The sequence below is a fragment of the Hyperolius riggenbachi genome, chromosome 11 (genome assembly GCF_040937935.1).
Source record: "Hyperolius riggenbachi isolate aHypRig1 chromosome 11, aHypRig1.pri, whole genome shotgun sequence".
Classification (NCBI taxonomy): domain Eukaryota; kingdom Metazoa; phylum Chordata; class Amphibia; order Anura; family Hyperoliidae; genus Hyperolius; species Hyperolius riggenbachi.
In genome coordinates, this window is record NC_090656.1 from 109,849,175 (window position 1) to 109,993,353 (window position 144,179).

Consider the following 144,179-nt stretch of genomic DNA (forward strand, 5'->3'; position numbering starts at 1 on the left):
TCTGCAGCCTATCTCCTGCTTTTTAATACTCCTCACTACAGAGTTAAATGTGACATCATCTGAGCCATACCTTCACACCTACAATTGGCTCAGACCCCTTGTGGTGTCATAACACATACCCACTTAATTAATATTCCGCTCGCTCTAACTTATATACGAAGAATGCCATGTTTGGTAAATATTGGCTATGTTTACCTTTCTGCCGCCTCACGGTCTGGGGCAGTTTAGGCCAGTTTAGGCCTGTGGCCTGTTACCAGGGACATGTTCCTGGTAACTGCCAGCCTTGGAAATGTTCAGTACCAGTCAGGGGCGTTGCAATCGCCATAGCAACCATAGCGTTATTATGGGGCCTGCCCGAGCCCTACGTCACAGGGGGCCCGCAGCAGGATGCCCCGCTAGGTGCTGGAGGGGTCACAGCATGAGGGGAAAGCTTCGTGGCACGTCGGTGGGGAGGGGAAATGGTCCCCCCTCCCTCACCTCGGGCTCTCCCCTCTGTACTCTCCCCTCCAGCATTAAATAGTCTATATGCAGTCGGCGGGGCAGCGGCGGCAGATACATACCTTCCATGCGCTCCACGGATGCATCTCTCTCTAGCCTCTGACACGACTTCCTGTATAAACATTTGTATTTGGGGGCGTAGCTAGGTACTGAAGCGCCCGGGGACAAAGAAAGTTTTTGCGCCCCCAATAGACTCTTATGACGCGCAATAGAGCCAAATGTACATGAAGTTGCAATGCAGCAGAGAGGAAGATTCTGAAATGCAAACAAATGTTGCTGAACTATGAGGTCATAACATTGAACTGTGCTCACAATCTAATCCTACCATAGTCATAGTCTAACCTCCTACTATATTACTATTATCTATTTATATAGCACTGACATCTTCTGCAGCACTTTACAGAGTACATAGTCATGTCACTGACTGTCCTCAGAGCAGCTCACACTCTAATCCTACCATAGTCCTACTCTAATGTCCTACCATATTATTATTATGCATTTATATAGCACCAGGGCTGTGGAGTCGGTACAAAAATCCACCGACTCCGACTCCTCAGTTTAGGATTCAACCAACTCCGACTCCTCTAATTTGCATATTACAATCTTGTTGAATGAAAGTATGAAACATGTAATTCGTCTCTTAACTGCCAACGCTTAGGAATTTTAAAAGATAACTGAAGTGAGAAGGATATGTAGACATACATATGCCATATTTATTCCCTTTAGTCATAGACTAAAACTAGTCCTTAGTAAGAGTACTTGTAAAAGGTACAGGCCAGAACAAAGAACATCTATTAGGCCCTAGGCAATGTAACTGTGGGTACATGTAAGAGTGATGTGCAGGCACTCTGCAGGGGAATGAGGAGATTCTTCCTCTATTACATTCTTCATGAACAATCTGAACCAGGTTTATGGGTGATAGACAACACCTCTGTGTTCAATGTGCTCAACATTCTCAGTGGATTCCCTGCAGCTCTGTGGAGAGTGCATATGTAGAGTATAGTACTACTGTGTAACAAAGTAAACCTGAAACAGATGAAATTAAAGTTTTATACATACCTGGGGCTTCCTCCAGCCCCCTTCAGGCTAATCAGTCCCTCGCTGTCCTCCTCCGCCACCCGGATCTTCTGCTATGAGTCCAGGTACTTGAGCCAGTCTGGCGTAGTGCGCATGCACACACTCCGCCGCCGGGAGCGTACTACACCTGCGCAGCACTGTTGCGCAGGTGCAGAACGCTCCTGGCTGTGGAAGCGGCATGCGGCTGGACTGTGCTGACTGGCTGAATTACCAGGACTCATAGCAGAAGATCCAGGTGGTGGAGGTGGACAGCGAGGGACTGATTAGCCTGAAGGGGGCTGGAAGAAGCCCCAGGTATGTATAAAACTTTTCTTTTCATCCTTCTCAGGTACCATTTAATTCGTAGTCACCAAACCAAATGTAAACAACATATCAAATTATTTGATTTCATGAGCAAAAATTATACATTTGCATAAATCAGAATCAACGCAGAATTATTTCCATCTCATTGACCATCTCTATTAGTGACACGGCTACACATCAGGCTTTATACTTACAGCATAGATGTTATTTAGTATCTATAAGAGATTCCTGTGTACACATCATATATACAGTCACAATCATACGGGGACTGCTTTATTGAAGCAGCACAAGTAACTAATTTTGATTGGTTTATTTCATTTTTGTGCACTAAGCACAACTATTACTGTATGTATAAATTATTTATGATGACTATTATCTGAGAAATAGAACATTTTATCATATTTTCTATTTTAATTACAGTTTAAATTCATTAGGAGTCGGAGTTTGCATTTTTCCCCGACTCCGGCTCCAGGCACCCAAAATTGCCCCGACTCCGACTCCACAGCCCTGTATAGCACTGGCATCTTCTGCAGCACTCTACAGAGTACATAGATATGTCACTGACTGTCCTCAGAGGAGCTCACAATCTAATCCTACAATAGTCATAGTCTAAAGTCCTACCATATTATTGTCATGTATTTATATAGCACTGACATCTTCTGAAGCACTTTACAGAGTACATAGTGATGTCAATGACTGATCTCAGAGGAGCTCACAATCTAATCCTACCATAGTCATAGTCTAATGTCCTACCATATTATTGTCATGTATTTATATAGCACTGACATCTTTTGCAGCACTTTACAGAGTACATAGTCATGTCAATGACTGATCTCAGAGGAGCTCACAATCTAATCCCTACCATAATCCTATTCTAATTTCCTACCATAGTCTATGCCATTTCTATATATTTATTTTGGTGGGATCAGAATATTTTTTGAATGTGTGAATAAACCAGATTGCCTTGAGGAAACCCACACAGATAAATAGATATTGCATGCAGCCTGCGATTCAAGCCAGGGACTGCAACTTTTCAAGGGTACAGGTACACATGGTGGCACTTGGGCTCCAGAGGAAGCCAATAGTATCATCCCACCTAACATTGTAGTAGATCAGCCGACCTTACCGTCTGCTAACTCTATGCTTGGATTCAACGTCGCAAAATGGCCACTGCTAACTGGAACTGGAGACCTCATAGCCGCTGCTAACTCCAGCACCCAACCACTGCTAGACAGATTTCAGTGCTCATATTACCTTGTCAGCATTACCATAATCATTCTACAGTATGTCATGAACTAGTGCAGCACCCAAATGATAAGGCATGCTGTGCACCCTTTTCTAACTGTTTAGGCACACTGACAACATGCCACCTTCAAGCATTAAGTGTACATATATTGATGCCAAGATTATCAGCAATAATTTTGGCCACATGTTGTTGCCAAAAGATATGTGCACTGAAAGTACTGTGCTTTAACCAGCAAATAACAACCTGCTCCATGAGATAGATGGGAGGTGGCAGGAATGTGGGAAAGAGATGGACAAAGCTGTGAAGGTGAAAAGACAAAGGAGGGAGAGAAAGAGAGAATTTAAAACACAATGAAAAAGGAGAGGAAAGATAAAAATCAATGGGGGAGGGAGAGATAGATGACACACAAGAAGCACAGCTGATATGGAGGAGGAGGGGGGAGAGAGTGAAAGGAGTTACATGTGCAGAGATCTGACCCACATAGTTAAAAAAATGTCTATGTCCCTCTGCTAGTGGGGGAGAAGGGGGCGATCGTTGACCAGCAATAATCACAGACCTGTGCTGGCCGGAGTACAGTAGTGATGGGAATTCCGGCTCTTCTCGGAGAATCGGCTCTTCTGAATCGGCTCCCATTAAAGAGCCGGCTCTTACGGCTCTCAATCGGCTCTTCATTAAATATCACTGGACACCACTCAGAATCGGAGTAAAAGCCCCGCCCCCGTCTCCATGACAACTCCAGACTGCTTCGCTGACTGCCCCAATCCCTCCTGCTACTGCTCTGCTCTGCCCCATACACTCCTACAAGCTGCAACTACAGGACTACATCTCCCAGCATGCCTCAGCGCCCTTTATTACACAGCAAATCAGAGCTGTGTGGGGCGGCTGAGGCATCGGCTCTTTAAAAACTGAGAACCGGCTCTTGTCGTTCACAGCAAAGAGCCGGCTCTTAGAGCCGGCTCGTTCGCGAACGACCCATCACTAGAGTACAGGCTGATAATCGCAGAGACACTAAACAGATCATGAGAGCTGACGATGAGCAGACACTGCTGCCCGCCCTTAAGACTGCTCCGGAACATCATTCTTTACCTGGGGGTGCCGGGCAGACTCAGAGGAGCTTTAACTGGTTAATTTCTTCTTGTCTCTGCATTTGTAGCAGAGACAAGTTGGATTTGGCTGCTGCTGGCTCGTTGGCTCAGCTCACTCTAAACTCCCGCTTCACAGACGAACTTGTCTCTGCCTTCCTGCCTCATCAGCTCGGCTCCTCCTCACACCCTGCAGTGAATCATGGGGCTGGTTCTGCGCAGCGTTCCACTGGGTACTGACGTCACTGAGCTCATAGGATGACCCCGGCCAGCGAGCAAGCCTAGCAAAGTACTTAGAGAAATGACAAAAAAAAAAAAAAAAAGACGCACAGCAGGGCGCCCTTAGGGACCCAGCGCCCGGGGGCACATGTCCTACCCCGCCCACCCCTAGCTCCGCCCCTGGGGCCCCTGTCACTCCCTACCTAACCTGGGGGGCCCCTGTCACTCACAACCTAACCTGGGGGGCGCTTGTCACTCACTACCTAAACTGGGGGTCCCTGTCTACTCACTACCTAAACTGGGGGCTCCTGTCACTACATACACTGGGGGGTCCCTGTCACTACCTGAACTGGGGGGCTCCTGTCACTACTTACACTGGGGGGCTCCTGTCACTGCCTGAACTGGGGGGCTCCTGTCACTGCCTGAACTGGGGGGCTCCTGTTACTGCCTGAACTGGGGAACTCCTGGTGCTACCTTAACTAGGGGGCACCTGTCACTACCTAAACTATCCAGGCCAGCCAGCCCAGCATCACCACCAGCCAAGCAGCCCAGAATTACTGTCAAAAAGGCCACCACATCACCACCAGTCAGGCCAGCATTTACTTCAACCAGCCAAGCACAGCCCAGCATCACCGCCAGCCAGCCCGGCCACAGCATCACCGCCAGCCAACCCAGCCACAGCATCACCACCAACCCAGCCACAGCATCGGCCACAGCATCACCGCCAGCCAACCCGGCCACAGCATCACCGCCAGCCAGGCCACAGCATCACCACCAGCCAGGCCACAGCATCACTGCCAGGCCTTTCAGCCCACACATCATCCCCAATCCAGCCAAACACAGTATTGCCAGGCACGGCAGCCAGTACAGGAGTGCTGTAATATGTACGAACAGAGGCGCCAAGCAGAGTAAAACAATGTTCTAAAAATGATAAAAAGAGGGAAGTCGAGGTGGACTTACCTCCCTCTGGTAGTAGACATACACTCAAATGCAGAGTAAAAAATATACAATTTATTCACAGCTCCATAAAATCACAACGCGTTTCGCGGTCAACAGTCCCGCTTCATCAGGCAGTACAGGAGCATATGAAACTGGTTCAGGTCCATAAAGCGTGTGAGCGCCTCTGTGACTGTACTTAGAGGGGTGTGGGAATGTTGGGGTGGAGGGTCCTGGAGGAATGTTTGGGTGGGAGGTTTGAGGTCCGTGGGGTTGGAAGCTCGTGTGTGGGGGGGGGGCCATAACATTTTTTTGCTATGGGGCCCAGTCATTTCTAGCTACGCCCCTGGTACCAGTTCTGCTGAAAATCAGAACTGTCTCTTTTCTCTCTAAGAGAAAATCCCCTTAAAGGGCAATTCTAGACACCAAGCCTTTTTCACTAACTCAGTTCAAGTAACTGAGGCCTACTTAAATTATAACAATCCCCCCTAAAAAGGCTTGATCTGCAGATCTCTGCTTCTGAACCCAACAGTACCTGGTTTCTTTCTTCATGTTTCACTCTTCAATGCTCGTGCTCACACACCTTCTCTGCTCTAGGTGGTTATCCATGGGAGAGAAGGCAAGACCTCTTGGTCTTCCTGTAACCAAGCGCTCTTTGGGTATGCCCTACTTCTAAGTCCCTCTATACCACATTCTCAGCATTTGCGTCACTTGCGTATCACTTACAAACTTGCATGATCACAGAAAAGTTAAACTTTTTTGTCGGTTAAGCCAAGGAGCAGTGCCAGGTGTCTTCTAAAAAACACCTTTAAACAATCGGCTCCATCATAGGTACTGCTGAAACTTATACCCCTAACCCCTTATGTGGCTTAACCACTTGAGGACTGCCCCCAGCCGATGGGCGGCGGCAAGGGCTGGGCCCAAACAACCGCAATACGCCCATCGGCGGCGGCGGGCGTGGTTATGCGGCGATCGCATCATTCATGACGCGATCAGCCGCCGGCGACAGGCTGCGCCCCCCCTCTCGCTGTAACCCGCCGGCCGTTCGGAAGCGCCGACGGGTTACTAGCTGCCCGATCGCCGCTACAAAGTGTATAATACACTTTGTAATGTATACAAAGTGTATTATACAGGCTGCCTCCTGCCCTGGTGGTCCCAATGTCCGAGGGACCACCAGGGCAGGCTGCAGCCCTCCCTGTCTGCACCCAAGCACACTGATCTCCCCCCCGCCCCCTGATCGCCCACATCACCCCTCAGACCCCCCCCCTGCCCAACCCCCAGACCACTGTTTGCACCCAATCACCCCCCTAATCACCCATCAATCACTCCCTGTCACTATCTGTCAATGCTATTTTTTTAAAGCCCTAAACTGCCCACTGGGTGCTCCTGATCACCCCCCACCCCTCAGATTCTCCCCAGATCCCCCCCCCCCTGTGTACTGTATGCACCTATCCCCCCTGTAATAACCCACTGACCTGTCAATCACCTATCAATCACCCCCTGTCACTGCCACCCATTAATCAGCCCCTAACCTGCCCCTTGCGGGCAATCTGATCACCCACCCACACCATCAGATCGCCTGTAGACCCGCCATCAGATCACCTCCCAAGTGCATTGTTTACATCTGTTCTCTCCTCTAAACACCCACTAATTACCCATCAATCACCCCCTATCACCACCTGTCACTGTTACCAATCAGATCAGACCCTAATCTGCCCCTTGCGGGCACCCAATCACCCGCCCACACGCTCAGATTGCCCTCAGACCCCCCCTTATCAATTCGCCAGTGCATTATTTACATCTGTTCTTCCCTGTAATAACCCACTGATCACCTGTCAATCACCTATCAATCACCCATCAATCACCCCCTGTCACTGCCACCCATCAATCAGCCCCTAACCTGCCCCTTGCGGGCAATCTGATCACCCACCCACACCATCAGATCGCCTGTAGACCCGCCATCAGATCACCTCCCAAGTGCATTGTTTGCATCTGTTCTCTCCTCTAAACACCCACTAATTACCCATCAATCACCCCCTATCACCACCTGTCACTGTTACCCATCAGATCAGACCCTAATCTGCCCCTTGCGGCACCCAATCACCCGCCCACACGCTCAGATTGCCCTCAGACCCCCCCTTATCAATTCGCCAGTGCATTATTTACATCTGTTCTTCCCTGTAATAACCCACTGATCACCTGTCAATCACCTATCAATCACCCATCAATCACCCCCTGTCACTGCCACCCATCAATCAGCCCCTAACCTTCCCCTTGCGGGCAATCTGATCACCCACCCACACCATCAGATCGCCTGCAGACCCGCCGTCAGATCACCTCCCAAGTGCGATGTTTACATCTGTTCTCTCCTCTAAACACCCACTAATTACCCATCAATCACCCATCAATCACCCCCTGTCACCACCTGTCACTGCTACCCATCAGATTAGACCCCTATCTGCCCCTAGGGCACCCAATCACCCACCCACACCCTCAGAACGCCTCAGACCCGAGCCCTGATCACCTCGCCAGTGCATTGCTTGCATCTATTCCCCCCTCTAATCACACCTTGAGACACCCATCAATCACCTCCTGTCACCCCCTAGCACACCTACCCATCAGATCAGGCCCTAATTTGCCCCGTGTGGGCTCTTGATCACTCGGCCAAACCCTCAGATCCCCCTCAGACCCCCTTCTGATCACCTCCCCAGTGCATTGATTGCATCTATTTTCCCCTCTAACCACCCCCTGAGACACCCATCAATCACCTCCTGTCACCCCCCTAGCACTCCTATCCATCAGATCAGGCCCAATACAACCTGTCATCCTAAAGGCCACCCTGCTTATGACCGGTTCCACAAAATTCGCCCCCTCATAGACCACCTGTCATCAAAATTTGCAGATGCTTCTACCCCTGAACAGTCATTTTGAGCCATTTGGTTTCCAGACTACTCACGGTTTTGGGTCCGTAAAATGCCAGGGCAGTATAGGAACCCCACAAGTGACCCCATTTTAGAAAAAAGACACCCCGGGGTATTCTGTTAGGTGTATGACGAGTTCATAGAAGATTTTATTTTTTGTTACAAGTTAGCGGAAATTGATTTTTATTGTTTTTTTTTTCACAAAGTGTCAATTTCCGCTAACTTGTGACAAAAAACTAAAATCTTCTATGAACTCACCATACACCTAACGGAATACCTTGGGGTGTCTTCTTTCTAAAATGGGATCACTTGTGGGGTTCCTATACTGCCCTGGCATTTTAGGGGCCCTAAACCATGAGGAGTAGTCTACAAAACAAATGCCTCAAAATGACCTGTGAATAGGACGTTGGGCCCCTTAGCGCACCTAGGCTGCAAAAAAGTGTCACACATGTGGTTGGTATCGCCGTACTCAGGAGAAGTAGTATAATGTGTTTTGGGGTGTATTTTTACACATACCCATGCTGGGTGGGAGAAATTTCTCTGTAAATGGACAATTATGTGTAAAAAAAAAAATCAAAAAATTGTCATTTACAGAGATATTTCTCCCACCCAGCATGGGTATGTGTAAAAATACACCCCAAAACACATTATACTTCTCCTGAGTACGGCAATACCACATGTGTGGCACTTTTTTGCAGCCTAACTGCGCTAAGGGGCCCAAAGTCCAATGAGCACCTTTAGGCTTTACAGGGGTGCTTACAATTAGGCACCCCCAAAATGCCAGGACAGTAAACACACCCCACAAATGACCCCATTTTGGAAAGTAGACACTTCAAGGTATTCAGAGAGGAGCATAGTGAGTCCGTGGCAGATTTCATTTTTTTTGTCTCAAGTTAGAAGAAATGGAAACTTTTTTTTTTTTTTTGTCACAAAGTGTCATTTTACGCTAACTTGTGACAAAAAATAAAATCTTCTATGAACTCACCATGCCTCTCAGTGAATACTTTGGGATGTCTTCTTTCCAAAATGGGGTCATTTGGGGGTTATTTATACTATCCTGGAATTTTAGCAAATTATGAAACATGACAGGTGGTCAGAAAAGTCAGAGATGCTTCAAAATGGGAAAATTCACTTTTGGCACCATAGTATGTAAACGCTATAACTTTTACCCAAACCAATACATATACACTGAATGGATTTTTTGTAATCAAAGACATGTAGCAGAATAAATTTGGACAAAAATGTATACAGAAATATTACTTTATTTGAAAAATGTCAGCATAGAAAGTAAAAAAAAATAATTTTTTTGACAAAATTCATGTCTTTTTTGATGAATATAATAAAAAGTAAAACTCGCAGCAGCAATCAAATAGCACCAAAAGAAAGCTGTATTAGTGGCAAGAAAAGGAGGTAAAATTCATTTAGGTGGTAGGTTGTATGACCGAGCAATAAACCATGAAAGCTGCAGTGGTCTGAATGGAAAAAAAGGCTCTGGTCCTTAAGGGGCGAAAAGACTGTGTGGTCCTCAAGTGGTTAATTTGGAAATATTGGTTCATGATATTGTTTGAGGCACCAATCTCTGAACCATGTTAATTTGTTTGCGTAATTTCACACACAAACTCACCTGTATAATGATTCCCAAGATTGCCACCCCCATCACTACGACCAGTGGATGTAGGAAGACATTTTGAATTGTAGAGGCCCAGTCCGAGTGTCCCTGGAATATCGCCAGAAACCTTTTCCACCAGGTCAGACTGGAACTCACCTGCTTGTATTTGTGTTCAACCTCTTTTAGATCCCCTTGATCATGGTGAAATATTACCTCTAATTTAGTGTTCTGTTTGTTTAACCGTTTTAACAGTGTGATCTTGTGTCAAAACCTGTACCCATTTGTCCCATGGCGTGTTGTCTCTCAGGATGGGAACTTCCTGTGGAGCTTTGAACTTTAGAGTTCTCTTAACAATTTGAGGAATGACGTAGGGGTCTGTTCTGGGTCCAGTGCTCTTCAATTTATTTATTAATGACCTAGTAGATGCAGTAGTGAGCAATGTTGCTATTTTTGCAGATGATACAAAATTGTGCAGAATCATCAACTCTCAGGAAGATAGTGTCATATTGCAACAGGATCTGGATAGGATGGCTATATGGGCACATACATGGCAGATGAAATTCAATGTTGACAAATGTAAGGTCATGCATTTTGGACGTACTAATGGTCTAGCACCATACAAAATAAATGGGATACAGTTGGGGACATCAAACTTGGAGAAGGACTTAGGAGTACTCATTGACAACAAGTTAAATAATCGTACTCAATGCCAAGCAGCTGCAGCTAAAGCGAACAAAATTTTGGGATGCATTAAAAGGGAAATAAAAACTCGAGATGCTAGCATAATATTGCCCCTGTTTAACTCTCTAGTAAGGCCACATCTGGAATATGGAATTTAGTTCTGGGCACCACATTACAAAAAATATATTGCAGTTTTAGAGCAGGTGCAGAGACGAGCAACAAAATTGATGCGTGGGATGGAAGGTCTCACTTATCGAGAAAGGTTAGATAAACTGGGTTTATTTAGTCTAGAGAAAAGACGCCTTAGAGGGGATCTAATTAACATGTATAAATACATCAGAGGGCAATATAATACCTTGGCGGATGAGCTTTTTGTCCCTAGGCCTTATCAAAGAACTAGAGGACATGATCTGCGCATGGAGGAAAAACGTTTTAGCCATTTATTTAGGAAAGGGTTCTTTACAGTTAGAGTGATTAAGATGTGGAATGCATTGCCACAGGAAGTCGTTATGGCAAACTCTATACCTGCATTTAAAGGGGGCTTGGATGCTTTCCTTGCGTTGAAAGACATCCATGGCTACAATTACTAGGTAATGCCTAATGATGTTGATCCAGGGATTTTATCTGATTGCCATCTGGAGTCGGGAAGGAATTTTTCCCTTTAGGGGCTAATTGGACCATGCCTTGTAAGGGTTTTTTCGCCTTCCTCTGGATCAACAGGGATATGTGAGGGAGCAGGCTGGTGTTGTACTTTATACTGGTTGAACTCGATGGACTTATGTCTTTTTTCAACCAAAATAACTATGTAACTATGTAACTATGTAACTATGTAATCAAACTTTGATGATTTGATCCATATGGGACCTCCGCTCACACAATACGTTCCCCTTGAAAGATCAACCTTGTCGGAACAATTATGAAAATGTACCCTGAATGTGTCATTAGACATCATGTTTAAAAAACAAACTTTTCCTTCAGCCACCGGAGATATTGGTTTGGCTTTAGGAGGGATCTTTTGAATGGCAGCTGCGCATTCTGTGTTATTGAGGCAGCAGGCTTCCTCACTAAATCGGACTAGCCCCGGCAAACACAGGTACCTCTCTGAGAATTGCCAGCATGATGACAAATCTACTTGTTTCACCTCCCCGTCTAGCACCAAAAAATGTTGACCTCTCAGGTCATGGTGTAAGACATGTGTTGAGGAAACAGGCGTACCCAGGGATACTACTGGAAAAACTTCCTGGGTTTCTCCATTGGTAGGAACTAAGGAAGTCGCGGTGCATAAAGAATTGTCGCACCCTTTCCATTTGTTTATCCAAACATCTCGGTGCCTCTGTGCAAAAGATCCTTCCCCCGGAAAATCGATAAATCGCTCTTTGTCAAGTCTCAGCTATAAAGGAGTTTTACCCAGGGGCGCCTCTAGCCTTCTTGTCACTCCAGGCAAGAAATCCTGTGCCTCCCCCCCCCCCCCCCCCCCCATAAAAAATAAAACAAAAATCATATACATTATAGAACACTTCACACATGATATAAGCCATCAGGGAGGGATAACTATGAAACGGGGCCCTAGGCAAGATAACACTTTGCCCTCCACTGATGGTCACCTGACTTATTTAGTTAGATTTGGTGGGGGCCAGCAACCACCAGGCCCCTAAACTCTCTCTAGACCCTAGGCAGCTGCCTAAGTTTGCCTTGTGGATGATCAGCATTGTATGCCATACAGCACGTGCTGCCAGTATGCACCTCAAATAAATACAGCATCCACACTACAAGTTCCAATGGCAGTCACATTGCAAGATTGGATTATCAAGCAAGACATTCTTACTTTCAAAATAATTTTTCACAAACATTACGAGATATGCAGATATGTTACCACCTGTTAGGATAGGACTAGAGTGGGTATATCATGACATTGAAGGGCTGATATGGTAAGGTGGTTTAAGGCCCAGTGCACACCGAGCGGTTTTAGCAGCGATCCGCCAACCGCATCTGTCTGTGAAAACGCTTGGCTAATGTATTTCAATGGGATGGTGCACACCAGCGGTTTGAGGTTTTTAGCAAACTGCAAACGTGCCTCCTGCTGCACATTTGCGGTTTGCAGAAGAGATTCTGCCTCAATATAAAGTATAGGAAAAATGCAAACCGCTCTAAGGGCCCTTTTCCACCTGCAATCGCTAGCGTTCACGCTGAACGCTAGCGATTGCTGAATCGCAAAACCGGCGATTCCCCCGACGTTTGCGGCCGCGATTTTGCTATGCTATGCACTGCATAGCAAAATCGCGGCAATTATCGCTCCGCCGCGCGTTCGCGTTCCCGACAAAGGCGAATCGCGGTAGTGGAAATGACCTACCGCGATTCCTATGTTAAAAAGCAAACCGTAGCGATTGTAAAATCGCTAGCGGTTTGCGGTTTTGCGATTCAGCCAGCGCAAACGCGCTGGTGGAAAAGGGCCCTGAAAAACGCTAGATCAGAGCGGTTTTCCAGGCATTTTTGTTACAGAAGCTGTTCAGTAACAGCTTTTACTGTAACAGTATTTGTAATCTGCTTCACAAAAACGCTCGGCATGTTTAGAAAATGTCTCTAAACTTGCCTAGAATCGCTCTGAAATCTGCTTCGAAAACCGCTAGCGTTTTGAGGATCTGCTAGCGGTTTTGGTGTGCACTGGGCCTAATGGTTTGATTCATAATCCATTCTGGAGATAAGCACATTGTGTTTGTACTGTAAGTGATACAAGAGAAGAGAAGTAGAATGGAGGGAGGAAGGGTAATAGAGGGTCAGAATTGATGACATGGATGAGCAGATCTCTATGAGTAGAATAGAGGCTCAACTAGCACTACTGCGTTTTAGTGCTGAGTCCTAGGCTTGAACATTGGCCAGGGCAAAATCTGCATGGAGTTTCTGTCTTCAGACATTTCCTGCATCCTAAAAAACCTACTAATAAGTCAACTGGTTTACCCCAAAACAATCCTATATTGAAAATATTAGACTATAACTGTGGTAGGGATTAGATTGTGAGCTCCTCTGAGGACAGTCAGTGACATGACTATGTACTCTGTAATGTGCTGCAGAAGATGTCAGTGCTATATAAATACATAATAACAATATGGTAGGACATTAGACTAGGACTATGGTAGGATTAGAGTGTGAGCTCCTCTGAGGACAGTCAGTGACATGACTATGTACTCTGTAAAGTGCTTCAGGAGATGTCAGTGCTATATAAATACATGATAATAATATGGTAGGACATTAGACTATGCCTGTGGTTGGATTAGATTGTGAGCTCCTCTGGGGACAGTCAGTGACATGACTATGTACTCTGTAAAGTACTGCAGAAGATGTCAGTGCTATATAAATACATGATGATAATAATATGGTAGGACATTAGACTATGACTATGGTAGGATTAGATTGTGAGCTCCTCTGAGGACAGTCAGTGACATGACTATGTACTCTGTACAGTGCTGCAGAAGATGTCAGTGCTATATAAATACATGATAATAATATGGTCGGACATTACAGTTTGACTATGGTAGGGATGAAATTGTAAGCTCCAGTGAGCAGTCAGTGACATGACTATGTACTCTGTAATGTGCTGAAGATGTCAGTGCTACATAAATACACAATGTTCCCCAAGTAGCAGTTGTCTGGTCAGAGAGACAGTGGGAGAGGGAGCATGAGCAGAGGGTGAGGGCAAGCAAAGTTAAGCTCCACACTCACCACAGTGACTGCAACAACACAGGAAGATGGATCCAGCGAGGTGTCCCCTCATGACAAGCGTCCAGCGATTCATCTTCCTGCCAGCGGGTTTGCGAGATGTCACGTGACATCACAGGACGGGCGCCAACGAGAAGTCAGGCGACCGCAGTACTTTACGGGGTGTCGTCAAGGATCTTAAAGATCCGAGCCTCAGTGACGGTCACTTTTCACCACACAACGCTAAGCGATGTCACGACATCGTGTAAATGACTACTTGTCGCTCAAAAAAAAAATAGATGGACATTGGGAAAATCGTTGGAAAAATCGCGAGGTGGTACATAGCATTAGAGAGAGGGCCAACAGACAGCATTAATGGAAATACATTATTATGCCATCTTCAATTATAAGTAGTGATGGATGTAATTACACACATTGCTTACATGTCCATTATCATTGTTTGAGCTTTAGATGCTGCCCTCCTATTCACTCACTCACAATGAAAGACAAAACCTGCAACCCCCACTGTGTCCATTACACACTTCAAACACTGTCCTTGTGAATTCAGGGAGAAGTGCAGGCTGTGTGTCCCAATGGGGAGAGGATCAGATGATCCTACCACTCCATAGCTAGTCATGGCGAGCGTCCTGACATCTAGACATGCCAGACATTCTAGCAGAGAAAAACAAAAGTTATAGCAGAGCACAGGGCTGTCTGCAGAGTTTACTGTTTGTTTGTTTGTCTCGCTCGCTCTGCAGACTCAGTAACATTTGGGGGTAGGGCGCTGTCGCCTCTGTACACTGAATAGTGAGGGACTGTCTCAAATCTTTCTATGAATCCTTATTAGATGCATTCCTAAAAACACTTATGAGAGTAGAACAGAGTAACCAAGCAGCTCAGGGTGACCCAAGCTACTAGTAATGTATAGGGGGATAAAAGGAACCAAAATGCCCTCCTACTAAAAAAGCAAAGCTTGGTGTAATTTGCCTTCTTAAAACAGAAGGAAATCTATTTCTCTCCAGTCCCTTACAGCGGTCTTTCAGGACAGGAATTTTTATTTCCCCTTGGACTGACAGTAATTTATTGCGCCTTCCCCATCAAAGCCGCTCCAAGCCGCTGCCTGGGTGGTCAGTAGGTTAAGGCGCCCCTGGTTTTAACTTCTGAAAAGGCTTGCGCCATTATCTTAAAATCTGCTGTTAACTCGGTCTGCATTGACAGGCATGCTGTCTCCCATGCAGTACCCTTAGCATGTGCAATCATCTTTTGAAGAATTATTTGAATGTGCCTTTGAGTGTACCCCTGAACTCTATATGTGTTGTGCGTTAACTGTTCCAAAACGAAGTTCAGATGATGTTGGGTACCCACATTCTGTTGTCCCAATGTGCCTAATTGTTGAATGACTTCTGTCATACCGTCTATGTCTACACTGTTTGCTACGCCCATTCCAGTGCCCTTGCCTCCCAAGATGGTATCTGCTACATCCCGAGACCTCCTTCTGGCTACACTATTCCCTGTGGAATGTGCCCATGGCATAAAAGCATGTACCAGGGTGGCAGCGACAGTGCTGCAGTTAGGGTAGATATTAGATATTACCCACTCTTTTAAGTTAATACAAGTGATCAATTGAAGCTGGGCCTCCATGATAACTGGAGTCGCCCTCAGTTGATTTAACTGAAAAGGGCCACTTTTTACAACCTGATGTGTATCACATGACGGTAGGCGGGGTTCCTGGGTAGTCACTGGCAGAGTGACTACCTGAGCTTTAGGAGTCGTGGGGACCTCCACTTTTACTGTCACTGTTCCCCTTCTCATCATGCAAGATCTATTTGGACCTTTAAACTCTAGGGACGGTGGGATGCAAAAAACGTATGTCCATGGTACTTCATCCTCCCGGACTAAGGGCGCTATTTTTAAACTCCCCCGTTTTAGTCCCATCACCCTTCCATCATAGAGAGTCCCCGGGGTGCTACCTGATGTATCCCAGGATTCTACCTCTCTACTCCAAAAAGTCCCCTGGTCCATTAAACTCACGTCCCATGCTAACCCTTGTGGTCCTCCCTAGAAGAATACGGTATGTACTCTTTTTTCTGGGAAATTGATTAGCATATGGATGACAAAAGATGTTCTTAACTGTCCTGATTGGACCTTTGCCCCCTTATGTCCTGAGGCAAAATGCGTACCTTAGGTCGGGAAGAATGTACTCTCTGAAATCTTTCAATTAAGAGTACCTCTTCACTTACCCATCTAGCATGAGGATAAGTGCTTGAATATGGACTGTGTGGTATTGTCTCATATTGTGACCCGTGTAGTGAGAATGTTACCTACGTTGACACTCCCTTCCTCGGGATTGCTCTCCCCACCCTCTTGGTCACCTGAAACTGTGGCTGGATATCGATTTTTACTTCTCATTTTGAGAACCAAAACCCCTCGGCTTTCCAGCCTTTACGCGCGTTTAGTTGTCTCAGAGACACTCTCTGTTGGTAGCTCCAGAGTGTGATATTGTTCCCTGCGTCTCTCCTGTAGGAGAAATGACGCTTCCAGCTTGTTCCTCTCCAATTTAGAACCATCTCACTCTGGATAACCAAGACAAGGTAATCTTGAACAACACACTCCACCTTTTGCGTGTACCCATTGTACTGCAATGTACCTTTTAACCAACCTTTGGATCGGTGCATTGGTTCCGGGAGTGTGACATTCCAGAGAATATTTACGCTGCTGTTCACATCACCCATCCAGCACACCTGACCCTTCATACCTTTCACCAACATTGTGCCATGAAATTTGTGTCCACCTGGCACTAGTGATCTATTCCTCCTTCCCTGCTTGGTCCCTACGTGCCAATCAGAGGGAAGTGGAAGAGGATCTGACTCTTTTTTTCTCCAAACATTAACATGCTTGGGCCTGATGTTCTCATTAACCCCTTGTTGTTCATGAGAATGTCCTCTCTTCGGTCTCCTAGGATGGAATGGCAGCTTAGGATCACTATCAGCATGGTACTCTTCATTATAAAAGCACCTCCTTGGGAAAGAAAAACATTAGCAATTTGCATTATGCTTTGCTCAGTCAGTTTTTTAAGTCTCTTACCGATCTCAGAAATCTCGCTGTTCTCCAAACTCGGATTGGCCTCTGGAAACTTTCTCTTATCCGACTGACATGTCTGTCTCGGCTGCAAGCATCTCCGCTTTCTAGACTCCATATCGCCAAACTCCTGAAATCGAAATACAAACAAATCAATTCTTATTAATGATTTGGGTTTTACCCTGCGGCTTGCACTCTGTACACTTTAGATTGATCAATATATACCGTAATTGTTGGATAAACAAATGGATTGATCTCGTTCCTTTAAAGGGCAATTCTACACACCAAGCCTTTTTCACTAACTCAGTTCAAGTAACTGAGGCCTACTTAAATTATAACAGCCAGTAAGGGAAGCCATGTACAGGTGGGGACAGTATAGATAGCCAGGTTTAGGTGTTCCCCTGTATAGGATATTATATGTTCCCCCCCACCTCCTGTTTCCCCCCCCCCCCTGATTCCCCTTGCCCCGATCCCCAGTGCTTACTCTCCAGGCTCGATCCCAGCATAGCTTCTGTCTTCTCCTGCAGATGATCTGGACCCGGCAGAAGACATCATGATGTTGGTCCGCCAAGTCCGGATTCTCTGCAGTAGAAGACTGGAGCTCTGCCGCAGGGTTCTGGAGAGTGAGCGCTGGGGATTGGTTCTGGAGAGTAAGCGCTGGGGATCGGAGGGAGGGGATTGGGGGGGGATCAGGAGGTGGGCGGCACATATAATACCAGGGCTGTGGAGTCCGAGTCAGAGTTGAGGAGTCGGGAGAGAAATTTTGGGTACCTGAAGTCGGAGTGGAAGTTGGAGTCGGTGGTTTCATAAACTGAGGAGTCGGAGTCGGGTGATTTTTGTACCATATACACAAGCTGGTAAGAATTAGATTAAGGAGTTGGAGTTGAAGAGTCAGAGCCATTTGGGTACCTGGAGTCAGAGTTGGAGTAAGAGTCAGTGGTTTCCTAAACTGAGGAGTCTGAGTTGGAGTTGGATTCGCATGATTTTTGTACCGACTCCACAGCCCTGTATAATACCCTATACTGGGGATGCCTATTTTTTGGGGAAACCTCATTAGCAGCATGCTAGTAATGGTGACAGGCATACCACTTTCATTTTCTTTTTCCTGACCGTCACCATTACGGGCTTAATGCAAGGTAGGTTAATGGCAGAGGCCTCAAACCTGGTACAATCGGTCATTGGGTGACTAGTGTTCAAATTCACAAAAGGGGACGGAGCCACAAACAGCCAATCAGATTCGTTTCATTTCAATTGGAAAATTTAAGTTATTAATGCCAAGGACCATAAAGCTCACAAACCTGGTTACTAAGTGACTGTGTCAAGGTTAGAAAAAATGGGCCAACAAAAAGCCAAATGCATATCCAGGCAATGCCGGGCTGTAGCTGACGTCAGTAGCATTCACTCATAGCTATCATGCCCTCTGGTGGCGCCTCTCATCACACGCGCCACCGCAGGGCTAATAGTGATGAGTGAATGCGACTGACGTCAGCTAAAGAAGAATCCTCGCAGCACGGACCCCGGTAAATTAGAACCGCACATCGCGCTGCATATGGAGGGACACTCGGGGGGTACAAAGATCTGTTCGTTATGCTCTGCTCTGGTGGCAGGTAAGGGGGAAGAGAGCGCGCTGCACATTCCGAGACATTCAAGGGACAAAGGGCTTTATGCTCAACTCTGGTGGCAGGATGGGGGGGGAGACACGGTGGCACTGTGCCATCTAAATCAGCAAGTAAAGTACAAAGTGGAGTCAAACTGCTCAGTGCACATGAGTGAGGTTATGGTACTCAGAGGGACACAGAGGTCTGCCATAGATATTGCCCAGCTCTGGGTGGGTAGCCATCAAAAACCTGCTACCAAAATCTGGCTCAGAGGTTGACCACATCCATCAAAATCTGCTATGTACTCTGCTTTTGGGGTGGCACAAAGGTCTGTATTTCCTACCCTCGGCTTATACACAAATCAATCATATTTTTCCGTTTTTATAGGTAAAAGTTGGGGGGTCGGCTTATACTCGAGTATATACGGTATTCCCTATTACAGTCCACCTGAAGTTACACATGACATGATAAGAAAAACACAGTACACATACATATAGTATAAAGCCTACTAGGAGTTTGCCTGTGTTTGCTTTTATTTTCATCACTTTTTTCTGTCTCCGCAAACAATCCTGATAACGAGAGTGCTCAAAGGTTATTTCTTTTTGTTAGGAGCTGATTGAACCTGGTTTTATGTCACACTGACATGTTTGCTGTGCAAACATTTACAGGTAAAATGTAACTCCTTCGATTGGAAATAACCGTAAGATTCTGGGTCAATTATATACACCATTCCACACTGCTGCCACAGATGGATATAATCCTTATTCCGAAAGCAGCATGAAGTGATAGATGCGGTGCTGTGCAGGCTCACAAACAGAAAGGAATCCTCCCAATCATCAATATGATTGGATCATATTGATGATTAAAAAGGCTGCTCTCTGCTTGTGAACCTGCAAAGCGCTGCAGCCACCACCTCACATACTTGACTCTCACCCTGACCCTTCTTGTCCAGCAGCAAAAACAAACCCATTGGCAATAAAAAGGTTATACTATTGGTCACAAGACAAATAACATTTACATTACGCTTTTTTTCCTGGCGGACTCAAAGCCCCAGAGCATGCTCAGTAGGCCGTAGCAGTGTAATTGAGTCTTGCCCGGGGTCTCCTACTGAATGGATGCTGGCTTACTGAACAGTAGAAGCAATAAGGCCCATACATAATTGCATTCCAGCGGATCTGGAAGTCTGTTTAGCTATCAGGGACAACAAAGCTCTAAGGTGTCCCACAATGCATCACTGCTGAATATGCATCCAAATTCAAAACTTCTTGCTTTTACTGATGACTAACCGTGGGCAAAGATCTACTGACGAGACTGTAACTCATATTGAACATGGTCAGGGGGTGCCCTCTAGTGCTCAGTATGAGTAGTTCATAGTATACAAGTTAACCTCATCTAACAGAATTCATAAAGGTAACTCAGGGACACAGTGACACATATTGATGTACAAATTGTAGCATGAGTGTCCTCTCTCCTCCTGCCTGACCCTTATTGATGTTTCTTTTTTTCATCTCATTCAGAATCCAGACTTCTTGCACTGCAAGTACTGTTTAGCTGTAACTTGAATACCTGATGCTGGTGCCAAAATGATACACACCAGTAAATGCTGGGAAACTGCCCAACAAATGCCAGACAAATGCATGTGTAGAGCTTATACACTGCATGGTGGACAAGTGACCAGACAATGTTTAATAAATGCAGACCAGCTTTGCTGGGTCACACAGCCTCACCATGCCCGTTTTTAGGGCTGTGCGGCCCGTGCTGCCACCCTGGGCGCTGTTGGAAGAGGGGCGCTGTAATGGAGGGAGCCGCGGGGAGGGCAGCCCGACCTCTCCCTCCCTCTCCCTGGGCCGCCCTCCGTGCTCCCCCCTCAGATCAGATGCAGAGTAATTAATTAGCGCAGCAGGAAGCGTACATAACTACTCACCTCCCTGCGTTCCACTGGCCGCTCACTCGCCGCTGATCGTCCCCTCTCTACATAGAGGCTGATACACACGCTGCTTCCGGCTAAACAGGAAGCAGCGGGTGTATCAGCGTCTATGCCGAGAGGAGATCAGCGGCGAGTGAGCGGCCAGTGGAACGCAGGGAGGTGAGCAGTGCAAGAAGTTGGGATCTACCATGAAGTCCTTCGAGATCTACCGGTAGATTGCGATCTATAATGGGCAGCCCTGGCCTAGGCTAAGCATCACTTAGAGGGCGGGGCTACATACCAATATACAGCATTGAACAGAGATAGGAAGTGTTTCTGATGTGGAAACCAGGAAAATGACCATAAAAGTGGGTATCCTAAATAAATTACTGCATTCTGCCATACGGCCCCACAGTCCCTCTTTAATAATTATTCTAAATCTGAATAGTGGTTGGATATGTACCCCAATGCAATCATATTATTTCAGTACTAGTCCCAAAGCCCGTTTAATAACGGACACTAGGGAATGCACCGTACACAGCCGTGACATGCATGTGCCAGCATGGCCGTGCCCCCCCCCCATGCGCGCATGGTGCCCGTCATGTCCTCTGCATGCGCTGCAGGCACCCCTGACACAGGGACACAGCAACAAAGGGATGTTATTATATAGGACACGTCACTGTTAGTTGCAAAGCTCCCGAACATGTTATCATCACCAAATTTGCTGTATCAAATAGTGGGAAAAAGTAAAAAAAAAAAGAATTTGCAAAAACCACATAATTTTTGATAAAATAAATTTCTGTAGGCAAGTAAACACACATTTAAACAAGAGCAGTTTACAACTGAAAAATGTTTTGGCTCATTGTGCAGCCCCCAAACATGCACCATCACCAAATTTGACACGTATTTCAAAGTAACTGGTAGCAACATGTCAGCGGAGTCACAAAGGAGTGGCGCCCCTGTGAGGATGAAGACGGGAGTGCATTGAGTAATGGATGAGTGTGCTGGCCAGGACAGGTGAGCCGCTATGCTGCCAAAAACTCCACAGGGCCCTAGTGACCACAATGTAGTTGGAGGGGAGACCTGGGGTGGGCTGGCAGCCGACTCAGGGCCATGAGGGAGGGATTTGCCAGAAACAAATAGGCCCCTAGCCTAATGTCTTAGGTGCTGGCCATGCATGGGTCAGTTCTGGCCTGATATAAGCGCAGCTGATCAATCTCTAGTTGTTTGGAATACAATCAGATAGTAATCGATTCCTACTATACTTGGCAAGCTCAATTTGTATTTCAGCAGAAATCAAGCATCCATCAAACTACAAGCATTGTAGTGCTCGATGCAGTGCACCGTGATATGCCATAGAATCCCCACAACTCCTGCCTCGCCCCCATGGCACTGACATTTCCCAGCATGCTCAATTAGACTTTCCATTGATACGCTGCACAAATTGATTAAAAGTCAGTTGATAATGTTGAAGCAACGGGTTACTGGCAGATTTGATCAAAATGGTTTTGTATGGTCAACAATGTCCTCAGAGAGATTTACCCTATAGTCTAGTTGCTGCAGAAAAAAACTGTGATAGAGTCCTGATTCTTAAAGGGAACCTGAAATGAGAGCAATATGGAGGCTGACATTAAATTCCATTTATAAAATACCAGGCTTCTCCTGATGATTCTATGCCTCTAATACATTTAGGCTGATCATGCTGAAATCTATTGGAAATGTGTCTGCAGTGTGTGGGCAGGAAACAGATCCCTCTCAGATGCAACATTCTGTGCAATCTGGAGGCAGAGCTAGAGGTGTATGGGTACCGTAGGATTGGAATGTTACATGTTTATTTCATAATGAAACATCACATGCATCCTAGTGTTTCCTGTTTTGCTGTAATTTTTCATATGAACATGTACCAGTATTGGTGATGTCTCAAGCCACACATCAACTATACATGTATTGGTACTTGTATTGCTGGATGTCCTGATTGTACAGAATTGTGAACGTCTCATGTATCTATGCTCACCACTATTTGGTGTGTGTAACAATAGACCCTGCAAGGGGGCCCAGAAGCCACAGGGGGCCCTGTCCTGAGAGACTGACAACTAAGTGGAAGGAGAGAAAAAAAACGTTCTGCTCTCTGCACAATTGTTCTAATGACTGCATCTGCTCAGCCACTGATTAGGAATTATACAACGTTTTGCAGACAAAGATTTGTAGACAGTACCAGGGGCGTCGCTAGCCCTATTTTGAGGGGGCACGTGCCCCCAATCTGTCCTGGGGTGCCACGGATCTCCGCCCGGCCCCCTCTGGCAGCGGCTCTCTCCAGCGGCCGCCGTGTCACTCAGTCTCAGACCTCAGGATCAGGCGGCGAGCCAGCGACCAATCGTGCGGGCGCTAGGACCTAGCGCCCACACTGATATGCGGAAGTGACATCACTTCCGCATATCGAGCGGGTGCGTCCGGCGCCCGCTCTTACTGGTCGGGTCGCCGCTGATCCTGAGGTCTGCTACGAGGTAAGGGGGGGGGGGAAGCGGCGGCTGGAGGGGGGCTCCCTGGCACTCACTCACTCCTTAAAGGGGCTCCCTGGCACTCACTCACTCCCTAAAGGGGCTCCCTGTCACTCATTCACTCCCTAAAGGGGCTCCCTGGCACTCACTCACTCCCTAAAGGGGCTTCCTGGCACTCACTCACTCCCTAAAGGGGCTCCCTGGCACTCACTCACTCCCTAAAGGGGCTCCCTGTCACTCACTCACTCCCTAAAGGGGCTCCCTGGCACTCACTCACTCCCTAAAGGGGCTCCCTGTCACTCACTCACTCCCTAAAGGGGCTCCCTGGCACTCACTCACTCCCTAAAGGGGCTCCCTGGCACTCACTCACTCCCTAAAGGGGCTCCCTGTCACTCACTCACTCCCTAAAGGGGCTCCCTGTCACTCACTCACTCACTCAAGGGGCTCCCTGGCACTCACTCACTCCCTAAAGGGGCTCCCTGTCACTCACTCACTCCCTAAAGGGGCTCCCTGGCACTCACTCACTCCCTAAAGGGGCTCCCTGGCACTCACTCACTCCCTAAAGGGGCTCCCTGTCACTCACTCACCCCCTAAAGGGGCTCCCTGTCACTCACTCCCTCCCTAAAGAGGCTCCCTGGCACTCACTCACTCCCTAAAGGGGCTCCCTGTCACTCACTCACTCCCTGAAGGGGCTCCCTGTCACTCACTCACTCCCTAAAGGGGCTCCCTGTCACTCACTCACTCCCTGAAGGGGCTCCCTGGCACTCACTCACTGCCTGAAGGGGCTCCCTGGCACTCACTCACTGCCTGAAGGGGCTCCCTGGCACTCACTCACTGCCTGAAGGGGCTCCCTGGCACTCACTCACTGCCTGAAGGGGCTCCCTGGCACTCACTCACTGCCTGAAGGGGCTCCCTGTCACTCACTCACTGCCTGAAGGGGCTCCCTGGCACTCACTCACTGCCTGAAGGGGCTCCCGGTCACTCACTCACTGCCTGAAGGGGCTCCCTGGCACTCACTCACTGCCTGAAGGGGCTCCCTGGCACTCACTCACTGCCTGAAGGGGCTCCCTGGCACTCACTCACTGCCTAAAGGGGCTCCCTGGCACTCACTCACTGCCTGAAGGGGCTCCCTGGCACTCACTCACTGCCTGAAGGGGCTCCCTGGCACTCACTCACTGCCTAAAGGGGCTCCCTGGAACTCACTCACTGCCTGAAGGGGCTCCCTGGCACTCACTCACTGCCTAAAGGGGCTCCCTGGCACTCACGCACTGCCTGAAGGGGCTCCCTGGCACTCACGCACTGCCTGAAGGGGCTCCCTGGCACTCACTCACTGCCTGAAGGGGCTCCCTGGCACTCACGCACTGCCTGAAGGGGCTCCCTGGCACTCACTCACTGCCTGAAGGGGCTCCCTGGCACTCACTCACTGCTTGAAGGGGCTCCCTGGCACTCACTATTGGGGTCCCTGGCACTCACTACCTAACTGGAGGCGCCTGTCACTCACTAGCTAACCTGGGGGTCCCTGTCACTCACTACATAACGTGGGGGCTACCATATTAAGGGGGGATTCTGCCTATTTATGTCAAATGCTGTCTATTTATGTGCCTCATGACTGCTGAATTTGTCTTGTTGGGAGCCTTATGATTTTTTGGGGGCCTCAAGATTGCTGAATTTGTCTTGTTGGGGGCCTCATGATTTGTTGGGGGCCTCATGATTGCTGAATTTGTCTTGTTGGGGGCCTCATGATTGCTGAATTTGTCTTGTTGGGGGTCACATGATTGCTAACTACGAGACTATGGGAAAAGCTGAATCCTTATCATATGAGACAATAGCATTAAACCTACTTTTTTAGCTTTTTAAAACAGAAAATAAAACTGGGAGGTTCTAAAAAATTGAATACATTTTTCAGGAGTAGGATGGATGAAATTGTTTATCTTCACAGTTTATTTTCAACTTGGATTTTCCATAATGTTCATGTATGAGTTAAAACGTTTGTACAGTATTTCGTTTAAATTGCGGTTGGCACTTTGCGATAGATAAGTGACTTTTGGGTTGCAGTTTGGGCACTCGGCCTCCAAAAGGTTCGCCACCACTGTCATAATCTAATGTCCCACCATTGCTAGGTTCATGTAAATTTGTTTCCAACCGGCCGTTACCACACCTATATTCTGGTCCATGGCCCACCAATTTTTCGGTGCGGCACGATAAGCACGCCGCACAACGTGATCCTCATATTTTTGGCATGCTAGCTGCAGTGTGCTGAATTCTGCTGCCTACAGTATGTACAGTATACGCTGTTCTCTAGTGCCTGCACTGTGTGCTGATTTACCTCCAGTGTGTACAGTGTAAGGTGTTACTCTGTGCCTTTACTGATTGTAAACCAGCTATATTGTATACTGATCCCTGCTACTTTCAGTATGTACAGTATTAGCTGTAAAGCCTGGTACACACATACAATTTTGATTAGCCAATTTTAGCTCTGTTCATAAAATTCATTGTCTGTTGGCCCACTTACTGCACGGGGGTGGTAAAATTGGGGGTCAGTGATTGACCAATCAAAATTGTATGTGCGTATACATCTTTGATCTATGCCTATACTGATTGTAAATTATCCAAATAAAGGACAGGGGGCTCCATCCAATATTTCGATGGGCAGGCCCGTTATCTGTAGCTTACACCGCTGCTAAGTTCATGTACATTTGGCCCCACCCATGGCCACGCCCACTCACCACATGGCCACGCCCATTGTTTGCTGCGGCGCGCTGCGTGCGCCGCATATACCTCCCCGTCTGGTGCCCACAGGTGCCCCCGATCTCCAAGGACCCTAGAAACGCCCCTGGACAGTACCTATTCAGAGTGCATCAGGCTCTTGTGTACAGCCCCCAGGCTCCTTAGTGGGAGGGGGCCCCATCCAAAGTTTTGCATGAGGGCCCAGTGATTTCTAGTCATGCCCCGGGTTTGTAGTGTGTGCAGTGCTACGAAAGGTGTTGGCACTATGTAAATAAATAAATGATAATGTCTCTTCAGGTGCCCACTTCATTCTGGAAATAATCATTTCAATAGATTAGTACTGCATCTTCCTCGTGTGAGGTATTGTTCCAAGGATGTACAGTATAATAGAATCTACAGTGTATCTATAAAATTGGATGTGTGTGTGTATGTATGTATGTATGTATGTATGTATGTATGTATGTATGTGCCGCCATCACTCAAAAACGCCTTGACCGATTTAAACAAAACTTGGTATACAGATCCCTTACTACCTGGGATGTTATGTTCTGGGGGTTTCGCGTCTCCTCTGCACACCTTGGCGATCAAATTTGTCAGCCAATCAAATTTCAACAATTCATTTACAATGGAAAAATGTAAACTACGACCATTCTTAGACTGTTAATCGCAGAGTTTTCAAACTTGGCACACTTGGTCACTGGATGACTGGAATTATTATTCAGGAAAGTGGGTGAAGCCTACAACAGCCATTGAAAATTCACCTATTGACTTTCAAGAGGGATATTTAAACTGCTGTCATTCTTAGACTGTAAATGGCAGAGGCTTCAAACTTGCTACAGTCGATCATTGGGTGACTGGAATTCTAATTCACTAAAGGGGCGGAGCCACATACAGCCAATCAGATTTATTTGGTTGGTAAACTGCTTCCATTCACACATTTTTGATACCAGGAACCCAAAAGCTCACAAACTTGGTAATTCGGTGACTGTGTGTAAGGGTCACAAAAAGTGGGCGGAGCCAAAATAAATTACGCTGGGAAAATGTAAACTGCAGCCATTCTTACAGTGTTAATGGCAAGGTTCTCAAATTTTGCACAGTTGGTCCCTGGGTGACTGGGGTTAATATTCAGAAAAGTGGGCGGAGCCCACAAACGCCAATCACAATTCACCTATTGATTTTCAAGGGGAAAATTTAAGTTGCTGCCATTCTTGCACTGTTAATGGTACAGATATCAAACCTGCTACAGTTGGTCATTGGGTGAATGGGATTCACATTCACAGTCGTTCAGTCGTCCGCACGCCAAATCCAGTCCGTCGTTCGGGTGATGAGACTGATTTTGACCAGTCTTATCACCCGAACGACGGACTGTACACAGGCCCGATTTGGCGTGCGGACGACTGAACGACGGGACGTTCAAACGACCCGTGGTTGGAAAAATCCGACGTGTGTATGGGCCTTAACACTGTTAATGGTGGGATTCTCAAACTTGACACAGTTAGCAACTGGGTGAGTGGGATTAATATTCAGAAAAGTGGGTGGAGCCAATCAAAATTCCCCTCTTGATTTTCAAGGGGAATTTTTAAATTGCTGCCTTTCTTACACGGTCAACCTCCTCGGCATTCAGTTTTTTTCTGGATTTTTGTGCAAAAAATGTTAGTTAATTTTCATAACCTTTTTTTCCTGTAAATAACCAAACGTGTCAAGCAAAGGTCTAGCATAAAAAATGAGTATAATAAAAGCTTGCAGCATGAAATCAGATCAAATCTAAATTTCAAAATTACTTCCCAAAATAAATCTCTGATCATTTACACTCCCGAGCTGCAGCTGCTCAACCTGCACTAATACAAATATAAAGGTTGCCATACATCTAGCGATGATGGGCAGATTCGTCCAAGAAATGTCCAGGTACAGGTGTGGCCAGTATAGGAAGGCAGGTATAGGTATCCAGGTACAGGTGTGGCCAATAAGGGAAGCCAGGTACAGGTGTGGCCAGTATAGATATCCAGGTACAGGTGTGGCCACTGGCCAGAATAGGAAGGCAGGTACCGGTGTGGCCAGTATAGGTATCCAGGTACAGGTGTGGCCAGTATAGGAAGCCAGGTACAGGTGTGGCCAAAATAGGTAGCCAGGTATAGGTGTGGCCAGTAAGTGAAGCCAGGTACAGGTGTGGCCAATATAGGTAGCCAGGTATAGGTGTGGCCAGTAAGGGAAGCCAGGTACAGGTGTGGCCAAAATAGGTAGCCAGGTATAGGTGTGGCCAGTAAGTGAAGCCAGGTACAGGTGTGGGCAATATAGATAGCCAGGTATAGTTGTGGCCAGTAAGGGAAGCCAGGTACAGGTGGGGACAGTATAGATAGCCAGGTTTAGGTGTTCCCCAGTATAGGGTATTATATGTTCCCCCCCGATTCCCCTCCCCCCGATCGCCAGTGCTTACTCTCCAGAAGCGATCCCAGCATAGCTTCTGTCTTCTCCTGCAGATGATCTGGACCTGGCAGAAGACATCATGATGTTGGTCCGCCAAGTCCGGATTCTCTGCAGTAGAAGACTGGAGCTCTGCCGCGGGGTTCTGGAGAGTGAGCGCTGGGGATTGGTTCTGGAGAGTAAGCGCTGGGGATCGGAGGGAGGGGATTGGGGGGATCAGGAGGTGGGCGGCACATATAATACCAGGGCTGTGGAGTCCGAGTCGGAGTTGAGGAGTCGGAAGAGAAATTTTGGGTACCTGAAGTCGGAGTTGGTGGTTTCATAAACTGAGGAGTCAGTCAGGTGATTTTTGTACCATATACACAAGCTGGTAAGAATTAGACTAAGGAGTTGGAGTTGAGGAGTCAGAGTCAGAGCCATTTTGGTACCTGGAGTCGGAGTTGGAGTAAGAGTCAGTGGTTTCCTAAACTGAGGAGTCTGAGTTGGATTTGCATGATTTTTGTACCGACTCCACAGCCCTGTATAATACCCTATACTGGGGATGCCTATTTTTTGGGAAACCTCATTAGCAGCATGCTAGTAATGGTGACAGGCATACCACTTTATTTTTCCTGACCGTCACCATTACAGGCTTAATGCCAGGTAGGTTAATGGCAGAGGCCTCAAACCTGGTACAATCGGTCATTGGGTGACTAGTGTTCAAATTCACAAAAGGGGATGGAGCCACAAACAGCCAATCAGATTCGTTTCATTTCAATGGGAAAAATTTTAGTTATTAATGCCAAGGACCATAAAGCTCACAAACTTGTTTATTAAGTGACTGTGTGTCAAGGTTAGAAAAAATGGGCCAACAAAAAGCCAAATGCATACCCAGGCAATGCCGGGCCATCAGCTAGTTACTTACTAAAGCCGTGCAGTCAGGACCGGATTACCGACCAGACAACAAAAGCAGTCGCTTGGGGCCCCCATTCAGAGTCAAAGGGGCCCCATCAGCACATAAACTAGCCCTCGCCATCCTGTCAGCGGTGGCTGGATGGTATAATGGTTAAAGGGACTCTGAGCAGTGCACTACCTATAGAAAGATGCATATCATTTTAAAGCTCTCTTTCTCCTCTTTCCAATGATATATAAACACCCTATGCCTTTTAGTTTTCGCTATTTTCGCGATCCAAATCGCAGCCACAGGACGACTTTTCTCCAAAGTCAGCAGCTCGATTCAGCACAATGCAATGAAATATAAGGAACCCAGGGGGATATAATTACAAACTTCATGCTGATAGGTGTGAGGATTTAATTAATTAGTTGTGGGTATGCTTAAAGGCATACCCACAGGCACTGCTCGGAGTCCCTTTAAGGGCTCTGCCTCTGACACAGGAAACCAGGGTTCGAATCTCGGCTCTGCCTGTTCAGTAAGCCAGCACCTATTCAGTAGGAGACCTTAGGCAAGTCTCTCTAACACTGCTACTGCCTATAGGGCGCGTCCTAGTGGCTGCAGCTCTGGCGCTTTGAGTCCGCCAGGAGAAAAGCGCGATATAAATGTTATTTGTCTTGTCTTGTCAAATGATGCCGTGCGCTGCTGATTGTCTTCAGAGCCAGGCTCTCCTCCTAGGTCCCCCTCCTGCTACTGTGCGCTCTGCCGCTGCCCACTCTGCCCTCCCTTCCCACAGAGAACCACAGCTGCAGCTAGAATGATAGCAGCAGATGGCAAACGCTCACTCACCTATCCATGATCCAAGCGATAGAGATCCCGTCATCTGAAACCCATCTGTCTCTTCTACAGTGCAGCCGCTCTGAACTTCCTGATTCTCAGATCAGACAGGAAGTAGGAAGTAGTAATAGTAGTAGTAACAGAGCGGCAGCACTCTAGAGGAGACAGATGGGCTCCGGATGACGGGACCTCTATTGCTTGGATCGCAATAGGTGAATGTGAGTCATCTGGTGCTGTCATTCTCCCCCGCTGTGGCTGCCTTCTCTGCTGGACTATCGTATTCACTGGGATGGAGGCTGCATGGTGGCTGTCTAGTTTGGGAGGAAATCGGTTGTTCGGTGGTGGGGGTGGTTATGTAATTCTGTCTGGGGAATGGCTTCCGGTTTGGCGGTGTCCAGAGCTTTCTGCTATTGCCAGGCTGGAGATGCAGGGGGAAAGTGCTGCTGCTGTGATATCTGGTGCCCTCTTCACAGGCGTGCCCCAGCCCCTGAGTGTAAATGTCCCAGCCATTCATCCCTCACTCTGCATTTTGCCACTGCTATTCCCTGCATTGTGCACCCACAGAGGAAAGCGGGCTGTTGCCCATAGCAACCAGTAGCTCGGCTGCCCCAGTGTGTGCGGCATGTTGCTGTGCAGCTGCATCTTCTGATTCTAATACGACATGATGGGGGGCCCAAATCAGTTACTTTGCTTAGGGCCCCATTTAGCCTTAATGCGGCTCTGCGTGCAGTGATAACAATAGGAACTATGTTGACACTGAATGTGTGAGGTGATCACTTCACTGGCTTTTACATAATGTGTCTAATGTGTCTAATAAAAATCCTGAAAAACTGAAAAGTGTGTATCAGGGTGATCTCTTCCAGCCATGGGCGTAGCAATCACTCCTGTGACTCCTGCCATCGCAGGGGGGCCCAGAGGCTTCCAGATGCTGCTTAACAGCAGAACACTCTCTGCTGCCATTTGCCGGCTCCTTACTTACATGAAATACTTGTTGACAAAAAAAAAAAATTGTTCAGTGTGTGGGAATTTGAAAAAAAAATAAATAGCACAAGTTTTAAAGGATTTTCTTGCATGTTTTAAAAAACATAAACTGACACTTACCTGGGTCTTCTATCGGCCCCCTGCAGCTGTCATGTCCCGCGCCATCCTCCTACGATCTTCCGTTCCCCGCCGCCGGCACCAGTCTAATTATTCATCTAACTAGACGAATAGAACTGCGACTGGGCACCCGTGGCCACGTGCATCATTGGGAGCTTACTGCTATGGCGCAGTATGAAGTTTTGCTCCTGATGATGCACGGGAGCGAGCACGTGTACGGCCGCGCAGCTGCAGTTCCATTCGTCTAGTTAGATGAATAATTAGACCGGTGCCGGCGGCGGTGAAAGGAAGATTGTAGGAGGATGGCGTGGGACATGACCGCTGCAGGGGGCCAATAGAAGCCCCAGGTAAGTGCCAGTTTATATTTTTTTTAAACATGCAAGGGAACCACTTTAAATTAAGCACTGCCATATGCCACAATTATTTGCATGGCAGCATTGACTGGGCAATTTGGGGCCTGGAGTTTGGCTATAGTATATAGCGGCAGTGGGTCTTTGGCTATCAGCCAAGGTATCGGTGTCATTTTGGTTAGGCGTTCAGGGTTTGGCTTTTTTTAGGCTGGCAGTACTGTAGAATCGGGGACCAGTGTGTGGCTGTCATATAGCCGGATTCCAGATTGGATGCGGTGCAGCACCTTACTCCATTAGTGTTAAGCAAAGGTGGGGGGAGGTTAGTGTGAGAATAAGGCCACGCGTGGGCTGTGTAGCTCCATTCCATGCAACTTTGCCACCAGTGCACATGGAAAACCGCACAAATAAATGGAATGTGTTCTCGAGGCCCCATTCACATTAGAGTGTTTTGCCGCGATTTCTTTTTAAAAGCGCTAGCGTAATGAAATCCTATGGGTCCTTTCTTGGGCAATTTGCGCTAATCGCCACAAATTGCCCAAAACCGGGCAAAAACGCGAAATACAAATACGTAGCCTGCACCATTTTCAGGCGATTTCCCAGCGATCGCATTTCAGTGCTATAGAAGCGCTAAACACGATTGCGCCAAAATCGCCACAGTGGTCAGTGAGTTTTCCGCGTGAAATCATGGAAAAATCTCTCCTGCAATTTGCCGGCATTTTGAAAACGCAAGTGTGAATGGGGCCTTAGGTAGTATGAATATATTTACTATCTGTATTAATGATATGAGATCACTCTAACTGTAGAAGTCATATTTCCTAATCACATTGGGGATGCAGACTAGACAAGAGGCCAAGTATTCTTTATTCTTCACACTAGATTCTTTTTAGAACCCAGGGGCATAACTAGAAATCACTGGGGCCCCCTGCGTAAATTTGGTTCCCTATGCAGAGTCCCGAGCAGAGCATAAATGATAGGTCAGGGCTCGTTTCCACTATAGCCAATCCGCATGCAGGCACTGCATGCGGATTCGCATAGGCAATACAAGTGGATGGGATTGTTTCCACTTGTGCGTCGTGCGGGTGCGTTTTGGTGTGCGGGGAAAATCTGCACGGCAATGTATTTAATAGGGAAATCGCATGCGGCTTTGTCATGCGGTTTTCCACGCGATTTCGCATGTAATGGTATGGCAATTTACACAGGCAGTGACATGGTTAAAATCGCCTGCTTCTTACGCATGCGAAATCTCGGGGAACACCGCATGCAGAAACGCATCCGCATGCAATTTCGTCCGCGGTGGAATCCAGGCGATTCCGCACCGCAACAGTGGAAACGAGCCCTTACTCATCCTGCTCTCGGCATTCCACTGATGAGATCTCCCTTCACTCAGGGGCTCCTCTAGCTACCTAATACTTGGGGGTACCTCTTGCTTCTTAACCACTTTGGTACCAGCAGCCTCTGCCCCCTTAAGGACCAGAGGCTGCTGGTACGCTAAAACGCCGCATTCCGACGAGTCACCACAATAATCCGTCGCTCCAGCCGGTCACGCCACTCTGTCCTCGCCGCAGGCTGCTCTCTCTGCTGTCTCTATGACGGCAGAGCGCTGTGCGCCGGTCAGGAGCTGCTTTCATTGGCTCCTGACCCTGTCACTCAATGTAAGCCAATGGGATTGGCTAACAGTAATGACAGCGCCAGGAGCCAATGAAAACGGCTCCTGCCCGGCTCACAGTGCTCTGCCGTCATAGAGGCGGCAGGGCAGCACATTGCGGCGGGTAGAAAGCGGCGAGAGCTGCGGGAAAGCGCGGCGAATGGGACGTAGAGTTTACGTCCGGTCAGAACCGCAGCGCCACCCGCCCGACGTAGATTTAAACTGCGTCGGTCCACATTTGGTTAATATTGAGGGTACTTCTGGCTATGTAATACTAAGGGGCATCTGTGGCTACCTATGATGGGCAAGGGAAGTAACTAATTATTACCACTACTATGTGAGCTATTGCTTTCCACATGATAATGTGTCTATAAAGGGCTAAACAACATGATACAAACTACATGAGAAAGGGGCCCTTACTAGTACAGACATATTCATAACAAATCATGAGCACATCCAATTATGATGCAAAAAACTGATAATTTTTATTAAGGACTTATCCAGAAACCACAATTAAAACCATTTAAAACCACCTTCTTAAACCGATTGTTATGGGAAATCTCTCCAGAGGCTGAGAGTGCTGTGCCAAATGCGTGTAAACAAGTGACAACCCAGCTAATTTATCTAATGCACAAAATCTCTCAAATATTGCACACATTCCCTGCACAAATAAACCAAAAAACTAACACATAACTAGTGCAAAAGATGCATATCCAAAAACAATTCAAACAATACAGGGATATGTAAAGTGCTGCATGTTATGTACATATCAATTTAATCCATCTAAGAAAAGTGCTGATCATGCTTTCCAATGTATTGGTCTCAGCTACTGGAGGGAGAAGGAGGAATCGCGCCTTGTGCGTTCGCAGCGTTCCGGCAGCTTCTATGGAAGGGCCCCTTTCTCATGTAGTTTGGGGCAAGGGAAGTAAGGGAGAAGAGACAGCTGGGTCAGCCAGCACACTTGCGGTGCGGTTCTGCTGATGTTTGTAGGTTCATGGAGGGTGAAGTCTAAGGAGCCAGGATATCTGTGCCTATAGGCTCCTGTGAGGTAAATTTGGGCCTGGATGCACCCCCCTTCCCCCCTCCTGCCCCTTAAACTTTTACATTCAAGACGTGACTGTGTAGCTCTATTTGATGCATCTTTGGCGCCTGCGCACATGGAAAACTGCACCAAAAAATGGAATGGATGTGTCCTCAGGATGTATGCATATATTTACTGTCTGTATTAATGATATGAGATTACTCTGGAACTGTAGAAGGCATTTTCTTAATCACATTGGGCAGGGGCATAACTAGGCCCCACCCGGCCCCCCTTCAGAAATTCTGAGCGGGGCCCCCCCCCCGCGGCAGTTTTGGGGAGCTGGAGGGGTCGCTGCATGAGGGGAAAGCCATGCCCACAGTCGGCAGGGAGGGTGGAAGGTCCCCACCCCTCCCTCACCTCGGGGCTCTCCCCTCTGCGCTCCCCTCCAGCTTAATAAGTGTTCCCCCCTCCCCGCCGACTGTGAGCAAGGCTTTCCCCTCGTGCTGCAACCCCTCCAGCCCCCAAAATGGCCCCGAGCCAGGGGCAGGGGTTGCATCCCCTATTGTTATGCCAGTGACACTGGGGATGCAGACTAGACAAGAGGCCAAGTATTCTTCGCGCTAGATTCTATCCAGAACCCAATGGTATAAATAGAAATCATTGGGCCCCACTACATAAATTTGAATGTCCTCCCCCCCCCCTCCCCAAAGAAAAAATGGAAAGGCAGGCCAGGGCTGAGGGAGGATATTTAAGACAAAAATTCAGTACAGGTAGCCAGGTATGGGTGCCCCCAGCAGAGCTGGATTAAGGCTAAATGGGGCCCTAAGCAAAGTAACTGATTTGGGCCCCTCATCATGTCGTATTAGAATCAGAAGATGCAGCTGCACAGCAACATGCCGCACACACTGGGGCAGCCGAGCTACTGGTTGCTATGGGCAACAGCCTGCTTTCTTCTGTGGGTGCACAAATGCAGGGAATAGCAGCGGCAAAATGCAGAGTGAGGGATGAATGGCTGGGACATTTGCACTCAGGGGCTTGGGCACCCCTGTGAAGAGGGCGCCAGATATCACAGCAGCAGCACTTTCCCCCTGCATCTCCAGCCTGGCAATAGCAGAAAGCTCTGGACACCGCCAAACCGGAAGCCATTCCCCAGACAGAATTACATAACCACCCCCACCACCGAACAACCGATTTCCTCCCAAACTAGACAGCCACCATGCAGCCTCCATCCCAGTGAATACGATAGTCCAGCAGAGAAGGCAGCCACAGCGGGGGAGAATGACAGCACCAGATGACTCACATTCACCTATTGCGATCCAAGCAATAGAGGTCCCGTCATCCGGAGCCCATCTGTCTCCTCTAGAGTGCTGCCGCTCTGTTACTACTACTATTACTACTTCCTACTTCCTGTCTGAGAGACAGATGGGTTTCAGATGACGGGATCTCTATCGCTTGGATCATGGATAGGTGAGTGAGCGTTTGCCATCTGCTGCTATCATTCTAGCTGCAGCTGTGGTTCTCTGTGGGAAGGGAGGGCGGAGTGGGCAGCGGCAGAGCGCACAGTAGCAGGAGGGGGACCTAGGAGGAGAGCCTGGCTCTAAAGACAATCAGCAGTGCACAGCATCATTTGACAAGACAAGACAAATAACATTTATATCGCGCTTTTCTCCTGGCGGACTCAAAGTGCCAGAGTTGCAGCCACTAGGACGCGCCCTATAGGCAGTAGCAGTGTTAGAGAGACTTGCCTAAGGTCTCCTACTGAATAGGTGCTGGCTTACTGAACAGGCAGAGCCGAGATTCAAACCCTGGTCTCCTGTGTCAGAGGCAGAGCCCTTAAAGGGACTCCGAGCAGTGCCTGTGGGTATGCCTTTAAGCATACCCACAACTAATTAATTAAATCCTCACACCTACCAGCATGATGTTTGTAATTATATCCCCCTGGGTTCCTTATATTTCATTGCATTGTGCAGAATCGAGCTGCCGACTTTGAAGAAAAGTCATCCTGTGGCTGCGATTTCAATCGCGAAAATAGCGAAAACTAAAAGGTATAGGGCGGCCGTTTATATATCATTGGAAAGAGGAGAAAGAGAGCTTTAAAATGATATGCATTTTTCCATAGTTAGTGCACTGCTCAGAGTCCCTTTAACCATTATACCATCCAGCCACCGCTGACAGGATGGCGAGGGCTGGTTTATGTGCTGATGGGGCCCCTTTGACTCTGAATGGGGGGCCCCAAGTGACTGCTTTTGTTGTCTGGTCGGTAATCCGGCCCTGGCCCCCAGTATAGGTTACTCCGGCATAGGTGACTCCAGCATAGGTAGTCAGCTATAGGTGCCCCAGTAAAGTTTAGCCAGCTATAGGTGCCGTTAGTCAGGTATAGGTGCCCCCAGTATAGATTATTCAGGTAGAAGTGCCTCCAGTATAGGTTAATCAGGTATAGGTGATCCAGTAAAGGTTAGTCAGCTATATACAGTATAGGTAGCAATATATAGAATCCCCCAGTATAGGTTAATCAGATATAGGTGCCTCCAGCATAATCATGTATAGGTGCACCCAGTATAGCAAGGCATAGGTGCCCCCCCAGCATAGGTAGTCGGCTATAGGTGCCCCAGTATTGGTTAGCCAGCTATAGGTATTCCCAGTATAGGCAGTCTGGAGGAAGGCCTAGCAGGCACACATCGGCAGGGAGGGACCCGACTCCCCCCTCCTTCACCCAGAGCCCCCATTCAGTGCTCCCCCCTCCAGGAATGAGCGCAGTGCCAGCAGGCAGGGAACTCACCTCTTTCTGGTTCAAGGTGACAAAGCTCTGCATGACGCTGATGAAGACAGGGAGCAGTGCGGAGGGATAGGCGAGTTACTATTCTGACAAATCAGTGCAGGGGCCCCGGGGGCACAAGCCAAAGGGAGACCCGGGGGCCCTGCAGTGCTCAGGGGCAATCGTCCTCTTTGCCTCTATGGTAGCGCTGGACATGGGTATTGGAGACATAGAAGACCGGCATCATGCAGGGACCCCCTGTGGCTGCATCCATTGCAGGGCCGATTGTTATGCCCCTGCCAGAACTGAATATGGACTGAGTGTTTATTACAGAAGTTGCCTTCTTAAAACAGAAGGCATTTACGGTTATTCAGGGTGGAGTGAGCTGACACATTTATTATTTATTTATTATATTTATAAAGCGCCAACATATTACTCAGCGCTGGACATTAGTTAGGGTTACAGACAATATTTAGGGGTGACATACAGCAATAAGACAATATAGGAATACATGCAAACCAGATCATGCAGCACAATATGAGTACAAGGTAATGCTTAGTCAGTCACTGGATGGAAGCATGGAGATTAGGCAAGTCGAATTCACTCAATTGTTCACTCTAATCCATAGCATGGATGTACGGTAATGGAGGTGCCTAAACAGGTACGACACACAATGAGGTGGACCCTGCCGAAGGCTTGAAATCCAGAGGGGGAAGTAGGAACATGAAAGGTAGGGTTTAGAGCACCAGTGTGTGTGTGTGTGTGTGTGTGTGTGTGTGTGTGTGTGGGGGGGGGGGGGGGGGGGGGGTGTTTAGGCCAGAGTGAAAAGGTGCATTTTGAGGGCCTTTTTAAGGATGTTGGATGGCGCAGCCCTATTAGGGAGAGGTAGGGAGTTCCATAGTGTTGGAGCACTCTTGAGAAGTCCTGGAGTCGTGCATGGGATTGGGTGATGCAGGGGGTGGTCAGGCGAAGTTCATAGGAGGAGCAGAGTGAGCCGCTAGGTGTGTACCTCTTGGTAAGATTGGAAATGTAGGTTGGGCAGGTTTTGTGGACAGATTTTTAGGCCAGGCATGGTATCTTGAATCTGATTCTGGACTGGGTAGGAAGCCAGTTGAGGGATTCCCAGAGGTGAGCCGTTGTGGTAAAGCGATGCGACCAGACAGAAGGGCAGTGCTGTAGTCAAGGCGGGAACTTATGAGGGCATGGATCGGGGCTGTGGAGTCAGTACAAAAATCATCCGACAACTCAGTTTATAAAACCACCAACTCCTACTCCAGGTACCCAAAATGGCTCAGACTCTTTGACTCCGACTTCTTAGTCTAATACTTGCCAGGGCTTTGGATTTGGTGCTAAAATCATCCAACTCCGTCTCCCGACTCCTCAGTTTATGAATCCTCCGACTGCATCTCTGACTCCAGGTACCCAAAATTGCTCTGACTCCTCGACTCCGATCCCACAGCCCTGGCATGGATGAGGAATTTGGTGGTGACCAGAGCCGGCCTTTGGGGGGGGGGCAACTGGGGCAATCGCTCCAGGCCCCGCGCTTGAAGAGGCCCCGCGCACCGGCACTCAGAGCCGACCTAATTTAATATTTACTGCTGCTGCGGCGGCCGTCGCCACCGCTGCGCCGCCGATCACTCACTGGCCGGCCTGATGCGCTTCCTGTATGTGTGGAGGCAGAGCGCATTGGCATTCCCTCAGGCTGCTGGGTGCGCTCTGCGAGTGACGTCACGATTGACGTCACATGCATGTGCAGAGAGAGCGCACCCCGCGGCAGCCCGACCTACCCCGACCAGGACTGAGAGTCTCACTGAGGGAGCCACAGCCACTGTCTGCAGCAGCCGCCGGGCCAGACGTATTGCATAGGCCAGGGCACTGAGGACAGCCGCAGGCAGAGCAGATACCGGTCCGGACCGACGGGACCGTACTAGGTAGGATTATTTGAGGGGCCACTAATTAGGAAATTTGGGCGGGGCACTGGGGCTGCCTGAGGGAGCATCATTATTGTATACTATCGTAGCTCTAGCTATGTACTGGGGCACTAGGCACTATACTAGCTGTATACTGGGCACTGTACTAGCTATACACTGGGCACTGTACTAGCTATATACTGGGCACTGTACTAGCTATATACTGGGCACTGTACTAGCTATACACTGGGCACTGTACTAGCTATACACTGGGCACTGTACTAGCTATATACTGGGCACTGTACTAGCTATATACTGGGCACTGTACTAGCTATACACTGGGCACTGTACTAGCTATACACTGGGCACTGTACTAGCTATATACTGGGCACTGTACTAGCTATACACTGGGCACTGTACTAGCTATATACTGGGCACTGTACTAGCTATATACTGGGCACTGTACTAGCTATATACTGGGCACTGTACTAGCTATACACTGGGCACTGTACTAGCTATACTCTGGGCACTGTACTAGCTATATACTGGGCACTGTACTAGCTATATACTGGGCACTATACTAGCTATACACTGGGCACTGTACTAGCTATACACTGGGCACTGTACTAGCTATATACTGGGCACTGTACTAGCTATATACTGGGCACTGTACTAGCTATACACTAGGCACTGTACTAGCTATATACTGGGCACTGTACTCAGGGACGGATCTAGACCAGGTTGCCCCAAGTTGCGCCTGGGGCAAGGTCAGGTTTTGGCGCCTAAACTGCCACTTTCCATCCAAATTTTGCCGCCTTTTTAAGAATTCAACAAACTGCGCCTGGGGCAAGAGACCTGCTTGCCCCCCCCTAGATCCGTCCCTGACTGTACTAGCTATACACTGGGCACTGTACTAGCTATATACTGGGCACTGTACTAGCTATACACTGGGCACTGTACTAGCTATATACTGGGGCACTATACTAGCTATATACTGGGCACTATACTAGCTATATACTGGGCACTGTACTAGCTATACACTGGGCACTGTACTAGCTATATATTGGGGCACTATACTAGCTATATATTGGGGCACCATACTAGCTATATTCTGGGCACTGTACTAGCTATACACTGGGCACTGTACTAGCTATATACTGGGCACTATACTAGCTATATACTGGGTACTGTACTAGCTATACACTGGACACTGTACTAGCTATATACTGGGCACTGTACTAGCTATACACTGGGCACTGTACTAGCTATATAATAGGGCACTATACTAGCTATATATTGGGGCACTATACTAGCTATATACTGGGCACTGTACTAGCTATATACTGGGCACTGTACTAGCTATATACTGGGCACTATACTAGCTATACACTGGGCACTGTACTAGCTATACACTGGGCACTGTACTAGCTGTATACTGGGGCACTGTACTAGCTATACACTGGGCACTGTACTAGCTATACACTGGGCACTGGACTAGCTATACACTGGCCACTGTACTAGCTATACTGGGGCACTATACTAGCTATATACTGGGCACTGTACTAGCTATATACTGGGCACTATACTAGCTATATACTGGGCACTGTACTAGCTATATACTGGGCACTGTACTAGCTATACTGGGGCACTATACTAGCTATATACTGGGCACTGTACTAGCTATACACTGGGCACTGTACTAGCTATATACTGGGCAATGTACTAACTATATACTGGGCACTGTACTAGCTATATACTGGGCACTGTACTAGCTTTATTCTGGGCAATGTACTAGCTATATACTGGGCACTATACTAGCTATATACTTGGCACTGTACTAGCTATATACTGGGCACTGTACTAGCTATATACTGGGCACTGTACTATCTATACACTGGGCACTGTACTAGCTATACACTGGGCACTGTATTAGCTATACACTGGGCACTGTACTAGCTATACACTGGGCATTGTACTAGCTATATACTGGACAATGTACTAGCTATACTGGGGCTCTGTACTAGCTATATACTGGGCACTTTACTAGCTATATACTGGGCATTGTACTAGCGATACTGGGGCACTATACTAGCTATACTGGGGCATTGTACTAGCTATATACTGGGTACTGTACTAGCTATATACTGGGGCACTGTACTAGCTATACTGGGGCACTATACTAGCTATATACCGGGCACTGTACTAGCTATATACTGGGCACTGTACTAGCTATACACTGGGCACTGTACTAGCTATATACTGGGCACTGGGCACTGTACTAACTATACTGGGCACTGTATTAGCTATATACTGGGCACTGGGCACTGTACTAACTATACTGGGCACTGTATTAGCTATATACTGGGGTACTGTACTAGCTATACTGGGCACTGTACTAACTATACACTGGGCACTGTGCTAGCTATACACTTGGAACTGGGCCAATCCAACGCACTTCCCAACAATTTTAATTGTCCCAATTCCAGGCTGCACCGCCAGTGGGGCTGGACTTTTGATGCATGACTCTCCACCATTGCAGTATATACTCAAGTATAAGCAGAGTTTTTGAGCACAAAAAAGTGGCCCAAAAGTGGGAGTCTCGGCTTAAACTCGAGCCACATGCAGTTGTCTCCCCCACCGTGTGCTCCCAGACGCAGATTCAGATGTATGAAGTGTCCCTCCCCGCATATCTTTTTCCCCCAGTGTCCCCGCTTTGTGCTATGCTTCCAGATCTAGATGGCACAGTGCTGCCGTGTCTCCCCCCAGTCCTGCCACCAGAGTGGAGCATAAAGCCCTTTGTCCCTTGAATGTCTCAGCATGTGCAGCGCGCTGTCTTTTCCCCCTTACCTGCCACCAGAGCAGAGCATAACGAATAGATCTTTGTACCCCCTCGAGTGTCCCGCCATATGCAGCGCGATGTGCAGTTCTAATTTACCGGGGTCCGTGCTTCGAGGACTCTTCTGTAGCTGACATCAGTAGCATTCACTCATCGCTATCATGCCCTCTAGTGGCGCCTCTCATCACATGCGCAGGGCTGATAGCGATGAGTGAATGCTACTGACGTCAGCTAAACCGTAGAGGCAAATGAGGCAATTGCCCCGGGGCCCCAGAGCTTGTAGGGGCCCCCAGTGGCTACAAGAGGAAATAAAATTTGTCTAAATTTTTTTTTTTTCAAAAAGACCTTATAGTTTTTGAGAAAATTGATTTTAAAGTTTCAAAAGAAAAAAAAAACACATTTAAAAAAAACCGCCGACTTTAACGGTTAATAGCAAATCCACTTTAAATGCTAGAAACCCTAAATTTGCAGGGTATTAAGGAGATCATTGGGAATAAGAGAAAAAAACAATTTTTGTAAAAGACATTATAGTTTTTGAGTAAATCGATTTTAAAGTTTTGAAGGAAAAAAGTATACTTTTAAATGCGGTAGATGTCACTTTTACAGTAGTAGCAAACCTAACGGTAGTGTAATCCCTGGCATTTTTTCCTATTTTCCCAATTTTTTTTTATTTTTTTTTTATGCTTAGAGTGTGTTTTTTTTTTGTAAATTACGTGGGGTTCCCCCTCCTCCTTTTAATATATCTATATATATATATATATCTTTATATATATATATCTATATATATATATATCTATATATATATATATATCTATATATATATATATATATATATCTATATATATATATATATATATATATACATATATATTGTATGATTGACTAGGGGCGTGTCAGGGGTGTGGTTGGGGGTGTGTGTGAGGGGTGTGGCCTAAGTGTCCTGCTTTCTCATTTGCAAATGCTGGGAGGTATGCCTGATGATGTCACAATGACACCTCAGGCATTGTGATGTCACGACACCTCAGAGGATAAATAGCCAGAGGGAACCAGTCTGAGCTCATATCACTTCTTACTTGTGAAGAGGTGACACTTGTGAGAGACTCACTACTAGATTACGTTTTTATACTGCTTTTCCCGGCTGGGCAGCCTAATCTACAGTCGGGATGGGAAAAGTTGAGAAGCTTTTCTGCACACTATGCCTGAGCATAGCATGCAGCTGCGCCGCCAGTCGTGCAGCAAGGTAAGTGAATTTAGGCATTTGAAGAATATTCTGCCATGTATTCCATTCTTCATCTAACGGTTTGCTTTTCATTTTTAGACTTGGCCAGAAGAAGAAAGATAAGGCGACGAAAAAGATCAAAACGAGTGCAGGGAGGCTGAAATCTGCACTCGGAATAAAGAAAAAACAGGAAAAAGAAAAGAAGACAGGAAAGAGACAACGATTCATGCGATTCATCGGGCAGGTGGCAAGTCGTTACAAGAGAAGGGGACTCATCCGGCAGAAGAAAGAACTGCCCCAGAGAAATGAGAGAATGAAGCCCGTCCGGCAGGTGGAGAATCTGCCAAAGGAGGAGAGTCTGCCAAAGAAGAGACTCCCGGGGCTTCCGAAAAGCATCCTGCACCACGCCCTTATCCATACTCCTAAGGAAGACAAGGTGACAAAAAAGATGGATGTTCCCGTCCCCAAGCAAAAGCATCACCGTCCTATGCATAAGAATCCTTATGAACAACAAAAGGTTGCCATCCGCCCCAAAATTCAGCACCATGTACATATTAATATTGATGAGGAGGAAAAGGTTCCACTCCTACCCGAAATCCAGGAAGACGTACATATTGATGAGGAGGAAAAGGTTCCACTCCTTCCCAAAATTGATGACCATGTAGTCATTGATATGGATGAGGAAGAAGAGGTTACAGCAGAGAGAGAAGGATGGCTGCAGTGGGTATGCTCCCCATTCTACAGATGCTGCAGTTTCCTGCTGCAGAAATACCAGCAAATATGCTGCAACTGCTGCTGAACCTACACCTGCATGAACTTGATGTACAAATGTCTCTTTCCACCCAACTACCTATGTTATGTTTAAGTTGTTATGTTGAAAATAAATAGATAAAAATATGTAATTTAGTCAGTGTTTGATTTACATCGTGAAATTTATCACAGATGTCGACATCTTTAGTCCTGTCAGGTGCAGCTTTGAGGAATGTTTGTTTCTGAGAATTCCCAAAGCCCGTGAGAATAATGCCTGGTCTTCCAGAATGTTCTGAGAGGAAAACTTCACATAGCGAACAGCCTAGGCCAGAGGTGCCTACACCTTTTCAGCTTGTGAGCTACTTTAAAAAATTAGCAAGTCAGATTTACCCATGTACAATTTTAGGAGCACATTTGTATATACAGAATGGACACTGTTGGTGGGTTGGGATCAACCATGAAGTCCTTCGAGATCTACCGGTAGATTGCGATCTACCCAATGGGCAGCCCTGGCCTAGGCTAAGCATCACTTAGAGGGCGGGGCTACATACCAATATACAGTATTGAACGAACAGAGATAGGAAGTGTTTCTGATGTGGAAACCAGGAAAATGACCATAAAAGTGGGTATCCTAAATAATTTACTGCATTCTGCCATACGTCCCTACAGTCCCTCTTTAATATCTATTCTAAATCTGAATAGTGGTTGGATATGTACCCCAATGCAATCATATTATTTCAGTACTAGTCCCAAAGCCCGTTTAATAACGGACACTAGGGAATGCACCGTACAGAGCCGTGACATGCATGTGCCAGCATGGCCGTGCCCCCCCCCCCCCCCCATGCGCAAATGGTGCCTGTCATGACCTCTGCATGCGCTGCAGGCACCCCTGACACAGGGACACAGCAACAAAGGGATGTTATTATATAGGACACGTCACTGTTAGTTGCAAAGCTCCCGAACATGTTATCATCACCAAATTTGCTGTATCAAATAGTGGGAAAAAGTAAAAAAAAAGAATTTGCAAAAACCACATAATTTTTGATAAAATAAATTTTTGTAGGCAAGTAAACACACATTTAAACAAGAGCAGTTTACAACTGAAAAATGTTTTGGCTCATTGTGCAGCCCCCAAACATGCACCATCACCAAATTTGACACGTATTTTAAAGTAGCTGGTGGCAACATGTCAGCGGAGTCACAAAGGAGTGGCGCCCCTGTGAGGATGAAGACGGGAGTGCATTGAGTAATGGATGAGTATGCTGGCCGGGACAGGTGAGCTGCTATGCTGCCAAAAACTCCACAGGGCCCTGGTGACCACAATGTAGTTGGAGGGGAGACCTGGGGTGGGCTGGCAGCCGACTCAGGGCCATGAGGGAGGGATTTGCCAGAAACAAATAGGCCCCTAGCCTAATGTCTTAGGTGCTGGCCATGCATGGGTCAGTTCTGGCCTGATATGCGCAGCTGCTCAATCTCTAGTTGTTTGGAATACAATCAGATAGTAATTGATTCTATTTCCTACCATACTTGGCAAGCTCAATTTGCGGTAGTATTTCAGCAGAAATCAAGCATCCATCAAACTACAAGCATTGTAGTGCTCGATGCAGTGCACCGTTATATGCCATAGAATCCCCACAACTCCTGCCTCGCCCCCATGGCACTGACATTTCCCAGCATGCTCAATTAGACTTTCCATTGATACGCTGCACAAATTGATTAAAAGTCAGTTGATCATGTTGAAACAACGGGTTACTGGCAGATTTGATCAAAATGGTTGGGAAGCAGTAGATTTGGGCGCATGAGACAAGTGGACAAAAAGGGCGCCCCATTCACTTTCATTATAAATATCGTTTAATGGGCGCTGAACGGGGAAAATAAGGCGCCGGAGATTTTTAAGGATTTATAACGGCGCCCGGAGATTTTTAAGGATTTATAACTATGTTTGTGATGATTTAAGTTTACAAAATGAGCCCGTGACGAATAACGTTTATGAAGATAATAAATCACTATTTCTAAAACATTTCTAACACATTATTATCCACCCAAAAAAATAATTTACATTTTTTTTCTTTACATTCTTTATTTATTCATGTCTGTAAAACATTATTATCCATAGGGGGTTTTAGGTTTAGGCACCAACAGGGGGGTCTTAGGTTTAGGCACCTACAGGGGGGTCTTAGGTTTAGGCACTAACAGGGGGGTCTTAGGTTTAGGCACCAACAGGGGGGTCTTAGGGTTAGGCACCTACAGGGGGGTCTTAGGGTTAGGCACCTACAGGGGGGTCTTAGGTTTAGGCACTAACAGGGGGGTCTTAGGTTTAGGCACTAACAGGGGGGTCTTAGGGTTAGGCACCAACAGGGGGGTCTTAGGGTTAGGCACCAACAGGGGGGTCTTAGGTTTAGGCACCAACAGGGGGTCTAGGGGTTAGGGATAGGTACAGGGAGGGTTTTTAATAAACGAAAATATAAGTTTCACTTTACAAACAGGGAAGATTAACGTTTTAAGAATTGCCGATCTCATACACATTATTTAGTGATTTATACATTTTTAAATCACTATTTATAAACGAAATTCTACACAATAATTTCTATAAACGATATTTCCATTTATCGTTTATACCACGCGCCCTTTTTTCCCGACGCCCTTTTCGTACGTACGCGATTTGATCAAAATGGTTGTGTATGGTCAACAATGTCCTCAGAGAGATTTACCCTATAGTCTAGTTGCTGTGATAGAGCCCTGATTCTTAAAGGGAACCTGAAATAAGAGCAATATGGAGGCTGACATTAAATTCCATTTATAAAATACCAGGCTTCTCCTGATGATTCTATGCCTCTAATACATTTAGGCTGATCATGCTGAAATCTATTGGAAATTTGTCTGCAGTGTGTGGGCAGGAAACAGATCCCTCTCAGATTCAACATTCTGTGCAATCTGGAGGCAGAGCTAGAGGTGTATGGGTACCGTAGGATTGGAATGTTACATGTTTATTTCATAATGAAACATCACATGCATCCTAGTGTTTCCTGTTTTGCTGTAATTTTTCATATGAACATGTACCAGTATTGGTGATGTCTCAAGCCACACATCAACTATACATGTATTGGTACTTGTATTGCTGGATGTCCTGATTGTACAGAATTGTGAACGTCTCATGTATCTATGCTCACCACTATTCGGGGTGTAGCAGGGGCGTAACAATAGACCCTGCAAGGGGGCCCAGAAGCCACAGGGGGCCCTGTCCTGAGAGACTGACAACTAAGTGGAAAGAGAGAAAAAAACTTTCTGCTCTCTGCACAATTGTTCTAATGACTGCATCTGCTCAGCCACTGATTATGAATTGTACAAACATTTGCAGACAAAGATTTGTAGACAATACCTATTCAGTGTGCATCAGGCTCTTGTGTACAGCCCCCAGGCTCCTTGGTGGGAGGGGGCCCCATCCAAAGTTTTGCATGAGGGCCCAGTGATTTCTAGTCATGCCCCGGGTTTGTAGTGTGTGCAATGCTACGAAAGGTGTTGGCACTATGTAAATAAATAATGATAATGTCTCTTCAGGTGCCCACTTCATTCTGGAAATGATCATTTCAATAGATTAGTACTGCATCTTCCTCGTGTGAGGTATTGTTCCAAGGATGTACAGTATAATAGAATCTACAGTGTATCTATAAAATTGGATGTGTATGTATGTATGTATGTATGTATGTATGTATGTATGTATGTATGTGCCGCCATCACTCAAAAACGCCTTGACCGATTTAAACAAAACTTGGTATACAGATCCCTTACTACCTGGGATGTTATGTTCTGGGGGTTTCACGTCTCCTCTGCACATCTGGGCGATCAAATTTGTCAGCCAATCAAATTTTAGCAATTCATTTACAATGGAGAAATGTAAACCACAACTATTCTTAGACTGTTAATTGCAGAGTTTTCAAACTTGGCACACTTGGTCACTGTATGACTGGGATTATTATTCAGGAAAGTGGGTGAAGCCTACAACAGCCATTAAAAATTCACCTATTGACTTTCAAGAGGGATATTTAAACTGCTGTCATTCTTAGACTGTAAATGGCAGATGCTTCAAACTTGCTACAGTCGGTCATTGGGTGACTGGAATTCAAATTCACTAAAGGGGTGGAGCCACATACAGCCAATCAGATTTCTTTGGTTGGTAAACTGCTTCCATTCACACATTTTTGATACAAGGAGCCTCCAAACTTGGTAATTCGGTGACTGTGTAAGGGTTACAAAAAGTGGGAGGAGCCAAAATAAATTACACTGGGAAAATGTAAACTGCAGCCATTCTTACAGTGTTAATGGGAAGGATCTCAAATTTTGCACAGTTGGTCCCTGCGTAACTGGGGTTAATATTCAGAAAAGTGGGTGGAGCCCACAAACGCCAATCACAATTTACCTATTGATTTTCAAGGGGAAAATTTAAGTTGCTGCCATTCTTGCACTGTTAATGGCACAGATATCAAACCTGCTACAGTTGGTCATTGGGGTGAATGGGATTCACATTCAGAAAAGGGGATGTAGCCACCCACAGCCAAGCTGATTTGTTTCATTTCATTTGGAATTAGTATTGATGCCAAGGACCCCAAAGCTTATAAAGTTCATCATTAAGTGACTGTGTGTCAAGGTAGGCGGAGGTAACAACTACATTTTTTAGGTGGGAAAATATATACTGCAGCCTTTCTTACACTGTTAAAGGGAAGGTTCACGCAGGAGCTAAAAAAAATAAAAAATACAAATCCACTTACCTGGGGCTTCCTCCAGCCCGTGGCAGGCAGGACGTGCCCTCGCCACGGCTCCACAGGCTCCCGGTCTTCTCCGGTGGCGCACCCGACCTGGCCAGGCCGGCTGCCAGGTCGGGCTTCTTCTGCGCTCCAACGTGCGTGTCACTGGTGCGCGCTGACGTCATCGGACGTCCTACGGGCTGTACTGCGCAGGCGCAGTAGTTTTGCGCCTGCGCAGTACAGCCCGGAGGACGTCCGATGACGCGGCGAGGGCACAACCTGCCTGCCACGGGCTGGAGGAAGCCCCAGATAAGTGGATTTGTATTTTTATTTATTTTTTTAGCTCCTGCGTGAACCTTCCCTTTAATGGCAGGATTCTCAAACTTGACACAGTTAGCAACTGCGTGAGTGGGATTAATATTCAGAAAAGTGGGTGGAGCCAATCAAAATTACCCTTTTGATTTTCAAGGGGAATTTTTAAATTGCTGCCTTTCTTACACGGTCAACCTCCTCGGCATTGAGTTTTTCCTGGATTTCTGTGCAAAAAATGTTTTTTTCCTGTAAATAACCAAAACTTGTCAAGCAAAGGTCTAGCATAAAAAGTGAGTATAATAAAAGCTTGCTGCATGAAATCAGATCAAAACTAAATTTCAAAATTACTCCCCAAAATAAATCTCTGATCATTTACACTCCCAAGCTGCAGTTGCCCAAATTGCACTAATACAAATATAAAAGTGGCCAAACATCTAGCGATGATGGGCAGATTCGTCCAAGAGATGTCCAGGTACAGGTGTCGCCAGTATAGGAAGGCAGGTATAGGTATCCAGGTACAGGTGTCGCCAGTATAGGAAGGCAGGTACCGGTGTGGCCAGGATAGGTATCCAGGTACAGGTGTGGCCAGTATAGATATCCAGGTACAGGTGTGGCCAGTAAGGGAAGCAGGTACAGGTGTGGCCAGTATAGGTATCCAGGTACAGGTGTGGCCAGTATAGGTATCCAGGTACAGGTGTGACCAGTATAGGTACCCAGGTATAGGTGTGGCCAGTAAGGGAAGCCAGGTACAGGTGTGGCCAATATAGGTAGCCAGGTATAGGTGTGGCCAGTGTAAGAAACTATATGTTGGTTGCTATTGGCAACAACACAACACACCTTTATTCACCAGCAACTCATTTGTAAGAGCTGCAAACATGACTCTCATCACAGCAACAGCATTGGAGATAGAACTCCTCAGGCCAACTTCAGAGTTTAGGAGTTTATTCAGTCAACAGATATACAGATACAGTTCGTTACATCTTTAGCCAAGCAGATTATTCTGTGGTAAGTCTTTTGCGGTGCAGCTTCTTGGTCCCATTCCTGGTGATTGGTAACCAGTCTTTATCTTCTGTCTATAGTACGTTACATCTATACTACATATATACAGCATACAAAATGTCAAAACATAAATAAAGATAAAGTACAGGTTGAGGCAGGAGGCAGAAAGTAAGTGCCCTCTGCAGCCTATCTCCTGCTTTTTAATACTCCTCACTACAGAGTTAAATGTGACATCATCTGAGCCATACCTTCACACCTACAATTGGCTCAGACCCCTTGTGGTGTCATAACACATACCCACTTAATTAATATTCCGCTCGCTCTAACTTATATACGAAGAATGCCATGTTTGGTAAATATTGGCTATGTTTACCTTTCTGCCGCCTCACGGTCTGGGGCAGTTTAGGCCAGTTTAGGCCTGTGGCCTGTTACCAGGGACATGTTCCTGGTAACTGCCAGCCTTGGAAATGTTCAGTACCAGTCAGGGGCGTTGCAATCGCCATAGCAACTATAGCGTTATTATGGGGCCTGCCCGAGCCCTACGTCACAGAGGGCCCGCAGCAGGATGCCCCGCTAGGTGCTGGAGGGGTCACAGCATGAGGGGAAAGCTTGGTGGCACGTCGGTGGGGAGGGGGAATGGCCCCCCCCCCTCCCTCACCTCGGGCTCTCCCCTCTGTACTCTCCCCTCCAGCATTAAATAGTCTATATGTAGTCGGCGGGGCAGCGGCGGCAGATACATACCTTCCGTGCGCTCCACGGATGAATCTCTCTCTAGCCTCTGACACGACTTCCTGTATAAACATTTGTATTTGGGGGGCCCCTGTCACTCCCTACCTAACCTGGGGGGCCCCTGTCACTCACAACCTAACCTGGGGGGCGCCTGTCACTCACTACCTAAACTGGGGGTCCCTGTCACTCACTACCTAAACTGGGGGCTCCTGTCACTACATACCCTGGGGGGTCCCTGTCACTACCTGAACTGGGGGGCTCCTGTCACTACTTACACTGGAGGGCTCCTGTCACTGCCTGAACTGGGGGGCTCCTGTCACTGCCTGAACTGGGGGGCTCCTGTCACTGCCTGAACTGGGGGACTCCTGGTGCTACCTTAACTAGGGGGCACCTGTCACTACCTAAACTATCCAGGCCGGCCAGCCCAGCATCACCACCAGCCAAGCAGCCCAGAATCACTGTCAAAAAGGCCACCACATCACCACCAGTCAGGCCAGCATTTACTTCAACCAGCCAAGCACAGCCCAGCATCACCGCCAGCCAGCCCGGCCACAGCATCACCGCCAGCCAACCCAACCACAGCATCACCACCAACCCAGCCACAGCATCGGCCACAGCATCACCGCCAGCCAACCCGGCCACAGCATCACTGCCAGCCAGGCCACAGCATCACCGCCAGCCAGGCCACAGCATCACCACCAGCCAGGCCACAGCATCACTGCCAGGCCTTTCAGCCCACACATCATCCCCAATCCAGCCAAACACAGTATTGCCAGGCACGGCAGCCAGTACAGGAGTGCTGTAATATGTACGAACAGAGGCGCCAAGCAGAGTAAAACAATGTTCTAAAAATGATAAAAAGAGGGAAGTCGAGGTGGACTTACCTCCCTCTGGTAGTGGACATACACTCAAATGCAGAGTAAAAAATATACAATTTATTCACAGCTCCATAAAATCACAACGCGTTTCGCGGTCAACAGTCCCGCTTCATCAGGCAGTACAGGAGCATATGAAACTGGTTCAGGTCCATAAAGCGTGTGAGCGCCTCTGTGACTGTACTTAGAGGGGTGTGGGAATGTTGGGGTGGAGGGTCCTGGAGGAATGTTTGGGTGGGAGGTTTGAGGTCCGTGGGGTTGGAAGCTCGTGTGTGGGGGGGCCATAAAATTTTTTTGCTATGGGGCCCAGTCATTTCTAGCTACGCCCCTGGTACCAGTTCTGCTGAAAATCAGAACTGTCTCTTTTCTCTCTAAGAGAAAATCCCCTTAAAGGGCAATTCTAGACACCAAGCCTTTTTCACTAACTCAGTTCAAGTAACTGAGGCCTACTTAAATTATAACAATCCCCCCTAAAAAGGCTTGATCTGCAGATCTCTGCTTCTGAACCCAACAGTACCTGGTTTCTTTCTTCATGTTTCACTCTTCAATGCTCGTGCTCACACACCTTCTCTGCTCTAGGTGGTTATCCATGGGAGAGAAGGCAAGACCTCTTGGTCTTCCTGTAACCAAGCGCTCTTTGGGTATGCCCTACTTCTAAGTCCCTCTATACCACATTCTCAGCATTTGCGTCACTTGCGTATCACTTACAAACTTGCATGATCACAGAAAAGTTAAAAATTTTTGTCGGTTAAGCCAAGGAGCAGTGCCAGGTGTCTTCTAAAAAACACCTTTAAACAATCGGCTCCATCATAGGTACTGCTGAAACTTATACCCCTAACCCCTTATGTGGCTTAACCACTTGAGGACTGCCCCCAGCCGATGGGCGGCGGCAAGGGCTGGGCCCAAACAACCGCAATACGCCCATCGGCGGCGGCGGGCGTGGTTATGCGGCGATCGCATCATTCATGACGCAATCAGCCGCCGGCGACAGGCTGCGCCCCCCCTCTCGCTGTAACCCGCCGGCCGTTCGGAAGCGCCGACGGGTTACTAGCTGCCCGATCGCCGCTACAAAGTGTATAATACACTTTGTAATGTATACAAAGTGTATTATACAGGCTGCCTCCTGCCCTGGTGGTCCCAATGTCCGAGGGACCACCAGGGCAGGCTGCAGCCCTCCCTGTCTGCACCCAAGCACACTGATCTCCCCCCCGCCCCCTGATCGCCCACATCACCCCTCAGACCCCCCCTGCCCACCCCCCAGACCACTGTTTGCACCCAATCACCCCCCTAATCACCCATCAATCACTCCCTGTCACTATCTGTCAATGCTATTTTTTTAAAGCCCTAAACTGCCCCCTGGGTGCTCCTGATCACCCCCCACCCCTCAGATTCTCCCCAGATCCCCCCCCCCCTGTGTACTGTATGCACCTATCCCCCCTGTAATAACCCACTGACCTGTCAATCACCTGTCAGTCACCTATCAATCACCCCTTGTCACTGCCACCCATCAATCAGCCCCTAACCTGCCCCTTGCGGGCAATCTGATCACCCACCCACACCATCAGATCGCCTGTAGACCCGCCATCAGATCACCTCCCAAGTGCATTGTTTACATCTGTTCTCTCCTCTAAACACTCACTAATTACCCATCAATCACCCCCTATCACCACCTGTCACTGTTACCCATCAGATCAGACCCTAATCTGCCCCTTGCGGGCACCCAATCACCCGCCCACACGCTCAGATTGCCCTCAGACCCCCCCTTATCAATTCGCCAGTGCATTATTTACATCTGTTCTTCCCTGTAATAACCCACTGATCACCTCTCAATCACCTATCAATCACCCATCAATCACCCCCTGTCACTGCCACCCATCAATCAGCCCCTAACCTGCCCCTTGCGGGCAATCTGATCACCCACCCACACCATCAGATCGCCTGTAGACCCGCCATCAGATCACCTCCCAAGTGCATTGTTTACATCTGTTCTCTCCTCTAAACACCCACTAATTACCCATCAATCACCCCCTATCACCACCTGTCACTGTTACCCATCAGATCAGACCCTAATCTGCCCCTTGTGGGCACCCAATCACCCGCCCACACGCTCAGATTGCCCTCAGACCCCCCCCTTATCAATTCGCCAGTGCATTATTTACATCTGTTCTTCCCTGTAATAACCCACTGATCAGCAGAAGGAAATGGCAGCGCTTCCAAACAGACGCTGCACCTGAATTGACTACCTGCACAGGTATGCAGAGCTCATATAACGGGCAGGTTACACACCTTGCATTCAAAACAGGTACAGTAAAGGGGGGCGTTAGCTTCAGCATAAGTTGTGCACAAATTATCCCTAATAGACTCTCCAACGGCGGTGACGTGCCCCATAGGAGAGAAACTAATCACTAATCTAGCAGTGAAACATATAAAAAAGTGAAGCATGTTCAAACAATGAAAATTGTCCAAAAAAAAGGTTAAAACCTCAAACTAATGTAACAGTGAAACATATTCAACAGTGAAACATATCCAACAGTGAACCCTAGCTAGTCTAAAATTAAAATCATAATCCTTACCTGGTGCAGCTAGCCATAAATGGTATACACATTTGTTCAGAAGACAGCAAGCAATGGGCAGCGCTCACAGGCTGCAAGTGAAGTGAAAACTCCAGAGATATGCCCAGCCCCTTGGGGCTAAATACACACCTTGAATACAAATCAGATGCAAATTATGTGCTAACACTAATCTAAATTCTAAAATTTGAATGCAAGCTGACACCCCTGGAGGCAGCTAGCCTGAAGTATACTTAAGTTTTGTACAGCAGAAGGAAATGGCAGCGCTTCCAAACAGACGCTGCACCTGAATTGACTACCTGCACAGGTATGCAGAGCTCATATAACGGGCAGGTTACACACCTTGCATTCAAAACAGGTACAGTAAAGGGGGGCGTTAGCTTCAGCATAAGTTGTGCACAAATTATCCCTAATAGACTCTCCAACGGCGGTGACGTGCCCCATAGGAGAGAAACTAACCACTAATCTAGCAGTGAAACATATAAAAAAGTGAAGCATGTTCAAACAATGAAAATTGTCCAAAAAAAAGGTTAAAACCTCAAACTAATGTAACAGTGAAACATATTCAACAGTGAAACATATCCAACAGTGAACCCTAGCTAGTCTAAAATTAAAATCATAATCCTTACCTGGTGCAGCTAGCCATAAATGGTATACACATTTGTTCAGAAGACAGCAAGCAATGGGCAGCGCTCACAGGCTGCAAGTGAAGTGAAAACTCCAGAGATATGCCCAGCCCCTTGGGGCTAAATACACACCTTGAATACAAATCAGATGCAAATTATGTGCTAACACTAATCTAAATTCTAAAATTTGAATGCAAGCTGACACCCCTGGAGGCAGCTAGCCTGAAGTATACTTAAGTTTTGTACAGCAGAAGGAAATGGCAGCGCTTCCAAACAGACGCTGCACCTGAATTGACTACCTGCACAGGTATGCAGAGCTCATATAACGGGCAGGTTACACACCTTGCATTCAAAACAGGTACAGTAAAGGGGGGCGTTAGCTTCAGCATAAGTTGTGCACAAATTATCCCTAATAGACTCTCCAACGGCGGTGACGTGCCCCATAGGAGAGAAACTAACCACTAATCTAGCAGTGAAACATATAAAAAAGTGAAGCATGTTCAAACAATGAAAATTGTCCAAAAAAAGGTTAAAACCTCAAACTAATGTAACAGTGAAACATATTCAACAGTGAAACATATCCAACAGTGAACCCTAGCTAGTCTAAAATTAAAATCATAATCCTTACCTGGTGCAGCTAGCCATAAATGGTATACACATTTGTTCAGAAGACAGCAAGCAATGGGCAGCGCTCACAGGCTGCAAGTGAAGTGAAAACTCCAGAGATATGCCCAGCCCCTTGGGGCTAAATACACACCTTGAATACAAATCAGATGCAAATTATGTGCTAACACTAATCTAAATTCTAAAATTTGAATGCAAGCTGACACCCCTGGAGGCAGCTAGCCTGAAGTATACTTAAGTTTTGTACAGCAGAAGGAAATGGCAGCGCTTCCAAACAGACGCTGCACCTGAATTGACTACCTGCACAGGTATGCAGAGCTCATATAACGGGCAGGTTACACACCTTGCATTCAAAACAGGTACAGTAAAGGGGGGCGTTAGCTTCAGCATAAGTTGTGCACAAATTATCCCTAATAGACTCTCCAACGGCGGTGACGTGCCCCATAGGAGAGAACCTAACCACTAATCTAGCAGTGAAACATATAAAAAAGTGAAGCATGTTCAAACAATGAAAATTGTCCAAAAAAAAGGTTAAAACCTCAAACTAATGTAACAGTGAAACATATTCAACAGTGAAACATATCCAACAGTGAACCCTAGCTAGTCTAAAATTAAAATCATAATCCTTACCTGGTGCAGCTAGCCATAAATGGTATACACATTTGTTCAGAAGACAGCAAGCAATGGGCAGCGCTCACAGGCTGCAAGTGAAGTGAAAACTCCAGAGATATGCCCAGCCCCTTGGGGCTAAATACACACCTTGAATACAAATCAGATGCAAATTATGTGGTAACACTAATCTAAATTCTAAAATTTGAATGCAAGCTGACACCCCTGGAGGCAGCTAGCCTGAAGTATACTTAAGTTTTGTACAGCAGAAGGAAATGGCAGCGCTTCCAAACAGACGCTGCACCTGAATTGACTACCTGCACAGGTATGCAGAGCTCATATAACGGGCAGGTTACACACCTTGCATTCAAAACAGGTACAGTAAAGGGGGGCGTTAGCTTCAGCATAAGTTGTGCACAAATTATCCCTAATAGACTCTCCAACGGCGGTGACGTGCCCCATAGGAGAGAACCTAACCACTAATCTAGCAGTGAAACATATAAAAAAGTGAAGCATGTTCAAACAATGAAAATTGTCCAAAAAAAAAGAGATATTTCTCCCACCCAGCATGGGTATGTGTAAAAATACACCCCAAAACACATTATACTTCTCCTGAGTACGGCAATACCACATGTGTGGCACTTTTTTGCAGCCTAACTGCGCTAAGGGGCCCAAAGTCTAATGAGCACCTTTAGGCTTTACAGGGGTGCTTACAATTAGGCACCCCCAAAATGCCAGGACAGTAAACACACCCCACAAATGACCCCATTTTGGAAAGTAGACACTTCAAGGTATTCAGAGAGGAGCATAGTGAGTCCGTGGCAGATTTCATTTTTTTTTGTCTCAAGTTAGAAGAAATGGAAACTTTTTTTTTTTTTTTTTTTTGTCACAAAGTGTCATTTTCCGCTAACTTGTGACAAAAAATAAAATCTTCTATGAACTCACCATGCCTCTCAGTGAATACTTTGGGATGTCTTCTTTCCAAAATGGGGTAATTTGGGGGTTATTTATACTATCCTGGAATTTTAGCACCTTATGAAACATGACAGGTGGTCAGAAAAGTCAGAGATGCTTCAAAATGATAAAATTCACTTTTGGCACCATAGTATGTAAACGCTATAACTTTTACCCAAACCAATAAATATACACTGAATGGATTTTTTGTAATCAAAGACATGTAGCAGAATAAATTTGGACAAAAATGTCTGAATGGAAAAAAAGGCTCTGGTCCTTAAGGGGCGAAAAGACTGTGTGGTCCTCAAGTGGTTAATTTGGAAATATTGGTTCATGATATTGTTTGAGGCACCAATCTCTGAACCATGTTAATTTGTTTGCGTAATTTCACACACAAACTCACCTGTATAATGATTCCCAAGATTGCCACCCCCATCACTACGACCAGTGGATGTAGGAAGACATTTTGAATTGTAGAGGCCCAGTCTGAGTGTCCGTGGAATATCGCCAGAAACCTTTTCCACCAGGTCAGACTGGAACTCACCTGCTTGTATTTGTGTTCAACCTCTTTTAGATCCCCTTAATCATGGTGAAATATTACCTCTAATTTAGTGTTCTTTTTGTTTAACCGTTTTAAGTGTGATCTTGTGTCAAAACCTGTACCCATTTGTCCCATGGCGTGTTGTCTCTCAGCATGGGAACTTCCTGTGGAGCTTTGAACTTTAGAGTTCTCTTAACAATTTGAGGAATGACGTAGGGGTCTGTTCTGGGTCCAGTGCTCTTCAATTTATTTATTAATGACCTAGTAGATGCAGTAGTGAGCAATGTTGCTATTTTTGCAGATAATACAAAATTGTGCAGAATCATCAACTCTCAGGAAGATAGTGTCATATTGCAACAGGATCTGGATAGGATGGCTATATGGGCACATACATGGCAGATGAAATTCAATGTTGACAAATGTAAGGTCATGCATTTTGGACGTACTAATGGTCTAGCACCATACAAAATAAATGGGATACAGTTGTGGACATCAAACTTGGAGAAGGACTTAGGAGTACTCATTGACAACAAGTTAAATAATCGTACTCAATGCCAAGCAGCTGCAGCTAAAGCTAACAAAATTTTGGGATGCATTAAAAGGGAAATAAAAACTCGAGATGCTAGCATAATATTGCCCCTGTTTAACTCTCTAGTAAGGCCACATCTGGAATATGGAATTCAGTTCTGGGCACCACATTACGAAAAATATATTGCAGTTTTAGAGCAGGTGCAGAGACGAGCAACAAAATTGATGCGTGGGATGGAAGGTCTCACTTATCGAGAAAGGTTAGATAAACTGGGTTTATTTAGTCTAGAGAAAAGACGCCTTAGAGGGGATCTAATTAACATGTATAAATACATCAGAGGGCAATATAATACCTTGGCGGATGAGCTTTTTGTCCCTAGGCCTTATCAAAGAACTAGAGGACATGATCTGCGCATGGAGGAAAAACGTTTTAGCCATTTATTTAGGAAAGGGTTCTTTACAGTTAGAGTGATTAAGATGTGGAATGCATTGCCACAGGAAGTCGTTATGGCAAACTCTATACCTGCATTTAAAGGGGGCTTGGATGCTTTCCTTGCGTTGAAAGACATCCATGGCTACAATTACTAGGTAATGCCTAATGATGTTGATCCAGGGATTTTATCTGATTGCCATCTGGAGTCGGGAAGGAATTTTTCCCTTTAGGGGCTAATTGGACCATGCCTTGTAAGGGTTTTTTCGCCTTCCTCTGGATCAACAGGGATATGTGAGGGAGCAGGCTGGTGTTGTACTTTATACTGGTTGAACTCGATGGACTTATGTCTTTTTTCAACCAAAATAACTATGTAACTATGTAACTATGTAACTATGTAATCAAACTTTGATGATTTGATCCATATGGGATCTCCGCTCACACAATACGTTCCCCTTGAAAGATCAACCTTGTCGGAACAATTATGAAAATGTACCCTGAATGTGTCATTAGACATCATGTTTAAAAAACAAACTTTTCCTTCAGCCACCGGAGATATTGGTTTGGCTTTAGGAGGGATCTTTTGAATGGCAGCTGCGCATTCTGTGTTATTGAGGCAGCAGGCTTCCTCACTAAATCGGACTAGCCCCGGCAAACACAGGTACCTCTCTGAGAATTGCCAGCATGATGACAAATCTACTTGTTTCACCTCCCCGTCTAGCACCAAAAAATGTTGACCTCTCAGGTCATGGTGTAAGACATGTGTTGAGGAAACAGGCGTACCCAGGGATACTACTGGAAAAACTTCCTGGGTTTCTCCATTGGTAGGAACTAAGGAAGTCGCGGTGCATAAAGAATTGTCTCACCCTTTCCATTTGTTTATCCAAACATCTCGGTGCCTCTGTGCAAAAGATCCTTCCCACGGAAAATCGATAAATCGCTCTTTGTCAAGTCTCAGCTATAAAGGAGTTTTACCCAGGGGCGCCTCTAGCCTTCTTGTCACTCCAGGCAAGAAATCCTGTGCCTCCCCCCCCCCCCCATAAAAAATAAAACAAAAATCATATACATTATAGAACACTTCACACATGATATAAGCCATCAGGGAGGGATAACTATGAAACGGGGCCCTAGGCAAGATAACACTTTGCCCTCCACTGATGGTCACCTGACTTATTTAGTTAGATTTGGTGGGGGCCAGCAACCACCAGGCCCCTAAACTCTCTCTAGACCCTAGGCAGCTGCCTAAGTTTGCCTTGTGGATGATCAGCATTGTATGCCATACAGCACATGCTGCCAGTATGCACCTCAAATAAATACAGCATTCACACTACAAGTTCCAATGGCAGTCACATTGCAAGATTGGATTATCAAGCAAGACATTCTTACTTTCAAAATAATTTTTCACAAACATTACGAGATATGCAGATATGTTACCACCTGTTAGGATAGGACTAGAGTGGGTATATCATGACATTGAAGGGCTGATATGGTAAGGTGGTTTAAGGCCCAGTGCACACCGAGCGGTTTTAGCAGCGATCCGCCAACCGCATCTGTCTGTGAAAACGCTTGGCTAATGTATTTCAATGGGATGGTGCACACCAGCGGTTTGAGGTTTTTAGCAAACTGCAAACGTGCCTCCTGCTGCACATTTGCGGTTTGCAGAAGAGATTCTGCCTCAATATAAAGTATAGTAAAAATGCAAACCGCTCTGAAAAACGCTAGATCAGAGCGGTTTTCCAGGCATTTTTGTTACAGAAGCTGTTCAGTAACAGCTTTTACTGTAACAGTATTTGTAATCTGCTTCACAAAAACGCTCGGCATGTTTAGAAAATGTCTCTAAACTTGCCTAGAATCGCTCTGAAATCTGCTCCGAAAACCGCTAGCGTTTTGAGGATCTGCTAGCGGTTTTGGTGTGCACTGGGCCTAATGGTTTGATTCATAATCCATTCTGGAGATAAGCACATTGTGTTTGTACTGTAAGTGATACAAGAGAAGAGAAGTAGAATGGAGGGAGGAAGGGTAGTAGAGGGTCAGAATTGATGACATGGATGAGCAGATCTCTATGAGCAGAATAGAGGCTCAGTGGGTAGCACTACTGCGTTTTAGTGCTGAGTCCTAGGCTTGAACATTGGCCAGGGCAAAATCTGCATGGAGTTTCTGTCTTCAGACATTTCCTGCATCCTAAAAAACCTACTAATAAGTCAACTGGTTAACCCCAAAACAATCCTATATTGAAAATATTAGACTATAACTGTGGTAGGGATTAGATTGTGAGCTCCTCTGAGGACAGTCAGTGACATGACTATGTACTCTGTAATGTGCTGCAGAAGATGTCAGTGCTATATAAATACATAATAACAATATGGTAGGACATTAGACTAGGACTATGGTAGGATTAGAGTGTGAGCTCCTCTGAGGACAGTCAGTGACATGACTATGTACTCTGTAAAGTGCTTCAGGAGATGTCAGTGCTATATAAATACATGATAATAATATGGTAGGACATTAGACTATGACTGTGGTTGGATTAGATTGTGAGCTCCTCTGGGGACAGTCAGTGACATGACTATGTACTCTGTAAAGTACTGCAGAAGATGTCAGTGCTATATAAATACATGATGATAATAATATGGTAGGACATTAGACTATGACTATGGTAGGATTAGATTGTGAGCTCCTCTGAGGACAGTCAGTGACATGACTATGTACTCTGTACAGTGCTGCAGAAGATGTCAGTGCTATATAAATACATGATAATAATATGGTCGGACATTACAGTTTGACTATGGTAGGGGTGAAATTGTAAGCTCCAGTGAGCAGTCAGTGACATGACTATGTACTCTGTAATGTGCTGAAGATGTCAGTGCTACATAAATACACAATGTTCCCCAAGTAGCAGTTGTTTGGTCAGAGAGACAGTGGGAGAGGGAGCATGAGCAGAGGGTGAGGGCAAGCAAAGTTAAGCTCCACACTCACCACAGTGACTGCAACAACACAGGAAGATGGATCCAGCGAGGTGTCCCCTCATGACAAGCGTCCAGCGATTCATCTTCCTGCCAGCGGGTTTGCGAGATGTCACGTGACATTACAGGACGGGCGCCAACGAGAAGTCAGGCGACCGCAGTACTTTACGGGGTGTCGTCAAGGATCTTAAAGATCCGAGCCTCAGTGACGGTCACTTTTCACCACACAACGCTAAGCGATGTCACGACATCGTGTAAATGACTACTTGTCGCTCAAAAAAAAAATAGATGGACATTGGGAAAATCGTTGGAAAAATCGCGAGGTGGTACATAGCATTAGAGAGAGGGCAAACAGACAGCATTAATGGAAATACATTATTATGCCATCTTCAATTATAAGTAGTGATGGATGTAATTACACACATTGCTTACATGTCCATTATCATTGTTTGAGCTTTAGATGCTGCCCTCCTATTCACTCACTCACAATGAAAGACAAAACCTGCAACCCCCACTGTGTCCATTACACACTTCAAACACTGTCCTTGTGAATTCAGGGAGAAGTGCAGGCTGTGTGTCCCAATGGGGAGAGGATCAGATGATCCTACCACTCCATAGCTAGTCATGGCGAGCGTCCTGACATCTAGACATGCCAGACATTCTAGCAGAGAAAAACAAAAGTTATAGCAGAGCACAGGGCTGTCTGCAGAGTTTACTGTTTGTTTGTTTGTCTCGCTCGCTCTGCAGACTCAGTAACATTTGGGGGTAGGGCGCTGTCGCCTCTGTACACTGAATAGTGAGGGACTGTCTCAAATCTTTCTATGAATCCTTATTAGATGCATTCCTAAAAACACTTGTGAGAGTAGAACAGAGTAACCAAGCAGCTCAGGGTGACCCAAGCTACTAGTAATGTATAGGGGGATAAAAGGAACCAAAATGCCCTCCTACTAAAAAAGCAAAGCTTGGTGTAATTTGCCTTCTTAAAACAGAAGGAAATCTATTTCTCTCCAGTCCCTTACAACGGTCTTTCAGGACAGGAATTTTTATTTCCCCTTGGACTGACAGTAATTTATTGCGCCTTCCCCATCAAAGCCGCTCCAAGCCGCTGCCTGGGTGGTCAGTAGGTTAAGGCGCCCCTGGTTTTACCTTCTGAAAAGGCTTGCGCCATTATCTTAAAATCTGCTGTTAACTCGGTCTGCATTGACAGGCATGCTGTCTCCCATGCAGTACCCTTAGCATGTGCAATCATCTTCTGAAGAATTATTTGAATGTGCCTTTGAGTGTACCCCTGAACTCTATATGTGTTGTGCGTTAACTGTTCCAAAACGAAGTTCAGATGATGTTGGGTACCCACATTCTGTTGTCCCAATGTGCCTAATTGTTGAATGACTTCTGTCATACCGTCTATGTCTACACTGTTTGCTACGCCCATTCCAGTGCCCATGCCTCCCAAGATGGTATCTGCTACATCCCGAGACCTCCTTCTGGCTACACTATTCCCTGTGGAATGTGCCCATGACATAAAAGCATGTACCAGGGTGGCAGCGACAGTGCTGCAGTTAGGGTAGATATTAGATATTACCCACTCTTTTAAGTTAATCCAAGTGATCAATTGAAGCTGGGCCTCCATGATAACTGGAGTCGCCCTCAGTTGATTTAACTGAAAAGGGCCACTTTTTACAACCTGATGTGTATCACATGACGGTAGGCGGGGTTCCTGGGTAGTCACTGGCAGAGTGACTACCTGAGCTTTAGGAGTCGTGGGGACCTCCACTTTTACTGTCACTGTTCCCCTTCTCATCATGCAAGATCTATTTGGACCTTTAAACTCTAGGGACGGTGGGATGCAAAAAACGTATGTCCATGGTACTTCATCCTCCCGGACTAAGGGCGCTATTTTTAAACTCCCCCGTTTTAGTCCCATCACCCTTCCATCATAGAGAGTCCCCGGGGTGCTACCTGATGTATCCCAGGATTCTACCTCTCTACTCCAAAAAGTCCCCTGGTCCATTAAACTCGCGTCCCATGCTAACCCTTGTGGTCCTCCCCAGAAGAATACGGTAGGTACTCTTTTTTCTGGGAAATTGATTAGCATATCGATGACAAAAGATGTTCTTAACTGTCCTGATTGGACCTTTGCCCCCTTATGTCCTGAGGCAAAATGCGTACCTTAGGTCGGGAAGAATGTACTCTCTGAAATCTTTCAATTAAGAGTACCTCTTCACTTACCCATCTAGCATGAGGATAAGTGCTTGAATATGGACTGTGTGGTATTGTCTCATATTGTGACCCGTGTAGTGAGAATGTTACCTACGTTGACACTCCCTTCCTCGGGATTGCTCTCCCCACCCTCTTGGTCACCTGAAACTGTGGCTGGATATCGATTTTTACTTCTCATTTTGAGAACCAAAACCCCTCGGCTTTCCAGCCTTTACGCGCGTATAGTTGTCTCAGAGACACTCTCTGTTGGTAGCTCCAGAGTGTGATATTGTTCCCTGCGTCTCTCCTGTAGGAGAAATGACGCTTCCTGCTTGTTCCTCTCCAATTTAGAACCATCTCACTCTGGATAACCAAGACAAGGTAATCTTGAACAACACACTCCACCTTTTGCGTGTACCCATTGTACTGCAATGTACCTTTTAACCAACCTTTGGATCGGTGCATTGGTTCCGGGAGTGTGACATTCCAGAGAATATTTACGCTGCTCTTCACATCACCCATCCAGCACACCTGACCCTTCATACCTTTCACCAACATTGTGCCATGAAATTTGTTTCCACCTGGCACTAGTGATCTATTCCTCCTTCCCTGCTTGGTCCCTACGTGCCAATCAGAGGGAAGTGGAAGAGGATCTGACTCTTTTTTTCTCCAAACATTAACATGCTTGGGCCTGATGTTCTCATTAACCCCTTGTTGTTCATGAGAATGTCCTCTCTTCGGTCTCCTAGGATGGAATGGCAGCTTAGGATCACTATCAGCATGGTACTCTTCATTATAAAAGCACCTCCTTGGGAAAGAAAAACATTAGCAATTTGCATTATGCTTTGCTCAGTCAGTTTTTTAAGTCTCTTTCCGATCTCAGAAATCTCGCTGTTCTCCAAACTCGGATTGGCCTCTGGAAACTTTCTCTTATCCGACTGACATGTCTGTCTCGGCTGCAAGCATCTCCGCTTTCTAGACTCCATATCGCCAAACTCCTGAAATCGAAATACAAACAAATCAATTCTTATTAATGATTTGGGTTTTACCCTGCGGCTTGCACTCTGTACACTTTAGATTGATCAATATATACCGTAATTGTTGGATAAACAAATGGATTGATCTCGTTCCTTTAAAGGGCAATTCTACACACCAAGCCTTTTTCACTAACTCAGTTCAAGTAACTGAGGCCTACTTAAATTATAACAGCCAGTAAGGGAAGCCATGTACAGGTGGGGACAGTATAGATAGCCAGGTTTAGGTGTTCCCCTGTATAGGATATTATATGTTCCCCCCCCACCTCCTGATTCCCCCCCCCCCCCCCCCTGATTCCCCTTGCCCCGATCCCCAGTGCTTACTCTCCAGACTCGATCCCAGCATAGCTTCTGTCTTCTCCTGCAGATGATCTGGACCCGGCAGAAGACATCATGATGTTGGTCCGCCAAGTCCGGATTCTCTGCAGTAGAAGACTGGAGCTCTGCCGCAGGGTTCTGGAGAGTGAGCGCTGGGGATTGGTTCTGGAGAGTAAGCGCTGGGGATCGGAGGGAGGGGATTGGGGGGGATCAGGAGGTGGGCGGCACATATAATACCAGGGCTGTGGAGTCCGAGTCAGAGTTGAGGAGTCGGGAGAAAAATTTTGGGTACCTGAAGTCGGAGTGGAAGTTGGAGTCGGTGGTTTCATAAACTGAGGAGTCGGAGTCGGGTGATTTTTGTACCATATACACAAGCTGGTAAGAATTAGATTAAGGAGTTGGAGTTGAGGAGTCAGAGCCATTTGGGTACCTGGAGTCAGAGTTGGAGTAAGAGTCAGTGGTTTCCTAAACTGAGGAGTCTGAGTCGGAGTTGGATTCGCATGATTTTTGTACCGACTCCACAGCCCTGTATAATACCCTATACTGGGGATGCCTATTTTTTGGGGAAACCTCATTAGCAGCATGCTAGTAATGGTGACAGGCATACCACTTTCATTTTCTTTTTCCTGACCGTCACCATTACGGGCTTAATGCAAGGTAGGTTAATGGCAGAGGCCTCAAACAACCTGGTACAATCGGTCATTGGGTGACTAGTGTTCAAATTCACAAAAGGGGACGGAGCCACAAACAGCCAATCAGATTCGTTTCATTTCAATTGGAAAATTTAAGTTATTAATGCCAAGGACCATAAAGCTCACAAACCTGGTTACTAAGTGACTGTGTCAAGGTTAGAAAAAAATGGGCCAACAAAAAGCCAAATGCATATCCAGGCAATGCCGGGCTGTAGCTGACGTCAGTAGCATTCACTCATAGCTATCATGCCCTCTGGTGGCGCCTCTCATCACACGCGCCACCGCAGGGCTAATAGCGATGAGTGAATGCGACTGACGTCAGCTAAAGAAGAATCCTCGCAGCACGGACCCCGGTAAATTAGAACCGCACATCGCGCTGCATATGGAGGGACACACCCGGGGGGTACAAAGATCTGTTCGTTATGCTCTGCTCTGGTGGCAGGTAAGGGGGAAGAGAGCGCGCTGCACATTCCGAGACATTCAAGGGACAAAAGGCTTTATGCTCAACTCTGGTGGCAGGATGGGGGGGAGACACGGTGGCACTGTGCCATCTAAATCAGCAAGTAAAGTACAAAGTGGAGTCAAACTGCTCAGTGCACATGAGTGAGGTTATGGTACTCAGAGGGACACAGAGGTCTGCCATAGATATTGCCCAGCTCTGGGTGGGTAGCCATCAAAAACCTGCTACCAAAATCTGGCTCAGAGGTTGACCACATCCCTCAAAATCTGCTATGTACTCTGCTTATGGGGTGGAACTAAGGTCTGTATTTCCTACCCTCGGCTTATACACGAATCAATCATATTTTTCCGTTTTTATAGGTAAAAGTTGGGGGTTCGCCTTATACTCGAGTATATACGGTATTCCCTATTACAGTCCACCTGAAGTTACACATGACATGATAAGAAAAACACAGTACACATACATATAGTATAAAGCCTACTAGGAGTTTGCCTGTGTTTGCTTTTATTTTCATCACTTTTTTCTGTCTCTGCAAACAATCCTGATAACAAGAGAGTGCTCAAAGGCTATTTCTGTTTGTTAGGAGCTGATTGAACCTGATTTTATGTCACACTGACATGGTTGCTGTGCAAACATTTACAGTTAAAATGTAACTCCTTCGATTGGAAATAACCGTAAGATTCTGGGTCAATTATATACACCATTCCACACTGCTGCCACAGATGGATATATTCCTTATCCCGAAAGCAGCATGAAGTGATAGATGCGGTGCTGTGCAGGCTCACAAACAGAAAGGAATCCTCCCAATCATCAATATGATTGGATCATATTGATGATTAAAAAGGCTGCTCTCTGCTTGTGAACCTGCACAGCGCCGCAGCCACCACCTCACATACTTAATTCTCACCCTGACCCTTCTTGTCCAGCAGCAAAAACAAACCCATTGGCAATAAAAAGGTTATACTATTGGTCACAAGACAAATAACATTTACATTACGCTTTTTTTCCTGGCGAACTCAAAGCCCCAGAGCATGCTCAGTAGGCCGTAGCAGTGTAATTGAGTCTTGCCCGGGGTCTCCTACTGAATGGATGCTGGCTTACTGAACAGTAGAAGCAATAATGCCCATACATAATTGCATTCCAGCGGGTCTGGAAGTCTGTTTAGCTATCAGGGACAACAAAGCTCTAAGGTGTCCCACAATGCATCACTGCTGAATATGCATCCTGATTCAAAACTTCTTGCTTTTACTGATGACTAACCGTGGGCAAAGATCTACTGACGAGACTGTAACTCATTGAACATGGTCAGGGGGTGCCCTCTAGTGCTCAGTATGAGTAGTTCATAGTATACAAGTTAACCTCATCTAACAGAATTCATAAAGGTAACTCAGGGACACAGTGACACATATTGATGTACAAATTGTAGCATGAGTGTCCTCTCTCCTCCTGCCTGACCCTTATTGATGTTTCTTTTTTTCATCTCATTCAGAATCCAGACTTCTTGCACTGCAAGTACTGTTTAGCTGTAACTTGAATACCTGATGCTGGTGCCAAAATGATACACACCAGTAAATGCTGGGAAACTGCCCAACAAATGCCAGACAAATGCATGTGTAGAGCTTATACACTGCATGGTGGACAAGTGACCAGACAATGTTTAATAAATGCAGACCAGCTTTGCTGGGTCACACAGCCTCACCATGCCCGGTTTTAGGGCCGTGCGGCCCGTGCTGCCACCCTGGGCGCTGTTGGAAGAGGGGCGCTGTAATGGAGGGAGCCGCGGGGAGGGCAGCCCGACCTCTCCCTCATTCTCCCCGGGCCGCCTTCCGTGCTCCCCCCTCAGATCAGATGCAGAGTAATTAATTAGCGCAGCAGGAAGCGTACATAACTACTCACCTCCCTGCATTCCACTGGCCGCTCACTCGCCGCTGATCTTCCCCTCTCTACATAGAGGCTGATACACATGCTGCTTCCGGCTAAACAGGAAGCAGCGGGTGTATCAGCGTCTATGCCGAGAGGAGATCAGCGGCGAGTGAGCGGCCAGTGGAACGCAGGGAGGTGAGCAGTGCAAGAAGATGGGATCTACCATGAAGTCCTTCGAGATCTACCGGTAGATTGCGATCTATAATGGGCAGCCCTGGCCTAGGCTAAGCATCACTTAGAGGGCGGGGCTACATACCAATATACAGCATTGAACAGAGATAGGAAGTGTTTCTGATGTGGAAACCAGGAAAATGACCATAAAAGTGGGTATCCTAAATAAATTACTGCATTCTGCCATACGGCCCCACAGTCCCTCTTTAATAATTATTCTAAATCTGAATAGTGGTTGGATATGTACCCCAATGCAATCATATTATTTCAGTACTAGTCCCAAAGCCCATTTAATAACGGACACTAGGGAATGCACCGTACACAGCCGTGACATGCATGTGCCAGCATGGCCGTGCCCCCCCCATGCGCGCATGGTGCCCGTCATGTCCTCTGCATGCGCTGCAGGCACCCCTGACACAGGGACACAGCAACAAAGGGATGTTATTATATAGGACACGTCACTGTTAGTTGCAAAGCTCCCGAACATGTTATCATCACCAAATTTGCTGTATCAAATAGTGGGAAAAAGTAAAAAAAAAAAGAATTTGCAAAAACCACATAATTTTTAATAAAATAAATTTCTGTAGGCAAGTAAACACACATTTAAACAAGAGCAGTTTACAACTGAAAAATGTTTTGGCTCATTGTGCAGCCCCCAAACATGCACCATCACCAAATTTGACACGTATTTCAAAGTAACTTGTGGCAACATGTCAGCGGAGTCACAAAGGAGTGGCGCCCCTGTGAGGATGAAGACGGGAGTGCATTGAGTAATGGATGAGTGTGCTGGCCAGGACAGGTGAGCCGCTATGCTGCCAAAAACTCCACAGGGCCCTGGTGACCACAATGTAGTTGGAGGGGAGACCTGGGGTGGGCTGGCAGCCGACTCAGGGCCATGAGGGAGGGATTTGCCAGAAACAAATAGGCCCCTAGCCTAATGTCTTAGGTGCTGGCCATGCATGGGTCAGTTCTGGCCTGATATAAGCGCAGCTGATCAATCTCTAGTTGTTTGGAATACAATCGGATAGTAATCGATTCCTACTATACTTGGCAAGCTCAATTTGTGGTAGTATTTCAGCAGAAATCAAGCATCCATCAAACTACAAGCATTGTACTGCTCGATGCAGTGCACCGTTATATGCCATAGAATCCTCACAACTCCTGCCTCGCCCCCATGGCACTGACATTTCCCAGCATGCTCAATTAGACTTTCCATTGATACGCTGCACAAATTGATTAAAAGTCAGTTGATAATGTTGAAGCAACGGGTTACTGGCAGATTTGATCAAAATGGTTGTGTATGGTCAACAATGTCCTCAGAGAGATTTACCCTATAGTCTAGTTGCTGCAGAAAAAAACTGTGATAGAGTCCTGATTCTTAAAGGGAACCTGAAATGAGAGCAATATGGAGGCTGACATTAAATTCCATTTATAAAATACCAGGCTTCTCCTGATGACTCTATGCCTCTAATACATTTAGGCTGATCATGCTGAAATCTATTGGAAATGTGTCTGCAGTGTGTGGGCAGGAAACAGATCCCTCTCAGATTCAACATTCTGTGCAATCTGAAGGCAGAGCTAGAGGTGTATGGGTACCGTAGGATTGGAATGTTACATGTTTATTTCATAATGAAACCATACCCCCCAACCGTCCCGTTTTCGTCGGGATTCTCCCGATTTGGGGGGGCCCTCCCGCTATCCCGGGCCCCCCCTCTTGAATCCCGACGGCTGGGCATACATTTGGAGGCGGAAAAACTGATCCAGGCTCCAGCCGCGGTAATGAGGGATGCGGGAGCCGGCTTCAATACTTCCTCCCTCCCTCCCTCTCTGAATGCCCCCCTGATGTATGTCTGTGTCCCCCCTCTCTGTAGGCAGAGTGAGCGGGCAGTCGGGTCCTCTTACCGCTGATGCACGCGTACACTGTCTCTGGCATCGGACCTCCATGTGCTTCCTGTTTACTATGACGTCACAGGAAGCACATGGAGGTCCGATGCCAGAGACAGTGTACGCGTGCATCAGAGGTAAGAGGACCCGATTGCCCGCTCCGCTGCGCTCACTCTGCCTACAGGGAGGGGGGACACAGACATACATCAGGGGGGGCATTCAGAGAGGGAGGGAGGGAGGAAGTAATGAAGCCGGCTCCCGCATCCCTCATTACCGCGGCTGGAGCCTCGATCAGTTTTTCTGCCTCCATTCTCTGCCCAGGCACCCCCCCACACACACAAGTGGCACCCTCCTCCCCACCCACGGGAATTCTCCCCACCCCCTTCACTGACAACCCCCCCCCCCCCCCACCCACCAAGTGTCAGTGTACCCTGGCCCCAGGCACCCTGCACCCTTCCCCAAGCACCCTGTCCCTCACCAGACACCCTTCCCCAGGCACCCTGGCCCCTGCACCCTTCCCCAGGCACCCTGGCCCCTGCACTCTTCTTCCCCAGGCACCCTGCACCCTTCTTCCCCAGGCACCCTGCACCCTTCTTCCCCAGGCACCCTGCACCCTCCTTCCCCAGGCACCCTGCACCCTCCTTCCCCAGGCACCCTGCACCCTCCTTCCCCAGGCACCCTGCACCCTTCCCCACTGGCAACCTGCCCCTGCACCCTTCCCCAGGCACCCTGCACCCTGTCCCAGGCACCCAGTGCCTGGCCCCTGTCCCAGGCACCCAGTGCCTGCCCCAGGGACCCAGTCCCTGCATCCTGCCCCAGACACCCTGGCCCCTGCACCCTACCCCAGGCACCCTGCCCCTGCCCCCTACCCCAGGCACCCTGTCCCTGCCCCAGGCACCCTGTCCCTGCACCCTGCTCCAGGCACCCAGTCCCTGCACCCTGCTCCAGGCACCCAGTCCCTGCACCCTGCTCCAGGCACCCAGTCCCTGCTCCAGGCACCCAGTCCCTGCTCCAGGCACCCAGTCCCTGCTCCAGGCACCCAGTTCCTGCTCCAGGCACCCAGTCCCTGCACCCTGCCCCAAGCACCCTGCTCCAGGCACCCTGTCCTTGCACCCTGCTCCAGGCACCCTGCACCCTGGCACCTTCCTCCCCCACCCACTAGCACCCTCATTTCCACCCAGTGTCACCCTCTTCCACCCACTGGCACCCTCCCCCGCACACTTCCTCCCATTGTCACCCTCTTGCAAAAGCAGGGGTGTGGCTTAAGGCCGCACAGGGGGCGTGGCTTAAGTGTCCCTCTTTCACATCTTCAAAAGTTGGGAGGTATGATGAAACATCACATGCATCCTAGTGTTTCCTGTTTTGCTGTAATTTTTCATATGAACATGTACCAGTATTGGTGATGTCTCAAGCCACACATCAACTATACATGTATTGGTACTTGTATTGCTGGATGTCCTGATTGTACAGAATTGTGAACGTCTCATGTATCTATGCTCACCACTATTTGGGGTGTAGCAAGGGCGTAACAATAGACCCTGCAAGGGGGCCCAGAAGCCACAGGGGGCCCTGTCCTGAGATACTGACAACTAAGTGGAAGGAGAGAAAAAAAACGTTCTGCTCTCTGCACAATTGTTCTAATGACTGCATCTGCTCAGCCACTGATTAGGAATTATACCACGTTTTGCAGACAAAGATTTGTAGACAGTACCAGGGGCGTCGCTAGCCCTATTTTGGGGGGGCACGTGCCCCCAATCTGTCCTGGGGTGCCACGGATCTCCGCCCGGCCCCCTCTGGCAGCGGCTCTCTCCAGCGGCCGCCGTGTCACTCAGTCTCAGACCTCAGGATCAGGCGGCGAGCCAGCGACCAATCGTGCGGGCGCTAGGACCTAGCGCCCGCACTGATATGCGGAAGTGACATCACTTCCGCATATCGAGCGGGTGCGTCCGGCGCCCGCTCTTACTGGTCGGGTCGCCGCTGATCCTGAGGTCTGCTACGAGGTAAGGGGGGGGGGGGGGCGGCGGCTGGAGGGGGGCCTCCCTGGCACTCACTCACTCCCTAAAGGGGCTCCCTGGCACTCACTCACTCCCTAAAGGGGCTCCCTGTCACTCACTCACTCCCTAAAGGGGCTCCCTGGCACTCACTCACTCCCTAAAGGGGCTCCCTGTCACTCACTCACTCCCTAAAGGGGCTCCCTGGCACTCACTCACTCCCTAAAGGGGCTCCCTGTCACTCACTCACTCCCTAAAGGGGCTCCCTGTCACTCACTCACTCACTCACTCCCTAAAGGGGCTCCCTGGCACTCACTCACTCCCTAAAGGGGCTCCCTGTCACTCACTCACTCCCTAAAGGGTCTCCCTGGCACTCACTCACTCCCTAAAGGGGCTCCCTGTCACTCACTCACTCCCTAAAGGGGCTCCCTGTCACTCACTCACTCCCTAAAGGGGCTCCCTGTCACTCACTCACTCACTCCCTAAAGGGGCTCCCTGTCACTCACTCACTCCCTAAAGGGGCTCCCTGTCACTCACTCACTCCCTAAAGAGGCTCCCTGTCACTCACTCACTCCCTAAAGGGGCTCCCTGTCACTCACTCACTCCCTGAAGGGGCTCCCTGTCACTCACTCACTCCCTAAAGGGGCTCCCTGGCACTCACTCACTCCCTGAAGGGGCTCCCTGGCACTCACTCACTGCCTGAAGGGGCTCCCTGGCACTCACTCACTCCCTGAAGGGGCTCCCTGGCACTCACTCACTGCCTGAAGGGGCTCCCTGGCACTCACTCACTGCCTGAAGGGGCTCCCTGTCACTCACTCACTGCCTGAAGGGGCTCCCTGTCACTCACTCACTGCCTGAAGGGGCTCCCTGGCAATCACTCACTGCCTGAAGGGGCTCCCGGTCACTCACTCACTGCCTGAAGGGGCTCCCTGGCACTCACTCACTGCCTGAAGGGGCTCCCTGGCACTCACTCACTGCCTAAAGGGGCTCCCTGGCACTCACGCACTGCCTGAAGGGGCTCCCTGGCACTCACTCACTGCCTGAAGGGGCTCCCTGGCACTCACTCACTGCCTGAAGGAGCTCCCTGGCACTCACTATCGGGGTCCCTGGCACTCACTACCTAACTGGAGGCGCCTGTCACTCACTAGCTAACCTGGGGGTCCCTGTCACTCACTACATAACGTGGGGGCTACCATATTAAGGGGGGATTCTGCCTATTTATGTCAAATGCTGTCTATTTATGTGCCTCATGACTGCTGAATTTGTCTTGTTGGGAGCCTTATGATTTGTTGGGGGCCTCAAGATTGCTGAATTTGTCTTGTTGGGGGCCTCATGATTTGTTGGGGGCCTCATGATTGCTGAATTTGTCTTGTTGGGGGCCTCATGATTGCTGAATTTGTCTTGTTGGGGGTCACATGATTGCTAACTACGAGACTATGGGAAAAGCTGAATCCTTATCATATGAGACAATAGCATTAAACCTACTTTTTTAGCTTTTTAAAACAGAAAATAAAACTGGGAGGTTTTAAAAAATTGAATACATTTTTCAGGAGTAGGATGGATGAAATTGTTTATCTTCACAGTTTATTTTCAACTTGGATTTTCCATAATGTTCATGTATGAGTTAAAACGTTTGTACAGTATTTCGTTTAAATTGCGGTTGGCACTTTGCGATAGATAAGTGACTTTTGGGTTGCAGTTTGGGCACTCGGCCTCCAAAAGGTTCGCCACCACTGTCATAATCTAATGTCCCACCATTGCTAGGTTCATGTAAATTTGTTTCCAACCGGCCGTTACCACACCTATATTCTGGTCCATGGCCCACCAATTTTTCGGTGCAGCACGATAAGCACGCCGCACAACGTGATCCTCATATTTTTGGCACGCTAGCTGCAGTGTGCTGAATTCTGCTGCCTACAGTATGTACAGTATACGCTGTTCTCTAGTGCCTGCACTGTGTGCTGATTTACCTCCAGTGTGTACAGTGTAAGGTGTTACTCTGTGCCTTTACTGATTGTAAACCAGCTATATTGTATGCTGATCCCTGCTACTTTCAGTATGTACAGTATTAGCTGTAAAGCCTGGTACACACATACAATTTTGATTAGCCAATTTTAGCTCTGTTCATAAAATTCATTGTCTGTTGGCCCACTTACTGCACGGGGGTGGTAAAATTGGGGGTCAGTGATTGACCAATCAAAATTGTATGTGCGTATACATCTTTGATCTATGCCTATACTGATTGTAAATTATCCAAATAAAGGACAGGGGGCTCCATCCAATATTTCGATGGGCAGGCCCGTTATCTGTAGCTTACACTGCTGCTAAGTTCATGTACATTTGGCCCCACCCATGGCCACGCCCACTCACCACATGGCCACGCCCATTGTTTGCTGCGGCGCGCTGCGTGCGCCGCATATACCTCCCCGTCTGGTGCCCACAGGTGCCCCCGATCTCCAAGGACCCTAGAAACGCCCCTGGACAGTACCTATTCAGAGTGCATCAGGCTCTTGTGTACAGCCCCCAGGCTCCTTGGTGGGAGGGGGCCCCATCCAAAGTTTTGCATGAGGGCCCAGTGATTTCTAGTCATGCCCCGGGTTTGTAGTGTGTGCAATGCTACGAAAGGTGTTGGCACTATGTAAATAAATAAATGATAATGTCTCTTCAGGTGCCCACTTCATTCTGGAAATAATCATTTCAATAGATTAGTACTGCATCTTCCTCGTGTGAGGTATTGTTCCAAGGATGTACAGTATAATAGAATCTACAGTGTATCTATAAAATTGGATGTGTGTGTGTATGTATGTATGTATGTATGTATGTATGTATGTATGTGCCGCCATCACTCAAAAACGCCTTGACCGATTTAAACAAAACTTGGTATACAGATCCCTTACTACCTGGGATGTTATGTTCTGGGGGTTTCGCGTCTCCTCTGCACACCTGGGCGATCAAATTTGTCAGCCAATCAAATTTCCACAATTTATTTACAATGGAAAAATGTAAACTACGACCATTCTTAGACTGTTAATCGCAGAGTTTTCAAACTTGGCACACTTGGTCACTGGATGACTGGAATTATTATTCAGGAAAGTGGGTGAAGCCTACAACAGCCATTGAAAATTCACCTATTGACTTTCAAGAGGGATATTTAAACTGCTGTCATTCTTAGACTGTAAATGGCAGAGGCTTCAAACTTGCTACAGTCGGTCATTGGGTGACTGGAATTCTAATTCACTAAAGGGGCGGAGCCACATACAGCCAATCAGATTTATTTGGTTGGTAAACTGCTTCCATTCACACATTTTTGATACCAGGAACCCAAAAGCTCACAAACTTGGTAATTCGGTGACTGTGTGTAAGGGTCACAAAAAGTGGGCGGAGCCAAAATAAATTACGCTGGGAAAATGTAAACTGCAGCCATTCTTACAGTGTTAATGGCAAGGTTCTCAAATTTTGCACAGTTGGTCCCTGGGTGACTGGGGTTAATATTCAGAAAAGTGGGCGGAGCCCACAAACGCCAATCACAATTCACCTATTGATTTTCAAGGGGAAAATTTAAGTTGCTGCCATTCTTGCACTGTTAATGGCACAGATATCAAACCTGCTACAGTTGGTCATTGGGTGAATGGGATTCACATTCAGAAAAGGGGGTGGAGCCACACACAGCCAAGCAAATGTATTTCATTTCATTTGGAAAATACAAAGTATTGATGCTAAGGACCCCAAAGCTTATAAAGTTCATCATTGAGTGACTGTGTGTCAAGGTAGGCGGAGCTAACAACTACATTTTTTATGTGGGAAAATATAAACTGCAGCCTTTCTAAAGGCCCATACACACGTCGGATTTTTCCGACGACGGGTCGTTTCAACGTCCCGTCGTTCAGTCGTCCGCACGCCAAATCCAGTCCGTCGTTCGGGTGATGAGACTGATTTTGACCAGTCTTATCACCCGAACGACGGACTGTACACAGGCCCGATTTGGCGTGCGGACGACTGAACGACGGGACGTTCAAACGACCCGTCGTTGGAAAAATCCGACGTGTGTATGGGCCTTAACACTGTTAATGGCGGGATTCTCAAACTTGACACAGTTAGCAACTGGGTGAGTGGGATTAATATTCAGAAAAGTGGGTGGAGCCATCAAAATTCCCCTCTTGATTTTCAAGGGGAATTTTTAAATTGCTGCCTTTCTTACACGGTCAACCTCCTCGGCATTCAGTTTTTCCTGGATTTTTGTGCAAAAAATGTTAGTTAATTTTCATAACCTTTTTTTCCTGTAAATAACCAAACGTGTCAAGCAAAGGTCTAGCATAAAAAGTGAGTATAATAAAAGCTTGCAGCATGAAATCAGATCAAATCTAAATTTCAAAATTACTTCCCAAAATAAATCTCTGATCATTTACACTCCCGAGCTGCAGCTGCTCAACCTGCACTAATACAAATATAAAGGTTGCCATACATCTAGCGATGATGGGCAGATTCATCCAAGAAATGTCCAGGTACAGGTGTGGCCAGTATAGGAAGGCAGGTATAGGTATCCAGGTACAGGTGTGGCCAATAAGGGAAGCCAGGTACAGGTGTGGCCAGTATAGATATCCAGGTACAGGTGTGGCCACTGGCCAGAATAGGAAGGCAGGTACCGGTGTGGCCAGTATAGGTATCCAGGTACAGGTGTGGCCAGTATAGGAAGCCAGGTACAGGTGTGGCCAAAATAGGTAGCCAGGTATAGGCGTGGCCAGTAAGTGAAGCCAGGTACAGGTGTGGCCAATATAGGTAGCCAGGTATAGGTGTGGCCAGTAAGGGAAGCCAGGTACAGGTGTGGCCAAAATAGGTAGCCAGGTATAGGTGTGGCCAGTAAGTGAAGCCAGGTACAGGTGTGGCCAATATAGATAGCCAGGTATAGGTGTGGCCAGTAAGGGAAGCCAGGTACAGGTGGGGACAGTATAGATAGCCAGGTTTAGGTGTTCCCCAGTATAGGGTATTATATGTTCCCCCCCGATTCCCCTCCCCCCGATCGCCAGTGCTTACTCTCCAGAAGCGATCCCAGCATAGCTTCTGTCTTCTCCTGCAGATGATCTGGACCTGGCAGAAGACATCATGATGTTGGTCCGCCAAGTCCGGATTCTCTGCAGTAGAAGACTGGAGCTCTGCCACGGGGTTCTGGAGAGTGAGCGCTGGGGATTGGTTCTGGAGAGTAAGCGCTGGGGATCGGAGGGAGGGGATTGGGGGGATCAGGAGGTGGGCGGCACATATAATACCAGGGCTGTGGAGTCCGAGTCGGAGTTGAGGAGTCGGAAGAGAAATTTTGGGTACCTGAAGTCGGAGTTGGTGGTTTCATAAACTGAGGAGTCAGTCAGGTGATTTTTGTACCATATACACAAGCTGGTAAGAATTAGACTAAGGAGTTGGAGTTGAGGAGTCGGAGTCAGAGCCATTTTGGTACCTGGAGTCGGAGTTGGAGTAAGAGTCAGTGGTTTCCTAAACTGAGGAGTCTGAGTTGGATTTGCATGATTTTTGTACCGACTCCACAGCCCTGTATAATACCCTATACTGGGGATGCCTATTTTTTGGGAAACCTCATTAGCAGCATGCTAGTAATGGCGACAGGCATACCACTTTCTTTTTCCTGACCGTCACCATTACAGGCTTAATGCCAGGTAGGTTAATGGCAGAGGCCTCAAACCTGGTACAATTGGTCATTGGGTGACTAGTGTTCAAATTCACAAAAGGGGATGGAGCCACAAACAGCCAATCAGATTCGTTTCATTTCAATGGGAAAAATTTAAGTTATTAATGCCAAGGACCATAAAGCTCACAAACTTGTTTATTAAGTGACTGTGTGTCAAGGTTAGAAAAAATGGGCCAACAAAAAGCCAAATGCATACCCAGGCAATGCCGGGCCATCAGCTAGTTACTTACTAAAGCCGTGCAGTCAGGGCCGGATTACCGACCAGACAACAAAAGCAGTCGCTTGGGGCCCCCATTCAGAGTCAAAGGGGCCCCATCAGCACATAAACTAGCCCTCGCCATCCTGTCAGCGGTGGCTGGATGGTATAATGGTTAAAGGGACTCTGAGCAGTGCACTTCCTATGGAAAGATGCATATCTGCTTTCCAATGAAATATAAACGCCCTATGCCTTTTAGTTTTCACTATTTTCACGATCCTAATCGCAGCCACAGGACGACTTTTCTCCAAAGTCGGCAGCTCGATTCAGCACAATGCAATGAAATATAAGGAACCCAGGGGGATATAATTACAAACTTCATGCTGATAGGTGTGAGGATTTAATTAATTAGTTGTGGGTATGCTTAAAGGCATACCCACAGGCACTGCTCGGAGTCCCTTTAAGGGCTCTGCCTCTGACACAGGAAACCAGGGTTCGAATCTCGGCTCTGCCTGTTCAGTAAGCCAGCACCTATTCAGTAGGAGACCTTAGGCAAGTCTCTCTAACACTGCTACTGCCTATAGGGCGCGTCCTAGTGGCTGCAGCTCTGGCGCTTTGAGTCCGCCAGGAGAAAAGCGCGATATAAATGTTATTTGTCTTGTCTTGTCAAATGATGCCGTGCGCTGCTGATTGTCTTCAGAGCCAGGCTCTCCTCCTAGGTCCCCCTCCTGCTACTGTGCGCTCTGCCGCTGCCCACTCTGCCCTCCCTTCCCACAGAGAACCACAGCTGCAGCTAGAATGATAGCAGCAGATGGCAAACGCTCACTCACCTATCCATGATCCAAGCGATAGAGATCCCGTCATCTGAAACCCATCTGTCTCTTCTACAGTGCAGCCGCTCTGAACTTCCTGATTCTCAGATCAGACAGGAAGTAGGAAGTAGTAATAGTAGTAGTAACAGAGCGGCAGCACTCTAGAGGAGACAGATGGGCTCCGGATGACGGGACCTCTATTGCTTGGATCGCAATAGGTGAATGTGAGTCATCTGGTGCTGTCATTCTCCCCTGCTGTGGCTGCCTTCTCTGCTGGACTATCATATTCACTGGGATGGAGGCTGCATGGTGGCTGTCTAGTTTGGGAGGAAATCGGTTGTTCGGTGGTGGGGGTGGTTATGTAATTCTGTCTGGGGAATGGCTTCCGGTTTGGCGGTGTCCAGAGCTTTCTGCTATTGCCAGGCTGGAGATGCAGGGGGAAAGTGCTGCTGCTGTGATATCTGGTGCCCTCTTCACAGGCGTGCCCCAGCCCCTGAGTGTAAATGTCCCAGCCATTCATCCCTCACTCTGCATTTTGCCACTGCTATTCCCTGCATTGTGCACCCACAGAGGAAAGCGGGCTGTTGCCCATAGCAACCAGTAGCTCGGCTGCCCCAGTGTGTGCGGCATGTTGCTGTGCAGCTGCATCTTCTGATTCTAATACGACATGATGGGGGGCCCAAATCAGTTACTTTGCTTAGGGCCCCATTTAGCCTTAATGCGGCTCTGCGTGCAGTGATAACAATAGGAACTATGTTGACACTGAATGTGTGAGGTGATCACTTCACTGGCTTTTACATAATGTGTCTAATGTGTCTAATAAAAATCCTGAAAAACTGAAAAGTGTGTATCAGGGTGATCTCTTCCAGCCATGGGCGTAGCAATCACTCCTGTGACTCCTGCCATCGCAGGGGGGCCCAGAGGCTTCCAGATGCTGCTTAACAGCAGAACACTCTCTGCTGCCATTTGCCGGCTCCTTACTTACATGAAATACTTGTTGACAAAAAAAAAAATTGTTCAGTGTGTGGGAATTTGATAAAAAAAATAAATAGCACAAGTTTTAAAGGATTTTCTTGCCACTGACACTTACCTGGGTCTTCTATCGGCCCCCTGCAGCTGTCATGTCCCGCGCCATCCTCCTACGATCTTCCGTTCCCCGCCGCCGGCACCAGTCTAATTATTCATCTAACTAGACGAATAGAACTGCGACTGGGCACCCGTGGCCACATGCGTCATTGGGAGCTTACTGCTATGGCGCAGTATGAAGTTTCGCTCCTGATGATGCACGGGAGCGAGCACGTGTACGGCCGCGCAGCTGCAGTTCCATTCGTCTAGTTAGATGAATAATTAGACCGGTGCCGGCGGCGGTGAAAGGAAGATTGTAGGAGGATGGTGTGGGACATGACCGCTGCAGGGGGCCAATAGAAGCCCCAGGTAAGTGCCAGTTTATATTTTTTTTAAACATGCAAGGGAACCACTTTAAATTAAGCACTGCCATATGCCACAATTATTTGCATGGCAGCATTGACTGGGCAATTTGGGGCCTGGAGTTTGGCTATAGTATATAGCGGCAGTGGGTCTTTGGCTATCAGCCAAGGTATCGGTGTCATTTTGGTTAGGCGTTCAGGGTTTGGCTTTTTTTAGGCTGGCAGTACTGTAGAATCGGGGACCAGTGTGTGGCTGTCATATAGCCGGATTCCAGATTGGATGCGGTGCAGCACCTTACTCCATTAGTGTTAAGCAAAGGTGGGGGGAGGTTAGTGTGAGAATAAGGCCACGCGTGGGCTGTGTAGCTCCATTCCATGCAACTTTGCCACCAGTGCACATGGAAAACCGCACAAATAAATGGAATGTGTTCTCGAGGCCCCATTCACATTAGAGTGTTTTGCCGCGATTTCTTTTTAAAAGCGTTAGCGTAATGAAACCCTATGGGTCCTTTCTTGGGCGATTTGCGCTAATCGCCACAAATCGCCCAAAACCGGGCAAAAACGCGAAACACAAATACGTAGCCTGCACCATTTTCAGGCGATTTCCCAGCGATCGCATTTCAGTGCTATAGAAGCGCTAAACACGATTGCGCCAAAATCGCCACAGTGTTCAGTGAGTTTTCCGCGTGAAATCATGGAAAAATCTCTCCTGCAATTTGCCGGCATTTTGAAAACGCAAGTGTGAATGGGGCCTTAGGTAGTATGCATATATTTACTGTCTGTATTAATGATATGAGATCACTCTAACTGTAGAAGTCATATTTCCTAATCACATTGGGGATGCAGACTAGACAAGAGGCCAAGTATTCTTTATTCTTCACACTAGATTCTTTTTAGAACCCAGGGGCATAACTAGAAATCACTGGGGCCCCCTGCGTAAATTTGGTTCCCTATGCAGAGTCCCGAGCAGAGCATAAATGATAGGTCAGGGCTCGTTTCCACTATAGCCAATCCGCATGCAGGCACTGCATGCGGATTCGCATAGGCAATACAAGTGGATGGGATTGTTTCCACTTGTGCGTCGTGCGGGTGCGTTTTGGTGTGCGGGGAAAATCTGCACGGCAATGTATTTAATAGGGAAATCGCATGCGGCTTTGTCATGCGGCTTTCCCCGCGATTTCGCATGTAATGGTATGGCAATTTACACAGGCAGTGTTAAATTCGCCTGCTTCTTAGCCATGCGAAATCGCATGCGAAATCTCGGAGAAAACCGCATGCAGAATTGCATCCGCATGCGATTTCGTCCGCGGTGGAATCCAGGCGATTCCGCACCGCAACAGTGGAAACGAGCCCTTACTCATCCTGCTCTCGGCATTCCACTGATGAGATCTCCCTTCACTCAGGGGCTCCTCTAGCTACCTAATACTTGGGGGTACCTCTTGCTTCTTAACCACTTTGGTACCAGCAGCCTCTGCCCCCTTAAGGACCAGAGGCTGCTGGTACGCTAAACCGCCGCATTCCGATGAGTCGCCACAATAATCCGTCGCTCCAGCCGGTCACGCCACTCTGTCCTCGCCGCAGGCTGCTCTCTCTGCTGTCTCTATGACGGCAGATCGCTGTGCGCCGGTCAGGAGCTGCTTTCATTGGCTCCTGACCCTGTCACTCAATGTAAGCCAATGGGATTGGCTAACAGTAATGACAGCGCCAGGAGCCAATGAAAACGGCTACTGCCCGGCTCACAGTGCTCTGCCGTCATAGAGGCGGCAGGGCAGCACATTGCGGCGGGTAGAAAGCGGCGAGAGCTGCAGGAAAGCGCGGCGAATGGGACGTAGAGTTTACGTCCGGTCAGAACCGCAGCGCCACCCGCCCGACGTAGATTTAAACTGCGTCGGTCCACATTTGGTTAATATTGAGGGTACTTCTGGCTATGTAATACTAAGGGGCATCTGTGGCTACCTATGATGGGCAAGGGAAGTAACTAATTATTACCACTACTATGTGAGCTATTGCTTTTCACATGATAATGTGTCTATAAAGGGCTAAACAACATGATACAAACTACATGAGAAAGGGGCCCTTACTAGTACAGACATATTCATAACAAATCATGAGCACATCCAATTATGATGCAAAAAACTGATAATTTTTATTAAGGACTTATCCAGAAACCACAATTAAAACCATTTAAAACCACCTTCTTAAACCGATTGTTATGGGAAATCTCTCCAGAGGCTGAGAGTGCTGTGCCAAATGCGTGTAAACAAGTGACAACCCAGCTAATTTATCTAATGCACAAAATCTCTCAAATATTGCACACATTCCCTGCACAAATAAACCAAAAAACTAAATTACAAAAAATGGTGTATTCAAAAAAATGATACAAACACCCAATCAATAATTCCTAATGCAAAAAAGTGCTACATGCTAACTAGTGCAAAAGATGCATATCCAAAAACAATTCAAACAATACAATCGCGCCTTGTGCGTTCGCAGCGTTCCGGCAGCTTCTATGGAAGGGCCCCTTTCTCATGTAGTTTGGGGCAAGGGAAGTAAGGGAGAAGAGACAGCTGGGTCAGCCAGCACACTTGCGGTGCGGTTCTGCTGATGTTTGTAGGTTCATGGAGGGTGAAGTCTAAGGAGCCAGGATATCTGTGCCTATAGGCTCCTGTGAGGTAAATTTGGGCCTGGATGCACCCCCCCCCCCCTCCAGCCCCTTAAACTTTTACATTCAAGACGTGACTGTGTAGCTCTATTTGATGCATCTTTGGCGCCTGCGCACATGGAAAACTGCACCAAAAAATGGAATGGATGTGTCCTCAGGATGTATGCATATATTTACTGTCTGTATTAATGATATGAGATTACTCTGGAACTGTAGAAGGCATTTTCTTAATCACATTGGGCAGGGGCATAACTAGGCCCCACCCGGCCCCCCTTCAGAAATTCTGAGCGGGGCCCCCCCGTGGCCGTTTTGGGGAGCTGGAGGGGTCGCTGCATGAGGGGAAAGCCATGCCCACAGTCGGCAGGGAGGGTGGAAGGTCCCCACCCCTCCCTCACCTCGGGGCTCTCCCCTCTGCGCTCCCCTCCAGCTTAATAAGTGTTCCCCCCTCCCCGCCGACTGTGAGCAAGGCTTTCCCCTCGTGCTGCAACCCCTCCAGCCCCCCAAAATGGCCTCGAGCCAGGGGCAGGGGTCGCATCCCCTATTGTTATGCCAGTGACACTGGGGATGCAGACTAGACAAGAGGCCAAGTATTCTTCGCGCTAGATTCTATCCAGAACCCAATGGTATAAATAGAAATCATTGGGCCCCACTACATAAATTTGAATGTCCTCCCCCCAAAGAAAAAATGGAAAGGCAGGCCAGGGCTGAGGGAGGATATTTAAGACAAAAATTCAGTATAGGTAGCCAGGTATGGGTGCCCCCAGCAGAGCCGGATTAAGGCTAAATGGGGCCCTAAGCAAAGTAACTGATTTGGGCCCCTCATCATGTCGTATTAGAATCAGAAGATGCAGCTGCACAGCAACATGCCGAACACACCGGGGCAGCCGAGCTACTGGTTGCTATGGGCAACAGCCCGCTTTCCTCTGTGGGTGCACAATGCAGGGAATAGCAGCGGCAAAATGCAGAGTGAGGGATGAATGGCTGGGACATTTCCACTCAGGGGCTTGGGCACCCCTGTGAAGAGGGCGCCAGATATCACAACAGCAGCACTTTCCCCCTGCATCTCCAGCCTGGCAATAGCAGAAAGCTCTGGACACCGCCAAACCGGAAGCCATTCCCCAGACAGAATTACATAACCACCCCCACCACCGAACAACCGATTTCCTCCCAAACTAGACAGCCACCATGCAGCCTCCATCCCAGTGAATACGATAGTCCAGCAGAGAAGGCAGCCACAGCGGGGGAGAATGACAGCACCAGATGACTCACATTCACCTATTGTGATCCAAGCAATAGAGGTCCCGTCATCCGGAGCCCATCTGTCTCCTCTAGAGTGCTGCCGCTCTGTTACTACTACTATTACTACTTCCTACTTCCTGTCTGAGAGACAGATGGGTTTCAGATGACGGGATCTCTATCGCTTGGATCATGGATAGGTGAGTGAGCGTTTGCCATCTGCTGCTATCATTCTTGCTGCAGCTGTGGTTCTCTGTGGGAAGGGAGGGCGGAGTGGGCAGCGGCAGAGCGCACAGTAGCAGGAGGGGGACCTAGGAGGAGAGCCTGGCTCTGAAGACAATCAGCAGTGCACGGCATCATTTGACAAGACAAGACAAATAACATTTATATCGCGCTTTTCTCCTGGCGGACTCAAAGCGCCAGAGTTGCAGCCACTAGGACGCGCCCTATAGGCAGTAGCAGTGTTAGAGAGACTTGCCTAAGGTCTCCTACTGAATAGGTGCTGGCTTACTGAACAGGCAGAGCCGAGATTCAAACCCTGGTCTCCTGTGTCAGAGGCAGAGCCCTTAAAGGGACTCCGAGCAGTGCCTGTGGGTATGCCTTTAAGCATACCCACAACTAATTAATTAAATCCTCACACCTACCAGCATGATGTTTGTAATTATATCTCCCTGGGTTCCTTATATTTCATTGCATTGTGCTGAATCGAGCTGCCGACTTTGAAGAAAAGTCGTCCTGTGGCTGCGATTTCAATCGCGAAAATAGCGAAAACTAAAAGGCATAGGGCGGCCGTTTATATATCATTGGAAAGAGGAGAAAGAGAGCTTTAAAATGATATGCATTTTTCCATAGTTAGTGCACTGCTCAGAGTCCCTTTAACCATTATACCATCCAGCCACCGCTGACAGGATGGCGAGGGCTGGTTTATGTGCTGATGGGGCCCCTTTGACTCTGAATGGGGGGCCCCAAGTGACTGCTTTTGTTGTCTGGTCGGTAATCCGGCCCTGGCCCCCAGTATAGGTTACTCCGGCATAGGTGACTCCAGCATAGGTAGTCAGCTATAGGTGCCCCAGTAAAGTTTAGCCAGCTATAGGTGCCGTTAGTCAGGTATAGGTGCCCCCAGTATAGATTATTCAGGTAGAAGTGCCTCCAGTATAGGTTAATCAGGTATAGGTGATCCAGTAAAGGTTAGTCAGCTATATACAGTATAGGTAGCAATATATAGAATCCCCCAGTATAGGTTAATCAGATATAGGTGCCTCCAGCATAATCATGTATAGGTGCACCCAGTATAGCAAGGCATAGGTGCCCCCCAGCATAGGTAGTCGGCTATAGGTGCCCCAGTATTGGTTAGCCAGCTATAGGTATTCCCAGTATAGGCAGTCTGGAGGAAGGCCTAGCAGGCACACATCGGCAGGGAGGGACCCGACTCCCCCCTCCTTCACCCAGAGCCCCCATTCAGTGCTCCCCCCTCCAGGAATGAGCGCAGTGCCAGCAGGCAGGGAACTCACCTCTTTCTGGTTCAAGGTGACAAAGCTCTGCATGACGCTGATGAAGACAGGGAGCAGTGCGGAGGGATAGGCGAGTTACTATTCTGACAAATCAGTGCAGGGGCCCCGGGGGCACAAGCCAAAGGGAGACCCGGGGGCCCTGCAGTGCTCAGGGGCAATCGTCCTCTTTGCCTCTATGGTAGCGCTGGACATGGGTATTGGAGACATAGAAGACCGGCATCATGCAGGGGCCCCCTGTGGCTGCATCCATTGCAGGGCCGATTGTTATGCCCCTGCCAGAACCGAATATGGACTGAGTGTTTATTACAGAAGTTGCCTTCTTAAAACAGAAGGCATTTACGGTTATTCAGGGTGGAGTGAGCTGACACATTTATTATTTATTTATTATATTTATAAAGCGCCAACATATTACTCAGCGCTGGACATTAGTTAGGGTTACAGACAATATTTAGGGGTGACATACAGCAATAAGACAATATAGGAATACATGCAAACCAGATCATGCAGCACAATATGAGTACAAGGTAATGCTTAGTCAGTCACTGGATGGAAGCATGGAGATTAGGCAAGTCGAATTCACTCAATTGTTCACTCTAATCCATAGCATGGATGTACGGTAATGGATGTGCCTAAACAGGTACGACACACAATGAGGTGGACCCTGCCGAAGGCTTGAAATCCAGAGGGGGAAGTAGGAACATGAAAGGTAGGGGAACAGAGTTCATCTGCGGGTTTAGAGCACCAGTGTGTGTGTGTGTGTGTGTGTGTGTGTGTGTGTGGTGGGGGGGGGGGGGGGGGTGTTTAGGCCAGAGTGAAAAGGTGCATTTTGAGGGCCTTTTTAAGGGTGTTGGATGGCGCAGCCCTATTAGGGAGAGGTAGGGAGTTCCATAGTGTTGGAGCACTCTTGAGAAGTCCTGGAGTCGTGCATGGGATTGGGTGATGCAGGGGGTGGTCAGGCGAAGTTCATAGGAGGAGCAGAGTGAGCCGCTAGGTGTGTACCTCTTGGTAAGATTGGAAATGTAGGTTGGGCAGGTTTTGTGGACAGATTTTTAGGCCAGGCATGGTATCTTGAATCTGATTCTGGACTGGGTAGGAAGTCAGTTGAGGGATTCCCAGAGGTGAGCCGTTGTGGTAAAGCGATGGGAGGAGTGGGTAAATCTGTCTGCCGCATTTATGACATACTGCAGCAGGGAAATTCAGGTCATAGGGCGACCAGACAGAAGGGCAGTGCTGTAGTCAAGGCGGGAACTTATGAGGGCATGGATCTGGGCTGTGGAGTCAGTACAAAAATCATCCGACAACTCAGTTTATGAAACCACCAACTCCTACTCCAGGTACCCAAAATGGCTCAGACTCTTTGACTCCGACTTCTTAGTCTAATACTTGCCAGGGCTTTGGATTTGGTGCTAAAATCATCCAACTCCGTCTCCCGACTCCTCAGTTTATGAATCCTCCGACTGCATCTCTGACTCCAGGTACCCAAAATTGCTCTGACTCCTCGACTCCGATCCCACAGCCCTGGCATGGATGAGGAATTTGGTGGTGACCAGAGCCGGCCTTTGGGGGGGGGGGGGGGGCAACTGGGGCAATCGCCCCAGGCCCCGCGCTTGAAGAGGCCCCGCGCACCGGCACTCAGAGCCGACCTAATTTAATATTTACTGCTGCTGCGGCGGTGGTCGCCACCGCTGCGCCGCCGATCACTCACTGGCCGGCCTGATGCGCTTCCTGTATGTGTGGAGGCAGAGCGCATTGGCATTCCCTCAGGCTGCTGGGTGCGCTCTGCGAGTGACGTCACGATTGACGTCACATGCATGTGCAGAGAGAGCGCACCCCGCGGCAGCCCGACCTACCCCGACCAGGACTGAGAGTCTCACTGAGGGAGCCACAGCCACTGTCTGCAGCAGCCGCCGGGCCAGACGTATTGCATAGGCCAGGGCACTGAGGACAGCCGCAGGCAGAGCAGATACCGGTCCGGACCGACGGGACCGTACTAGGTAGGATTATTTGAGGGGCCACTAATTAGGAAATTTGGGCGGGGCACTGGGGCTGCCTGAGGGAGCATCATTATTGTATTCTATCGTAGCTCTAGCTATGTACTGGGGCACTAGGCACTATACTAGCTGTATACTGGGCACTGTACTAGCTATACACTGGGCACTGTACTAGCTATATACTGGGCACTGTACTAGCTATATACTGGGCACTGTACTAGCTATACACTGGGCACTGTACTAGTTATATACTGGGCACTGTACTAGCTATACACTGGACACTGTACTAGCTATATACTGGGCACTGTACTAGCTATACACTGGGCACTGTACTAGCTATATACTGGGGCACTATACTAGCTATATACTGGGCACTGTACTAGCTATACACTGGGCACTGTACTAGCTATATATTGGGGCACTATACTAGCTATATATTGGGGCACTATACTAGCTATATTCTGGGCACTGTACTAGCTATACACTGGGCACTGTACTAGCTATATACTGGGCACTATACTAGCTATATACTGGGTACTGTACTAGTTATACACTGGACGCTGTACTAGCTATATACTGGGCACTGTACTAGCTATACACTGGGCACTATACTAGCTATATACTGGGCACTGTACTAGCTATATAATAGGGCACTATACTAGCTATATATTGGGGCCCTATACTAGCTATATACTGGGCACTGTACTAGCTATATACTGGGCACTGTACTAGCTATATACTGGGCACTATACTAGCTATACACTGGGCACTGTACTAGCTATACACTGGGCACTGTACTAGCTGTATACTTGGGCACTGTACTAGCTATACACTGGGCACTGTACTAGCTATACACTGGGCACTGTACTAGCTATACACTGGGCACTGGACTAGCTATACACTGGGCACTGGACTAGCTATACACTGGGCAATGTACTAGCTATATACTGGGCACTATACTAGCTATATACTGGGCACTATACTAGCTATACACTGGGCACTGGACTAGCTATACACTGGGCACTGGACTAGCTATACACTGGGCAATGTACTAGCTATATACTGGGCACTATACTAGCTATATACTGGGCACTGTACTAGCTATATACTGGGCACTGTACTAGCTATACTGGGGCACTATACTAGCTATATACTGGGCACTGTACTAGCTATATACTTGGCACTGTACTAGCTATACACTGGGCACTGTACTAGCTATATACTGGGCAATGTACTAACTATATACTGGGCACTGTACTAGCTATATACTGGGCACTGTACTAGCTTTATTCTGGGCAATGTACTAGCTATATACTGGGCACTATACTAGCTATATACTTGGCACTGTACTAGCTATATACTGGGCACTGTACTATCTATACACTGGGTACTGTACTAGCTATACACTGGTCACTGTATTAGCTATATACTGGACAATGTACTAGCTATACTGGGGCACTGTACTAGCTATATACTGGGCACTTTACTAGCTATATACTGGGCATTGTACTAGCGATACTGGGGCACTATACTAGCTATACTGGGGCATTGTACTAGCTATATACTGGGTACTGTACTAGCTATATACTGGGGCAATGTACTAGCTATACTGGGGCACTATACTAGCTATAAACCGGGCACTGTACTAGCTATATACTGGGCACTGTACTAGCTATATACTGGGCACTATACTAGCTATACACTGGGCACTGTACTAGCTATATACTGGGCACTGGGCACTGTACTAACTATACTGGGCACTGTATTAGCTATATACTGGGGCACTGTACTAGCTATACTGGGCACTGTACTAACTATACACTGGGCACTGTACTAGCTATACACTGGGCACTGTGCTAGCTATACACTTGGAACTGGGCCAATCCAACGCACTTCCCAACAATTTTAATTGTCCCAATTCCAGGCTGCACCGCCAGTGGGGCTGGACTTTTGATGCATGACTCTCCACCATTGCAGTATATACTCAAGTATAAGCAGAGTTTTTGAGCACAAAAAAGTGGCCCAAAAGTGGGAGTCTCGGCAGAACTCGAGCCACATGCAGTTGTCTCCCCCACCGCGTGCTCCCAGACGCAGATTCAGATGTATGAAGTGTCCCTCCCGCATATCTTTTTCCCCCAGTGTCCCCGCTTTGTGCTATGCTTCCAGATCTAGATGGCACAGTGCTGCCGTGTCTCCCCCCAGTCCTGCCACCAGAGTGGAGCATAAAGCCCTTTGTCCCTTGAATGTCTCAGCATGTGCAGCGCGCTGTCTTTTCCCCCTTACCTGCCACCAGAGCAGAGCATAATGAATAGATCTTTGTACCCCCTCGAGTGTCCCGCCATATGCAGCGCAATGTGCAGTTCTAATTTACCGGGGTCCGTGCTTCGAGGACTCTTCTGTAGCTGACATCAGTAGCATTCACTCATCGCTATCATGCCCTCTAGTGGCGCCTCTCATCACATGCGCAGGGCTGATAGCGATGAGTGAATGCTACTGACGTCAGCTAAACCGTAGAGGCAAATGAGGCAATTGCCCCGGGGCCCCAGAGCTTGTAGGGGCCCCCAGTGGCTACAAGAGGAAATAAAATTTTTCTAAATTTTTTTTTTCAAAAAGACCTTATAGTTTTTGAGAAAATTGATTTTAAAGTTTCAAAAGAAAAAAAAACACATTTAAAAACCCGCCGACTTTAACGGTTAATAGCAAATCCACTTTAAATGCTAGAAACCCTAAATTTGCAGGGTATTAAGGAGATCATTGGGAATAAGAGAAAAAAACAATTTTTCTAAAAGACATTATAGTTTTTGAGTAAATCGATTTTAAAGTTTTGAAGGAAAAAAGTATACTTTTAAATGCGGTAGATGTCACTTTTACAGTAGTAGCAAACCTAACGGTAGTGTAATCCCTGGCATTTTTTCCTATTTTCCCAATTTTTTTTTTTTTATTTTTTATTTTTTTTTATGCTTAGAGTGTGTTTTTTTTTTGTAAATTACATGGGGTTCCCCCTCCTCCTTTTAATATATATATATATAAATATATATATATATATATATATATATATATATATATATATATATATATATATATCTATATATATATCTATATATATATCTCTATATATATATATATCTATATATATATATATATATATATATATATATATATATATACACATATATATTGTATGATTGACTAGGGGTGTGTCAGGGGTGTGGTTGGGTGTGTGTGTGAGGGGTGTGGCCTAAGTGTCCTGCTTTCTCATTTGCAAATGCTGGGAGGTATGCCTGATGATGTCACAATGACACCTCAGGCATTGTGATGTCACGACACCTCAGAGGATAAATAGCCAGAGGGAACCAGTCTGAGCTCATATCACTTCTTACTTGTGAAGAGGTGACACTTGTGAGAGACTCACTACTAGATTGCGTTTTTATACTGCTTTTCCCGGCTGGGCAGCCTAATCTACAGTCGGGATGGGAAAAGTTGAGAAGCTTTTCTGCACACTATGCCTGAGCATAGCATGCAGCTGCGCCGCCAGTCGTGCAGCAAGGTAAGTGAATTTAGGCATTTGAAGAATATTCTGCCATGTATTCCATTCTTCATCTAACGGTTTGCTTTTCATTTTTAGACTTGGCCAGAAGAAGAAAGATAAGGCGACGAAAAAGATCAAAACGAGTGCAGGGAGGCTGAAATCTGCACTCGGAATAAAGAAAAAACAGGAAAAAGGAAAGAAGACAGGAAAGAGACAACGATTCATGCGATTCATCGGGCAGGTGGCAAGTCGTTACAAGAGAAGGGGACTCATCCGGCAGAAGAAAGAACTGCCCCAGAGAAATGAGAGAATGAAGCCCGTCCGGCAGGTGGAGAATCTGCCAAAGGAGGAGAGTCTGCCAAAGAAGAGACTCCCGGGGCTTCCGAAAAGCATCCTGCACCACGCCCTTATCCATACTCCTAAGGAAGACAAGGTGACAAAAAAGATGGATGTTCCCGTCCCCAAGCAAAAGCATCACCGTCCTATGCATAAGAATCCTTATGAACAACAAAAGGTTGCCATCCGCCCCAAAATTCAGCACCATGTACATATTAATATTGATGAGGAGGAAGAGGTTCCACTCCTACCCGAAATCCAGGAAGCCGTACATGTTGATGAGGAGGAAAAGGTTCCACTCCTTCCCAAAATTGATGACCATGTAGTCATTGATATGGATGAGGAAGAAGAGGTTACAGCAGAGAGAGAAGGATGGCTGCAGTGGGTATGCTCCCCATTCTACAGATGCTGCAGTTTCCTGCTGCAGAAATACCAGCAAATATGCTGCAACTGCTGCTGAACCTACACCTGCATGAACTTGATGTACAAATGTCTCTTTCCACCCAACTACCTATGTTATGTTTAAGTTGTTATGTTGAAAATAAATAGATAAAAATATGTAATTTAGTCAGTGTTTGATTTACATCGTGAAATTTATCACAGATGTCGACATCTTTAGTCCTGTCAGGTGCAGCTTTGAGGAATGTTTGTTTCTGAGAATTCCCAAAGCCCGTGAGAATAATGCCTGGTCTTCCAGAATGTTCTGAGAGGAAAACTTCACATAGCGAACAGCCTAGGCCAGAGGTGCCTACACCTTTTCAGCTTGTGAGCTACTTTAAAAAATTAGCAAGTCAGATTTACCCATGTACAATTTTAGGAGCACATTTGTATATACAGAATGGACACTGTTGGTGGGTTGGGATCTACCATGAAGTCCTTCGAGATCTACCGGTAGATTGCGATCTACCTAATGGGCAGCCCTGGCCTAGGCTAAGCATCACTTAGAGGGCGGGGCTACATACCAATATACAGTATTGAACGAACAGAGATAGGAAGTGTTTCTGATGTGGAAACCAGGAAAATGACCATAAAAGTGGGTATCCTAAATAATTTACTGCATTCTGTCATACGTCCCTACAGTCCCTCTTTAATATCTATTCTAAATCTGAATAGTGGTTGGATATGTACCCCAATGCAATCATATTATTTCAGTACTAGTCCCAAAGCCTGTTTAATAACGGACACTAGGGAATGCACCGTACAGAGCCGTGACATGCATGTGCCAGCATGGCCGTGCCCCCCCCCCCCCCCATGCGCAAATGGTGCCTGTCATGACCTCTGCATGCGCTGCAGGCACCCCTGACACAGGGACACAGCAACAAAGGGATGTTATTATATAGGACACGTCACTGTTAGTTGCAAAGCTCCCGAACATGTTATCATCACCAAATTTGCTGTATCAAATAGTGGGGAAAAAGTAAAAAAAAAGAATTTGCAAAAACCACATAATTTTTGATAAAATAAATTTTTGTAGGCAAGTAAACACACATTTAAACAAGAGCTGTTTACAACTGAAAAATGTTTTGGCTCATTGTGCAGCCCCCAAACATGCACCATCACCAAATTTGACACGTATTTTAAAGTAGCTGGTGGCAACATGTCAGCGGAGTCACAAAGGAGTGGCGCCCCTGTGAGGATGAAGACGGGAGTGCATTGAGTAATGGATGAGTATGCTGGCCGAACAGGTGAGCTGCTATGCTGCCAAAAACTCCACAGGGCCCTGGTGACCACAATGTAGTTGGAGGGGAGACCTGGGGTGGGCTGGCAGCCGACTCAGGGCCATGAGAGAGGGATTTGCCAGAAACAAATAGGCCCCTAGCCTAATGTCTTAGGTGCTGGCCATGCATGGGTCAGTTCTGGCCTGATATAAGCGCAGCTGATCAATCTCTAGTTGTTTGGAATACAATCAGATAGTAATTGATTCCTACCATACTTGGCAAGCTCAATTTGCGGTAGTATTTCAGCAGAAATCAAGCATCCATCAAACTACAAGCATTGTAGTGCTCGATGCAGTGCACCGTTATATGCCATAGAATCCCCACCACTCCTGCCTCGCCCCCATGGCACTGACATTTCCCAGCATGCTCAATTAGACTTTCCATTGATACGCTGCACAAATTGATTAAAAGTCAGTTGATAATGTTGAAGCAACGGGTTACTGGCAGATTTGATCAAAATGGTTGTGTATGGTCAACAATGTCCTCAGAGAGATTCACCCTATAGTCTAGTTGCTGCAGAAAAAAACTGTGATAGAGCCCTGATTCTTAAAGGGAACCTGAAATGAGAGCAATATGGAGGCTGACATTAAATTCCATTTATAAAATACCAGGCTTCTCCTGATGATTCTATGCCTCTAATACATTTAGGCTGATCATGCTGAAATCTATTGGAAATGTGTCTGCAGTGTGTGGGCAGGAAACAGATCCCTCTCAGATTCAACATTCTGTGCAATCTGGAGGCAGAGCTAGAGGTGTATGGGTACCGTAGGATTGGAATTTTACATGTTTATTTCATAATGAAACATCACATGCATCCTAGTGTTTCCTGTTTTGCTGTAATTTTTCATATGAACATGTACCAGTATTGGTGATGTCTCAAGCCACACATCAACTATACATGTATTGGTACTTGTATTGCTGGATGTCCTGATTGTACAGAATTGTGAACGTCTCATGTATCTATGCTCACCACTATTTGGTGTGTAGCAGGGGCGTAACAATAGACCCTGCAAGGGGGCCCAGAAGCCACAGGGGGCCCCGTCCTGAGAGACTGACAACTAAGTGGAAGGAGAGAAAAAAACTTTCTGCTCTCTGCACAATTGTTCTAATGACTGCATCTGCTCAGCCACTGATTATGAATTGTACAAAAATTTGCAGACAAAGATTTGTAGACAATACCTATTCAGAGTGCATCAGGCTCTTGTGTACAGCCCCCAGGCTCCTTGGTGGGAGGGGGCCCCATCCAAAGTTTTGCATGGGGGCCCAGTGATTTCTAGTCACGCCCCGGGTTTGTAGTGTGTACAGTGCTACGAAAGGTGTTGGCACTATGTAAATAAATAATGATAATGTCTCTTCAGGTGCCCACTTCATTCTGGAAATGATCATTTCAATAGATTAGTACTGCATCTTCCTCGTGTGAGGTATTGTTCCAAGGATGTACAGTATAATAGAATCTACAGTGTATCTATAAAATTGGATGTGTATGTATGTATGTATGTATGTGCCGCCATCACTCAAAAACGCCTTGACCGATTTAAACAAAACTTGGTATACAGATCCCTTACTACCTGGGATGTTATGTTCTGGGGGTTTCACGTCTCCTCTGCACACCTGGGCGATCAAATTTGTCAGCCAATCAAATTTTAGCAATTCATTTACAATGGAGAAATGTAAACCACAACTATTCTTAGACTGTTAATTGCAGAGTTTTCAAACTTGGCACACTTGGTCACTGTATGACTGGGATTATTATTCAGGAAAGTGGGTGAAGCCTACAACAGCCATTAAAAATTCACCTATTGACTTTCAAGAGGGATATTTAAACTGCTGTCATTCTTAGACTGTAAATGGCAGATGCTTCAAACTTGCTACAGTCGGTCATTGGGTGACTGGAATTCAAATTCACTACAGGGGTGGAGCCACATACAGCCAATCAGATTTCTTTGGTTGGTAAACTGCTTCCATTCACACATTTTTGATACAAGGAGCTCACAAACTTGGTAATTCGGTGACTGTGTAAGGGTTACAAAAAGTGGGAGGAGCCAAAATAAATTACACTGGGAAAATGTAAACTGCAGCCATTCTTACAGTGTTAATGGCAAGGATCTCAAATTTTGCACAGTTGGTCCCTGCGTAACTGGGGTTAATATTCAGAAAAGTGGGTGGAGCCCACAAACGCCAATCACAATTTACCTATTGATTTTCAAGGGGAAAATTTAAGTTGCTGCCATTCTTGCACTGTTAATGGCACAGATATCAAACCTGCTACAGTTGGTCATTGGGGTGAATGGGATTCACATTCAGAAAAGGGGATGTAGCCACCCACAGCCAAGCAGATTTGTTTCATTTCATTTGGAATTAGTATTGATGCCAAGGACCCCAAAGCTTATAAAGTTCATCATTGAGTGACTGTGTGTCAAGGTAGGCGGAGGTAACAACTACATTTTTTAGGTGGGAAAATATAAACTGCAGCCTTTCTTACACTGTTAAAGTGAAGGTTTACGCAGGAGCTAAAAAAAATAAAAAATACAAATCCACTTACCTGGGGCTTCCTCCAGCCCGTGGCAGGCAGGACGTGCCCTCGCCACGGCTCCACAGGCTCCCGGTCTTCTCCGGTGGCGCACCCGACCTGGCCAGGCCGGCTGCCAGCTCGGGCTTCTTCTGCGCTCCAACGTGCGTGTCACTGGTGCGCGCTGACATGATTGGACGTCCTACGGGCTGTACTGCGCAGGCGCAGTAGTTTTGCGCCTGCGCAGTACAGCCCGGAGGACGTCCGATGACGCGGCGAGGGCACAACTTGCCTGACACGGGCTGGAGGAAGCCCCAGATAAGTGGATTTGTATTTTTATTTATTTTTTTAGCTCCTGCGTGAACCTTCCCTTTAATGGCAGGATTCTCAAACTTGACACAGTTAGCAACTGCGTGAGTGGGATTAATATTCAGAAAAAGTGGGTGGAGCCAATCAAAATTACCCTTTTGATTTTCAAGGGGAATTTTTAAATTGCTGCCTTTCTTACACGGTCAACCTCCTCGGCATTCAGTTTTTCCTGGATTTCTGTGCAAAAAATGTTTTTTTCCTGTAAATAACCAAAACTTGTCAAGCAAAGGTCTAGCATAAAAAGTGAGTATAATAAAAGCTTGCTGCATGAAATCAGATCAAAACTAAATTTCAAAATTACTCCCCAAAATAAATCTCTGATCATTTACACTCCCAAGCTGCAGTTGCCCAAATTGCACTAATACAAATATAAAAGTGGCCAAACATCTAGCGATGATGGGCAGATTCGTCCAAGAGATGTCCAGGTACAGGTGTCGCCAGTATAGGAAGGCAGGTATAGGTATCCAGGTACAGGTGTCGCCAGTATAGGAAGGCAGGTACCGGTGTGGCCAGGATAGGTATCCAGGTACAGGTGTGGCCAGTATAGATATCCAGGTACAGGTGTGGCCAGTAAGGGAAGCAGGTACAGGTGTGGCCAGTATAGGTATCCAGGTACAGGTGTGGCCAGTATAGGTATCCAGGTACAGGTGTGACCAGTATAGGTACCCAGGTATAGGTGTGGCCAGTAAGGGAAGCCAGGTACAGGTGTGGCCAATATAGGTAGCCAGGTATAGGTGTGGCCAGTGTAAGAAACTATATGTTGGTTGCTATTGGCAACAACACAACACACCTTTATTCCGGCACCAGCAACTCATTTGTAAGAGCTGCAAACATGACTCTCATCACAGCAACAGCATTGGAGATAGAACTCCTCAGGCCAACTTCAGAGTTTAGGAGTTTATTCAGTCAACAGATATACAGATACAGTTCGTTACATCTTTAGCCAAGCAGATTATTCTGTGGTAAGTCTTTTGCGGTGCAGCTTCTTGGTCCCATTCCTGGTGATTGGTAACCAGTCTTTATCTTCTGTCTATAGTACGTTACATCTATACTACATATATACAGCATACAAAATGTCAAAACATAAATAAAGATAAAGTACAGGTTGAGGCAGGAGGCAGAAAGTAAGTGCCCTCTGCAGCCTATCTCCTGCTTTTTAATACTCCTCACTACAGAGTTAAATGTGACATCATCTGAGCCATACCTTCACACCTACAATTGGCTCAGACCCCTTGTGGTGTCATAACACATACCCACTTAATTAATATTCCGCTCGCTCTAACTTATATACGAAGAATGCCATGTTTGGTAAATATTGGCTATGTTTACCTTTCTGCCGCCTCACGGTCTGGGGCAGTTTAGGCCAGTTTAGGCCTGTGGCCTGTTACCAGGGACATGTTCCTGGTAACTGCCAGCCTTGGAAATGTTCAGTACCAGTCAGGGGCGTTGCAATCGCCAAAGCAACCATAGCGTTATTATGGGGCCTGCCCGAGCCCTACGTCACAGGGGGCCCGCAGCAGGATGCCCCGCTAGGTGCTGGAGGGGTCACAGCATGAGGGGAAAGCTTGGTGGCACGTCGGTGGGGAGGGGAAATGGCCCCCCCTCCCTCACCTCGGGCTCTCCCCTCTGTACTCTCCCCTCCAGCATTAAATAGTCTATATGCAGTCGGCGGGGCAGCGGCGGCAGATACATACCTTCCGTGCGCTCCGCGGATGCATCTCTCTCTAGCCTCTGACACGACTTCCTGTATAAACATTTGTATTTGGGGGCGTAGCTAGGTACTGAAGCGCCCGGGGACAAAGAAAGTTTTTGCGCCCCCAATAGACTCTTATGACGCGCAATAGAGCCAAATGTACATGAAGTTGCAATGCAGCAGAGAGGAAGATTCTGAAATGCAAACAAATGTTGCTGAACTATGAGGTCATAACATTGAACTGTGCTCACAATCTAATCCTACCATAGTCACAGTCTAACCTCCTACTATATTACTATTATCTATTTATATAGCACTGACATCTTCTGCAGCACTTTACAGAGTACATAGTCATGTCACTGACTGTCCTCAGAGGAGCTCACACTCTAATCCTACCATAGTCCTAGTCTAATGTCCTACCATATTATTATTATGCATTTATATAGCACCAGGGCTGTGGAGTCGGTACAAAAATCCACCGACTCCGACTCCTCAGTTTAGGATTCAACCAACTCCGACTCCTCTAATTTGCAGATTACAATCTTGTTGAATGAAAGTATGAAACATGTAATTCGTCTCTTAACTGCCAACGCTTAGGAATTTTAAAAGATAACTGAAGTGAGAAGGATATGTAGACATACATATGCCATATTTATTCCCTTTAGTCATAGACTAAAACTAGTCCTTAGTAAGAGTACTTGTAAAAGGTACAGGCCAGAACAAAGAACATCTATTAGGCCCTAGGCAATGTAACTGTGGGTACATGTAAGAGTGATGTGCAGGCACTCTGCAGGGGAATGAGGAGATTCTTCCTCTATTACATTCTTCATGAACAATCTGAACCAGGTTTATGGGTGATAGACAACACCTCTGTGTTCAATGTGCTCAACATTCTCAGTGGATTCCCTGCAGCTCTGTGGAGAGTGCATATGTAGAGTATAGTACTACTGTGTAACAAAGTAAACCTGAGACAGATGAAATTAAAGTTTTATACATACCTGGGTCTTCCTCCAGCCCCCTTCAGGCTAATCAGTCCCTCGCTGTCCTCCTCCGCCACCCGGATCTTCTGCTATGAGTCCAGGTACTTGAGCCAGTCTGGCGTAGTGCGCATGCACACACTCCGCCGCCGGGAGCGTACTACACCTGCGCAGCACTGTTGCGCAGGTGCAGAACGCTCCTGGCTGTGGAAGCGGCATGCGGCTGGACTGTGCTGACTGGCTGAATTACCAGGACTCATAGCAGAAGATCCAGGTGGTGGAGGTGGACAGCGAGGGACTGATTAGCCTGAAGGGGGCTGGAAGAAGCCCCAGGTATGTATAAAACTTTTCTTTTCATCCTTCTCAGGTACCATTTAATTCGTAGTCACCAAACCAAATGTAAACAACATATCAAATTATTTGATTTCATGAGCAAAAATTATACATTTGCATAAATCAGAATCAACGCAGAATTATTTCCATCTCATTGACCATCTCTATTAGTGACACGGCTACACATCAGGCTTTATACTTACAGCATAGATGTTATTTAGTATCTATAAGAGATTCCTGTGTACACATCATATATACAGTCACAATCATACGGGGACTGCTTTATTGAAGCAGCACAAGTAACTAATTTTGATTGGTTTATTTCATTTTTGTGCACTAAGCACAACTATTACTGTATGTATAAATTATTTATGATGACTATTATCTGAGAAATAGAACATTTTATCATATTTTCTATTTTAATTACAGTTTAAATTCATTAGGAGTCGGAGTTTGCATTTTTCCCCGACTCCGGCTCCAGGCACCCAAAATTGCCCCGACTCCGACTCCACAGCCCTGTATAGCACTGGCATCTTCTGCAGCACTCTACAGAGTACATAGATATGTCACTGACTGTCCTCAGAGGAGCTCACAATCTAATCCTACAATAGTCATAGTCTAAAGTCCTACCATATTATTGTCATGTATTTATATAGCACTGACATCTTCTGAAGCACTTTACAGAGTACATAGTGATGTCAATGACTGATCTCAGAGGAGCTCACAATCTAATCCTACCATAGTCATAGTCTAATGTCCTACCATATTATTGTCATGTATTTATATAGCACTGACATCTTTTGCAGCACTTTACAGAGTACATAGTCATGTCAATGACTGATCTCAGAGGAGCTCACAATCTAATCCCTACCATAATCCTATTCTAATTTCCTACCATAGTCTATGCCATTTCTATATATTTATTTTGGTGGGATCAGAATATTTTTTGAATGTGTGAATAAACCAGATTGCCTTGAGGAAACCCACACAGATAAATAGATATTGCATGCAGCCTGCGATTCAAGCCAGGGACTGCAACTTTCCAAGGGTACAGGTACACATGGTGGCACTTGGGCTCCAGAGGAAGCCAATAGTATCATCCCACCTAACATTGTAGTAGATCAGCCGACCTTACCGTCTGCTAACTCTATGCTTGGATTCAACGTCGCAAAATGGCCACTGCTAACTGGAACTGGAGACCTCATAGCCGCTGCTAACTCCAGCACCCAACCACTGCTAGACAGATTTCAGTGCTCATATTACCTTGTCAGCATTACCATATTCATTCTACAGTATGTCATGAACTAGTGCAGCACCCAAATGATAAGGCATGCTGTGCACCCTTTTCTAACTGTTTAGGCACACTGACAACATGCCACCTTCAAGCATTAAGTGTACATATATTGATGCCAAGATTATCAGCAATAATTTTGGCCACATGTTGTTGCCAAAAGATATGTGCACTGAAAGTACTGTGCTTTAACCAGCAAATAACAACCTGCTCCATGAGATAGATGGGAGGTGGCAGGAATGTGGGAAAGAGATGGACAAAGCTGTGAAGGTGAAAAGACAAAGGAGGGAGAGAAAGAGACAGAAAGAGAGAATTTAAAACACAATGAAAAAGGAGATTAAAGATAAAAATCAATGGGGGAGGGAGAGATAGATGACACACAAGAAGCACAGCTGATATGGAGGAGGAGGGGGGAGAGAGTGAAAGGAGTTACATGTGCAGAGATCTGACCCACATAGTTAAAAAAATGTCTATGTCCCTCTGCTAGTGGGGGAGAAGGGGACGATCGTTGACCAGCAATAATCACAGACCTGTGCTGGCCGGAGTACAGTAGTGATGGGAATTCCGGCTCTTCTCGGAGAATCGGCTCTTCTGAATCGGCTCCCATTAAAGAGCCGGCTCTTACGGCTCTCAATCGGCTCTTCATTAAATATCACTGGACACCACTCAGAATCGGAGTAAAAGCCCCGCCCCCGTCTCCATGACAACTCCAGACTGCTTCGCTGACTGCCCCAATCCCTCCTGCTACTGCTCTGCTCTGCCCCATACACTCCTACAAGCTGCAACTACAGGACTACATCTCCCAGCATGCCTCAGCGCCCTTTATTACACAGCAAATCAGAGCTGTGTGGGGCGGCTGAGGCATCGGCTCTTTAAAAACTGAGAACCGGCTCTTGTCGTTCACAGCAAAGAGCCGGCTCTTAGAGCCGGCTCGTTCGCGAACGACCCATCACTAGAGTACAGGCTGATAATCGCAGAGACACTAAACAGATCATGAGAGCTGACGATGAGCAGACACTGCTGCCCGCCCTTAAGACTGCTCCGGAACATCATTCTTTACCTGGGGGTGCCGGGCAGACTCAGAGGAGCTTTAACTGGTTAATTTCTTCTTGTCTCTGCATTTGTAGCAGAGACAAGTTGGATTTGGCTGCTGCTGGCTCGTTGGCTCAGCTCACTCTAAACTCCCGCTTCACAGACGAACTTGTCTCTGCCTTCCTGCCTCATCAGCTCGGCTCCTCCTCACACCCTGCAGTGAATCATGGGGCTGGTTCTGCGCAGCGTTCCACTGGGGACTGACGTCACTGAGCTCATAGGATGACCCCGGCCAGCGAGCAAGCCTAGCAAAGTACTTAGAGAAATGACAAAAAAAAGAAAAAAAAAAGACGCACAGCAGGGCGCCCTTAGGGACCCAGCGCCCGGGGGCACATGTCCTACCCCGCCCACCCCTAGCTCCGCCCCTGGGGCCCCTGTCACTCCCTACCTAACCTGGGGGGCCCCTGTCACTCACAACCTAACCTGGGGGGCGCCTGTCACTCACTACCTAAACTGGGGGTCCCTGTCTACTCACTACCTAAACTGAGGGCTCCTGTCACTACATACACTGGGGGGTCCCTGTCACTACCTGAACTGGGGGGCTCCTGTCACTACTTACACTGGGGGGCTCCTGTCACTGCCTGAACTGGGGGGCTCCTGTCACTGCCTGAACTGGGGGGCTCCTGTTACTGCCTGAACTGGGGGACTCCTGGTGCTACCTTAACTAGGGGGCACCTGTCACTACCTAAACTATCCAGGCCAGCCAGCCCAGCATCACCACCAGCCAAGCAGCCCAGAATTACTGTCAAAAAGGCCACCACATCACCACCAGTCAGGCCAGCATTTACTTCAACCAGCCAAGCACAGCCCAGCATCACCGCCAGCCAGCCCGGCCACAGCATCACCGCCAGCCAACCCAGCCACAGCATCACCACCAACCCAGCCACAGCATCGGCCACAGCATCACCGCCAGCCAACCCGGCCACAGCATCACCGCCAGCCAGGCCACAGCATCACCACCAGCCAGGCCACAGCATCACTGCCAGGCCTTTCAGCCCACACATCATCCCCAATCCAGCCAAACACAGTATTGCCAGGCACGGCAGCCAGTACAGGAGTGCTGTAATATGTACGAACAGAGGCGCCAAGCAGAGTAAAACAATGTTCTAAAAATGATAAAAAGAGGGAAGTCGAGGTGGACTTACCTCCCTCTGGTAGTAGACATACACTCAAATGCAGAGTAAAAAATATACAATTTATTCACAGCTCCATAAAATCACAACGCGTTTCGCGGTCAACAGTCCCGCTTCATCAGGCAGTACAGGAGCATATGAAACTGGTTCAGGTCCATAAAGCGTGTGAGCGCCTCTGTGACTGTACTTAGAGGGGTGTGGGAATGTTGGGGTGGAGGGTCCTGGAGGAATGTTTGGGTGGGAGGTTTGAGGTCCGTGGGGTTGGAAGCTCGTGTGTGGGGGGGGGGGGGGGGGGCATAACATTTTTTTGCTATGGAGCCCAGTCATTTCTAGCTACGCCCCTGGTACCAGTTCTGCTGAAAATCAGAACTGTCTCTTTTCTCTCTAAGAGAAAATCCCCTTAAAGGGCAATTCTAGACACCAAGCCTTTTTCACTAACTCAGTTCAAGTAACTGAGGCCTACTTAAATTATAACAATCCCCCCTAAAAAGGCTTGATCTGCAGATCTCTGCTTCTGAACCCAACAGTACCTGGTTTCTTTCTTCATGTTTCACTCTTCAATGCTCGTGCTCACACACCTTCTCTGCTCTAGGTGGTTATCCATGGGAGAGAAGGCAAGACCTCTTGGTCTTCCTGTAACCAAGCGCTCTTTGGGTATGCCCTACTTCTAAGTCCCTCTATACCACATTCTCAGCATTTGCGTCACTTGCGTATCACTTACAAACTTGCATGATCACAGAAAAGTTAAACTTTTTTGTCGGTTAAGCCAAGGAGCAGTGCCAGGTGTCTTCTAAAAAACACCTTTAAACAATCGGCTCCATCATAGGTACTGCTGAAACTTATACCCCTAACCCCTTATGTGGCTTAACCACTTGAGGACTGCCCCCAGCCGATGGGCGGCGGCAAGGGCTGGGCCCAAACAACCGCAATACGCCCATCGGCGGCGGCGGGCGTGGTTATGCGGCGATCGCATCATTCATGACGCGATCAGCCGCCGGCGACAGGCTGCGCCCCCCCTCTCGCTGTAACCCGCCGGCCGTTCGGAAGCGCCGACGGGTTACTAGCTGCCCGATCGCCGCTACAAAGTGTATAATACACTTTGTAATGTATACAAAGTGTATTATACAGGCTGCCTCCTGCCCTGGTGGTCCCAATGTCCGAGGGACCACCAGGGCAGGCTGCAGCCCTCCCTGTCTGCACCCAAGCACACTGATCTCCCCCCCCCCCGCCCCCTGATCGCCCACATCCATACCTCCCAACTTTTGAAGATGTGAAAGAGGGACACTTAAGCCACGCCCCCTGTGCGGCCTTAAGCCACACCCCTGCTTTTGCAAGAGGGTGACAATGGGAGGAAGTGTGCGGGGGAGGGTGCCAGTGGGTGGAAGAGGGTGACACTGGGTGGAAATGAGGGTGCTAGTGGGTGGGGGAGGAAGGTGCCAGGGTGCAGGGTGCCTGGACAGGGTGCCTGGAGCAGGGTGCTTGGGGCAGGGTGCAGGGACTGGGTGCCTGGAGCAGGAACTGGGTGCCTGGAGCAGGGACTGGGTGCCTGGAGCAGGGACTGGGTGCCTGGAGCAGGGACTGGGTGCCTGGAGCAGGGTGCAGGGACTGGGTGCCTGGAGCAGGGTGCAGGGACTGGGTGCCTGGAGCAGGGTGCAGGGACAGGGTGCCTGGGGCAGGGACAGGGTGCCTGGGGTAGGGGGCAGGGGCAGGGTGCCTGGGGTAGGGTGCAGGGGCCAGGGTGTCTGGGGCAGGATGCAGGGACTGGGTCCCTGGGGCAGGCACTGGGTGCCTGGGACAGGGGCCAGGCACTGGGTGCCTGGGACAGGGTGCAGGGTGCCTGGGGAAGGGTGCAGGGGCAGGTTGCCAGTGGGGAAGGGTGCAGGGTGCCTGGGGAAGGAGGGTGCAGGGTGCCTGGGGAAGGAGGGTGCAGGGTGCCTGGGGAAGGAGGGTGCAGGGTGCCTGGGGAAGAAGGGTGCAGGGTGCCTGGGGAAGAAGGGTGCAGGGTGCCTGGGGAAGAAGAGTGCAGGGGCCAGGGTGCCTGGGGAAGGGTGCAGGGGCCAGGGTGCCTGGGGAAGGGTGTCTGGTGAGGGACAGGGTGCCTGGGTAAGAAGGGTGCAGGGGCCAGGGTGCCTGGGGAAGGGTGCAGGGGCCAGGGTGCCTGGGGAAGGGTGTCTGGTGAGGGACAGGGTGCTTGGGGAAGGGTGCAGGGTGCCTGGGGCCAGGGTACACTGACACTTGGTGGGTAGGGGGGGGGGTTGTCAGTGGAGGGGGTGGGGAGAATTCCCGTGGGTGGGGAGGAGGGTGCCACTTGTGTGTGTGGGGGGGTGCCTGGGCAGAGAATGGAGGCAGAAAAACTGATCGAGGCTCCAGCCGCGGTAATGAGGGATGCGGGAGCCGGCTTCATTACTTCCTCCCTCCCTCCCTCTCTGAATGCCCCCCCTGATGTATGTCTGTGTCCCCCCTCCCTGTAGGCAGAGTGAGCGCAGCGGAGCGGGCAATCGGGTCCTCTTACCTCTGATGCACGCGTACACTGTCTCTGGCATCGGACCTCCATGTGCTTCCTGTGACGTCATAGTAAACAGGAAGCACATGGAGGTCCGATGCCAGAGACAGTGTACGCGTGCATCAGCGGTAAGAGGACCCGACTGCCCGCTCACTCTGCCTACAGAGAGGGGGGACACAGACATACATCAGGGGGGGCATTCAGAGAGGGAGGGAGGGAGGAAGTATTGAAGCCGGCTCCCGCATCCCTCATTACCGCGGCTGGAGCCTGGATCAGTTTTTCCGCCTCCAAATGTATGCCCAGCCGTCGGGATTCAAGAGGGGGGGCCCGGGATAGCGGGAGGGCCCCCCCAAATCGGGAGAATCCCGACGAAAACGGGACGGTTGGGGGGTATGGACATCACCCCTCAGACCCCCCCCTGCCCACCCCCCAGACCACTGTTTGCACCCAATCACCCCCCTAATCACCCATCAATCACTCCCTGTCACTATCTGTCAATGCTATTTTTTTAAAGCCCTAAACTGTCCACTGGGTGCTCCTGATCACCCCCCACCCCTCAGATTCTCCCCAGATCCCCCCCCCCCCTGTGTACTGTATGCACCTATCCCCCCTGTAATAACCCACTGACCTGTCAATCACCTATCAATCACCCCCTGTCACTGCCACCCATCAATCAGCCCCTAACCTGCCCCTTGCGGGCAATCTGATCACCCACCCACACCATCAGATCGCCTGTAGACCCGCCATCAGATCACCTCCCAAGTGCATTGTTTACATCTGTTCTCTCCTCTAAACACCCACTAATTACCCATCAATCACCCCCTATCACCACCTGTCACTGTTACCCATCAGATCAGACCCTAATCTGCCCCTTGCGGGCACCCAATCACCCGCCCACACGCTCAGATTGCCCTCAGACCCCCCCTTATCAATTCGCCAGTGCATTATTTACATCTGTTCTTCCCTGTAATAACCCACTGATCACCTGTCAATCACCTATCAATCACCATTAATCACCCCCTGTCACTGCCACCCATCAATCAGCCCCTAACCTGCCCCTTGCGGGCAATCTGATCACCCACCCACACCATCAGATCGCCTGTAGACCCGCCATCAGATCACCTCCCAAGTGCATTGTTTACATCTGTTCTCTCCTCTAAACACCCACTAATTACCCATCAATCACCCCCTATCACCACCTGTCACTGTTACCCATCAGATCAGACCCTAATCTGCCCCTTGCGGGCACCCAATCACCCGCCCACACGCTCAGATTGCCCTCAGACCCCCCCTTATCAATTCGCCAGTGCATTATTTACATCTGTTCTTCCCTGTAATAACCCACTGATCACCTGTCAATCACCTATCAATCACCCATCAATCACCCCCTGTCACTGCCACCCATCAATCAACCCCTAACCTTCCCCTTGCGGGCAATCTGATCACCCACCCACACCATCAGATCGCCTGCAGACCCGCCGTCAGATCACCTCCCAAGTGCGATGTTTACATCTGTTCTCTCCTCTAAACACCCACTAATTACCCATCAATCACCCATCAATCACCCCCTGTCACCACCTGTCACTGCTACCCATCAGATTAGACCCCTTACTGCCCCTAGGGCACCCAATCACCCACCCACACCCTCAGAACGCCTCAGACCCGAGCCCTGATCACCTCGCCAGTGCATTGCTTGCATCTATTCCCCCCTCTAATCACACCTTGAGACACCCATCAATCACCTCCTGTCACCCCCTAGCACACCTACCCATCAGATCAGGCCCTAATTTGCCCCGTGTGGGCTCTTGATCACTTGGCCAAACCCTCAGATCCCCCTCAGACCCCCTTCTGATCACCTCCCCAGTGCATTGATTGCATCTATTTTCCCCTCTAACCACCCCCTGAGACCCCCATCAATCACCTCCTGTCACCCCCCTAGCACTCCTATCCATCAGATCAGGCCCAATACAACCTGTCATCTAAAAGGCCACCCTGCTTATGACCGGTTCCACAAAATTCGCCCCCTCATAGACCACCTGTCATCAAAATTTGCAGATGCTTCTACCCCTGAACAGTCATTTTGAGCCATTTGGTTTCCAGACTACTCACGGTTTTGGGTCCGTAAAATGCCAGGGCAGTATAGGAACCCCACAAGTGACCCCATTTTAGAAAAAAGACACCCCGGGGTATTCTGTTAGGTGTATGACGAGTTCAAAGAAGATTTTATTTTTTGTTACAAGTTAGCGGAAATTGATTTATATTGTTTTTTTTTTCACAAAGTGTCAATTTCCGCTAACTTGTGACAAAAAGTAAAATCTTCTATGAACTCACCATACACCTAACGGAATACCTTGGGGTGTCTTCTTTCTAAAATGGGGTCACTTGTGGGGTTCCTATACTGCCCTGGCATTTTAGGGGCCCTAAACCATGAGGAGTAGTCTACAAAACAAATGCCTCAAAATGACCTGTGAATAGGACGTTGGGCCCCTTAGCGCACCTAGGCTGCAAAAAAGTGTCACACATGTGGTATCGCCGTACTCAGGAGAAGTAGTATAATGTGTTTTGGGGTGTATTTTTACACATACCCATGCTGGGTGGGAGAAATTTCTCTGTAAATGGACAATTGTGTGTAAAAAAAAAAATCAAAAAATTGTCATTTACAGAGATATTTCTCCCACCCAGCATGGGTATGTGTAAAAATACACCCCAAAACACATTATACTTCTCCTGAGTACGGCAATACCACATGTGTGGCACTTTTTTGCAGCCTAACTGCGCTAAGGGGCCCAAAGTCCAATGAGCACCTTTAGGCTTTACAGGGGTGCTTACAATTAGGCACCCCCAAAATGCCAGGACAGTAAACACACCCCACAAATGACCCCATTTTGGAAAGTAGACACTTCAAGGTATTCAGAGAGGAGCATAGTGAGTCCGTGGCAGATTTCATTTTTTTTGTCTCAAGTTAGAAGAAATGGAAACTTTTTTTTTTTTTGTCACAAAGTATCATTTTACGCTAACTTGTGACAAAAAATAAAATCTTCTATGAACTCACCATGCCTCTCAGTGAATACTTTGGGATGTCTTCTTTCCAAAATGGGGTCATTTGGGGGTTATTTATACTATCCTGGAATTTTAGCACCTTATGAAACATGACAGGTGGTCAGAAAAGTCAGAGATGCTTCAAAATGGGAAAATTCACTTTTGGCACCATAGTATGTAAACGCTATAACTTTTACCCAAACCAATACATATACACTGAATGGATTTTTTGTAATCAAAGACATGTAGCAGAATAAATTTGGACAAAAATGTATACAGAAATATTACTTTATTTGAAAAATGTCAGCACAGAAAGTAAAAAAAAATAATTGTTTTGACAAAATTCATGTCTTTTTTGATGAATATAATAAAAAGTAAAACTCGCAGCAGCAATCAAATAGCACCAAAAGAAAGCTGTATTAGTGGCAAGAAAAGGAGGTAAAATTCATTTAGGTGGTAGGTTGTATGACCGAGCAATAAACCATGAAAGCTGCAGTGGTCTGAATGGAAAAAAAGGCTCTGGTCCTTAACGGGCGAAAAGACTATGTGGTCCTCAAGTGGTTAATTTGGAAATATTGGTTCATGATATTGTTTGAGGCACCAGTCTCTGAACCATGTTAATTTGTTTGCGTAATTTCACACACAAACTCACCTGTATAATGATTCCCAAGATTGCCACCCCCATCACTACGACCAGTGGATGTAGGAAGACATTTTGAATTGTAGAGGCCCAGTCCGAGTGTCCCTGGAATATCGCCAGAAACCTTTTCCACCAGGTCAGACTGGAACTCACCTGCTTGTATTTGTGTTCAACCTCTTTTAGATCCCCTTGATCATGGTGAAATATTACCTCTAATTTAGTGTTCTGTTTGTTTAACCGTTTTAACAGTGTGATCTTGTGTCAAAACCTGTACCCATTTGTCCCATGGCGTGTTGTCTCTCAGGATGGGAACTTCCTGTGGAGCTTTGAACTTTAGAGTTCTCTTAACAATTTGAGGAATGACGTAGGGGTCTGTTCTGGGTCCAGTGCTCTTCAATTTATTTATTAATGACCTAGTAGATGCAGTAGTGAGCAATGTTGCTATTTTTGCAGATGATACAAAATTGTGCAGAATCATCAACTCTCAGGAAGATAGTGTCATATTGCAACAGGATCTGGATAGGATGGCTATATGGGCACATACATGGCAGATGAAATTCAATGTTGACAAATGTAAGGTCATGCATTTTGGACGTACTAATGGTCTAGCACCATACAAAATAAATGGGATACAGTTGGGGACATCAAACTTGGAGAAGGACTTAGGAGTACTCATTGACAACAAGTTAAATAATCGTACTCAATGCCAAGCAGCTGCAGCTAAAGCTAACAAAATTTTGGGATGCATTAAAAGGGAAATAAAAACTCGAGATGCTAGCATAATATTGCCCCTGTTTAACTCTCTAGTAAGGCCACATCTGGAATATGGAATTTAGTTCTGGGCACCACATTACAAAAAATATATTGCAGTTTTAGAGCAGGTGCAGAGACGAGCAACAAAATTGATGCGTGGGATGGAAGGTCTCACTTATCGAGAAAGGTTAGATAAACTGGGTTTATTTAGTCTAGAGAAAAGACGCCTTAGAGGGGATCTAATTAACATGTATAAATACATCAGAGGGCAATATAATACCTTGGCGGATGAGCTTTTTGTCCCTAGGCCTTATCAAAGAACTAGAGGACATGATCTGCGCATGGAGGAAAAACGTTTTAGCCATTTATTTAGGAAAGGGTTCTTTACAGTTAGAGTGATTAAGATGTGGAATGCATTGCCACAGGAAGTCGTTATGGCAAACTCTATACCTGCATTTAAAGGGGGCTTGGATGCTTTCCTTGCGTTGAAAGACATCCATGGCTACAATTACTAGGTAATGCCTAATGATGTTGATCCAGGGATTTCATCTGATTGCCATCTGGAGTCGGGAAGGAATTTTTCCCTTTAGGGGCTAATTGGACCATGCCTTGTAAGGGTTTTTTCGCCTTCCTCTGGATCAACAGGGATATGTGAGGGAGCAGGCTGGTGTTGTACTTTATACTGGTTGAACTCGATGGACTTATGTCTTTTTTCAACCAAAATAACTATGTAACTATGTAATCAAACTTTGATGATTTGATCCATATGGGATCTCCGCTCACACAATACGTTCCCCTTGAAAGATCAACCTTATCGGAACAATTATGAAAATGTACCCTGAATGTGTCATTAGACATCATGTTTAAAAAACAAACTTTTCCTTCAGCCACCGGAGATATTGGTTTGGCTTTAGGAGGGATCTTTTGAATGGCAGCTGCGCATTCTGTGTTATTGAGGCAGCAGGCTTCCTCACTAAATTGGACTAGCCCCGGCAAACACAGGTACCTCTCTGAGAATTGCCAGCATGATGACAAATCTACTTGTTTCACCTCCCCGTCTAGCACCAAAAAATGTTGACCTCTCAGGTCATGGTGTAAGACATGTGTTGAGGAAACAGGCGTACCCAGGGATACTACTGGAAAAACTTCCTGGGTTTCTCCATTGGTAGGAACTAAGGAAGTCGCGGTGCATAAAGAATTGTCGCACCCTTTCCATTTGTTTATCCAAACATCTCGGTGCCTCTGTGCAAAAGATCCTTCCCCCGGAAAATCGATAAATCGCTCTTTGTCAAGTCTCAGCTATAAAGGAGTTTTACCCAGGGGCGCCTCTAGCCTTCTTGTCACTCCAGGCAAGAAATCCTGTGCCTCCCCCCCCCCCCCCCATAAAAAATAAAACAAAAATCATATACATTATAGAACACTTCACACATGATATAAGCCATCAGGGAGGGATAACTATGAAACGGGGCCCTAGGCAAGATAACACTTTGCCCTCCACTGATGGTCACCTGACTTATTTAGTTAGATTTGGTGGGGGCCAGCAACCACCAGGCCCCTAAACTCTCTCTAGACCCTAAGCAGCTGCCTAAGTTTGCCTTGTGGATGATCAGCATTGTATGCCATACAGCACATGCTGCCAGTATGCACCTCAAATAAATACAGCATCCACACTACAAGTTCCAATGGCAGTCACATTGCAAGATTGGATTATCAAGCAAGACATTCTTACTTTCAAAATAATTTTTCACAAACATTACGAGATATGCAGATATGTTACCACCTGTTAGGATAGGACTAGAGTGGGTATATCATGACATTGAAGGGCTGATATGGTAAGGTGGTTTTAAGGCCCAGTGCACACCGGTTTTAGCAGCGATCCGCCAACCGCATCTGTCTGTGAAAACGCTTGGCTAATGTATTTCAATGGGATGGTGCACACCAGCGGTTTGAGGTTTTTAGCAAACTGCAAACGTGCCTCCTGCTGCACATTTGCGGTTTGCAGAAGAGATTCTGCCTCAATATAAAGTATAGGAAAAATGCAAACCGCTCTGAAAAACGCTAGATCAGAGCAGTTTTCCAGGCATTTTTGTTACAGAAGCTGTTCAGTAACAGCTTTTACTGTAACAGTATTTGTAATCTGCTTCACAAAAACGCTCGGCATGTTTAGAAAATGTCTCTAAACTTGCCTAGAATCGCTCTGAAATCTGCTCCGAAAACCGCTAGCGTTTTGAGGATCTGCTAGCGGTTTTGGTGTGCACTGGGCCTAATGGTTTGATTCATAATCCATTCTGGAGATAAGCACATTGTGTTTGTACTGTAAGTGATACAAGAGAAGAGAAGTAGAATGGAGGGAGGAAGGGTAGTAGAGGGTCAGAATTGATGACATGGATGAGCAGATCTCTATGAGTAGAATAGAGGCTCAGTGGGTAGCACTACTGCGTTTTAGTGCTGAGTCCTAGGCTTGAACATTGGCCAGGGCAAAATCTGCATGGAGTTTCTGTCTTCAGACATTTCCTGCATCCTAAAAAACCTACTAATAAGTCAACTGGTTTACCCCAAAACAATCCTATATTGAAAATATTAGACTATAACTGTGGTAGGGATTAGATTGTGAGCTCCTCTGAGGACAGTCAGTGACATGACTATGTACTCTGTAATGTGCTGCAGAAGATGTCAGTGCTATATAAATACATAATAACAATATGGTAGGACATTAGACTAGGACTATGGTAGGATTAGAGTGTGAGCTCCTCTGAGGACTGTCAGTGACATGACTATGTACTCTGTAAAGTGCTTCAGGAGATGTCAGTGCTATATAAATACATGATAATAATATGGTAGGACATTAGACTATGCCTGTGGTTGGATGAGATTGTGAGCTCCTCTGGGGACAGTCAGTGACATGACTATGTACTCTGTAAAGTACTGCAGAAGATGTCAGTGCTATATAAATACATGATGATAATAATATGGTAGGACATTAGACTATGACTATGGTAGGATTAGATTGTGAGCTCCTCTGAGGACAGTCAGTGACATGACTATGTACTCTGTACAGTGCTGCAGAAGATGTCAGTGCTATATAAATACATGATAATAATATGGTCGGACATTACAGTTTGACTATGGTAGGGATGAAATTGTAAGCTCCAGTGAGCAGTCAGTGACATGACTATGTACTCTGTAATGTGCTGAAGATGTCAGTGCTACATAAATACACAATGTTCCCCAAGTAGCAGTTGTTTGGTCAGAGAGACAGTGGGAGAGGGAGCATGAGCAGAGGGTGAGGGCAAGCAAAGTTAAGCTCCACACTCACCACAGTGACTGCAACAACACAGGAAGATGGATCCAGCGAGGTGTCCCCTCATGACAAGCGTCCAGCGATTCATCTTCCTGCCAGCGGGTTTGCGAGATGTCACGTGACATTACAGGACGGGCGCCAACGAGAAGTCAGGCGACCGCAGTACTTTACGGGGTGTCGTCAAGGATCTTAAAGATCCGAGCCTCAGTGACGGTCACTTTTCACCACACAACGCTAAGCGATGTCACGACATCGTGTAAATGACTACTTGTCGCTCAAAAAAAATAGATGGACATTGGGAAAATCGTTGGAAAAATCGCGAGGTGGTACATAGCATTAGAGAGAGGGCAAACAGACAGCATTAATGGAAATACATTATTATGCCATCTTCAATTATAAGTAGTGATGGATGTAATTACACACATTGCTTACATGTCCATTATCATTGTTTGAGCTTTAGATGCTGCCCTCCTATTCACTCACTCACAATGAAAGACAAAACCTGCAACCCCCACTGTGTCCATTACACACTTCAAACACTGTCCTTGTGAATTCAGGGAGAAGTGCAGGCTGTGTGTCCCAATGGGGAGAGGATCAGATGATCCTACCACTCCATAGCTAGTCATGGCGAGCGTCCTGACATCTAGACATGCCAGACATTCTAGCAGAGAAAAACAAAAGTTATAGCAGAGCACAGGGCTGTCTGCAGAGTTTACTGTTGGTTTGTTTGTCTCGCTCGCTCTGCAGACTCAGTAACATTTGGGGGTAGGGCGCTGTCGCCTCTGTACACTGAATAGTGAGGGACTGTCTCAAATCTTTCTATGAATCCTTATTAGATGCATTCCTAAAAACACTTGTGAGAGTAGAACAGAGTAACCAAGCAGCTCAGGGTGACCCAAGCTACTAGTAATGTATAGGGGGATAAAAGGAACCAAAATGCCCTCCTACTAAAAAAGCAAAGCTTGGTGTAATTTGCCTTCTTAAAACAGAAGGAAATCTATTTCTCTCCAGTCCCTTACAACGGTCTTTCAGGACAGGAATTTTTATTTCCCCTTGGACTGACAGTAATTTATTGCGCCTTCCCCATCAAAGCCGCTCCAAGCCGCTGCCTGGGTGGTCAGTAGGTTAAGGCGCCCCTGGTTTTACCTTCTGAAAAGGCTTGTGCCATTATCTTAAAATCTGCTCTTAACTCGGTCTGCATTGACAGGCATGCTGTCTCCCATGCAGTACCCTTAGCATGTGCAATCATCTACTGAAGAATTATTTGAATGTGCCTTTGAGTGTACCCCTGAACTCTATATGTGTTGTGCGTTAACTGTTCCAAAACGAAGTTCAGATGATGTTGGGTACCCACATTCTGTTGTCCCAATGTGCCTAATTGTTGAATAACTTCTGTCATACCGTCTATGTCTACACTGTTTGCTACGCCCATTCCAGTGCCCATGCCTCCCAAGATGGTATCTGCTACATCCCGAGACCTCCTTCTGGCTACACTATTCCCTGTGGAATGTGCCCATGACATAAAAGCATGTACCAGGGTGGCAGCGACAGTGCTGCAGTTAGGGTAGATATTAGATATTACCCACTCTTTTAAGTTAATCCAAGTGATCAATTGAAGCTGGGCCTCCATGATAACTGGAGTCGCCCTCAGTTGATTTAACTGAAAAGGGCCACTTTTTACAACCTGATGTGTATCACATGACAGTAGGCGGGGTTCCTGGGTAGTCACTGGCAGAGTGACTACCTGAGCTTTAGGAGTCGTGGGGACCTCCACTTTTACTGTCACTGTTCCCCTTCTCATCATGCAAGATCTATTTGGACCTTTAAACTCTAGGGACGGTGGGATGCAAAAAACGTATGTCCATGGTACTTCATCCTCCCGGACTAAGGGCGCTATTTTTAAACTCCCCCGTTTTAGTCCCATCACCCTTCCATCATAGAGAGTCCCCGGGGTGCTACCTGATGTATCCCAGGATTCTACCTCTCTACTCCAAAAAGTCCCCTGGTCCATTAAACTCGCGTCCCATGCTAACCCTTGTGGTCCTCCCCAGAAGAATACGGTAGGTACTCTTTTTTCTGGGAAATTGATTAGCATATCGATGACAAAAGATGTTCTTAACTGTCCTGATTGGACCTTTGGCCCCTTATGTCCTGAGGCAAAATGCGTACCTTAGGTCGGGAAGAATGTACTCTCTGAAATCTTTCAATTAAGAGTACCTCTTCACTTACCCATCTAGCATGAGGATAAGTGCTTGAATATGGACTGTGTGGTATTGTCTCATATTGTGACCCGTGTAGTGAGAATGTTACCTACGTTGACACTCCCTTCCTCGGGATTGCTCTCCCCACCCTCTTGGTCACCTGAAACTGTGGCTGGATATCGATTTTTACTTCTCATTTTGAGAACCAAAACCCCTCGGCTTTCCAGCCTTTACGCACGTATAGTTGTCTCAGAGACACTCTCTGTTGGTAGCTCCAGAGTGTGATATTGTTCCCTGCGTCTCTCCTGTAGGAGAAATGACGCTTCCTGCTTGTTCCTCTCCAATTTAGAACCATCTCACTCTGGATAACCAAGACAAGGTAATCTTGAACAACACACTCCACCTTTTGCGTGTACCCATTGTACTGCAATGTACCTTTTAACCAACCTTTGGATCGGTGCATTGGTTCCGGGAGTGTGACATTCCAGAGAATATTTACGCTGCTGTTCACATCACCCATCCAGCACACCTGACCCTTCATACCTTTCACCAACATTGTGCCATGAAATTTGTTTCCACCTCGCACTAGTGATCTATTCCTCCTTCCCTGCTTGGTCCCTACGTGCCAATCAGAGGGAAGTGGAAGAGGATCTGACTCTTTTTTTCTCCAAACATTAACATGCTTGGGCCTGATGTTCTCATTAACCCCTTGTTGTTCATGAGAATGTCCTCTCTTCGGTCTCCTAGGATGGAATGGCAGCTTAGGATCACTATCAGCATGGTACTCTTCATTATAAAAGCACCTCCTTGGGAAAGAAAAACATTAGCAATTTGCATTATGCTTTGCTCAGTCAGTTTTTTAAGTTTCTTTCCGATCTCAGAAATCTCGCTGTTCTCCAAACTCGGATTGGCCTCTGGAAACTTTCTCTTATCCGACTGACATGTCTGTCTCGGCTGCAAGCATCTCCGCTTTCTAGACTCCATATAGCCAAACTCCTGAAATCGAAATACAAACAAATCAATTCTTATTAATGATTTGGGTTTTACCCTGCGGCTTGCACTCTGTACACTTTAGATTGATCAATATATACCGTAATTGTTGGATAAACAAATGGATTGATCTCGTTCCTTTAAAGGGCAATTCTACACACCAAGCCTTTTTCACTAACTCAGTTCAAGTAACTGAGGCCTACTTAAATTATAACAGCCAGTAAGGGAAGCCATGTACAGGTGGGGACAGTATAGATAGCCAGGTTTAGGTGTTCCCCTGTATAGGATATTATATGTTCCCCCCCACCTCCTGATTCCCCCCCCCCCCTGATTCCCCTTGCCCCGATCCCCAATGCTTACTCTCCAGACTCGATCCCAGCATAGCTTCTGTCTTCTCCTGCAGATGATCTGGACCCGGCAGAAGACATCATGATGTTGGTCCGCCAAGTCCGGATTCTCTGCAGTAGAAGACTGGAGCTCTGCCGCAGGGTTCTGGAGAGTGAGCGCTGGGGATTGGTTCTGGAGAGTAAGCGCTGGGGATCGGAGGGAGGGGATTGGGGGGGATCAGGAGGTGGGCGGCACATATAATACCAGGGCTGTGGAGTCCGAGTCAGAGTTGAGGACTCGGGAGAGAAATTTTGGGTACCTGAAGTCGGAGTGGAAGTTGGAGTCGGTGGTTTCATAAACTGAGGAGTCGGAGTCGGGTGATTTTTGTACCATATACACAAGCTGGTAAGAATTAGATTAAGGAGTTGGAGTTGAGGAGTCAGAGCCATTTGGGTACCTGGAGTCAGAGTTGGAGTAAGAGTCAGTGGTTTCCTAAACTGAGGAGTCTGAGTCGGAGTTGGATTCGCATGATTTTTGTACCGACTCCACAGCCCTGTATAATACCCTATACTGGGGATGCCTATTTTTTGGGGAAACCTCATTAGCAGCATGCTAGTAATGGCGACAGGCATACCACTTTCATTTTCTTTTTCCTGACCGTCACCATTACAGGCTTAATGCCAGGTAGGTTAATGGCAGAGGCCTCAAACAACCTGGTACAATCGGTCATTGGGTGACTAGTGTTCAAATTCACAAAAGGGGACGGAGCCACAAACAGCCAATCAGATTCGTTTCATTTCAATTGGAAAATTTAAGTTATTAATGCCAAGGACCATAAAGCTCACAAACCTGGTTACTAAGTGACTGTGTCAAGGTTAGAAAAAATGGGCCAACAAAAAGCCAAATGCATATCCAGGCAATGCCGGGCTGTAGCTGACGTCAGTAGCATTCACTCATAGCTATCATGCCCTCTGGTGGCGCCTCTCATCACACGCGCCACCGCAGGGCTAATAGTGATGAGTGAATGCGACTGACGTCAGCTAAAGAAGAATCCTCGCAGCACGGACCCCGGTAAATTAGAACCGCACATCGCTCTGCATATGGAGGGACACTCGGGGGGTACAAAGATCTGTTCGTTATGCTCTGCTCTGGTGGCAGGTAAGGGGGAAGAGAGCGCGCTGCACATTCCGAGACATTCAAGGGACAAAGGGCTTTTTGCTCAACTCTGGTGGCAGGATGGGGGGGAGACACGGTGGCACTGTGCCATCTAAATCAGCAAGTAAAGTACAAAGTGGAGTCAAACTGCTCAGTGCACATAAGGTGAGGGTATGGTACTCAGAGGGACACAGAGGTCTGCCATAGATATTGCCCAGCTCTGGGTGGGTAGCCATCAAAAACCTGCTACCAAAATCTGGCTCAGAGGTTGACCACATCCATCAAAATCTGCTATGTACTCTGCTTTTGGGGTGGCACAAAGGTCTGTATTTCCTACCCTCGGCTTATACACAAATCAATCATATTTTTCCGTTTTTATAGGTAAAAGTTGGGGGGTCGGCTTATACTCGAGTATATACGGTATTCCCTATTACAGTCCACCTGAAGTTACACATGACATGATAAGAAAAACACAGTACACATACATATAGTATAAAGTCTACTAGGAGTTTGCCTGTGTTTGCTTTTATTTTCATCACTTTTTTCTGTCTCTGCAAACAATCCTGATAACAAGAGAGTGCTCAAAGGCTATTTCTTTTTGTTAGGAGCTGATTGAACCTGATTTTATGTCACACTGACATGGTTGCTGTGCAAACATTTACAGGTAAAATGTAACTCCTTCGATTGGAAATAACCGTAAGATTCTGGGTCAATTATATACACCATTCCACACTGCTGCCACAGATGGATATATTCCTTATCCCGAAAGCAGCATGAAGTGATAGATGCGGTGCTGTGCAGGCTCACAAACAGAAAGGAATCCTCCCAATCATCAATATGATTGGATCATATTGATGATTAAAAAGGCTGCTCTCTGCTTGTGAACCTGCAAAGCGCCGCAGCCACCACCTCACATACTTGACTCTCACCCTGACCCTTCTTGTCCAGCAGCAAAAACAAACCCATTGGCAATAAAAAGGTTATACTATTGGTCACAAGACAAATAACATTTACATTACGCTTTTTTTCCTGGCGGACTTAAAGCCCCAGAGCATGCTCAGTAGGCCGTAGCAGTGTAATTGAGTCTTGCCCGGGGTCTCCTACTGAATGGATGCTGGCTTACTGAACAGTAGAAGCAATAATGCCCATACATAATTGCATTCCAGCGGGTCTGGAAGTCTGTTTAGCTATCAGGGACAACAAAGCTCTAAGGTGTCCCACAATGCATCACTGCTGAATATGCATCCTGATTCAAAACTTCTTGCTTTTACTGATGACTAACCGTGGGCAAAGATCTACTGACGAGACTGTAACTCATTGAACATGGTCAGGGGGTGCCCTCTAGTGCTCAGTATGAGTAGTTCATAGTATACAAGTTAACCTCATCTAACAGAATTCATAAAGGTAACTCAGGGACACAGTGACACATATTGATGTACAAATTGTAGCATGAGTGTCCTCTCTCCTCCTGCCTGACCCTTATTGATGTTTCTTTTTTTCATCTTATTCAGAATCCAGACTTCTTGCACTGCAAGTACTGTTTAGCTGTAACTTGAATACCTGATGCTGGTGCCAAAATGATACACACCAGTAAATGCTGGGAAACTGCCCAACAAATGCCAGACAAATGCATGTGTAGAGCTTATACACTGCATGGTGGACAAGTGACCAGACAATGTTTAATAAATGCAGACCAGCTTTGCTGGGTCACACAGCCTCACCATGCCCGTTTTTAGGGCTGTGCGGCCCGTGCTGCCACCCTGGGCGCTGTTGGAAGAGGGGCGCTGTAATGGAGGGAGCCGCGGGGAGGGCAGCCCGACCTCTCCCTCCCTCTCCCTGGGCCGCCCTCCGTGCTCCCCCCTCAGATCAGATGCAGAGTAATTAATTAGCGCAGCAGGAAGCGTACATAACTACTCACCTCCCTGCGTTCCACTGGCCGCTCACTCGCCGCTGATCTTCCCCTCTCTACATAGAGGCTGATACACACGCTGCTTCCGGCTAAACAGGAAGCAGCGGGTGTATCAGCGTCTATGCCGAGAGGAGATCAGCGGCGAGTGAGCGGCCAGTGGAACGCAGGGAGGTGAGCAGTGCAAGAAGTTGGGATCTACCATGAAGTCCTTCGAGATCTACCGGTAGATTGCGATCTATAATGGGCAGCCCTGGCCTAGGCTAAGCATCACTTAGAGGGCGGGGCTACATACCAATATACAGCATTGAACAGAGATAGGAAGTGTTTCTGATGTGGAAACCAGGAAAATGACCATAAAAGTGGGTATCCTAAATAAATTACTGCATTCTGCCATACGGCCCCACAGTCCCTCTTTAATAATTATTCTAAATCTGAATAGTGGTTGGATATGTACCCCAATGCAATCATATTATTTCAGTACTAGTCCCAAAGCCCGTTTAATAACGGACACTAGGGAATGCACCGTACACAGCCGTGACATGCATGTGCCAGCATGGCCGTGCCCCCCCCCCCCATGCGCGCATGGTGCCCGTCATGTCCTCTGCATGCGCTGCAGGCACCCCTGACACAGGGACACAGCAACAAAGGGATGTTATTATATAGGACACGTCACTGTTAGTTGCAAAGCTCCCGAACATGTTATCATCACCAAATTTGCTGTATCAAATAGTGGGAAAAAGTAAAAAAAAAAGAATTTGCAAAAACCACATAATTTTTAATAAAATAAATTTCTGTAGGCAAGTAAACACACATTTAAACAAGAGCAGTTTACAACTGAAAAATGTTTTGGCTCATTGTGCAGCCCCCAAACATGCACCATCACCAAATTTGACACGTATTTCAAAGTAACTTGTGGCAACATGTCAGCGGAGTCACAAAGGAGTGGCGCCCCTGTGAGGATGAAGACGGGAGTGCATTGAGTAATGGATGAGTGTGCTGGCCGGGACAGGTGAGCCGCTATGCTGCCAAAAACTCCACAGGGCCCTAGTGACCACAATGTAGTTGGAGGGTAGACCTGGGGTGGGCTGGCAGCCGACTCAGGGCCATGAGGGAGGGATTTGCCAGAAACAAATAGGCCCCTAGCCTAATGTCTTAGGTGCTGGCCATGCATGGGTCAGTTCTGGCCTGATATAAGCGCAGCTGATCAATCTCTAGTTGTTTGGAATACAATCAGATAGTAATCGATTCCTACTATACTTGGCAAGCTCTATTTGTATTTCAGCAGAAATCAAGCATCCATCAAACTACAAGCATTGTAGTGCTCGATGCAGTGCACCGTTATATGCCATAGAATCCCCACAAGTCCTGCCTCGCCCCCATGGCACTGACATTTCCCAGCATGCTCAATTAGACTTTCCATTGATACGCTGCACAAATTGATAAAAAGTCAGTTGATAATGTTGAAGCAACGGGTTACTGGCAGATTTGATCAAAATGGTTGTGTATGGTCAACAATGTCCTCAGAGAGATTCACCCTATAGTCTAGTTGCTGCAGAAAAAAACTGTGATAGAGCCCTGATTCTTAAAGGGAACCTTTATAAACTACCAGGCTTCTCCTGATGATTCTATGCCTCTAATACATTTAGGCTGATCATGCTGAAATATATTGGAAATTTGTCTGCAGTGTGTGGGCAGGAAACAGATCCCTCTCAGATTCAACATTCTGTGCAATCTGGAGGCAGAGCTAGAGGTGTATGGGTACCGTAGGATTGGAATGTTACATGTTTATTTCATAATGAAACATCACATGCATCCTAGTGTTTCCTGTTTTGCTGTCATTTTTCATATGAACATGTACCAGTATTGGTGATGTCTCAAGCCACACATCAACTATACATGTATTGGTACTTGTATTGCTGGATGTCCTGATTGTACAGAATTGTGAACGTCTCATGTATCTATGCTCACCACTATTTGGTGTGTAGCAGGGGCGTAACAATAGACCCTGCAAGGGGGCCCAGAAGCCACAGGGGGCCCTGTCCTGAGAGACTGACAACTAAGTGGAAAGAGAGAAAAAAATGTTCTGCTTTCTGCACAATTGTTCTAATGACTGCATCTGCTCAGCCACTGATTAGGAATTATACAACGTTTTGCAGACAAAGATTTGTAGACAGTACCAGGGGAGTCGCTAGCCCTATTTTGGGGGGGGCACGTGCCCCCAATCTGTCCTGGGGTGCCACGGATCTCAGCCCGGCCCCCTCTGGCAGCGGCTCTCTCCAGCGGCCGCCGTGTCACTCAGTCTCAGACCTCAGGATCAGGCGGCGAGCCAGCGACCAATCGTGCGGGCGCTAGGACCTAGCGCCCGCACTGATATGCGGAAGTGACATCACTTCCGCATATCGAGCGGGTGCGTCCGGCGCCCGCTCTTACTGGTCGGGTCGCCGCTGATCCTGAGGTCTGCTACGAGGTAAGGGGGGGGGGGGGGGAAGCGGCGGCTGGAGGGGGGCCTCCCTGGCACTCACTCACTCCCTAAAGGGGCTCCCTGGCACTCACTCACTCCCTAAAGGGGCTCCCTGTCACTCACTCACTCCCTAAAGGGGCTCCCTGGCACTCACTCACTCCCTAAAGGGGCTCCCTGGCACTCACTCACTCCCTAAAGGGGCTCCCTGGCACTCACTCACTCCCTAAAGGGGCTCCCTGTCACTCACTCACTCCCTAAAGGGGCTCCCTGTCACTCACTCACTCCCTAAAGGGGCTCCCTGTCACTCACTCACTCCCTAAAGGGGCTCCCTGGCACTCACTCACTGCCTGAAGGGGCTCCCTGGCACTCACTCACTCCCTAAAGGGGCTCCCTGTCACTCACTCACTCCCTAAAGGGGCTCCCTGTCACTCACTCACTCACTCCCTGAAGGGGCTCCCTGGCACTCACTCACTCACTCCCTAAAGGGGCTCCCTGTCACTCACTCACTCCCTAAAGGGGCTCCCTGGCACTCACTCACTCCCTAAAGGGGCTCCCTGGCACTCACTCACTCCCTAAAGGGGCTCCCTGTCACTCACTCACTCCCTAAAGGGGCTCCCTGTCACTCACTCACTCCCTAAAGGGGCTCCCTGTCACTCACTCACTCACTCCCTAAAGGGGCTCCCTGTCACTCACTCACTCCCTAAAGAGGCTCCCTGTCACTCACTCACTCCCTAAAGGGGCTCCCTGTCACTCACTCACTCCCTGAAGGGGCTCCCTGTCACTCACTCACTCACTCCCTAAAGGGGCTCCCTGGCACTCACTCACTCCCTGAAGGGGCTCCCTGGCACTCACTCACTGCCTGAAGGGGCTCCCTGGCACTCACTCACTGCCTGAAGGGGCTCCCTGGCACTCACTCACTGCCTGAAGGGGCTCCCTGGCACTCACTCACTCCCTAAAGGGGCTCCCTGTCACTCACTCACTGCCTGAAGGGGCTCCCTGTCACTCACTCACTGCCTGAAGGGGCTCCCTGGCACTCACTCACTGCCTGAAGGGGCTCCCTGTCACTCACTCACTCCCTAAAGGGGCTCCCTGTCACTCACTCACTCCCTAAAGGGGCTCCCTGTCACTCACTCACTCCCTAAAGGGGCTCCCTGTCACTCACTCACTCCCTAAAGGGGCTCCCTGTCACTCACTCACTCCCTAAAGGGGCTCCCTGGCACTCACTCACTCCCTAAAGGGGCTCCCTGGCACTCACTCACTCCCTAAAGGGGCTCCCTGTCACTCACTCACTCCCTAAAGGGGCTCCCTGTCACTCACTCACTCACTCCCTGAAGGGGCTCCCTGGCACTCACTCACTCCCTAAAGGGGCTCCCTGTCACTCACTCACTCCCTAAAGGGGCTCCCTGGCACTCACTCACTCACTCCCTAAAGGGGCTCCCTGGCACTCACTCACTCCCTAAAGGGGCTCCCTGTCACTCACTCACTCCCTAAAGGGGCTCCCTGTCACTCACTCACTCCCTAAAGGGGCTCCCTGTCACTCACTCACTCCCTAAAGGGGCTCCCTGTCACTCACTCACTCCCTAAAGAGGCTCCCTGTCACTCACTCACTCCCTAAAGGGGCTCCCTGTCACTCACTCACTCCCTGAAGGGGCTCCCTGTCACTCACTCACTCCCTAAAGGGGCTCCCTGGCACTCACTCACTCCCTGAAGGGGCTCCCTGGCACTCACTCACTGCCTCAAGGGGCTCCCTGGCACTCACTCACTGCCTGAAGGGGCTCCCTGGCACTCACTCACTGCCTGAAGGGGCTCCCTGGCACTCACTCACTGCCTGAAGGGGCTCCCTGTCACTCACTCACTGCCTGAAGGGGCTCCCTGTCACTCACTCACTGCCTGAAGGGGCTCCCTGGCACTCACTCACTGCCTGAAGGGGCTCCCGGTCACTCACTCACTGCCTGAAGGGGCTCCCTGGCACTCACTCACTGCCTGAAGGGGCTCCCTGGCACTCACTCACTGCCTAAAGGGGCTCCCTGGCACTCACTCACTGCCTGAAGGGGCTCCCTGGCACTCACTCACTGCCTAAAGGGGCTCCCTGGCACTCACGCACTGCCTGAAGGGGCTCCCTGGCACTCACGCACTGCCTGAAGGGGCTCCCTGGCACTCACTTACTGCCTGAAGGGGCTCCCTGGCACTCACGCACTGCCTGAAGGGGCTCCCTGGCACTCACTCACTGCCTGAAGGGGCTCCCTGGCACTCACTCACTGCCTGAAGGGGCTCCCTGGCACTCACTATCGGGGTCCCTGGCACTCACTACCTAACTGGAGGCGCCTGTCACTCACTAGCTAACCTGGGGGTCCCTGTCACTCACTACATAACGTGGGGGCTACCATATTAAGGGGGGATTCTGCCTATTTATCTCAAATGCTGTCTATTTATGTGCCTCATGACTGCTGAATTTGTCTTGTTGGGAGCCTTATGATTTGTTGGGGGCCTCAAGATTGCTGAATTTGTCTTGTTGGGGGCCTCATGATTTGTTGGGGGCCTCATGATTGCTGAATTTGTCTTGTTGGGGGCCTCATGATTGCTGAATTTGTCTTGTTGGGGGTCACATGATTGCTAACTACGAGACTATGGGAAAAGCTGAATCCTTATCATATGAGACAATAGCATTAAACCTACTTTTTTAGCTTTTTAAAACAGAAAATAAAACTGGGAGGTTCTAAAAAATTGAATACATTTTTCAGGAGTAGGATGGATGAAATTGTTTATCTTCACAGTTTATTTTCAACTTGGATTTTCCATAATGTTCATGTATGAGTTAAAACGTTTGTACAGTATTTCGTTTAAATTGCGGTTGGCACTTTGCGATAGATAAGTGACTTTTGGGTTGCAGTTTGGGCACTCGGCCTCCAAAAGGTTCGCCACCACTGTCATAATCTAATGTCCCACCATTGCTAGGTTCATGTAAATTTGTTTCCAACCGGCCGTTACCACACCTATATTCTGGTCCATGGCCCACCAATTTTTCGGTGCGGCACGATAAGCACGCCGCACAACGTGATCCTCATATTTTTGGCACGCTAGCTGCAGTGTGCTGAATTCTGCTGCCTACAGTATGTACAGTATACGCTGTTCTCTAGTGCCTGCACTGTGTGCTGATTTACCTCCAGTGTGTACAGTGTAAGGTGTTACTCTGTGCCTTTACTGATTGTAAACCAGCTATATTGTATGCTGATCCCTGCTACTTTCAGTATGTACAGTATTAGCTGTAAAGCCTGGTACACACATACAATTTTGATTAGCCAATTTTAGCTCTGTTCATAAAATTCATTGTCTGTTGGCCCACTTACTGCACGGGGGTGGTAAAATTGGGGGTCAGTGATTGACCAATCAAAATTGTATGTGCGTATACATCTTTGATCTATGCCTATACTGATTGTAAATTATCCAAATAAAGGACAGGGGGCTCCATCCAATATTTCGATGGGCAGGCCCGTTATCTGTAGCTTACACCGCTGCTAAGTTCATGTACATTTGGCCCCACCCATGGCCACGCCCACTCACCACATGGCCACGCCCGTTTTTTGCTGCGGCGCGCTGCGTGCGCCGCATATACCTCCCCGTCTGGTGCCCACAGGTGCCCCCGATCTCCAAGGACCCTAGAAATGCCCCTGGACAGTACCTATTCAGAGTGCATCAGGCTCTTGTGTACAGCCCCCAGGCTCCTTGGTGGGAGGGGGCCCCATCCAAAGTTTTGCATGAGGGCCCAGTGATTTCTAGTCATGCCCCGGGTTTGTAGTGTGTGCAATGCTACGAAAGGTGTTGGCACTATGTAAATAAATAAATGATAATGTCTCTTCAGGTGCCCACTTCATTCTGGAAATAATCATTTCAATAGATTAGTACTGCATCTTCCTCGTGTGAGGTATTGTTCCAAGGATGTACAGTATAATAGAATCTACAGTGTATCTATAAAATTGGATGTGTGTGTGTATGTATGTATGTATGTATGTATGTATGTATGTATGTATGTATGTATGTATGTATGTGCCTCCATCACTCAAAAACGCCTTGACCGATTTAAACAAAACTTGGTATACAGATCCCTTACTACCTGGGATGTTATGTTCTGGGGGTTTCGCGTCTCCTCTGCACACCTGGGCGATCAAATTTGTCAGCCAATCAAATTTCAACAATTCATTTACAATGGAAAAATGTAAACTACGACCATTCTTAGACTGTTAATCGCAGAGTTTTCAAACTTGGCACACTTGGTCACTGGATGACTGGAATTATTATTCAGGAAAGTGGGTGAAGCCTACAACAGCCATTGAAAATTCACCTATTGACTTTCAAGAGGGATATTTAAACTGCTGTCATTCTTAGACTGTAAATGGCAGAGGCTTCAAACTTGCTACAGTCGGTCATTGGGTGACTGGAATTCTAATTCACTAAAGGGGCGGAGCCACATACAGCCAATCAGATTTATTTGGTTGGTAAACTGCTTCCATTCACACATTTTTCATACCAGGAACCCAAAAGCTCACAAACTTGGTAATTCGGTGACTGTGTGTAAGGGTCACAAAAAGTGGGCGGAGCCAAAATAAATTACGCTGGGAAAATGTAAACTGCAGCCATTCTTACAGTGTTAATGGCAAGGTTCTCAAATTTTGCACAGTTGGTCCCTGGGTGACTGGGGTTAATATTCAGAAAAGTGGGCGCCAATCACAATTCACCTATTGATTTTCAAGGGGAAAATTTAAGTTGCTGCCATTCTTGCACTGTTAATGGCACAGATATCAAACCTGCTACAGTTGGTCATTGGGTGAATGGGATTCACATTCAGAAAAGGGGGTGGAGCCACACACAGCCAAGCAAATGTATTTCATTTCATTTGGAAAATACAAAGTATTGATGCTAAGGACCCCAAAGCTTATAAAGTTCATCATTGAGTGACTGTGTGTCAAGGTAGGCGGAGCTAACAACTACATTTTTTATGTGGGGAAAATATAAACTGCAGCCTTTCTAAAGGCCCATACACACGTCGGATTTTTCCCACGACGGGTCGTTTCAACGTCCCGTCGTTCAGTCGTCCGCACGCCAAATCCAGTCCGTCGTTCGGGTGATGAGACTGATTTTGACCAGTCTTATCACCCGAACGACGGACTGTACACAGGCCCGATTTGGCGTGCGGACGACTGAACGACGGGACGTTCAAACGACCCGTCGTTGGAAAAATCCGACGTGTGTATGGGCCTTAACACTGTTAATGGCGGGATTCTCAAACTTGACACAGTTAGCAACTGGGTGAGTGGGATTAATATTCAGAAAAGTGGGTGGAGCCAATCAAAATTCCCCTCTTGATTTTCAAGGGGAATTTTTAAATTGCTGCCTTTCTTACACGGTCAACCTCCTCGGCATTCAGTTTTTCCTGGATTTTTGTGCAAAAAATGTTAGTTAATTTTCATAACCTTTTTTTCCTGTAAATAACCAAACGTGTCAAGCAAAGGTCTAGCATAAAAAGTGAGTATAATAAAAGCTTGCAGCATGAAATCAGATCAAATCTAAATTTCAAAATTACTTCCCAAAATAAATCTCTGATCATTTACACTCCCGAGCTGCAGCTGCTCAACCTGCACTAATACAAATATAAAGGTTGCCATACATCTAGCGATGATGGGCAGATTCGTCCAAGAGATGTCCAGGTACAGGTGTGGGCAGTATAGGAAGGCAGGTATAGGTATCCAGGTACAGGTGTGGCCAATAAGGGAAGCCAGGTACAGGTGTGGCCAGTATAGATATCCAGGTACAGGTGTGGCCACTGGCCAGAATAGGAAGGCAGGTACCGGTGTGGCCAGTATAGGTATCCAGGTACAGGTGTGGCCAGTATAGGAAGCCAGGTACAGGTGTGGCCAAAATAGGTAGCCAGGTATAGGTGTGGCCAGTAAGTGAAGCCAGGTACAGGTGTGGCCAATATAGGTAGCCAGGTATAGGTGTGGCCAGTAAGGGAAGCCAGGTACAGGTGTGGCCAAAATAGGTAGCCAGGTATAGGTGTGGCCAGTAAGTGAAGCCAGGTACAGGTGTGGCCAATATAGATAGCCAGGTATAGGTGTGGCCAGTAAGGGAAGCCAGGTACAGGTGGGGACAGTATAGATAGCCAGGTTTAGGTGTTCCCCAGTATAGGGTATTATATATTTCCCCCCGATTCCCCTCCCCCCGATCGCCAGTGCTTACTCTCCAGAAGCGATCCCAGCATAGCTTCTGTCTTCTCCTGCAGATGATCTGGACCTGGCAGAAGACATCATGATGTTGGTCCGCCAAGTCCGGATTCTCTGCAGTAGAAGACTGGAGCTCTGCCGCGGGGTTCTGGAGAGTGAGCGCTGGGGATTGGTTCTGGAGAGTAAGCGCTGGGGATCGGAGGGAGGGGATTGGGGGGATCAGGAGGTGGGCGGCACATATAATACCAGGGCTGTGGAGTCCGAGTCGGAGTTGAGGAGTCGGAAGAGAAATTTTGGGTACCTGAAGTCGGAGTTGGTGGTTTCATAAACTGAGGAGTCAGTCAGGTGATTTTTGTACCATATACACAAGCTGGTAAGAATTAGACTAAGGAGTTGGAGTTGAGGAGTCGGAGTCAGAGCCATTTTGGTACCTGGAGTCGGAGTTGGAGTAAGAGTCAGTGGTTTCCTAAACTGAGGAGTCTGAGTTGGATTTGCATGATTTTTGTACCGACTCCACAGCCCTGTATAATACCCTATACTGGGGATGCCTATTTTTTGGGAAACCTCATTAGCAGCATGCTAGTAATGGCGACAGGCATACCACTTTCTTTTTCCTGACCGTCACCATTACAGGCTTAATGCCAGGTAGGTTAATGGCAGAGGCCTCAAACCTGGTACAATCGGTCATTGGGTGACTAGTGTTCAAATTCACAAAAGGGGATGGAGCCACAAACAGCCAATCAGATTCGTTTCATTTCAATGGGAAAAATTTAAGTTATTAATGCCAAGGACCATAAAGCTCACAAACTTGTTTATTAAGTGACTGTGTGTCAAGGTTAGAAAAAATGGGTAACAGTAAATTCGGGCGCCTGAGGCTAGTGGACAAATCGGGCGCCGCCATTCACTCCTATAATAAATATCGTTTAATGGGCGCCCGATAGGAAAAAAGGGCGCCGGAGAAAAATAACGTTTTAAAAGCGGCGCCCGGAGACTTAATGTTTTATTACTGCTTCTCATGATTACACATTATTTAATGATTTATACATTTTTAAATATTATTTTTAAACGAAAAACAGTACAATATTTTTTCAAACATTATTTTTAAACGAAAAACAGTACATTTTTTTTTTTTTTTACATTATTTTTAAACGAAAAAACCAACAGGGGGGTCTTAGGTTTAGGCACCAACAGGGGGGTCTTAGGTTTAGGCACCAACAGGGGGGTCTTAGGTTTAGGCACCAACAGGGGGTCTTAGGTTTAGGCACCAAAAGGGGGGTCTTAGGTTTAGGCACCAACAGGGGGGTCTTAGGTTTAGGCACCAACAGGGGGTCTTAGGTTTAGTCACCAACAGGGGGGTCTTAGGTTTAGGCACCAACAGGGGGGTCTTAGGTTTAGGCACTAACAGGGGGGTCTTAGGTTTAGGCACCAACAGGGGGGTCTTAGGTTTAGGCACTAACAGGGGGGTCTAGGGGTTAGGGGTAGGTACAGGGAGGGTTACTTAGGCACCAACAGGGGGGGGTCTTAGGTTTAGGCATCAACAGGGGGGTCTAGGGGTTAGGGGTAGGTACAGGGAGGGTTACTTAGTAATTTTTTTTTTTAAACGTTATTATACGTTTCACTATTTAAACGAAAGATTAACGTTTTTACAATTGCCGATTTAATGCACATTATTTAATGATTTATAACTTTATAAAACATTAATTTTAAACGAAATACAGTACAATACATTTTTAAACGTTATCCATGCTTATCGTTAAAAACCCGGCGCCCTTTTTTCCCAGCGCCCCTTTTTAACGTACGCGAAAAAATGGGCCAACAAAAAGCCAAATGCATACCCAGGCAATGCCGGGCCATCAGCTAGTTACTTACTAAAGCCGTGCAGTCAGGACCGGATTACCGACCAGACAACAAAAGCAGTCGCTTGGGGCTCAGAGTCAAAGGGGCCTCATCAGCACATAAACTAGCCCTCGCCATCCTGTCAGCGGTGGCTGGATGGTATAATGGTTAAAGGGACTCTGAGCAGTGCACTACCTATGGAAAGATGCATATCATTTTAAAGCTCTCTTTCTCCTCTTTCCAATGATATATAAACGCCCTATGCCTTTTAGTTTTCGCTATTTTCACGATCCAAATCGCAGCCACAGGACGACTTTTCTCCAAAGTCGGCAGCTCGATTCAGCACAATGCAATGAAATATAAGGAACCCAGGGGGATATAATTACAAACTTCATGCTGGTAGGTGTGAGGATTTAATTAATTAGTTGTGGGTATGCTTAAAGGCATACACACAGGCACTGCTCGGAGTCCCTTTAAGGGCTCTGCCTCTGACACAGGAAACCAGGGTTCGAATCTCGGCTCTGCCTGTTCAGTAAGCCAGCACCTATTCAGTAGGAGACCTTAGGCAAGTCTCTCTAACACTGCTACTGCCTATAGGGCGCGTCCTAGTGGCTGCAGCTCTGGCGCTTTGAGTCCGCCAGGAGAAAAGCGCGATATAAATGTTATTTGTCTTGTCTTGTCAAATGATGCCGTGCGCTGCTGATTGTCTTCAGAGCCAGGCTCTCCTCCTAGGTCCCCCTCCTGCTACTGTGCGCTCTGCCGCTGCCCACTCTGCCCTCCCTTCCCACAGAGAACCACAGCTGCAGCTAGAATGATAGGAGCAGATGGCAAACGCTCACTCACCTATGAGCGAGCAATAAACCGTGAAAGCTGCAGTTGTCTGAATGGAGAAAAAGGCTCTGGTCCTTAAGGGGCGAAAAGACTGTGGTCCTTAAGTGGTTAAACTCCGCATACTCGCGGCAGTGGCGGCTTCTCAGCTGGCCCTGGAGGGATGAGGTACCCATCTTGCTCAGACTTTTCCCATGGCTCAATCTTTTGCTACATAACCTGCACACCGCATACCTTTTGTACCTTTTTTTGTACCTTTTTTACCTTTTGTACATTCGTCAAAGCAATCCCACACTGGTGACTTTAATTTACTGCGGCCCCCACTAGCAGAGGGTGCAGCGGAACAATGTGTGGTAGTAGTTGCCGGGGGTTGCATGGTGGTGCTGCCGGCTGAAGCAGTGTCCTGTCTACTTCCTCCACGCCCACTGCTGCCGATGCCCCTGCCTGACATATGGCGAAATCCTTGCCTAGGCCGAGGTGACTCGTCATCCTGATCTGACCATTCTTCCCCGGGCTCAGCAGGCTGCGCATAGTTAGGGTCCACAACGTCGGCATCATCAGCAGCATCATCATAATCCAGCTCTTCCTCTGACTCCCCCGCCTCCTCTTCTGTCCCTACATCCCCAGACACAGACCCCTCTTCTTCATCACCAGAACTCAACAACGCTTGTGATTGTGGCCCGATCTCAATCTCTGCCACAGCAGTCCCCAGTAAGTCCTGAGCTTCTTGCATCAGCAGGTTCCCAGATGCCGGACTGAGGGACAGAACGGTGTCATCCTGGGAGGGCTGCTGACCAGTGGGTGCTGGGGTGGATGTCACAACAAGCGTGGGACGTTGGCTGCTGCTGCTGGTGCTGCTTGGAGTGGTGCTCACAGTAGAGGTCTGGGAGGAAGTCATGATGTCCATGAGTACGTCAGGTTCCATTTGCTCAACCACCACACAGGGACCAGAAACTTTAAAATATTTGGACAATGGCGTCCGCTGACTCGGCCCAGGCTTTGCTGCCCCCCTTTCTGCTGCATCACGATTACGTACAGCTGGGCGTCCTCTCCCTGGACGTGGAGCAGTCCCAGAAGTGGCTGAGGCAATTGAACTCCCTTTCCTCTCACCCCGCGAAACCCTGCCAGACATGTTGCTAGTAATGAATCACTGGATGCAGTGGGCACAGTACAAGGTCACTGAAGGATGCACCAGGCACAGTACAAGGGCACTGAAGGATGCAGTGGGCACAGTACAAGGTCACTGAAGGATGCAGTGGGCACTGGATATATAAGTAGGTCACTGAAGGATGCAGTGGGCACAGTACAAGGTCACTGAAGGATGCAGTGGGCACAGCCGTGGGCACTGGATATACAACTAGGTCACTGAAGGATGCAGTGGGCACAGTACAAGGTCACTGAAGGATGCACTGGGCACAGCAGTGGGCACTGGATATACAACTAGGTCACTGAAGGATGCAGTGGGCACAGTACAAGGTCACTGAAGGATGCAGTGGGCACAGTACAAGGTCACTGAAGGATGCAGTGGGCACAGTACAAGGTCACTGAAGGATGCAGTGGGCACAGCAGTGGGCACTGGATATACAACTAGGTCACTGAAGGATGCAGTGGGCACAGTACAAGGTCACTGAAGGATGCAGTGGGCACAGCAGTGGGCACTGGATATACAACTAGGTCACTGAAGGATGCAGTGGGCACAGTACAAGGTCACTGAAGGATGCAGTGGGCACTGGATATACAACTAGGTCACTGAAGGATGCAGTGGGCACACAAGGATGTCACACTGTGTAATGAGATGCTTATATGCCAGCGAGCGAGCAGTGGGCACTGGGCACAGCACAAGGTCACTGACAGAATGAATGAACAGCGCTGGCAGAGAGTGGCGGCGCCGGCGGTGTGACTGGCTGCCTGCAAATAGTACAAGTAAAGTGTATAACTGTCACTGAAATAATATACAAGTGTGTAATGAGATGCTTATATGCCAGCGAGCGAGCAGTGGGCACTGGGCACGGCACAAGGTCACTGACAGAATGAATGAACAGCGCTGGCAGAGAGTGGCGGCGCCGGCGGTGTGACTGGCTGCCTGCAAATAGTACAAGTGTATAACTGTCACTGGAATATACAAGTGAACACTGCAGCTGCACTAACCTGCCTGCCTGCACTACACACAGATAATCCCCACTCCCACTACACTGACTACACTGCAGCCCTGAACCTGCCTGCACTACACACAGTTAAATAATCACTAGACTCCCACACTCCCACTACACTACACTGACTACAACTAACTACAGCAATCACTCACTGACTAGCTAACTGTGTACAGTATAAGAGCAGTGTTAGCAAAAAAACCGCTTTGTTTTTAACACAATAAATGCACTTGCTCAAACAACAATGGCCTGGAGATAATCCTCTCAGCACCACAGTCTAGCAAGGACAGAGCTTTTTCATCATGGCCGCCGCTTTATATTCAGGAGGGGAGGGCATAGCTCCCCTCCTGTGATTGGTTGCTAGGGCCTGGCTGGGGCCCTCTGATTGGCCTGCAATGTGTCACTTCCCCATAGTTTGACGCATTTCCGCTAACCACGACTTCAGCGCCGGGTTTCACGAGCGTGAATGCGGATTTCTGTCTGCATTCACGCAAAGCCGAAGCAGATTTTCGTGGTTGAAAATCTGTTCACGGCTTAGCGTGTCCGAGGCGGAATGCGTCAAAATGGTCGTGAATCCACGCGTAAGCGTGATCACGACCTGGTGGTGAGCACCACTGCTTTCCATTGATACGCTGCACAAATTGATTAAAAGTCAGTTGATCATGTTGAAGCAATGGGTTACTGGCAGATTTGATCAAAGTGGTTGTGTATGGTCAACAATGTCCTCAGAGAGATTCACCCTATAGTCTAGTTGCTGCAGAAAAAAACTGTGATAGAGCCCTGATTCTTAAAGGGAACCTGAAATGAGAGCAATATGGAGGCTGACATTAAATTCCATTTATAAAATATCAGGCTTCTCCTGATGATTCTATGCCTCTAATACATTTAGGCTGATCATGCTGAAATCTATTGGAAATTTGTCTGCAGTGTGTGGGCAGGAAACAGATCCCTCTCAGATTCAACATTCTGTGCAATCTGGAGGCAGAGCTAGAGGTGTATGGGTACAGTAGGATTGGAATTTTACATGTTTATTTCATAATGAAACATCACATGCATCCTAGTGTTTCCTGTTTTGCTGTAATTTTTCATATGAACATGTACCAGTATTGGTGATGTCTCAAGCCACACATCAACTATACATGTATTGGTACTTGTATTGCTGGATGTCCTGATTGTACAGAATTGTGAACGTCTCATGTATCTATGCTCACCACTATTTGGTGTGTAGCAGGGGCGTAACAATAGACCCTGCAAGGGGGCCCAGAAGCCACAGGGGGCCCTGTCCTGAGAGACTGACAACTAAGTGGAAAGAGAGAAAAAAATGTTCTGCTCTCTGCACAATTGTTCTAATGACTGCATCTGCTCAGCCACTGATTAGGAATTATACAACGTTTTGCAGACAAAGATTTGTAGACAGTACCTATTCAGAGTGCATCAGGCTCTTGTGTACAGCCCCCAGGCTCCTTGGAGGGAGGGGGCCCCATCCAAAGTTTTGCATGGGGGCCCAGTGATTTCTAGTCTCGCCCCGGGTTTGTAGTGTGTACAGTGCTACGAAAGGTGTTGGCACTATGTAAATAAATAAATGATAATGTCTCTTCAGGTGCCCACTTCATTCTGGAAATAATCATTTCAATAGATTAGTACTGCATCTTCCTCGTGTGAGGTATTGTTCCAAGGATGTAAAGTATAATAGAATCTACAGTGTATCTATAAAATTGGATGTGTATGTATGTATGTATGTATGTATGTATGTATGTATGTATGTATGTGCCGCCATCACTCAAAAACGCCTTGACCGATTTAAACAAAACTTGGTATACAGATCCCTTACTACCTGGGATGTTATGTTCTGGGGGTTTCACGTCTCCTCTGCACACCTGGGCGATCAAATTTGTCAGCCAATCAAATTTCAGCAATTCATTTACAATGGAAAAATGTAAACTACGACCATTCTTAGACTGTTAATCGCAGAGTTTTCAAACTTGGCACACTTGGTCACTGGATGCAGGCCCGTTTCTACAGGCGTGCGGACAGTGCCACAGCACGGGGCGCAGTGCAGCACTGAGGAGAAGGGGGCGCAGGCAGAAGGACGGGACTGACAGAGAGAGGGTGACGCTAGTTGAAGAGGTAGAAGAAGCAGCTCTGCGATCACCTCTCTGTCTCCACTGACTCCTCCTGGGCTTCCTGTTGCCATGGCTGCCAGCAACAAGTAATCACCACGTGGTGACAATGACTTCCTGCAGCGGCATTGCAGCAGCCATCAGGGCACTGAAGCAGTCAGCTTGCTGCTGATGTGTTCCTGGCTGAGTGTGGGGGACTGGGGAGGAGAAGTAACTGACAGGCAGCTGAGGGCTGAGGCTCTGCTGGGGTCCCAGGCCATTATGACAACAAGTAGCTGTCCCGATCTGGGACACTTAGGAGAGGTTTCCTGGCCGCCATAAGCCCCGCCCCCAATCGCGGAAGCCCCGCCCCCACACGGGACATGGATGATAGGGTGGCCGGCGAATGTGAGCCCTGCCATCCACATGCAGGAAAGGCCATCTGTAGCCCCTGGAAGCTGATTTAGAAGCAGTGCCTGGAAGGTGGAAGTGTACCTGTCCTGGAGGAAGCTTCATATCATCTCCAGAGGAAACCCCGCTCCCCTGGGGAGAGGTCACCCCAGCCTTTCCTGTACACTAAGGAGTGCTCGTCTGACAGGAGGAAGACCAGCCTGGAGGAAGCCTTGCCCCCTTAGGACAGTAGAGGAATGGACACCTGCAATCAGAATAGTAAGTATAAATCTACCTGCCCCCACTGTCTTCAACTACCTTTCCCTCACCTCGCTAGCTCCGGTGACCTTCTTGCTCCACCCAGTAGCCCCAGTGACCTTTGTCCTGCCCCCACTAGCCCCAGTGACCTCCTCCCTCCCCCCACTAGCTCCAGTGACCTCCTCCCTCTTCCCCTTAAGCTCCAGTGGCCTCCTGCCCCCTCCAGTAGCCCCAGTGACCTTCTGCCCCCCTACCCCCCCCCCCCCCCCCCCCCCCTGCTGCAGTGTTCTTCTCCCTCCCCTGCTAGCCCAAGTGAACTTCTTCCTGCCCCTGCTAGCCCCAGTGACCTCATCCCTCCCCCCATTAGCTCCAGTGGCTTTTTGCCTACCCCCAGTGACCTCCTCTCCCCCCCCCCCCCTTCCCCAGTAGCTCCAGTGATCTCCTCTCTCCCCCACTATCTCCAGTGACCATCTGCTTCCCCCCTCTATCCCCAGTGACCTTCTCCCTCCTCCCACTAGCCCCAGTGACCTCCCCCCCCTCCCCCAGTAGCCTCAGTGACCTTCTGCCACCTCCCAATAGCCCCATTGACCTCTTCCCTCCCCATCTAATCCCAGTGACTTCTCCCTCCCCCCACTAGCTCCAGTGACCTCTCCCCACACTAGCTCAAGTGACCTTCTGTGTCCCCCACTATCCTAAGTGACCTTCTCCCTCCCTCCCCACACTAGCTCCAGTGACTTTCGTCCTCCCCCCCCACTAGCTTCATTGACCTCTGACGCTTTTCCTCCCGTTGTGGCCACTCTCAGTGGGAAGAGGGGGGACGCTCCTCTTTGCTCTGGTCTGAGTAGTACTCTAATGATAATGCCTAGTACACACCATGCAATTTCCTGTCAGATTGACAATTGAATCAATAAAAAATTGATCAGAACAATGATCAGAAATCAGATCGGACCTGTTAGAAATTATTGATTCAACAGTCAATCTGACGAGAAATTGCATGGTGTGTACCAGGCATTATCTGCTGTATAATCTTCTGTGTATGATCTATGGCTTTGAAGCTGGAAGTGAGTTAAGGTGGCTATACACTGGTCGATTTGCCATCAGATCGACCAACAGATAGATCCCTCTCTGATCGAATCTGATCAGAGAGGGATCGTATGGCTGCCTTTACTGTAAACAGATTGTGAATCGATTTCAGCACGAAACCGATAACAATCTGTGGAGCTGACGCTGCCCCCCCCATACATAACCTGATCCGGCCAGCGCTAGTCCCCTGATCTCCGCTGTCTTCTCCGCGCTCGGCTCCAGCTTCACTGTACTTCCTGTCCGGGGTAGTTTAAACAGTAGAGGGCGCTTTACTGTTTAAACTTCCTGCCGGGACAGGAAGAAGTGAAGCTGGCTGCAGCCCTGGAGCCCAGAGCGGAGAAGAGCACGCGCCGGTGGAGCAGGTAATGTATTGCCGCTACCATTGGTCGTCCGGAAATTCGAACTCTGCTATCGACGCACTCCCGACCCGCCGGTGATCAAACGAATCTCCGCACGGACAGATCGACGGCAACGATTGGTTTTGAATGGAAATCGATCGTTTGGTCAGCATTTGTGCAACGATTTCACAGTCGATTCGATCACAGTGATCGAATCGGCTGTATATTGGCGGGAAAAATTGGTAAGTGTATGGGCCCCTTTAGTTTAGTTCCTGCTATGTGATCTCCTGTGTTGGCTTAGTAGGTGCTATCTTTATTTCTGAACTCTACCTCTGTTTTGGCTGCCCCCTCCCCCCCCCAGTTGAAAATTGTAAAGGCCCATACCCAATACGCATTTTTTTACGGCAATTTTCACGACAACCATCAATTATTTATTTTTTTTGCGACGAGCATTTCCGCCGGCTTGAGATGTGGGTACAGGTGCGTGATTAACACAAATTACATTTGGTGATAGCGACCACAACGGATTGGATATTTAAGGTGCCCTACGACTCTCACATAAAGTACCATGACTGTTGGGGGGGGGGGGGGCGTATTTTTTGACACTCGCCCTGGGTGAAATTTATCCTAGAAACTGCACTGACTGATGACTGGAATTATTATTCAGGAAAGTGGGTGAAGCCTACAACAGCCATTGAAAATTCACCTATTGACTTTCAAGAGGGATATTTAAACTGCTGTCATTCTTAGACTGTAAATGGCAGAGGCTTCAAACTTGCTACAGTCGGTCATTGGGTGACTGGAATTCAAATTCACTAAAGGGCAGAGCCACATACAGCCAATCAGATTTCTTTGGTTGGTAAACTGCTTCCATTCACACATTTTTGATACCAGGAACCCAAAAGCTCACAAACTTGGTAATTCGGTGACTGTGTGTAAGGGTCACAAAAAGTGGGTGGAGCCAAAATAAATTACGCTGGGAAAATGTAAACTGCAGCCATTCTTACAGTGTTAATGGCAAGGTTCTCAAATTTTGCACAGTTGGTCCCTGGGTGACTGGGGTTAATATTCAGAAAAGTGGGTGGAGCCCACAACGCCAATCACAATTCACCTATTGATTTTCAAGGGAAAATTTAAGTTGCTGCCATTCTTGCACTGTTAATGGCACAGATATCAAACCTGCTACAGTTGGTCATTGAGTGAATGGGATTCACATTCAGAAAAGGGGGTGGAGCCACACACAGCCAAGCAAATTTATTTCATTTCATTTGGAAAATACAAAGTATTGATGCTAAGGACCCAAAGCTTATAAAGTTCATCATTGAGTGACTGTGTGTCAAGGTAGGCGGAGCTAACAACTACATTTTTATGTGGGAAAATATAAACTGCAGCCTTTCTAAAGGTCCATACACACGTCGGATTTTCCGACGGGTCGTTTCAACGTCCCGTCGTTCAGTCGTCCGCACGCCAAATCCAGTCCGTCGTTCGGGTGATGAGACTGATTTTAACCAGTCTTATCACCCGAACGACGGACTGTACACAGGCCCGATTTGGCGTGCGGACGACTGAACGACGGGACGTTCAAACGACCCGTCGTTGGAAAAATCCGACGTGTGTATGGGCCTTAACACTGTTAATGGCGGGATTCTCAAACTTGACACAGTTAGCAACTGGGTGAGTGGGATTAATATTCAGAAAAGTGGGTGGAGCCAATCAAAATTCCCCTATTGATTTTCAAGGGGAATTTTTAAATTGCTGCCTTTCTTACACGGTCAACCTCCTCGGCATTCAGTTTTTCCTGGATTTTTGTGTAAAAAATGTTAGTTAATTTTCATAACCTTTTTTCCCTGTAAATAACCAAACGTGTCAAGCAAAGGTCTAGCATAAAAAATGAGTATAAAAGCTTGCAGCATGAAATCAGATCAAATCTAAATTTCAAAATTACTTCCCAAAATAAATCTCTGATCATTTACACTCCCGAGCTGCAGCTGCTCAACCTGCACTAATACAAATATAAAGGTTGCCATACATCTAGCGATGATGGGCAGATTCATCCAAGAGATGTCCAGGTACAGGTGTGGGCAGTATAGGAAGGCAGGTATAGGTATCCAGGTACAGGTGTGGCCAATAAGGGAAGCCAGGTACAGGTGTGGCCAGTATAGATATCCAGGTACAGGTGTGGCCACTGGCCAGAATAGGAAGGCAGGTACCGGTGTGGCCAGTATAGGTATCCAGGTACAGGTGTGGCCAGTATAGGAAGCCAGGTACAGGTGTGGCCAAAATAGGTAGCCAGGTATAGGTGTGGCCAGTAAGTGAAGCCAGGTACAGGTGTGGCCAATATAGGTAGCCAGGTATAGGTGTGGCCAGTAAGGGAAGCCAGGTACAGGTGTGGCCAAAATAGGTAGCCAGGTATAGGTGTGGCCAGTAAGTGAAGCCAGGTACAGGTGTGGCCAATATAGGTAGCCAGGTATAGGTGTGGCCAGTAAGGGAAGCCAGGTACAGGTGGGGACAGTATAGATAGCCAGGTTTAGGTGTTCCTCAGTATAGGGTATTATATGTTCCCCCCCGATTCCCCTCCCCCCGATCCCCAGTGCTTACTCTCCAGAAGCGATCCCAGAATAGCTTCTGTCTTCTCCTGCAGATGATCTGGACCCGGCAGAAGACATCATGATGTTGGTCCGCCAAGTCCGGATTCTCTGCAGTAGAAGACTGGAGCTCTGCCGCGGGGTTCTGGAGAGTAAGCGCTGGGGATCGGAGGGAGGGGATTGGGGCGATCAGGAGGTGGGCAGCACATATAATACCAGGGCTGTGGAGTCCGAGTCGGAGTTGAGGAGTCGGGAGAGAAATTTTGGGTACCTGAAGTCGGAGTTGGTGGTTTCATAAACTGAGGAGTCAGAGTCAGGTGATTTTTGTACTATATACACAAGCTGGTAAGAATTAGACTAAAGGTGGCCACACACGATACAATCAAATGATCCGATTTTACAGTAATTCGATAAAAATGATCGGATCTCCCGAAAAAATCGAAAGCTTTTTTTTTCATTCAACTGAAAAATCCGATCGGATTTCCCGTTTTCTTCGATTTTAATCGATCCGGACTGCCAGATATTTTTCTTCAATCTTTCTAAAGATTGTATGGTGTGTGTTGGATTGTCAATTTATTAATATACACACCCTAGCAATTTTTTCAGAGTTTCCAATCATTTTTATGATAATTGGGGAAAAATTGAACATACATTGGTCATATTTTTGAAATGTTGCAATCAGTCAGAAACATTTATTGCAATTCTTAAATTGAACAGATATTTAAAAAATTGTATGGTGTGTGGCCACCTTTAGGAGTTGGAGTTGAGGAGTCAGAGTCAGAGCCATTTTGGTACCTGGAGTCGGAGTTGGAGTAAGAGTCAGTGGTTTCCTAAACTGAGGAGTCTGAGTTGGATTTGCATGATTTTTGTACCGACTCCACAGCCCTGTATAATACCCTATACTGGAGATGCCTATTTTTTGGGAAACCTCATTAGCAGCATGCTAGTAATGGCGACAGGCATACCACTTTCTTTTTCCTGACCGTCACCATTACAGGCTTAATGCCAGGTAGGTTAATGGCTGAGGCCTCAAACCTGGTACAATCGGTCATTGGGTGACTAGTGTTCAAATTCACAAAAGGGGATGGAGCCACAAACAGCCAATCAGATTCGTTTCATTTCAATGGGAAAAAATTAAGTTATTAATGCCAAGGACCATAAAGCTCACAAACTTGTTTATTAAGTGACTGTGTGTCAAGGTTAGAAAAAATGGGTAACAGTAAATTCGGGCGCCTGAGGCTAGTGGACAAATCGGGCGCCGCCATTCACTCCTATAATAAATATCGTTTAATGGGCGCCCGATAGGAAAAAAGGGCGCCGGAGAAAAATAACGTTTTAAAAGCGGCGCCCGGAGACTTAATGTTTTATTACTGCTTCTCATGATTACACATTATTTAATGATTTATACATTTTTAAATATTATTTTAAACGAAAAACAGTACAATATTTTTTTTCAAACATTATTTTTAAACGAAAAACAGTACATTTTTTTTTTTTTTTTTTTTTTTTTACATTATTTTTAAACGAAAAAACCAACGGGGGGTCTTAGTTTAGGCACCAACAGGGGGGTCTTAGGTTTAGGCACCAACAGGGGGGTCTTAGGTTTAGGCACCAACAGGGGGTCTTAGGTTTAGGCACCAAAAGGGGGGGTCTTAGGTTTAGGCACCAACAGGGGGGTCTTAGGTTTAGGCACCAACAGGGGGTCTTAGGTTTAGGCACCAACAGGGGGGTCTTAGGTTTAGGCACCAACAGGGGGGTCTTAGGTTTAGGCACTAACAGGGGGGTCTTAGGTTTAGGCACCAACAGGGGGGTCTTAGGTTTAGGCACTAACAAGGGGGTCTAGGGGTTAGGGGTAGGTACAGGGAGGGTTACTTAGTAATTTTTTTTTTAAACGTTATTATACGTTTCACTATTTAAACGAAAGATTAACGTTTTTACAATTGCCGATTTAATGCACATTATTTAATGATTTATAACTTTATAAAACATTAATTTTAAACGAAATACAGTACAATACATTTTTAAACGTTATCCATGCTTATCGTTAAAAACCCGGCGCCCTTTTTTCCCAGCGCCCCTTTTTAACGTACGCGAAAAAATGGGCCAACAAAAAGCCAAATGCATACCCAGGCAATGCCGGGCCATCAGCTAGTTACTTACTAAAGCCGTGCAGTCAGGACCGGATTACCGACCAGACAACAAAAGCAGTCGCTTGGGGCTCAGAGTCAAAGGGTCCCCATCAGCATATAAACCAGCCCTCGCCATCCTGTCAGCGGTGGCTGGATGGTATAATGGTTAAAGGGACTCTGAGCAGTGCAGCGTACGTACAAAAAGGGCGCCTGGACAAAAAGGGCGCGGGGTGTAAACTCTAAATAATAATTAATCATTAATAGGGTTTATAAATATAGTGTGCTATATTTCGTTTACAAATAATGTTTAACAAAATTATAAATCATTAAATAATGTTTATGAAATCGGAAATTGTGAAAACGTTAATCTTCCCTGTTTCAAAAGTTAAACTTATAATTACGTTTATAAAAAAACCAATAATATATGTTTAATTGTTATAATTGTATATTATTGTGAATAACCGTCATTTATGGTTTGTTCTTATAATAAAATCTGAAAATATTGTTTATAAAGATGATATAAATATAACTACGTTCGTAATAAGTGTTGTAATACATTAGTAATTATTACTAAAATTTTACTAAAACTATACCTAAGCCTACTCTTACATAGAACCCTACCTGTACCTATCCCTAACCCCTAGACTCCCCTGTTGGTGCCTAAACCTAAGACCCCCCTATTGGTGCCTAAACCTAAGACCCCCCTGTTGGTGCCTAAACCTAAGACCCCCCTGTTGGTGCCTAAACCTAAGACCCCCCTGTTGGTGCCTAAACCTAAGACCCCCCCCCCTGTTGGTGCCTAAGTAACCCTCCCTGTACCTACCCCTAACCCCTAGACCCCCCTCTTGGTGCCTAAACCTAAGACCCCCCTGTTGGTGCCTAAACCTAAGACCCCCCTGTTAATGCCTAAACCTAAGACCCCCCTGTTGGTGCCTAAACCTAAGACCCCCCTGTTGGTGCCTAAGTAACCCTCCCTGTACCTACCCCTAACCCCTAGACCCCCCTCTTGGTGCCTAAACCTAAGACCCCCCTGTTGGTGCCTAAACCTAAGACCCCCCCCTGTTGGTGCCTAAGTAACCCTCCCTGTACCTACCCCTAACCCCTAGACCCCCCTCTTGGTGCCTAAACCTAAGACCCCCCTGTTGGTGCCTAAACCTAAGACCCCCCTGTTAATGCCTAAACCTAAGACCCCCCTGTTGGTGCCTAAACCTAAGACCCCCCTGTTGGTGCCTAAACCTAAGACCCCCCCTGTTGTTGCCTAAGTACCCCTCCCTGTACCTACCCCTAACCCCTAGACCCCCCTATTGGTGCCTAAACCTAATACCCCCCTGTTGGTGCCTAAACCTAAGACCCCCCTTTATTATGTGGATAATAATGTTTTACTAATTGTGGATTCAAAAAATATTTTGCAATTTATGTTACGTACTGATCGCTTTATTTTGTGAATAATAATGTTTTACAAACAGTAAGGGATAAAACTTTAAATAATGTTTTAATTATTTAAATAAGATAAATATGTTTAGTATTTTCATAAACGTTATTCGGCACGGGTGCATTTTATAAACGTAAATCACCACAAGTTCAGTTATAAATCATTAAACATCGCCGGGCGCCGTTTGTAAACTTTATTTAGCTCCTGGCGCCGTTTATAAACTTTATTTAGCTCCGGCGCCCTTTTTTCCTACTCGGCGCCCATTAAACTCTATTTATTATGGGAGTGAATGGCGGCGCCCTTTTTGTCCACTAGCGGCATGCGCCCTTTTTTCCCAGCTCCTCATTTTAAAGCTCTCTTTCTCCTCTTTCCAATGTTATATAAACGGCCACGCTATGACTTTTAATTTTCGCTATTTTCGCAATCGAAATCGTAGCCACAGGACGACTTTTCTCCAAAGTCGGCAGCTCGATTCAGCACAATGCAATGAAATATAAGGAACCCAGGGGGATATAATTACAAACTTCATGCTGGTAGGTGTGAGGATTTAATTAATTAGTTGTGGGTATGCTTAAAGGCATACCCACAGGCACTGCTCGGAGTCCCTTTAACCACTTCCCGGCCTAACGCACAGCGGCGGCCGGGAAGTGGAGCCCACAAGGACCAGCTCACCCACAGAGGCGGCGGTCCTTGTAAGGGCATGGGCGGAGCGATCGCGTCATCCGTGACGCGATCCTCCGCCGGCGCCTGTCTCCGATCACTCGCCGCAACATCACGCTGGCCATACGGAAGCGCCGGCGGGATGTTAACCCGACGATCGCCGCATACAAAGTGTATAATACACTTTGTAATGTTTACAAAGTGTATTATACAGGCTGCCTCCTGCCCTGGTGGTCCCAGTGTCCGAGGGACCACCAGGGCAGGCTTCAGCCACCCTAGTCTGCACCAAGCACACTGATTTCCCCCCCCCCTGCCCCCTGATCACCCACAGCACCCCTCAGACCCCCCCCTGCCCACCCCCCAGACCCATGTTTACACCCAATCATCCCCCTAATCACCCATCAATCACTCCCTATCACTATCTGTCAACG